Source organism: Paramacrobiotus metropolitanus, unplaced genomic scaffold (genome assembly GCF_019649055.1).
Source record: "Paramacrobiotus metropolitanus isolate TYO unplaced genomic scaffold, Prichtersi_v1.0 Parri_scaffold0000044, whole genome shotgun sequence".
NCBI classification, from domain to species: Eukaryota; Metazoa; Tardigrada; class Eutardigrada; order Parachela; family Macrobiotidae; genus Paramacrobiotus; species Paramacrobiotus metropolitanus.
The window spans coordinates 427,896-539,526 of record NW_026570264.1 but is presented as its reverse complement, the minus strand read 5'-3'; the positions used below and the strand labels follow the sequence as shown (position 1 = coordinate 539,526).

Genomic DNA, 111,631 nt, shown 5'->3' with positions numbered 1-111,631 from the left:
GGGCGTCGAATACCGATCGGAACTGGGGCGTCTCACCAGCCGAGTGATGAATGCCATGCTGGGTCGCTCTAGTGAGCCATCCAACAACGGACAACGGCGGATGCGGTCGGGAAGCCGTTCGCGGTCTGTGAACACGACGGGGAATAGATCAGCTCCATTGTGGTCAGCAAGCACTGACCGTGGTATAAAGCTTAACTGAAGAGCAAATTATTCGCAAACTGGCGGTGCAAAAAAAGCGTCTACTTACTAGAGTAATGTTAATAATAAATTAATTATAATTAAATAATTAATTTTTCATCTGCTTACAAGATCTGTTCAAATAATTAAAATGTTCTAACGCGTCAGATTAATTATGTACTGCTTTGCTTCGCCGATTAGCATTCGAGTTTCGTGGGCTGGGATTCCCTACAGAGCCAAAAAGCCTCAGTGAAATCGTGCATGGTGCGTTCGAAGCCTCCAGTGGTCCTCGGATGCTAAGTTCCTAACTCAGAACATCGTATACTTGGTCACCGGGACCTAGCTGTATGCTGGACCCATTAATGGGATTACCTTAGGAGCAATGGTGCAGTTATGAAAGTCAGCATTCACCATATGAAAGTCGTTTGTTATAGATAGCCGGGTTTTTGGTAATTCCATGTTTATGATATTCTACATCTGAAAATTGTTTTATATAAATGGGTAAAAATTGTTTACTGGCCCCCGCTGGAGAATTATCGGAAGACTTGTTCCAGTGTGCTGCAACAAGCACAAAGCAACCTTGGACATCAACCCACCTTTCATCCGTAATTTAGGGGCCGGATATTCGGCTACACGACAACTCGGTAGCGCTTAGTCGATTTCTTAGTTTAATGAAATGCCTAAAATCTTAATGTCTAAAATGTTTTAATGCTTTAATGTTTGAATGCCTAAAAATTTTCCCTCTTGAAGCACGTATTAAGAGTCTGCTGATGCTTGCTGTTTCTGGAAAAAGATAAAATAGGCTACAACTGTCTTCGTACGTGACCAGATGTCCCATATTATGCATTCAGATACATATTACGCATATAAATAGGAAAATTCATGTAAAAATTCTTAGTCCTAAGTCTTAAAAAATGTATTAGCTAATTATAACTACTTATTAGCTAATTACAATTACAACTACAGTATAGTGCTTTGGAATCGGTTAAAGTGACCAAAGTCTGGACATAGGTGCAGTCACTGAAGTAGTTTCTAGCGACAGAAGGAATCCGAATTTTCGAAGAGCAGAAGACCGGAAAACCAAAAAAATTCGCATTTTGTAGAGCAAATCCGCAGTGCAATTTATTTAAAATTTAATTTTTAGAATGAAAGTTGTTAGGCTACTCGAACCGGCGCACGGAACGGAGGAACGACTTTTCGCTTGAACGACTGAAATTCTTTTTTTTCATAGTTTAGAGAATAAAGTATGTAACAAACATATAACGGTTGTTCATGATTTAACCAGTAAGCAGGCAAACTCGAAAAAATAAAATTTTGGCACTCCCTCTGTGTCATTGCCCGAATAAAGCCGTTACTCAATGTTAAAGCCAATTCACGTGAAAGCTGTCCAAAAACAATTCTAAACAAGAATCGATTACTTCAAGGTAGTACGGTAAGAAAAATTCAAACTGAAGCAGTGGTCCAACGGTGTGGTCTAACTGGTGATAATTGCCATAATACCGTACGTCGACGTAGCGAATCATGAACAGACCGGATCATGTGCTGCCTACTGAATACACGACTGTTTGTAAACCACGCTACACACGTTCCGCAGCAAAATAGAATTTCCTGTAGGAAAAACATTGCGCAATCGCGGATTGCTTAGGATTCCCGGGACGGTCGTACCTGCGAAACCAGCTTCAGATCCGCGGGCAGTACAGTAAAAGATAAAGGTTTCGAAAAATATTTTCGCCATCACTTCTGTTTATCCTACTGCAAAGCCGAAAGTAAGTGTAAACGTCTTGCTTTTTTTCCACCGACAGTAGCAAATGACAATGACAACAAAAATGCTCACACGAACAAAAGTGGCGGCAACTCAGCGGCGGATTTGAAGTGACCCTAAATACACAGCGTTGAGAAAATACACGATGAGTGTAGCAGCACGTGTGTGACTAGAAACTATAACTACATGTGCCCAGGCATTTTCGTGTTACTGTTTAGTTTATATGGAAAACATGACAGATAAACATCGCCTTTCAAAAAAAAATAGGGAGCATTTCAGTAATAACTCGATCATTGCATAAGCCCGAGCAATCTGTTTTCTTGGTCTGTTGCAGTATTGATTCTCCGATTTCATGTAAATGATAATGCCCCTTTAATTGTGCGCGTATTAATTTTTATGACTTGTCACACGTGATGATTTATGTAATGCCATATGCTAGGATCAACATCAGGTATGTGGGGCTTTTTCCGGTTGATGGCTTATTTTAAATGGGTATACCATGGTCATAATTATAGCCGGGATGGTTAGCCTCTTGTTTTATTATCCGCATCTCTCCGAAGAGTGTCAAATATAAGAGGATCTGCGGAAATATTTTGCCGAGGTTCGTTAAGGTCAGGACGTCAGCAACAATAATTATCTAATCACGGACGCTGACATTTTAGGTGTCTAATAAATGTTTTATAGTTTCATTAACCAAGCCAACGACGCGGGTATAGATTCGCCTTTGCTACCGAAAGCGTATTGAAAACGGTTTCTAATTATACCTTTGAGGCAATCATTTGATTAATCCGTTAAAGTCACACCATTCTCTCAGGCTTTTATTCAATTTTTCTCTTCGCTTTAGTATCTAGATTTATGCTGTTGTTTCTTTTGAATACGTACGTACATTGGAGTCAGGTGCAATGAGTGTGTAAAAAAACGGTGTTTTCTGGGTGAAAACAGCAACAACCGGCTAATCCAGTCAATCTTTGTTCATGTTCCTCTTTGACACTTTACTGAAAGTCTGATTTGGTAGTATGGTCCCTGCTTTCCTACGGAGACGGTAACGTGTTTATTTATGAGGAATCTGAAACAATACTGCGCCATTTCCGACAAATTTGTCTGCAATGAGCTTCTATATGCGATTTTTAAATATATATTTTATCAATAGATTTACGGCTTATTTTTCTGCAATAGTTCAAAACCGACTTGCCTGATTTTAAGGTTTTTTATATCGTATAATTAAGATGAACTTTTCCGTCAACATCAGCGGGGCAGTCAATGCAACGTCGCATTTTGCATTTCTTTCCATTACTTCCGTAACCGCGTGGGCGTCGACATATCTGACTCTCTGCTACACCGGAGCCATCGCCAACGCTTTGTTAGCCGGTCTGATTTTTTCGAACTGGCGACTCCGATCGGGATGCGGTTTATTAATCGCTCATTATTTAACCTCGCACGCAGCGCTCTGCGCCATCTCCTATCCAATACTGGCCGTGTCCACTTTTCGCAAACAAGCGAACGCTTTAAATCTCGACCAAAGATTTTGCGGACCACAAATGACACTGCAACTGACCTTACGGTACGCGGCCAACTGGATCGACACGTATATCGCCATCAACCGTGTCGTGGCGCTCTGTTTTCCGTACCATTATCGGCGGTTTTCCGCGCGAAATTTGGAAAAGGTTATTCTCACAATGTTATGGATCGCTGCTGTGTGTCTAGCCAGTCTAGGTTGGCTCGAATTAGGCGTTAAATATCCGCTAGTTCCGTCGGGAGGGTGTAGCATCGTGCACAAAGATGTATTTGGTTTGCTGATCTTTATTACCGGTTATTACTGCCCCTTAGCTGTGGCAGGAGCAAGTTATGCTGTGATTTATTTGAGGTTGCTGATCCGACGAAGAAAGAAAAACACAGCGGTGGAAAATGTGCCGCATGATGCTGATTCCACGATGGAAAACCGCCGTGCGGTAAAAGCCAATATGGTGTTTGCTTCGTTTCTGTGGAATGTGGTGGGATATCTGGTTTTCCCGGTTACTTTGGCGGTTGCGCCGGACACTCAGGTTCGTCGTCCACTGGTAACATTGTGGCTGGGCTCGGTGCAGATGTTCGGTTACGTCACCAATCCGGTTAGTACGTTCGTGCAGTTTCGATAAGACCGGTTTTTTTTATAAGACGTGTTGCTAACTGGCACATTAGGTTTTTTTTAAAACATATAACTTGGATCGAATTTTCTAGATGATGTTTTTCATCATGAGCACCGAATACCGAGAGGATTTAAAGGTTGTGTGTCGTCGGATCTGGAACAGAATGTTCGGACGTTCACGAGAACCATCTTCAAATGAACAACGACCAATGCCCTCAGGAAGCCTTTCGACCGCTGGCAACACTGCCGGAAATAAATTAGCACCCTTGTGGTTAACTAAAACCGACCGTGTTATCAAGGAAATCGAATTCTAAACCGAGCAGTACAAGAAGCCGCAAAGCCGGTTCACACAGTGGACATAATAATTCAGAGTTGTATTGTCTAATGTATTATTAATAATTCTGTTTGCCTTCTACATGAAAGACATTGGTGTTTTCCTAGTTGCTGCTAGGTCATTAGCAAAAGAAATTAAATCATCTAGCCAGCAGAGTACAGGTAAAAGTCCTTTAATGCCGGTTTTTAGGATTACAGGGTGCGCAGGTGATACAGCTATTTATCCATCGCATTTACTCTTAATGTTATAGCTGAATTGTGCGGATACATGGGGATATTTTGTTCATATACCGGAACATGGAAACGTTTAATCCTGCATAAATCTGATTACTTTTTATATGTTCTTATTAGTACAAGAATTCGGTACAGTACCATCACTGCCATGTACCCGGCCCACTTCTCTTCAGCGGGTATTCCAAAAGTTTTTCCAAAATTGTTTTCGTTGCCATTTACAGCTGCACATCAACGATTTGTTTTTTATCGCATAACTTATGTTCAAAGCCACAGGAGAAAAGAATCTCAACTGTCAATGAAAAACCAGCCAGTCTGAAAAAAGCTAGCCGTTGTTTATTTAGGAGCCAAATACCTGTGGTTCTCAAAAAGCTGCTACTGGTTGAACTAGTAGCAGTTGTTGAACTGCTGGTACCGGCTTCCTTGCAAATGCAGCATCAGTTTTACTGAAGGAAATGGGCAGACGACTACAGCAGCACACTGGTGAGCCTCGCTCGCTCAAACTTCTTCAACAGCGTTTGTCGATTAAAATCCAAGCAGGCAACGCAGTTTCCGCACTCAAACCATCGACAGAGCCGAGTAATTCAGGGGAATTCTTTGTTGTAATCACCTCTGTTCTTTTTATATTCTGTATGGGTGTACTGGCTTGCGCTAATAAAGCGCATTAACTTATTTCTCGAATGGTAGCCTGTTGTTTTAATATTCACATTTCCCCGAAGGTCCTTATAATGAGAGGATAAGCGGAAAAATTTTTGCTGTAACCCCAGAAACTCTGGACGTAAATGGAAGAATAATTATCTGATCAGGGACGCTGACATTTCCGGTGTGCATTAAATATCCTGTATTTTCAGGAGCCAGGCTAGCTACGCGGGTATTGATTCGTCTTTCTGGAATGTTGTGGGCTATTATTTCGTGTTCCCGTTAACCCTGGCCGGTGTAACGGATACCGAGGTCCATCGCCCGCTTGTGACGTTGTGACGGCATAGCTGTGCACATAGCAAGTTCGAAATCAAAAAATTGTTTTGCTCGATGGACTATTCAATTTTTTCACAATTTCTAATGCGTTCTATGCTTGTACTAGTTGGTTAGCGACCGGAATTAAAAGACTGCATATTACGACTACTAACAAAGCTTTTTGAATGTACAGTAAACCCCTCGTTACATACACCCTTATACAACATTCACCCCTTTATAATAGACGTGGGGCTGAGAACCGGACTACTCGATGGATTATAACATACGCGCAGTTCTCTATATAACATTCACCCCTCCATAAGTACAACATACACCTTTCGTGGAACCGCTGACAGGATTTAACATACAGTCAACCTCTTCGTTACATACAGCTGGCTGAATAAGCGTAGAAAGGTCTCAAAGAAAGTTCCGTTTTCTGTTTCAGATCTGTCAAGTACCAGATCTGGCAGTAAAAGCAGCAAAAGGGCATTGAAAATTATTGGTTACCGGTTCATTCCGACGCAGAAACTGCCAGTAATACGGTAGCTTTTTGAAAAGGAATGCAATAAACAAGCGCTAGTGAGCCACGTTTTGGAGGAGTAACATGAATTTATAAACCAAGCATCAGCGGCACCGTGCGTAGTTGCTGTTGACAAATATATGACCAGCCCCCTGGGGACAAGTTAATGACCGCCCCCAGGGGCAGTGCCCCTGTGTAACATACACCTCTCTACAACATTCAGAGAGCTGAGAACGGAGGGTGTATGTAGTAGAGGTATCTTACTTTTAAAAAAGGAATAAGCAGGACTGGGCACTGGTCGAAGCGGATGACCATCAATGGTGTGCTGATTTATAATGGGAAAAGTGCAGGTTTTGTACACCGCATCAAATTTAGCCATGTTTTGTGGCCTGACGTGAAATCCGTTTATCTGGGCTCTGTTCCTGTTCCTGTAAACCATGATTTCACAGAATATTTTCCCTACTGCTACTTTTGCAGCTGTCAGTCGTGCTAGTCAGCCGGAAATGGGTGTCCTATTTTTTGACCGTCAACAAAAGAGCTCACACTGGAACAACACCTTCTAACGAACGGAAAAAAAACAGGAAACTGTCTGAATGGGCGGCTACTCAGGGAGTCATGGGTGTTGCTCATGGTGAATTTCCAAGATCAGGAAATTACATATTGGTAGTTGCCCCAGCACGTGTGTGACTTGAGGCTTTAAATACTTCTGGCGGGTATTTTCTTTGGCTGGTTTGTTTGTACGCGCAATTACCTGACTGCATGAAGTCTGTATGGAGGCTGTAATATGACCGGTAAACATCGCCTTTCGAAGAATACTAAACATATTCTTCGGCACTACTTAAAGTCATTAAATTAAGACGGGCTTCGTGCCGTCTTCAACATTTAATCTTCTGCAATGTTGTTTTCTGTATTCTCATGTTGTCCACTGGTAGTATTTTGTAATAAAGCTTAATGCCAGCGACTTGAACCGCTTCCGATATCCGTGATATGAGTTCAAACGTAATTAAGTACACTTATTTCTTCAGGCATTCTTTCATCATATACATTCTTCCACGTTTATTATAATTTCTAAATAAGTGGTCTAATAGAACTGTTTTGCTAAAACTAAGCAATTCGATGGTGGCAGGAAGCTCTGTGACGTTGATGCTAAATTAGTTTGCTAGATCCGGATCATGTTTCAATAAATATGCTCATATGCCGACAAATCCGGTATTATTACTCGGCTACCAAAGCTTCTGGATAACAGTTTCTTGTTACACGCGCTTAATGTCAGCGCTGGTTTAAACTTTTACGGCTTGTGCAACGCTGCTTTCGATCACAGGATATTATTCCTAGACTTTTCTAACGGATTTTAATATTTTTTTGGTATTAGATAATTACAGCACTAGCAGGCCTACGCAGAATTTTGGTAGAATTATCCGACAGATCCACGGCTGATATATATCGTTAAGGTGAAAGGGTGAAAGCGCTATAATGAGCTTATCCATCAACCTAAGCGGCATTTCCAATACAACGAGCAATTTCACCTTACTGTCTGCTTCTTCCGTGACCGCTTGGGCTGCAACGTACCTCACTCTGTGCTACGGCGGAGCTATTGCCAACGCACTACTGTCTAGCCTGATTTTCTCTAACTTGCGACTGCGTTCGGGGTGCGGTTTATTAATAGCTCATTATTTAGCTACGCACACCGCGCTGTGCGCCATTTCCTATCCTCTTATTGCCGTGTTTGCGTACAGTAAACAAGTGGCCGTTGTCCGAATTGATCCGCGATTCTGCGGACCCATCATGGCACTGCAGTTGACCTTGCGGTACGCCGCCAACTGGATCGACACATATATCGCCGTCAACCGTGTCGTGGCACTCTGCTATCCGTACCTTTACCGACGTTTCTCCGCGCTGAATCTGGAAAAATTCATTCTCACGGTTTTATGGATCGCTGCCGCGTGTTTAGCGAGTCTCGGATGGTGGGATTTAGGCGTAAAATACTTGCAGCTTCCGTCTGGCAGTTGCACAATCGCCCAGAAAGATGTGTTCGGTTTGTTGACCTTTGTAGCCGGGTACTATTGTCCACTAGCACTAGCTAGTGCGGGTTATGGTGTGATTTATTTGAGACTGTTAATGCGCCGAAGGAAAAAGAACACAGCGGTGGAAAATGTTTCGCAAAATGGCGAAACAACGCTGGAACACAGGCGCACAGGAAAAGCCAACATGGTATTCCTGTCCTTTCTATGGAACTTAGTGGGTTACTTGATATTTCCGGTAACCTTGGCGGTTGCGCCGAATGCACAGCGGACACATCCGCTGGCGACATTGTGGCTGGGTTTGATACAGATGGTCGTTTACTTCACCAACCCGGTAAGCGTTCGCACTTCACAGTTCATGCCGAAAATTATCATATCCGAAATTTCTACGGGAAGCGTAGCATTATTTATTGATTACGAATGGATTTTATATTAGGGTCATGTTTTTAGTTGATGTTTTTCGTCATGAGCGCCGAATACCGACAGGAGTTGGCGAGTGTTTGCAGTCGGATATGGAACGGAGTGCGAGGCCGTCCCCGATTGCCATCAGGCACTGGACAGCGGCCGATGCGCTCGGGAAGCCATTCGCTTTGTGAACAGGGCGGGAAATAAATTAGCACCGTTGCTAACGGCAACTGCTTGTCGATATCAAGATTAATTAAAGCCGGAATCATGAAACAAGCAGTACTAAAACTCACACAGTTTGTGCGGGGTGAATAAATAACTAAAAAATTAATCATTGTTGTAATATTTATCTTTTTCAAAACATTCGTTACGCTGATTTCCTGTTATAAGTTTCCGTTATTATAATTGTCGTCTGATTTTAATTTCTCGATGCCGTTTCTATCGACCGCATACAAGCTAGAAAAAGCCTTCGTAAAATTTAAAAAACCCTATGAGCACAGGTTACGCAGTGTTTGATAAGGACGAGCATTTTTCTCGTGTTCTTGTTGTCTTAGCCAAATTAAACATGTTTTAACAGAAAAGTCCCAAACATTTAGATTCTCTACGAGCTCGCCTTGCAGCGCTGTTGGCATAACCAAGCAATAATTAGTGAATCGGGATCGATTTTAATAGGTTGTCCAAATGATGCTCGTATTTCCGATACTGTGGCTTTGCCTTGGCTGAAATCATCAGCACGTGAAAATATTATGAGACGCTACAGCGAGATCTGTGATGTTTTGCTAACATTTTTAATGAACAGTCGATAAAACAAGGACGAAGATAACGATAACCTAGGCGTCAAAAGTAAGGAAACAAAATCCACCGAAGTACGGAAATTTTGATTTTTTTGCGCCCGGACAGTTGGGGAGCATAGCCATTTCGGAAAGTTTTTTCAGGTGATGTTTTGGAAATTTTTTGAAATGTTTTTGAAGTTTTGCCTGGTCAAGGGATAAAAGTAGGAGCCCTTAAGTAAACAGGCATTAACGCACGCATCCTGCGCTGGATTCTCACCAAAATTTGCAAAAAGCATTTAAACCAGCTGGTCGATGTACAGAAACGTTTATGGGTACACTTTGCTCGGAAGACGATTCTTGAGTCTATTATTTCACCGAAGGTGCTAACCTATAAAAAGATACATTTTAACTTTATTTTTATACGCTTTTCTTACCTCCTATGATGAATTCATCAATCGACATCACTGGGATCTTTAATGGTACACCGCAGTTCGCACTGGTGAATATTTCGTCAGTAACCATTTGGGCTGCAACATTTCTCTCACTAGGGTAGGTTACGTCGGTGCAGTCATTAACGCACTGTTAGTGGGCTTAATTTTCTTCAACGGGCGACTGCGCTCCGGATGTGGCCTATTGATCGCCCATTATTTAGCCTCGGACACCGTATTATGCGCTATTTCATATCCCATTATTGCCATCAACGTCTACCGCAAGCAAACGGTCGCTGTCCAAATGGACCCTCGATTCTGCAAGCCAATTATGACACTGCAGTTAACCTTACGGTACGCGTCCAACTGGATTGATACGTGCATCGCCTTCAATCGCGTCCTGGCGCTGTACTATCCATACCATTACCGACGATTTTCCGCGCGGAATTCGGAGAAATTTATTCTCGCGGGGATATGGATCGCTGCGGCGTGTCTAGCGAGTGTTGGATGGTTGGATTTCGGCGTTAAATACATTCTAATTCCGTCGGGCAATTGCGCCATCGTGCAGAAAGATGTGTTTGGTTTGCTGATCTTTATAGCCGTGTACTATTTACCGCCAGGGATGGCGGCTGTGAATTATAGTGTAATTTATTTAAGAATTCTAATTCGCCGAATAAAGAGAAACATAGCGGTAGAGAATTTACCTCGAGGCCCTGAAATAGCGATGGAACACCGCCATTCTTCAAAAGCCAACATGCTGTTTGCCTCGTTTCTATTGAATTTGGTGGGATATTTGGCATATCCGATAGGTTCGGTCGTTGCACCGGAAGCGGTGCTCTATAATCCGCTGGTGTTGTGGTGGCTGGGCTCGGTTCAGATCTTTGGTTACGTCACGAATCCGGTAAGACTGCAAGACAGCAGAGCATGCGTATTATGCTCAAAGTTTTTCCAAGGGAAATGCATGCCATCCACGAACTGTCGACACATATAAAATAATTTGAAGTCGGCGACTTGCATACTCGATAAATTCAAACATGAATATTCTAGGTAATGTTTTTCCTCATGAGCTCGGAATACCGGTCGGAACTGGCAAATCTCGGCCGTCGATTGTGGAATGGAATGTTGGGTCGTCCGACAGACCAATCATGGAATGGGCGACGGCCGGTACGATCGGGAAGCCATTCATTGGCAGTGAGCACGGCGGAAAATAAGTAAGCACGATTGCAGTCAGCTAAGACCGACTCTGTTATCTAGAAAGAACTGCTGACCGAATCGTGATCAGAGCCATACAAATTGGATACGTGGTATAAACAGCAAATTCGAGAATTTAAAAACAAGTATTCTACAAATCTGTCCCTATTTTTCACATGGTGGGTGGAGTGTTTTCTGTACTCCTGCTAAACGTCCATTAGCGAACGAAATTTATGCGATGTGCGAATTTGCGCGAAATTTGTTTTTCCCTTGATTATGCTAGAGATGACTTCACCAAAAAAGTAATTTATTTGACGGCTCGCGGCAATAGATAAAATTACCTGGCTGCATCCAGTGCATCTGACTACGAAATATAGTTTACTGAGTTTACTCTTAATCGCCGCTAGTTTTTTTCCCTTTATTTCAAGCTCCTTGGTAGCAGAAACCCGGGCAATAACTTCAGTTAGAAAAAACTGGTAAAACTATTGCCCCTGCGGCAAAGAATTAGAACAAAATAGGAATTTTGTCTTTTGTCCACCGTTTGCTTAACGGCGCTTTTTATTCGAAAACTAAGAATATAATTTATCTTGATAACTTTTTAATGGTCGGCAAAGAAATGCACAACGATGCCGCCAGGTTTTCCATTGGTGGCAGCATTTGAGCACACATTTCACTTGAGGGGACGTAACATTCCATAATACCTTCTGCTGACAAAACGTACAACGGGATTCGGTGATGTTTCTGCAGTTTTGCAGTGTAGGGTACTCTGTAAAGGGTATCATACCCTTTTTTAATTGGAAGAAGGAAAACACCGAAAGAAAATCGGTTTGTGGAACTTAGTATTTAAGGTGGTCCATTCAAACGACCATCGCTTTTGCACGGTAGCCCGTCAGTTCACCGACCAATAAATCGCTGACCAACAATTTGCTGACCGACGACTTGCTTTTTTTGCTAAATTGTTAACCGACGTTTTGTCGAAATATTTTGAGGACCGACAACTTGCTTCTCGGTTGGTTTTTCAGTTTTTTAACTTTTTTTTAGTTTTTTTCTTAGGCACAGTTGGCTGCGGCGACGCCATTCCCTCACCACTATTTCCGTAACGGGTAAAAATCGGCTAATTGTATAGTCTAGGTTAAGAAGACTGCCTTAGTTTCGTTCTGGTCGATTTGATGCCGATGAAATAAAATGTCCATAGTGTGCGACATACAGTAGATAGAAATACACCACCTCCTCGATGTCTGGCTGGGTGTTTCTCCATGAAAAATACGAGTATATAAAAATTCCAAACAAACCGCGCATCTGTACGCGGAAAACAGATGGAAAACAGATGTGATTCCATCGCACCAAACAAAATTTTCAACGAACGTGGAGCAACAAGCACTTTCAGGAAACTTTTCGCCAATAATAAAAAAATACCGGGCTGAAAATTATGTACTTCAAACTGGAAAAAAACTCTGGAAAGTCTTCAAAATCAATGCTATCCAACAGTGTGGCAATGCGTTCTGTATGCGACAGTGATGACGTCACAACCAGATTTTCGATTACTTACTAGTCCTTCTACTGCTTTTCTTAAGCAGCGATTCAATTCAGCCTTGCTGTTGTTAAGGGAAATGCTACGGCTGTTTTGAGCACGTTACCTTTTAACCCGAGGGAGGACCGGGAATTTGGTTGTTTTTTTAATGTTTAAATTCTAACGATTACGTAGGGTGTCAGCGCGTGCATTTTTTGTTATTTGGGCGGCTATTGCCAATAAATCGGTCCTTCTACACCATAGAAAGTACTTGGTAGTACATATAATTATAAGAGCCTGAGAGGGAAACTGATGGCACCTGTGAAGTGTTTATGCATTTATTTTTTTAGTCACATGCCGCTGCTCAGCATTATTTTCGTGATATACTGCACAAGCAGCAATTTGCAGTAGCTGTACACTATACCTGGTGATATTATTAACCCCTGCAAAGTGCGAAGTTCTGTATAACAGTCTTTTTGATGAAAAGCTAACAGATTAGTTGCTCGATAGGTCGACTATCAACGGTTTCATCCGGTCGAACGGAATACCAAGGATGGTGGATGCCTACGCCAAGGACTACACGGTGCCGACCAAAGACTTCAACGATAACATCCGCGTCATCGACGGCGGTCGACGCGGCATTGTCGGCGGCAACCGGGCATTCTTTCACTTTGCCCGAAAATTGGCGACCGACGACAAGTACGATTACGAGTTTGGCCCCGGCCGCTGTCCCTACTTCAAGTTCCCTATCATGGGCTCCACGTTCTCCGAAATCTTCCCTACCGGGACGATCGACAAGCACCGGCGGACGCCCATCGTCAGTCTCATGAAGATCTGCATCGGCAGTTGCAGTACCGACCAACTAGTTGCCGAGCGGGATACGACGACGGCAGCTACCGCGACGACCGCCATTCCAACCAGTATGTGCCGCCAGAGTCACAGTACTCATACTAATCCACAGGATCTGCAAATGTCGACGTTAATACGTTAATCACCGGTGGTATTTTATTATATCGGCTGTCGCCAGTCATACCCCTCCGGTTTGGCTGGCACCACACCAGTCGGAGTGGACGGCAACTCCAGCTCCGAGAAGAAGCTGATTTGTATCGGGCAGTTCCGCTATCCTGACGGTTGTTCCGAAGACGCGTGCCAGTCCGTGGCACAATGGGAGTACGTGCCGGACACGGACGAAATTAAATTTAACATCGTCACCACTCTAACAGGGGATGAACGGCTAGTTCACCCCTGTGGGCGAACAGAAACGGAAACTGAACGCCAATACTGCACACTTTATCTCTCTCTCACACAACACATCAAAGGCCACCGCAGCACCTTGCTGCGGGGCAAAAACGGAAAAAGCATACAGCTCAGACGACGAAATCCAGCAACTGAAGAATCTACCAGATTTAGAATCTGGCAGATCGAGAAAAACACCAGCAAAAACAGCAAAACAACCTAGCAGCCGCCTGTGCGCGGGTGAACGGAGAGGCCACTCCTCCTCACACCACCATGTCGACAAATGGACCGGCATCAGTTTCAGTGACAGGCTATTTATGGTGCGCCTCAGTTTGCCGACACTTCTATGTTGTCATCTTAGATTTTTGTCGAAAACGAAATTGAAGTCTACCCAAACCTTATAAATAATCCTTGAATGTAACCACCGTGTTCACGGAATGACAAAGAATATACAACACAGTGGATGATGTTCTTTCGTAGCCATCTGCCGACATGTTCTACGGGTGGGTCAAGGAGGGCGGCAAAGGTATGCTGATCGATGCCAAGTCGCCAGCCGGTCACCGGCAGCCGGTACGCTACATAATCCAGGACGGGAAGAACGTCACTGCTCGGCGCAGCGAACGCTTTGCTGCGTTATCCTTTAGGCGGCGGCGGTTGAGGATAAGAATGACTTCCAGTTCACCGATGACGCCTGTGCCCACATGCTGTCCCCGGTGAATGGCGACGACTTCAGTGCCGACACCCTCATGATTAGCAAACATGAAGCGGTTCCGCTGGTCAGTCTCAGACACGAGTCTGCATCACGTCTGGCTGTCGCACTACCTGAGCAAAAGCCTGACGGAACTGCCGATAAGCGAAAGATGCAAAACAGATTTCGGTGTTTACAATTTTTTTGATGCCATGCCCGGGCAACGGCAATAGATTTAAATGCGATTACGATACGTTTTTCGAAAAAACTGCAACGCAGTGTCATTAGTCTCGTGGAAATAGACCGGAAGCCAAATAAACCCATTTTTCAGTACACAATGCAAAATGGCTAGCAATTCGGTCCTCTGCGGAAACGGGCAAACCGCCGACACGTTATATTTTTATACCACCCAGTAGCATATGCCACATAACAAAATGACAATTGCAGCTATATGAATGCTGAAAACTTGTATTTTCATTAAACATTTGAACGCAGTGCAGTTTAGATTTAACTGCATTCTACTCTTCGAATCTGCATTGCATTAATAAATAGGAACTTTAGCCGCTAGATGAAATGGTACCATGAAAACTGACCAACACGCTGCTCGATGTCCTCTGTAATGTTTACGACGCCCGGCAGGGGGCAGCGGCCGTATCTAAAAAAAAGAGGTGCAACTTTACCTTGCGGTTCGGTAACCGTCGGCTAAAAATTGAAGCAGACCGTAGCCTGTAGGTAAGTGATAAACACCTTTCACACGATAAATAAGCTATCATACAAATGTCGAGTAATACTATAATACTATAATATGTCGAGTAATGCTGTAACATATAATGCGAGCTGCACGTTTCTGTAAATAATTAGCAGGATGGGGGATGATTATTGAAATCGCATCCACGTTCCTGTCCAAGTCTGGCAGATAGGAGGGCAAGCCGTCCACAAACCTGCCAAACCAATCCGTCGGCGTCGATTCTTTTAACAACTGGTTGCTTTCAAGCCCACTGTAAAATCAATGAATGCCGTCACGTTTTCACCGGTAAATTTTTGTTGGTCACATTTATTCCCTTTTTCTTGATTCAAGGATCATCCTGCCCCAGTTACTGTAATTCTCTCACGGTCTGAGCTAGGCTTATGCAAGTCGATCAGGTGCCTCAACCGTCAAGACAAGCACCATCAGATCCCAGGCCCGCAGGGTGCAGCAGTCGTGGGTGTAATTCAGCTTATGTTTCGTCTGGCGGACATTTATTGCACATTTTGTTTATTGGTTTTGGCAGAAATGCTTGACGACATAACGCGGTACATAATACAATAATTACTGATCAGGAAATTTCAGAGAGAACTGGTTACTGTACATAATCTGATGCTGAACATTTTAGCACCCGGCTCCGACATTACTAGTCTTTAATGCGCAGCGATTTAGTTTTTTTTTTGTTATTAAAGTAGCTAAAAGGATTTGAATGCTAACCGTTTCCAGTATTTTGGCATGCGTCTCAGATTTATTCCAAATAATTTCTTAATACCGATACAAGTCCTTACCTATAAACATATGCACTTGAACGTCATTCTTGCATGTGTCATATATTTCTCTATCTCGTGTAATGAATTCATCAGCCAACGGTACGGGTACCTTGAATGCCACCTCGCGATTTTCACTGATGTCAGTTTCCTCCGTAACCGTTTGGGCGGCAACATATCTCCCACTATGCTACTGCGGCGCAATCATTAATGCGCTGTTGGCCGGATTAATTTCTTCAAACGGGCGACTGCGCTCCGGATGTGGCCTCTTGATCGCTCATTATTTAGCCTCGCACAGTGCACTATGCGCTGTTTCTTATCCAATCACTGCGATCAACGTGTACCGTAAAGTAGCGACCGCTGTCCAAATCGATCCCCAATTCTGCGGACCAAGCATGGCAGTGCAAATGACCTTACGGTACGCGGCCAACTGGATCGATACGTATATCGCTGTGAACCGCGTCGTGGCGATCTGCTACCCGTATCAGTACCGGCGTTTTTCCGCGCGGAATTTGGAGAAATTCATTCTTACGGGGTTATGGATCGCTGTTGCGTGCCTAGCAAGCCTTGGGTGGCTGGGTTTCGGCGTCCAATATCCGCTGGTACCTTCAGGCGGCTGCGCCATCATGCAGAAAGATGTGTTTGGTTTGCTGATCTTTGTAGCAGGTTATTACTGTCCGCTGGTGTTGGCGGGTGTGGGTTATGGTATGATTTATATAAGATTTATAATTCGCCGAAGAAAGAAGGACACAGCGGTGGAGGATTCGCGTCAAGGACCGGAAACAGCGGTCGAATACCGGCGAACGAGAAAGGCCAATATGGTATTTGCTGCGTTCCTGGTGAATTTGGTCGGGTATCTGGTATTTCCGGTTAGTTTGGCAGTTGCACCGGGTACACTGTTCCTTCGTCCGTTGGTAACGTGGTGGTTGGGCTCGGTGCAGATGTTTGGCTACGTTACAAACCCGGTAAGACCTTGAGAGAGCGGATCATGCCCTCAGGTTCAAAATTTATGGAGGGAATTGTATATTATCAACACAATAAATTTGGAAGTGAACCTTTGTATTCGATAAATTATTACACAAATTTTTAGGTGACGTTTTTCCTCATGAGCTCGGAATACCGATCGGAATTAGCGAGCCTATGTCGCCGATTGTGGAATGGAATGTTGGGTCGGCAAACGCAATCAGGTAATGGACAGCGGCCGGTACGCTCGGGAAGCCTTTCGCTATCTGTGCATGCGGCGGGAATAAAATTAGCGCCACTGCCATCAACTAGTACCGACGTCGTTATTAATCAGGAGTCGAAGGTCTAATCGTAAACGGAACCATAAACACCTGGACACCCGTTGTAAATAGCGGTTTTGAGAATTCAAAACTATCCTATAATTCTGTTATTTCTCCATAAATTAAATGCTTTTTGTAGAGATAAGTATCGGTTAGCAATCGAAATTCATTCGATGTTTTTCTCTGTCTATGCGCGAACTGAAGAAATAATCTGAATTTAAATGATGGCGTCAGCGAACAGAAATTAGCAGGTGGCGCTGACTACGAAACAAGTTCTGGTCTTGACCGGTGCCATTATTTTCGCCCTTGATGGTTCCCGGTAGCAGGAACGCTGGCGATAACTGCAGCTGTTAATCGCTTTTCCAATTCATTGCACTCAAAAAGAAGGAAGAAAGAAAAAGCACAAAAAAGGAGAAAACTAGAAACGGGAGGAAAAAACAGAACTAGAAAATTTAGAACATTTGACTACCGTATGCTTAGCGGCACTGAGTACTCGAGGAAGAATGATCCTGACCATATTCTATTATTTTCAACATTTCACAATTGTTCTATTTAGTATTTACAACACATACATATTAGGACAAGCGTCGCTCACAAAAATACATTCAGATAAAAATCTGTGTTATGCCATGTAGTCGCTAAAATTCTCTACATTGAAGTATACGTTTTAGCCTTCACAGAGATTACAGAACAGCTTTGTTGAAAACCCTCATGGAGTATTATTAATATTCTACACGTGACGGAAGCTAGCGCTGACACTACATCTGTTTGGCTCCGGTAACGTCAAAGCTTAACATACCGCTTTTACCGCTTTACTTACCGTCGACTGGTCACACAAGACAGATAAATATCGATTAACGAGTAAAACATGAACAGACTGCCGATAGATCGTATATGATCCTGCCCGTACAACCAATCCAAGTATACCACCTTTTCGATGTTAGGACTTGCTGGGCAGTATTTTTGTGCACATATGTATGGACAGCGTTAAACTGCTCAGTCTTGTTAGGTAGGCTTATGAATAATTGAATAATGTTTAAACAGAAGAACCCCTTAATGGACGTTTTTACGGCTGTGTAATTTCTTTTCAATGCGTGGTCACGGAGTAACCGGTGGTTGCTTTTTTTCAGCGATTTGGTGTAACTTCCGGGACCAAAAACAGACGATAATTTGCAAATGACAACGCACAAGAAAATCAGAAGAGTAACTGATTGCCCACAATCATTCATGACGAAACTGTTTGCAACATGCATGCAGAAATTAGGTTGTTTACCGGTAAGTGATGACACAGCTCAGCCGAACACGCGGAATACCGCCCGCGGCACGATTAACATATTAGCGTGAACAGATGCAGACAACTCGCGTCGCGCAACTATACCTAACAACGCGACATTTACACGGTAAGCTCATGTTCCATCGAAAAGTATGCAGTGCCGTCGCATCATTCTTATTCTTCTGATCGATGTCTTTATCCCCGGTCAAATGCATCTGGTTTTCGCCAGTGGTCCGGAGTTATCCGACACAGCTAATAAGCTTAGTCAACCGCCCACGTCAGTAGTGTCGGCCCCGGAAACGGTTGGCGTGCGGGCGATTGCGCCGCCTATTAGGGGAAGTACTGCTGGCGTTGCACCGGCAAATTCCACCCGGAATGCGCCAGCGTTGACTATGAGTGATTTTGACCAGGGAGAGCTGAGAAAAGATCCGCTGTGTGGGGAAAACTTCCGCTTCCCCTACGGCTGCGAGGACGAAGAGTGTCTGTATATGGCCACATGGCGGCCGGGCAATAATGCCGACGAAGTGGAGTTTATCATCGAGACCGGAACACCAGATCTCTGGACCGGGATTGGCTTCGGTGATGAACGGCAAATGGTAAGTATGTAGGCTGCCTGATATTGCTTCAGCACGGAACTTAGAACATCCAAAGGTGCTAGCGAAACTTGGAGGTGAGATTGTAGTTTCCCCTTATATTTCGGAAAACTTTATGTGATGCGCTTAATGTGATGTGGACATGCGCCTTTTGTTCAATTCAGTTTATTATATTAGAGTTGATTTAACAGTCTTAACCAGTTTGTACATCCGAGTGCACAAGTGAATCAATGAGCACGACAGTCATGTTTTAACGCTCAGTTTATGACTTTATGTGCTAATCAACGACGAAGTGTTCATCGACTTTAAGGTGCATCGTATAAGAGGCAGATGTGCGATGGGACACGCTGTTGTTCTAAAAATAATTATAAAAGCCTGAAAAACTATAGGGAAACAAAGCCCTTCTGAATCTTTATTTTCTTCGCGTACTGCTATAAAGCAATATTTACAAGAGATACTGGACCTGAAGAAATTTGCAACAACACTACAAGATGATGTTCTTAAGCACTGCAAAGTACAATCTACTCTGTACAATAATTTGTTGATGAACAGTTGAGAAATCAAATCAATTTCTTGAAAAGGTCGACTCGGACATTATCTACGGTTTTATCCGGTCGAACGGGATACCAAAGATGATAGACGCCTACGCCAAGGATTATACGGCACCGGCCAGGGACTGGGACAATAACATCCGCATCATCGAGGGGGGCCGGCGTGGCGACCGAGCATTTTTTCACTTTGCCCGCAAACTGGCGACCGGCGACAAATACGATTACGAGTTCGGCCCCGGCCGCTGCCCCTACTTTAAGTTCCCTGTCATGGGTTCCACCTTCACCGAATCCGCTGTTACCGGGCTGATCAAGCAGCACCGGCGGACGCCCATCATCAGTTCAATAAAGATCTGCATTGGCAGCTGCACTGCCGAGCAAATTGCCGCCCTGCGAAATACTACGACGGTAGCTTCCACGACAGCCACCGTTCCCACAAGTGTGTACCGTGCGAATTACAGTACCTTTGGTGTTCCTCAGAAATTGCAAACGTTATATACTAAACCTCAGCATTTCTTTGATCGAGCAAATGCTGTTGAAAAAGCTACAAGTTTTGATATAGTTAATCAAATACAAAAAGCAACAAAAGTAAGTTTAATTTTGATGGGCAGGCCAGTATATGGTACATGCAAGCGACTGCAAGTGATGAGCGTGTAGTTCACTGTCCAAGCATTTATAGTAGCCCCAGTCGTCTGTTTTATATTGCAGCGGTTGCCGCCAATCAAATGTTCTCCGCCGCCGCTTTGCACGGCACCAAAGCGGCCGGTGCAGGCGGCAGCTCCAGCTCAGAGAAAGTGCTGACCTGCATGGGAGAGTTCCGCTATCCTCACAACTGCTCGGAAGAGAATTGCCAGTACATGGCTCAATGGGACTACGTACCGGAAACGGACGAAATTAAATTTAACATTGTAACCACAGTTGTCGACAAATGGACCGGTATCGGCTTCAACGATAAGCCATTCATGGTACGTCTAACGTTACAGGTATCTTTCCGTTGTGAACTCCTGCTTTTTGAAAAAAAAACATTCTGATCCAACTGAATCGAACTAATGCTGTTACCAAATCGAAATAATACTGCTTACGATGAACTGTACAAACAAGTGCAAGTAATACGCATATAACACCGTAAATATTGCTCTGATGCAGCCATCGGCCGACTTGTTCTATGGATGGGTGGACGAGGGCGGCAGGGGGATGCTGATCGATGGCAAAGCGCCGGACGGCCACCTGCAGCCGGTACGCGACGTAATCCAGGACGGGAAGAATCTCACTGCCCTGCGCAGCGAGCGCTTTATGGCGCTGTCCTTCCATCGCCGGCGACTGACCGCCGACAAAAACGACTTCCAGTTCACCGGTGACGCTTGCGCCTACATGCTGTTCCCCGTGAGGGGCGGCGCTTTCAATGCCGACACTCTCAGAATCAGCATACACGAGGCAGTTCCGCGGGTCAGTCAGACACAAGTCTGCATCACGTCGCAGTGCGCGGACGTAATGGCCGCAACAGGTGGGTGTGCATCACGATCACTGCTAATGGTTATATTTTTGTTCAACCCGTCCGTGTTAAAGATATAATCCTAATATCTAATAGCCTCTTTCAAGTCCAGTCAAAGACCTTACATTCTGCTATTATCGTCACTGCGCCAGTTCGTTAGCAATGAACCTTTTATTTTATTTATTTATTTATCCCCGAGTATGGCAAACGTGGAGCACGGGTGCCTTTATTCGCTCTGTAGTATTATCAAGCCTAGTTAAATTCTTAATTTTACTAAAAATTCGAACAGTACAAAACATCAGCTAAGGCTGCTAAGCGATTTTGGATCGCTTAATTGGCATTTCGGTGAAATTAAAAAAATCTTGCTAATCGTAAGCAGAGCTTATGCTATTCAAAATGCCCGTTTTCTGCTGCAAAGTTTCCCATTATCGACTTTTACACTACGATTCTTGTCGGTGATTGTAATAACTGTATAGCGTTTTGTCAGCAGATGTTCACAAACCGTCTGAGAAACAAATCCGTACAGACGTTTCAGCGGGACAAAATCCCAGCGCCACGCTTCGACCGGCCGCGACACCGGAAAGCACTACCATAAACATCCGTAAGTGCGTCGAAAGTACACATGTCACGTCAAACTAGCGTTACAGTTACTCCCGGTGGTGTGATAATCATTACTGCTCTAAAAATTCTAAAACCCGGAAGAAGGAAATCAGTGATCATTAGTCGTTTCGAACATCAACACAGACATCAGTGTTTAAATGAAAAGTGGGCGTGGTTCTAGCAAGTTATCTGCCGTGTGAGGGCACTTGGAAATATCCAGACAACTGCGATGAGCCCAACTGCATCTACGTGGCTTCATGGAGTTTCTTGGACGACGCAGACGCAATCCGCTTCGTGGTCAAGGCCAAAGCAGCCGGCTGGACCGGCATCGGCTTCAACGACGACAAGGCCATGGTCAGTGCAACTAAATGCTATTTGACACGCTCAATGTTCGAACTCAATCCATTTTAAGAAACTTATACAAACCCATACGCGTACAACATTTTATTATTATTAAAAGAAACTTCGTGATGAATAGTTGAACGTTTAAGTTTAAGCAAGTAACTAATGGCCTAAGTCAGCCGTTGCGCTCGTCACTTCCCAAATTCGATTCCTGCTCGCAGTTCGTATGAGTGCTTTGCAACCTCTTGGCCGTAGCAAAAACCATTTCACTGCAATTACTGGTAATTGATATCAATGATATGCAACAGGTCAACTGCCACTGCTGTTTCTTATTACAGAAAAACGCTGACGCCGTCATTGGATGGATAACGGCAAAGAATACGGTGGTCGTCACTGACCGGCACTGCGTGGACAACCGGGCCGCGCCAATGGATGAGGAGCAGGACCCCTTCGATATTTCCGGTCGACGAGAGGTAATAGTTCCGCCGGCGCTGTCACAAAACAGACACAGAAAAATAAAAAACAATCAAAAAATTTATTAACTGAGTTAGATCTATTCGTGTTATATGGAACTTTTGGAATGGAACTATATGGTGTTATATGGAACTATATGGTGTTATATGGATATTTTTCTGCTCAGGATGGCTACCAAGTAATCGAATTCACCCGCAAACGCGACACTGCTGACCCTAACGGCCAAGACTACGCATTCAGGGATGAGAAGTGCCCGTACTTCATTTTCCCCGTAGTGGGCGGTGCGTACGATCAGTATGGTGGAATCCAATGGCATAGCCAGAAACTCCTGCCCAAGATCAGCTCGGGGCGCGTCTGCGTGCGCAGTTGCAGTGTGGATCAGGCGCGTTTCATGGTGGTCACGGTGCGTATTGTCGACCGCACCTGGACGCCGGAGATGATTTCGGACAGTAGTGCGGACTTCATGAACCTGGAGGCGGAAGTCAAAGCGTCTATTGGGAAGCTGCTGGGCAAAACACCGGGTTTCCGGAGGACGCGGCTACTGAGTTTGCGCCCGGATGGCGGTGTCGTCGTCGCGGTGGAGATCATCATCGATCCCACGGCCAATCAGACTTCAGCGGCCGCCGCCAAAACCACACGGGAGATCCTACAGAGCACCGTCAGAACACGACATCAGCTGGGAACATCTTCGTTCACTGTTGACCCCGACAGTCTCGACATTTCCCGCGCAGAACGTAAGCGCAACTGAATCCCTTAGCTGAGTACAACCGGCTTAATAAACTGCTGTTCTACTTTCTGAATGATCAATAAGCTCAAATCTACGTAGAGATAAAGCTTAAAGCTTAAAGCAAATCTACCGGTAGACATATCAGATACCACTACCGGGGAGCTTTTGCATTGCCTAATTAAATACAGCTAAAGCAACTCTGACCGAGAAGCGTTAGAGTGATTAAATTTAGCTGTTTCCAGCAAGGGCAAACTTGTGGCGATTAAAATATAATGTGTTGCATTGTATTCAAATTGCTCGGAGTCATTAGAAGTCTCATAAATTAAGGCTTTTAATAGAAAAGATTTTGAAATCATATAGAAAGACAATAAACACATTGAAAATCTTGAATGACAAACAATAAAAATACGAATTTTTAAACATGAAGCTACTGATTTTGATACTGAGACCTGTGGGCGCTCGAGTTCGATTGACTCTGTAGCAGAAACAAGAACCCCCACTCCCCAGTGTGTAAAATCTTTCCCACGAAACCGAGAACAGCCATTTCCTTTGCGGCAGTGGAACACAAGGCGCGTAAAACCGTCCATAAAGAACTATGTTCTTAACTTCTTACACCAATCACATAATACTTTGTTTGAACTTTCAGCGTTACTAACATAATGTTGATTGGTGCTGCAGCCTTGTTCATGGACGGGTTTCCGACTGCTGCCTCGGACACCACCACCGTGATGATGAGCGACAAGGCTCTCGAGTCGGATGGGCGCACAAGCGCCATTATTGGCGGCGTTTGCGGAGCCATTATTATCATGTTGCTGTTGGCGCTCGGGACATTGTGGTATGTCCGCAAATCCCGCATTCAGCGCCTCCGAGATAGCGTTCTCACCTTGTTTGCCTTTTGGCGAGCGCGAGCGGACACGGTTGCGCTGGTCCCTGTACAGCCTGTCAACGCTGTTGTGCTCAATGGGGAACTGGCAGCGGAAAGGAGGAATTCGCGTGTTAGTGAGCTGGTAACGGAAGCTGAGCATCACAACAATGAGCTGCAACGCTGATTTGAGTCCTTGGATTTGTCAGCGTAAAGTTGCTTTTTTCCCTTTTTGTGTGATAGCTACGAGGTTGTTCGCGGCTTTATCTATCCGGCATACCTGCAATCAGGGTTAGGTATTTGCCTCGTTGACACATTTTACGGAGGAATTAAACTGTCGGTACCAACATGATAAAGCTTATTGTCATGACAAAAAATGCCTTGAGTTTTTGCACTAGTGCATTAAAGCAAAAAACGTATGCATAGTAAAACAGCGTAACAAAATTAGTGGGAAATTGTTAAGTTAAAGCAAAAAGTGTCCCAAGCCTACTGTAAACGACAACTAACTATATGGACTACCATTGATAGCTGATCATTGATCAAGATTTTGTAACCATGCGCTAGGGGCGCCTGGTCTGTGGTCATACAGCTATCTGGTTTTTTTTCTCCTAGCTCAACAGCGATAGCGCTTCGAAAGCGAGAAACATCGAAGTATGGGTAACTACTCCACTGATTAACGAAGCCAATAAAAAATTAACTGTATAAAACCAGAATCTGTTAATCGTTTAGAGTGAGACAACACAGTTCACTTCAAATGCATCGAAACGGTTAATAAAGGACGTTTCGCCCTATTTGACAACATAACAATAATTTCGAGCTTTCTTGTGCTGGTGATATTAACCGTTTAATAGTAGAAGTATCTTATGGAGAGAAGGAGCGACCGCAAAATAAAAGTATTATTAAATTTTGTTCATCCATATGTGGAGTATTTTCTATGGAATCCGTCACTGCTGTGCACAAATTATAGACTGTTTGCAAGCCTGATAAGCCGGTCAACTGCACAAACATTCTGGCATTACTGTAATGAGAGCAAATATCGAACAACAACATCAGATTATTTACGAAAAACCGAGGTTTTTCTGTAGCCGGCAGCAATCATTTAATATACGATCGAAAATGTTTTTGAAAACCGCACGTAAAGAATGCACTTTGCCGGTAGCGCGGCTTGATATATTTATTTGGCATTTCGTCTGATAAAAATAATTCACGAGTTTTGCTTGTTGACCAAATCTTTAACAGCCAATCCAGAAATACTGGCAACGTGTTTTGATTTCGTTGTGATATCCCTCATTCCAATCATGTCGAAGCTGCGTCCACTGTTGACTGCAACGGTAGTGGGTATGCTGCTGCCGTATCCTCCAGGTACCTAGTGGGCATGTCGTATTTCTAGATAGCGATATGTTTCTGAAGTAACCCGTAGAAACCCTTACATTCTGATCTATCCGCTGAGAAGTTTGGAATTACATCTTCCAAACTGCTTCTGAAAAGTGTAAACTGTTGCCAGGATTTTGTCAATTTGGTGTACAAACGGTTCGAGCTTGCAACATCAGGTTGGAGAGAATACTGGTGGCATAGTGTTCTGAAAAAATCGAATTGAGGCACCAAATCTCTCGTTATCGACGGATGCTCCAAATTTTGCACCTAAAATTAAAGCTCTATCATTTGCTAAAATTTTAAAAGGATATCAACGAAGTACAAGTGAATTTTACAAATTTCGGAGCAGAAGGAAAAAGCCAGTTTGGTTTACAACCAATTATTACATGAAAATAAAGCTCAAGAATTTTTGACAAAGTGCAAAATCTATTTATATGAAATAATTAAAACTTATTTTAAAATCTGACAACTTTCGAAATTAATGAGCGTTTACTCTGCACATGCGAATTGCATAAATTACGAAAAAAACTTTCTGCACCCGTTTGCGTATCTTTTGCGTAATTGTATTCGTCAGCATCACCGGATGTTGCAGTTGCAGTTCGATCAAACTCCAACTTCAAAGAATCTTCTTATCATAGATGCAAGAACCTTCTCAAAAAAGCTGCTAGGAAAGCGGCAAGGCTTTTCCGAACCGACATTAATGTTGTAGTTTCATTTTTTCGTAACGGCTGACTGATTTTGTCGTCCCATGCTGCATCTGCCCCTCGATTCTAACACTCCTCGGTTTGTAGCCGATGCCTGTCCCCACAATGTTGCCTGGGTGTGCGGCGCGGACGGAAAGTCGTACGTCAACGAATGCTCTGCAAAAGAAGCCGGTAATAATCAAAATGTCTTTGCGATGGCTCTTCAGCATTAATTAAACAAATCTAAAAGCATAATGAACAATAAAGATCTGTCTTCGAGCACCGACGACTTGCTTGACCTTTTCCGCTGTAGGAGTCAAAATTGTTCATCAGGGAAAATGTTCAAAGGATGGAAATAACAAATCCGGTGGTGGCCATAACCAGGCTGCTTGACTCCATGCCACCCAAGAGCATGTACTTTTTAAAACTGTAAGATTAGTGTTAAAATGTTCATGGTGTTCTGACTTGGGAAATTGAGTTATGGTCTGTTATTATTGATTTTATTTTTATTTTATTATTTATTATTTTAACCTGGTTGGCATCGGTCGCTGAATACCGAACAACTGCCATGCAGAGCCGCCTTTTGCTGTTCCGTCTTGGTGAGCAGCTATCACATCAGCCGGCATGCATAAAAATTAATATGATTAATGTTTTGGAAAATCGCGTTGCTTTTCATAAGGCACAGATCAGTCGACCTGTTGCATTATATCCATTTCTGATAATAACCGTACGTAGTATATTAACTGTTACGTAGCTGAAACTTTATTCTGAGAATTCTGTTCTAAATATTAGGAATAATGGTGCTGGCTTTTATGTATTTGTTACTGAAACTTCCAGTGTACGCTAATGAAACTTCCAGTGCACGCTGTACAATTCCTAATATACGAGTAACTGAAATTCCTGACGTTCTTGGAGCAGTTAACGGTAACAGGTGCCTGCAAATGTGTGCTCACTTGAGCAAAAAAATTTTTGTTATTTTGTAAATGACAAACAACAGCAGTAAGCGCCTTATTACGTGCGCTTTGTTGCATAGCCGTACCAAAAATATTTTTGCGGAATTTACTAGCTCTCGATACTGTACTCTGTAAGTATGTACTCGTACAATCAGTTTACCGCGTAAAGAGCTTGTTAACCTGAAAAACCGGTAAATCTGCAGCAGTTCTTTGCTTTGCTCAAACTATAGACTCTGTACATGCTTCATTAATACAATATTTTGCCACCAGAATTGATATTGCTGTATCATAAAACAGTCAGCGGAAGCAAACATAACCATCAGCTCGTTGTTATTTCTTGGTTAACGGTTGAATGCTTATCCAAAATAGTCCCAACAAGTTTATTTTGATCCGTCAGTCCTTAATTACAGTCCGAAAAAGATGCGCCAAATTCTAGGTGTGGTGATTCTTGGGATTATGCTGGCGTTTCCTCAAGGTACCGTACACAAACGTGTATTGCATTATGGTGTACTGCATTACCGAACAAGCATACAGAAATAGGAACACGGAATTAGATTTCTGAATGTAAAGAAATACTGCGTTTTCTCACCAGTATGGTTTCAGCGGATGCTTGCAACCTGAATATCAGCCCAGTGTGTGGTGTGGATGGGAAGACATACAAGAACGAATGTTTTGCTAAGTCGGCGGGTAGGAATGGTTTTTTTAGGGTTATGTAATCAGCGGTAATTTACGGATTTATAAAACCTGGATATAATGACCATTATGACTGCTGCATTGCAGGAGCCAAAATTGCTCATAAGGGCAATTGTTCCGGTGGGTGCGACCATGAAAAATCCGCTTGACTTCGGTCCACAATTATTCAACTGTGAAAAAGTGGAAGTTGAACGAAAAGAGCGGAGTTGTACCATTCCTTGTTTTGTCCGATAAAACAGGCTTCGCTTCCGTGATTGTTTATGATAGTTGTATCTTGTGGGCCTTGTGGCTCGAGTAACATTTTATGACAAAATGCGGATGTTTTATATTCCATTTTGTCCTTTCATGGAAAACCCTAAGAACATGTTGTTAATTATTCATAATTGGGTGCTTATTACCATGAGGGTTCAAGACGATTGAACAACAACTAATTGCATTGAAATTCGTTTGCAGCATGTTTTCATGTCCGATCAATGATAGCCAAAATTGCTCACCTAGGAAAATTTTCCGATCCATGCAAAAGCCTGTAAAATGTCAGTTATGCGTGTTTTTCGGCATTTGAATTTGGTGAAATTAATTTCGGTCACCTGTAAACTTGGTTTTGGTCGGTTGTACACTGCAATTACAATTTTTTCAATGCGTATCGCATGACCGTTTAGTATACACCTGTAGTTGCATCCCTGTGTTCAGTGTCAAATTCAATGCACATTTTTTGCCAGTCTCCAGTCACGAAAAATTATAACAATTATAGGTCAGAAAATTTAAATGCCACGCAGTTATTTTCGAGTATCATACCCTGAAATGACGAAACCACTAATACAAGAAAGGTCGAAATATACACATTATTGCGAAAAATGCATTCGTAACAGACAAACAAGAACTACGACTAGCATGCTGCAATCGTGCTGTTGCAAAACCCGTTCGCATAATATTTTTATAAGGAACTTACCATTTCGGAATGTGCAACTAGCTCAGTGGGTGAACTTTGTTGACTTGCACAACCATAGGCGTCAAATGTGAGTAGAAATTCTACTAATTACACGATAGTGGTTAAGATAATACTTTGCTGTGATAGTAATATTTGTATAATCGCTGTGAATTGACAGTTTGTGCATTGAAGCAGTGCTTACAAACGAACTGCAGTTGTTTTATATTTATCCATTTGCAGCGTTAAAAAAATTTGTACAATTCTAATTTCCAAGTTTATGTTTATTGTAGTTGTGAATTATTTTGAATAGATACGATGAACCTTTTCTTGATGGCTGTGATTACTGGGATGCTGCTAGCGTTTCCTCAAGGTGCCGCATTGCGTTATGTACCTCATTTTTTACAAGCGCTGAATAGTCTATCGTTTTTGAGTTTTATTTCTGGATGTTCTAAATTTTGAGTATTATTGTTACCGTTGCAGCCGACGCCTGTAACCAAGACATATTAGCTGGGTTTGTGGCGCAAACGGGAAAGAATACCGCAATGAATGTCAAGCCAAAGAAGCGGGTAAGAATAGCTTCTATTGCGCTCACTACAGACCTGTAAACGAGCGGTAATTTCTGCTTTTATTTCGCCATGTTAAATCGTTGTTTTGCCTGCTTGGAAGGGGTCCGAGTTATGGAAAAAGGCAAAATTAATGTTTTATACGAGGACCCTGATAAACCCGCTTGACTCTATTCCACCATGTAATACTGGAAAAGCGCAGCAGCGGTTTACCGCTTCTGGCGTGTTATCATATAACGAACTTTGCACCGCTTTTCTTTGTTTATAAGTGTACGTTTTCATCGGCAGCTACGCTGTTTAAAAATGCCAGGGCACTTTTAGTAAGGAAGAACACGTTTTAATTTAATCTGAAGTCTCCTGAATGTGGTTTTAGCGCAGACTGTCTTAGAAGTCTCTTGAATGCGGTTTTAGCACGGACTGTCTTAGAAGTCATTTTCTTCGTGCCAAAAAAAAGATCAGCCGATAAGATGAGCTTTGGTGCACGACAATTCGACCAAAATTTTATCGTTTCGACAAAGATTTTGCCGGTCGCTTATCTTTCCTGCAAATAGACGGCCAACGTGTGGCTTGCAAATAGAGGAAATTTATATTTCGCTGTAGACGTGTTCGCTTGCTAACACGACGATAACGAACAACTGTGCCGCTTTTAGTAATAATTACGAGAGTTATACCGTAAAGTTTACTTCGTCCATCTAGCATTGTAAAAGCGCGTTTTCATCAGCATTCTAAAAAAGAGCGTGTCATCCGCTCGAGCACAACCATTCATAAATGGGCGTTACCTTCTTCAGCGTTGCCATCACCGACGATGTGATCGCGACAGTATCCGAGACGCCACATTATGCAGTTGTTTAGCTGGTCAGTTTTGCAACGCGTGGATAGCTGAACTCACTTCACCCTGCCACGTCGGCTCGCGCCGCCTTTCTGCCACACCACCAACTACCAACAAAGCAATTTTAATAGCTGCAAGCTGTTATAAACCGCTTACTCATTTGTCAAGCCGTTAACCGGCAAGTCTTCTTGAATGCAAGCTGGACAAGACGGAACGTGTAAGTTCGAAAATTCTGTTGATCTTGCAGTTAATCAGAAGCGGTGATCTATTAGACTTTCTCTATCTTTCCGTTTCAAAAATGGCGCACTGGATCATGACAGGTTTTATAGTGGCGATACTGCTGCAGCTTTCTCAAGGTAAGTTTCTTGCACTTAACCGCGCCAGTGGATTAGTTTAATTTTTCTCTCATGCTACAATAATTTATCGTGAATTTGCGCCGTCGTGTTAAAGTAATATCCCAAATTGCGCGTTGCAGTCGATGGTTGCAGCCAAGGCGGTTCCCCGGTGTGCGGTGTGGATGGTAACACTTACGGAAATACATGTCTGGCAAAGGAAGCCCGTAAGTACCAATTTACGTTACATTTCACGAGAAGCTGTTAATTTTTATCTTTTTTGGAAATGAAGATTAAACATAACCGTTTGACATTGAATATTCTTGCAGGAGTCAAAGTTATCCATAAGGGAAGATGCTCTGATGGGGATCACAATAAAGACCGACCCGTGCAGTTTTCACGCAGTCTGTCATAATATTCTGTTAAGTCACTGACGTTTTTTTCTTTTCTAGTAACGTTGTGTGCTTGAGTACTAATCGTTTTTTTTGTTAGTTCAACAGACACAAAACGAAATTGTGCTGCGCCAAACTGGAATATAAAACGTTTTTCTGAACCTGCGGGAATTTTCCGGCCAGGCATCTTTTCCTGTTCTGTTAGAATTTACCATAGAAGTAGTAGCAATAAAAAGTCTGAAATGATACGTGCAGGCCTTTGCGAGAAGCTTTTCTCCATACACGTACTGGTTTAAGGTAAGCCACTTGATAGTCTTAAGGTCTTCTGATAACGGGGAGGCGTCCGTAACAGCTCAGAACATCAGAATAAAGCACTTGTATGCTTTGCAAATGGTGTTTCATTGGGTCCTGAAGTCCTGGGAACAGAACCAGCTTCTGCTCGAAAATTATTCGAAAACCAGACGGTTTTCGAACCAGTGCCCTGCACTGGTTGTTCCGGGGAGGTGTGTGCCTCCGAATATCGAGGTTGAGATGCAGTGGCGGAAAATGACGCGCAATCTCCTAGACCGCCACTTCGTCGAACAGACTCGACGGTGAACTGGCTAAACCATTTTAGTTTTCTTAGTTTTCTCAGTTTTCTTTGTTTTCTTAGTTCAGTTGATCTGCATCCTGCATGCGGTTTACTTTGGTTTTCTTAAGAGTCGTCACCTTCACCTGGCGCGTCATGGTGAATCAAAAAGCTTGCAATTTTTAATTTTTTTATTGGTTTTGTCTGAATCAATATTTACATGAACGATAGTTATAACGCTCTACGTTTTCTGGGCTTGAAAGCAAACGGCACGTTAGCCCTAGTGGCATATGTGGCGACTTGCAGCTGTGCGCCATGCGTTATTTCGGACTGAGCCGCTTCTAACAGTGCTAGAAGCGCAGCCAGTAAAATTGCCAGCAATTTAAACCGAATACCACGGTGTGGATCTAACCAGTAAATAAATCATACAAACACTGCAGTGACTAAATTGAGTTCATTCAATATTCAATAGCAACAACGATCTTCTTTAGTTCTTGTAATATTATTTCAACCAACTGCTGGTCCAACTTAAGAAGACCCTTTTGGTCCTGTAAATGTGCAGAGAGACCTGATCGGTTGAATAATTCTGTCACGTCATGCTTTGATATTTACTGTGGCCGCATCCGTTGGAGTGATTCAGTTAAACGCTTAGCGGTAAGTGGGACGCTAACTGCTAAACTCGAAATTCGAACCGTTGACAGTAGAAAACAATAGTCATGACGCGATGGTTTTAATTCGTACTGTCGATATGCATCTCCTGCGACCTTTTATTTTTACAACGTAATAACTGACAGAAGTGTCTCGGGGCAACCGTTTTTATTGAAATCAATTTTATTTTCATTGAGCTTTATTGACGGTTTCTAAAATACTTTCCAAGTCAGTTTAATCAATTGCTCGGGTTTTACAACGATACGGACAGTACTTTCATGCTTGTCTATTACCGCTCAAATACGATCGAGCGCTAACGGAGACTTTTCCTTTCAGAAATGTGGAGTCTTTTGAGTTTATTTTGTTAGCACGAAGTATTTATTTTGCGGTTAATCATATTGAAATTCCTTGTGGCGAATGCATTTCATCCAATGATTTTAGCTTAGGTGGTTAACGAATTTATGAGGATGAGCGTTTCAAGAGGCTCTGCAGCGTTTGCATGCTTTTGTACTATAATAAAAATTATTATACTGCAGCGTCCGTATGCGTTTGGACTATTATACTGTACTGATAACTATTTTAACTTTCTTGTAGCATAGTGTGTCTTGAGGCCTGAAAAACCATTTCTATGATTTTCGACGACAGCGTACAAACTACAAAGACTACGAAAGAAACTACCGTACATGAAACTACCGTACATGAAATGACGCTCAAGTGTACATTTTTTCATTTGCGAACAAAACAGATCTCATTCGTTCAATAATGTGATAACATGATGAAAAAGCGAATCTGCCTCTGTCTCGTTCTCAAATAAAACGGTTATCAATGGACTTTGTGATCCCTGGGGACCTTGGGTGCTCCTTTCTGAAAGGCGTTGGTCTCCTTCGAGCACTGATCATAGCAGTCCAACTCCCAATAGATGCTTGTCTTTATGCCACTTCTGATGGTGCAGTCGTCCACTTGCCAGATATATTCGCTATAGTTGGCCCATTTCATTACTGGAAGATCACGCCAGAATTCAGGAACATCCAACGCCCAGTCAACGTCATTGGCTCGGGCACGCGACGGTCCTCCAAGAATGTTCTTCTCAAGGCAGCCGAGGTCCGCTCGTTCCACCAAAATCATGAAGGGATCAGTCAAGCATATCATTTCATCGGCCCAGCGTTTAGTGCAATATTGACCGCCTACAGAAGAAATATCGAAGGTCAACAACGAACGAGTAAATTATTGTCAGTAATGCCGGATTATGTTGGTACGAACTTCGAAACGGCAGCAGTGCCGTATTTACAGATTGCTTCAACATACTGTAGAGTAATGATATAAACAAACCATTCTACTCTACCGAACACTGAACATGTACTTACCAGAAGAGTGGCATGTTGGACAGGGCGTGGTCGTTGTTGTAGGCGTAGTCGTTGTAGTTGTGGTGGTTGTAGAAGTTGTAGTTGGTGTGGTTGGATTCGCCAAAGCAGACATCCGTAACAGCTGCTGCCCGAACTGGAAAAACAACAGCTTCATCGTGTCGCTCCGAAGTCGTGAAATAAATTTTCCCGATGGTGATGTCATTTAACAAATCGCCGTACCACTCCCTTCGAAATACGTTCATGGTTCACCCAATGCAAAATTATTGTCCTTTTACGTAGTAAAGACATAGAGCAAAGTTGTGGCAAAGTGATACTCACGCCGTCCAGTGTGCCTTGGCTTGCACCGTAAAAGTAGCCGTTCTCTTCACCCTGGAACTTGAGTAGAGCCAACGAAAAATTAAGAAACATGTTTAAAGCGAAAACAACACAAAGACAAAAACTGAGACCGCCCATGGTTATAAGTGTGGATCAGTTTTTTAACAACTATCAAATAAAATTATAACATCAATGCACATCCAAATAAACGAACCAGCTCCAAATCGTATGCTTACGTCGATGCTTCATTAGGAGTCCCAATAATTTAAATAAGCGTTCTTTCCTAAACCCAGCGAGAAATCGAGAGAATCTTCGAAACCGTCCGACACGAGTGTGCTAGTTACGAAAGATCAGCAAATTTTCAGCTTAACCACACGAGACATGCTATCATGGAACCGGGCATTCTCGAAAAAAAATAGCGCAACTGAAACAAAGGTCTGCAGCTTTTTAATAACCGGCAACTTGGAAACTTTGCTGCACGGTCAGTTTCCGGCAAACCACTTGTGGCAGCACTAAGCTGTAAACGAGAGAATCTTGGAATAGGCCACCTGGAGTGTATGTTATGAATGTTCAGCAACTTTTTTACCTCTGCCAGTTTCGACATGATACCGGGTAGTCTCGAAAGTTTGAAATAACTAAAAGAGCAGACATCAGCTTTTCTGGAAATAACGACCGCGAAAACACCTCAAAGTGTGATCATTTTCCAGCACAACACTTGTGGCAGCACCCAGTAAACTTGTAATGAGAAGGGTACTAAAACGCCTCGCACAAGTGGCACCACAGCGTTTGCACGCGAGAAATTGATACGCACGCAGCGTGTGAATGCCCATGCGCTCTCCATTGCGCGGGCAGTACACACGCTGCAAGTGCAGATTTCCCGGGCACAAACTCGGTGGTGCCAATTGTGCGAACCGCTACAGTAAGAAGCCGGTTTCATGGAACGCCAAGAAAACGCCGTATACGGTAGATTTTTTATCAGGGGAAAATTGATTTCGCTTGGGCGGGAGGGGCGCTGAGGCCCCAAGGACCCAGTAGACGTTGAAATAAGATATAACTTGCTGCAAAAACCTGTTGGAAGTACAGTACATATAAAATTACGAGTAAATCAATACACATTTCTGTTGCAAAACATGGTCTGTTTTAGATGAATATTCGAATGTACTCAATGACATACTTCAAGTATGCGCATATTGTGGAATAAGTAGTGAACTGCTAACCAACGAGCAATTTCACTGCAAATTGATAGAAAATTTTTAAAAAACAATAAAGTGCTTAGAAATAATTCCACATTTCTGCAGCGAAAGGGAAAAAAATACTAAAGGGTAAAACGTATTAAGACTTTACAGAAAATATAAAAATTTGCCCGAAGCCGACGCGGAGATCTGTATAAAATAAATAAAATTATAATACAATAATATAATACATTATGGAGAAGATTTTTGGATGCACTTCTTGGAGCATGGTTTACGACCAACTGAGTTAGTGTAATGTAGTCACTACTCAGTAGTTTATGCTTAAATTGTGGAATACGACAGAATCTGTGCCTATATTTCACGCATGGAGGTAAATTTTTTCTAGATATGTACAGATACACTAAAAAAGCTACTTTCGTGCGAAACTACTCTAGGAGTCGCTCCACTACCAAAAGGGGGAAAAACAACAAAAACTTGTATTTTCTCGATTTTTTGCAAAATCGTTTTATGCATTTCAATGTTTAAATTACATATAAGCATGCAATTATTCTGCGTAGTGACGCTGCTTGCATCTCAACGCGTTGATTATCGTAAACTACATTAATATGCATTTCCATGTTTAAATTACTGATGTAATGTCATATGTTGCAAAAATTAGAAAGTGCTGTTCGGTTGCAATGCCTTTCAGCGCGGCTGTCTGACCAATGTGATCCATGTACTTAGACATCGGCAAGCTGAGTTCCGGATGCACTGCACACCGATACATTTTAAGAACATTAAATGCTCTGAACCACTGGTGGAAATCGCGAATCGGTTCGCTCTTTGCCGCAGATGCCTTCGACGTGGATGGTGCATGTGACATGCAGATGTTGGGCAAAAGGTCACTGAGGTTTACGAACTCTTTCTTACTGAACATTTTGTACAGTAAAGGTTTGTCAACGGGTGTCAAACAGTTCAGACTTGCAGTTTGCGCTAAAAAAACGTTATACGGGGCAAAGCTGAAGTCAAGTGTAAACATGTCTTGACATGTCGAATGTGAATGATTAAACACGTGCTATACAGCAGTGTAAGGAAATACTCTATATGGCTAGCATCATGTGTAGAATGTTGCCACGGAAACCAGCGGTGGACTATCTAGGAAAACAATTGCCGCTCATGCAAATTAACCGCAATTAAATAAATTTAATTTATCTTTTTCACAATAATTCCGTTTTAGTGCTGAAATTCCATTTCCAAGCAACAATTCCAATTAAAAGTATTGCAGTTCCAGTGAAAACCGTTGCCCCGAGACACTTCGCGCAATAATATGTTGTAAATGGTCTTTCAAGGTCACCTTGAGCTCATGTCTGTACCGGTACCGGCATCCGAGCGATGGTCCCGGGACAGATATTTTTGAAAACAAAATTCATGTGCAACCGTTTCGAAACATGCTGAGTTAGATAGTAATGTCAGTTTTTTAATTTACTTCGCGGTTTTTTCTAGCCATGTTCCACGGGACGGTAGAACATAATATACAGATAGATCTATATACTACGAGGGTATTTCCTTGATACAGTTGAAATACTTATCTGTGGAAACATTCATTCTGCAGAAAATTATTTTCCATATGTGCCTGTGCGGGAAACTTTTGGAGGGCCTTTCATTTACGTAATTATATGATGCAATACATGAAAAGGGTTTCTTATGCAAAGGCCTTGTGGACTTAATTAAGGCGGTAGCCACAACAGCATGATAGAAACCGCGTATATCATTTTACCAACCAATTAAAATCGAGCAGGATGCATGGATGATTACTGCTTGTTGACATGCACCGCTGCAAGGCGCACTCGGACAGCATGTCCCTGGTTTAGTCTTTTCGGTAGAAGATGTAATTTCGCAGGAACATGTGAATGTAGTTTAAAGTAATCATTCCGGCATCCGAGAAACCTATTTCAGCTGGCGAAAACAACAAGTGTTCGAGGAGATTGCCCTTTCATTATCATACATCAAGTCACCTGCTCAAAATTTTCAAAATGTGTTGACGTCTGAATTTAACAGCCCAATATTTTGCTCACAGAAACAGCGCCGAATCTGGGATCGAAAATCCACAGGGGATTGTAACACAAAAAGTCTCCGTAATTACACGTTCTCACAAAAATATTATGCTGGTGCGTTTTTTTGGTTATCATGTTATTATAATAGTAATTGTGCTATTATTGCTACGAGTATAGAATATTGGTTTAGTCACCAATGCACAAAGTACGTGCACTTTATAAACTGCGGGTTGGTTCACGATCCAAGCTTTGATTAGTCTTGCTATCGGTCAGCAGGTGCTGTCACCAACAGTGCTTCTTTATTTCCCGCCCTGTTCACATAGCGAAATGCTTCCCGAGCGTATAGGCGGCTGTCCAGTGCCTGATGGCACATGGGAACGGTTCCGTACTCCTTTCCGCAGCCGACTGCAAAGACGTGCCGATTCCAGCCGATATTCCGCGCTCATGACAAAAAACATCAACTAAAAAGATCCCTTCTTTATAAAATGTGCGAGGATGCACTAACCAGGGATTTTCCGGGTCTAAATTCAGAAAATTATGATTTTTTGTAGAAGGATAGAATACGACCCTAGCATGCTTAAAAAATAATTTTATCTGCAAAGGCTCAAACGGCGTGGCCAACCCATACTTAAATGATTACATAGTATTGCATGCTACATGTACTACCGTATTTTGCATTGGTTCGATGCTGGCTTTTCTCTAGTTTTGTTTCGATTTACGGGTGCTGTTCTAGATCGGGACTCTTTCAGCACGCGTCTCGCCCATGCAGTTCAAGCCAAATTACCGGTTCCCTTTCTCAAAATTATTTATGATATTAGCTACATCGTAAACAAGGAATGCTTGTACGGATGCGCTCGCAGTTCAGCCGATAACGAATTTTTAAAAATCTATGATTTGGCAACAGTGGGAGTGTCATCGCAAGCGCGCGTAAATGACATCGGTACCTGAAAGTAAAAACTGGTATGGTCCATCATGTACCAATGCAATACCCACAAAACTTAGTTATTACCGAAAAAGCCTGAAAGAGTACTGTACCCTAACCCTGCACTTGAAGGAAATTTGTACAGTGCAGCCACACGCACTTGTACGAGCCCATTCACCATTCACAAACGCGGCTTGCAGCTAGTGCGTGTATAAACGTGAATTAGTTGAATGTTAATCCGGCTATACAGCACCGTATCGCTCATAGCGTACAAATTTCCTTCAAGTGCAGAGTTAGGGTACAGTACTGTACTTCGCATGGGGCCTTAAGTTTTCCCCTCATATAGTACGGGAAATTTCGTTTTCCCCCGCACATATGCCGCTTAGTCGCTTACATGAATGCAACTTGAAGTTGGCTGCAGCTAAAAACGGGTTTCTGGCCAACTCGGCATATCCGGTTGCGCAACTGAACAAGAGAGCAGAGACAGCTCGGATAACGGCAAACGTGTTGCCGCAGCGCACGCGGCTTTAAACTGCAGTCAGCTTTAAGCGTGTAAGCGACTAAGCGGCACATGTGCGGGGGAAAACAAAATTTCCCGTGCTGTGTGAGGGGAAAACTTAAGGCCCCATGCGAAGTACTGCACAAATGGGCTGTAGCAGTACGCCTATAAACAATAAGTACGTCGTACTAAACTAATTCTGTTTGGCCATGCCCTTGAGCCTTTGCAGATGAAGCTATTTTTTCAAGCAAACTGGGGCAGTACTCTACCTTCCTACAAAAGATCAGAATTTCTGAATTTAGACCCGGAAAATGTGCCCAGGTAAGTTGGCTCAATGCACTCCGGGAAGCTTAAAGACTCGAGCCGTAAACGTGAATATGCAACACGTCCGGCCGCCTTAGGATGACAGCCCGCGCTACAAAGTGATTGAAACCGCCATTGAAGTTTTCTACATAGCTAAACGTATGCTAAACTCTGACATTATCGCCGTGCACACATTTCGAAAGGAAATCATCCAACCGATATCTCAAAAGAATAAGAAAACATTTGCAACGGTTTTGTTATCAAACAAATTTGATTTATGGTAAATAAGACAAGTTTCAGCCGTTTATGTCTGTCTCTCTTAGTCTTAGACATAGCTTACGAGAAAATCAGCTGAAGGTTCACGGCAGTTTCAACCATTTTTCTGTGACCGCACCCTGCACAAATTTACAACAGGAGCATTTCCAGAGCAAAACGCGAACGCTTACCGGGTTGGTGACGTAACCGAGCATCTGCACCGAACCCAGCCACAACGTCGCCAGTGGACGACGCAACTGTGCATCCGGCGCAACCGCCAAAGTTATCGGAAAAATTAGATATCCCACTAAATTCCACAGAAACGACACGAACACCATGTTAGCTTTCACCGCACGCCGGTGTTCTACCGTCGTTTCGGCATCGTTCAGCACATTATCCACCGCTGTGTTCTTTTTCCTGCGGCGAATTATTAGCCTTACATAAATCACAACATAGCCCGCACCCGCTAAGACCAACGGGCAATAGTACCCGGCAATAAAAGTCAACAAACCGAACACATCTTTTTGTGCGATTGTACAACTGCCCGTCGGTGACAGCGGGTATTTAATGCCTAGTTCCCAACACCCGAGAGTGGCTAAGCACACCGCAGTGATCCATAACATCGTGAGAATAAACTTTTCCAAATTCCGAGCGGAAAAGCGCCGGTAAAGATACGGATAACAGAGCGCCACAACACGGTTGACAGCGATGTATGTATCGATCCAGTTGGCCGCGTACCGCATGGTCAACTGCAGTGCCATGATTGGTCCGCAGAATCGCGGGTCGATTTGGACAGCGGTCACTTGTTTACGGTACACGAAAACGGCTATAATAGGATAGGAAACGCCACAGAGTACGGTGTGCGAGGCTAAATAATGTGCGATTAATAAACCACACCCGGACCGCAGTCTCCAGTTAGAAAATATCAGGCCGGATAACAGTACGTTGGCAAAAGCTCCGCTGTAGCAGAGGGTCAGGTACGTTGCAGCCCAGGCGGTCACGGAAGAAGCGGACAGTAAAGGGAAGCGCAACGTCGTATTGAAGATGCTGCTGATATTGGCGGATAAATTCATTATACTTTGTATATAGCGGATATTGCGGATAAATTGCGGATAAAATTCAGCGGTTAAATTATCAACTGTCAAATTGTCTATTGTCAATCGATTTGTTGAATAAATCCGCCAAAAATATGCGCGGAAAGGCTGGTGTTGTAATTTCTCTAAGAGAAAATAAATAAAAGGATAAAATTAGTTTGCAAAGTCACGTAATAATATATAGAGCGGGAGCATCATAGCAGAAGCTGTAAAAAGTTCAAACCAGTGTTCAGAGGAAGCGTGGACAGGTAATAAGAAACCGATTTTGAGAGGCTTGGTAGCCGAGTATTATTAGGGGTGCCGTATATAATACCGGAATTGCTGGTATAATTATTGAAACTTGACTCAGATCTAGAAAACTCATTAAAAATCAGCGTCACGGGTGTAACTGGCCGGAACCGGGCGATGTGGTATCTGAAGTGGTTCAAGACGCTAACAAAACCTAAAAATTCCCGGCAGACGCATTTAAAGCGTCACGTTGCACATGTGCTATGACGGCTGTTTACGTATAATTTCCGAATCTTGGGAAATCAGCGTAAACACCGCTTAATTTTCTCATTGAGTAGCCGCCTTTCTGAACAGTTTCCTGTTTTGCTCCATTCGTCATCAGGATTCACTGTCACGATGAGCTTTTGTTGGCAGAACAAGAACACTGCCTTCCGGCCGGGTAACACGGCAGTTGCAACAGTGGAGAAAATGTACCCTGAAACGATGATTTTCGGGAAGCCAGACTGCACTGTAATTTTTCTTAACAACGACGAATCATTCTGGCTGTAAGTATATTTTGAGCAGCGCGGATCAGATGCCTCCTTTGTGGCGCGGCACCTGATGGACGGCTCGCTTGACATGTATGATGTATGCACTGTTCAGAAATTTAATTAAAAATGCTGTTTTTGAGTCCATCTTCCCCATGTGTATTCTACAGTCCTGCGCCAATTTTTTGCTTTTGAATACGTCAAAGTGAACTTCTGTTAAATGTTAACTAAGCAGAAAAAGTTTCTTTCTTTCCGGTATGAATACAGAAAAATTTTCTTTAGAGAAAAGTGGCTAGAAGCGCTCAAAAGGGAAGAAATTCCGTACAGGCATCCAGATTTGTTACGCTGCATAGCATCGGCACACTTCCCTTAAAAGCCAAAGCGCGCTTGATAGGCAGTTGCATCGACTCCACCCAGTAAATTTTTATTCTTTAACGTGAGCATTCAAAGGTTTCTTCCTTTAGTAAAGGAAACAAGCAGGATGTTGCTCGTTGACCATGTAGCAGTAATATTAATATAGAAAACAGAAAGGAGGAGCGTGGAGAAGAACAGAGAAATACATCAAGCATTGTACTATTAACCGTAAATTCTGCAGATTCTTCATATACATCAGCTTAACGTCTTTTTACTGTACGGTTTACGATTCGGCCTTCTTAAAAACATGGTCGGCACCAGTTAACTCAACGGTGTCAATTTGTTTCCCGCTGTAGTGAAAGAGGCCGAAAGGCTCCCTGAGCGCACTGGCCGTTGTCCATTTGTTGATGGCTCTCGTGAATGTCCGAGCATTCCATCCCAGACCCGACGGCACAGACGCGCCAGTTCCGCTCGGTATTCAAAGCTCATGACGAAAAACATCACCTAAAAAATTCGTGCCTTAATTATCGGGTATACACTATACATTGAAAGAGCAAGCACTATAAAGTCAGGTTTCAACAGTCCTTGAATATCCAGGGTGATCGAATTTGTATAAACATACTTACCGGGTTGGTGGCATAACCGAACATCTGCACCGAGCCCAGCCACAACGTCACTAGAGGGCGACGGACCTGTGTATCCGGCGCAACCGCCAAGGTTACAGGGAACAGCAAATATCCTACCACATTCCAAAGAAAGGACAAGAACACCATGTTGGTCTTCATTGCACGCCGGTGGTCCGCGTTTGTATCCACATCTTGCGGTATATTGTCCACTACTGTGTTCCTCTTTTTTCGACGAATAAATAGTCTCAAACAAATTAGACCATATCCTGCGCCTGCCACAGCTAACGGGCAGTAACAGCCGGTTATTAGGGTCAACAGCCCAAACACATCTTTCTGCACGATAATACAACTGCGCGACGGTATTACCGGATACTTAACTCCTAAATCAAAACATCCAAGACTAGCTAAGCAGACAGCAGCGATCCATAACACCGTGAGTATAAACTTTTCCAAATACCGCGCTGAAAACTGGCGATAATGGGACTGAAAGCAGAGCGCCACGACACGGTTGACAGCAATGTACGTGTCGATCCAGTTGGCCGCGTCCCGCAGGGTCAGTTGCAGAGCCATTATTGGTCCGCAGAATCGGGGATTGGTTTGAACAGCGACAGCTTGTTTACGGTAAATTGACACTGCCATTTGGATATGATATGGCGCAAAGTGCGGTGTGCGAGGCTAAATAATGAGCAATTAATAAACGGCATCCCGATCGCTGTCGCGAGTTTGATTGTTCGAAAAAAATCAGACCGGCTAAAAGAGCGTAATTGGCGATGGCTCTGGTGTAGCAGAGAATCAGATATTTCGACGCACACGCGGTTACGGAAGCAATGAACAGCGATGGGAAATGCGCCGGGGCGTTACAAATTCCGCTGAAGTTGACGGAAAAGTTTATTATAATTATACAAGATAAAAATGTTTCAAATCAGATAAATCAGGTTTAAATTATTGCAGGTAAATAAGCTGTAAATCTATTGGTAAAATAATTACTGGAATAACGCTGATAGCAACTAATGTCGAATAAATTGGCCTGAGGTAGCGTAATATCGTATCAAGTTCCTTATAAAGAACAGTTTTCCCTCCCTGTAGGGAAGGAAGAACAATTCCAGATCAAAGTTTCAATAACAGCGTCCAAAAGCGCTTATATCACAGAATTACAGTATATCAGTTATTACCTAAGAACTTTGTCGGAGCAAAAGATTTTACTGCAGCGGATTGACCAAGTGATGACCTCAACGAGATAATGGGAAACCTTTCCGAGACGCTTTCGGTAACAAAGACGAACCTTTACCGGTGTCGTTGGCTTTGCTTTGCTTTGCTAAACTACAGGAAATTTAATAGGCACGCGGAATGCCAGCGTTCCCGATCAGATGATTATCCTTGAAGTGACGTCCCGATCTAAACGGATCTCGGCAAAATCTTTCAACAAAACCTCTTAAATTAACAATCTACGGAGAAATCTGGATGTTAAAACAAGAGGTTTACCCTCCGAGAAATAATTATGACCATGATAAACATATTTTAAATCTGCCGTCAACCGGAAATGTAACAGATACCGGGATGCGGTCTATGACGTTTGGCATTACACTGATTACAGACGCATCTGTACTTCGACAAATTCCTTATTCCGGCACCCTGTGAAGTTCGATCCCATATTCCGGTTCCCCGCTAATTGAAAATGCATTTAAACTGAATTAATTGGAAACTTTGGCAAAACCAATTATATCTATAGGTCTAATAAAATGAAACAGAAAAACAGCCTAATGGATGTTTTCAGTACGATATTTAGTAGTAACACAAAATCAGTGAATACCGTACAGGTATGAAAAAATCAAGCGAATTGTTTTTTCTTTTTTTTTTAATTGTTATAGATATACAGTAATTGTTTTTCTAATAAAAAAAACGATTTTCCCAAAGTTTCCCGTAAATTCAGTTTAAATGCATTTTCAATTATCCAAGAACCGGAATATGGGATCGAACTTCATAGGGAGCCGGAATAAGGACATAAAAATCCTCACGTGGTCGTACACTTATCGCTGCTATCTTTACGGCAAAATCCCCTTTTCATGAAACTGGAGAAAACAGTATTCCTGATAGACGGTAGAGGGGCGGTGCCGGTGCGAACACGCTCATTGGCTGTATGAGTGGTATAACGAATAGAGAATCCAGCATAGCGCTATCAGGGCAACTAAAGGTGCGCAGTATAACAGAATTTACTACACCGAATTTCATGGTGCAAAGCGTTGGCGACAATAAGTCACTGCAGTTATATACTTCCACGCGACAGCCTACATTTCCATGTAGAGCAAATTTTTCTGTACATTTTGGTGGGTCTTAGTTTTGCTAACAGATCATCAAGTGATTCAGCAGTATTTAAAGTCGCTGTTTCGAACAATGCTTAGCGACAGAAACAGCGACTTTCGACCACTCGCAGGTTTTCACCAGCTGCCGTCCGTGCGCGGCTGCCCTGTCGCATACCGTCAATTGCAAGAAATTAAAACAGATTGTTCTGGCTTAGTACCGAGATGTTTTCCGCTCTGCTGACAGGCGATGGTCGCCCGTCTTATTTTCGCACAAAAACAAATTATCAGCACGAAAATGCCCGGCCACATGTAATTATAGTTTCCAGTTACACAAGTGCTGCTGCAACAGTCAGTTTGCATTTTCTTCAAACTACATATTCAGCAGTCACTGCAATTTCCGCTCCCTGAGTTGCCGTCACTCCGAGCAAGTTCCGCTTATTTCCGCTTGTCCAAATAGCTCTGTTGTCAATGTCATATGCAGTTCTTGTTGAATAACATTTAAAATGAATGCTCTTACTACCAGCGTGCAGCAGGATCAGTGAAAGGATTACGAAACATGCCTTGACACATTAAGCTGGTCGTTGTTGTTCTCTGTGTTAACAGTGTTTCCCCTAAATCGGGAACAGGTTATGTAAGTATCACCATCCTGGGGCAATAAAATCATCTTTAGTTGCGCCCATGTTTTTACTGCTAAAAGTGCACATTTAGCAGCCGGTTTCTTCACTGTAGAACCTACTGAGCAAGATGGTTATGAGCAGCCGTGTGTTCTGCGGGCTGCAGGTGAGTTGGTCTGCATAATTATCGCATGTACATCGACTGAGTACCGTATACAGTGGAATCTCCCGATCTTGAACACCCGCGGTACGTAATTTTTGTTCAGGGTTCAGAGGTGTTCACGGCTCAGAGGTGTTCAAACTCGGAGGTTTCATTGTACTATGCCACGCACGCTGCCGTTATTTTCCCGTAATGCTTTGTGAATAGCAAACATTTTCTAGGATCAGGATGTTCTGAAGGCTGCCATGTTCCTAACTGGCGCAGATTCAACCAGGATTTTGATATACACTTAAATGCGCATGATCCAATTGTTGCGGTATAACCCACAGTTTGCCACCTAGTTCTGTGATGCATTTCCGTTGACCGTTTAGTTTTCTCACATCCAAAACTTACGGCAACAGTATCACGAGTTGGGGTATAAGGAAATTGTGGTTCTCTATTAACACATTATAACACCCTGGAACGCCTAAAAAGCAGCCAGAACATGGGACGATTACCTGAACAGTGGCAACTGACGGCAGTCGGCAGTTGCATTTCATATGCATTTTTTTATAACGGGAATGTGTACGTTTTTGGTGCCACAATTTTTAACCAAGGGGTTAAACCATTGATTTTCGGAGTTGCTGTCTTGCCGTTGAGATGCCGATTTTTGCCGGTCACTTACGTTCAGTGTCTCTTGCACGCACACCGGTTGGCGGCGTTGGTAAACACATATATAGTTGCCGCATAGGCAAAGTTCGACTGTGAACTTTTCCATCCAGCGCCATGGCAACCTTGTTTAAAGAAACGACGACGATTTGACTGTTTGTCAATTACGCACGGGCGTAAAAAAGGCGGTGGCCAGCTGACAGCAGCCTTTGGAGGTGTCGAAATTCGTTTTGAAGAAAGTAGGGGGAGTAGTCCCAGGTGGTGACTGTAGCTTTAACGTAATGTGATGCGGTGCAGGTAGCAAGGGTAACTTTGTCGGTAACTCGCCGCGCCGCACTGTTGTTTACCAGCAGTTCGTAAATCGCACCGTCTCGAATTATACTTTATAATTTCTCGTATAGATAGCTGTTATCGCTTGAGTTAAACTACACTACAAATTTATTAAAGACTCTCGTCATTACCGGCCAGACTCAGGGTCTTATTATTCGAATTCAGAGTACTTCGATTACTGCCTTATTTGGGCTCCCCTTATATTACTCTCCGTTATCTGGACTCCCCAGCAATATGAGCAACCCTCTGCATGGGCGGTTACGTTATTACTCACACTTTCGCAGCTGCTATCAGTGCTATGACTAACTGAAAATTTTGATTTATTTAAAATACTTACTTTGCCAGTACTTTTGTAGCATTTAGTTTGTATCAAAGTGCTCAGGTTGCATCAACGACAGATTCAAAATCTTTTTAAAATCTGTATTTGTGACTTTTTGTCAAATGGAGTAATGGACAGTGAAGATGCGATTTTGTCTGCTGTGAAGTGCGTGCAAGATGGCCTATCGTCGTTAATCGTTAACCCTCCAGCGGGGGGGGGGGGGTACCCGATAGAGTGTCAGTTTCCTACGAGGAGGAGCTTCCTTGGCCCGATCAAAGCCAAATGCGCGACCATAAACCGATCACCCTGCCCGAGCATGTTAACACTGGGCCACGTGGGTGTGCAACACGGCTAGCCAGCCAGCGATGGCGGCGCAAAATGGCAGCACTCAGCACCAAAATCTAAACACTTCTGCTTCTGCACTCTTTTTCGAAACTTTCTTATTTTAAAAGATGAAGAGAAAAATAAAAATTCTAAAATTCTAAATAACAAAGCTATTCATAGCAAAAGAAGAAAATCATAGGTGATGAAATTTCTCGTAGGCAGAATAAACGGTCCCAAAGTAAGAACAGAAAACGCAGGCAGTCATGACTAACTTAGTTCAAGACAGGTAGTTTTTTTTATAGAAAAAGAACTTTCTGCTTTTTTCACGAATTTTTGGAATATTACATACTAAACAGGTTTTAAAAAGGGGAGATGGGACACAGGAAAGTGAAAAAACGCTTGTTTGAACTGGAAAGCTCAACGGCGCTTAAGTTCGGCTTCTTGCAGCTGCCGTCGCGGGGTGGAAAGACGTGTTGCACACATATGGAAACAGTGATCAGTTTATGGTCGCGTGTAGCCGGCAGGAAGGTTGACGGGTGGATGGTTGACGCTCAATGAAGGTCATCAACCTTTCTGATAAACCTTCTCTAAAGGTCATCAACCTTTCTGATCAACCTTTCCTAAAGGTCATCAACCATTCTGCAGAAGTTTTGCACCTTTTTGGCGAAAGTTATCCTCACAGCTGCTCAACATAATATTTATTAATTTTATCTTTCTGCTTGCTGTTTGGCTGTCTAAGCTTTCTCAACATTAACTTCTTATTTCTTAGCATTTTCTTTTCGGCATCTATTGTTTAAAAATGGGGCCATGGTGTGCAGTTGGTGACAGTCCGTCCGCATGAAATCACTTTGCGTCATAATAACATGCGCTCAAAGTAGCCGAAGCCATGCTGTGGGGACTGTCTTTTGCAAAATGTTCAGCTGTGCTTATAGAAAGACGTAACGAATAAGGTATTGGCACATCAGAGCGCAACACTTCAAACTTTAGGCGGAAGTCGCCGATGTCTTTATTTGGTTGTCGCGTCCGCTATTTGCGCACTTTATCCGTAACCATTTTCCCAACATTTGTGCTTAAGAACTAAAAAATTATGAACACTACTGCGTTCGGAATATTAAGGGAGACTCAAATGTGGGCGTCATTGCACTCCTAGCTTGAGTGAGGGTTGTTATGGTAGTCCACCTGTCTGTCGAAAGTCATAAACCTTTCTTTAAAGATCATCAACCATTCTGCAAAGTTTATCAACCTTTTAGAAAGTTCATCAACCTTTCTGCAAAGGTCATCAACCTTTTGTAACGGTCATCCACCTTCCTGCAAAGGTCATCAACCTTTCTGTAATGGTCTTCAACCTTTCTGAAAAAGGTCATCAACACTTCTGTAAAGGTCATCAACCTTTCTGTAAATGCCATCAACCGTTTCTGTAAAAGTCATTCTTTCGGTTTGCATATAAGCATCATAAGGAGCTTCACAAAAAATTGGCTTGCGGTCAGAGGTATCAGCCGGTTGAGATAGCGAAATTATCAGAAGAAAGGTCGTCTGTGATTTCTTGCTAAAAAACCATTAAGATACTGTAGCCACTAGATGGAATGGGACCACAGACTCTGGTGTACGGAATGTAGCGCACACGCTGCGAGACGTTCTGCGTAACGCGTGTGCTGTCCGGCAGGGGGCAGGGAACGGCCGGACCTAAAAGCGGTGTCATTTCATCCAGCATTTACAGTATTATTAGTAATACCTTGTTACAGATTACATCTGATCTTGATTACAGTTGCGTTTAATAATCGAGTGGCACTATTGCCACCCCTAACCCCCTCCGTTTTTTATAGCTACTCCTTTTTTGCACCCCGCTGATTACAGGCCCTCCGTTTTAAGTTAATTATGTCAGTTTTTCCGCTACAGTAAAAAAAGAGGAGTGCGTATAAAGAAACCGGGTGCTGTCATTAATGCAACAACCGGGTGCTGTCATTAATGCGTAACTTTTTATTTGCTTGCAGAAAAGTGGATTGGTCATATAAAGAAAAGTTATAGTCATTTTCCTTTCTCGTAGACAGACCATAGGATCTCTGCCTAGCTCTTCGCCGTTGATTATGTTTAAGCGCACGAAAGATCGCCGATATCGATAATTTCTTTTTATTTCTATGAATTGTCACTAACTTAGGCTTGAAAAATTTTTAATTTTTTCCACGTATATTAAATTGTTGTTTTAGCGTATTTGCTTCGCGCCATAAATTTCCACTTATTTGTAATCAAAAATATTGTAAATTTTTTCTCCATCTTTTAGTCTATTGGTTGAGTGATATTATTCCGTAATGCATGGGGGATGAGCGTTTGAAGTGAGCGAATGATGCGGATTTAACAGTAAGCGAATGCTGAGCTACGTAGAAAAATGTAATCGTGCGCAGGGGGGTCTACTAATGCAGACAGGTGGACGGAACGTGAAGGTGTATTCTGTAAGCGGTCGGAACGCGAGTAAAAGCGAAGTATTATTATTTATCACTCTGCCTCTATATCAATCAACTTTTTCATCTTCCCATTGAATTTTTCCTTTCTTAGGAATGTTAGGTGAACCTTACAGGTATGAGGCAGACGAGAAAGATGCCATCTACGTTGCCAACTAACTGTCCAGCTGGCTGTTTCCCCAGACTCGTGCGTCAAACTCCAGCTTTTTCTCTCATTCAGATCTCCGTAAAACCTTCTGATCAACATACCGAAAGGTGGAAAACCCTTTCAGAGGTTTTCCGGTACCCAGCAGGTTGCTGGTGGGAGCGTATAACGTAAACCAGAGCACTTTGAACACAGGAAAACACATTTTGGGTGTACGCAGAGAATCTATCTCACCGTAAGTCTATCGAAAATTATTCTCCTTTAAGTTTTTCGCCTCAAACAGCAATTTTTTCTGTACCAGAAAGCTTCTAAAGGTTTTCTCTACCTTTTGCAATGTTAAAAGTAAGGTTCGCCGAGATGTATGCAAGAGAAAAAGGCAGGAGCAGCACTACGGACTACGGCCCATAAGAAACGGTGCTTATATGCAGGACTGTAGCCCATTCAAACGGACCAAAGTCTATGGGCGACCGCCCATATACAGGGGGGTGCGGGTGGCAGTTACTTTTGGCAGTCAACCACCATGAGTATGCAGTTACTTACTACTGAATTGCCCAAATTCACAGCACGGTCGTACAATATTACACTGACATCCAACCACCTTCGCGTACGCAGTTACCAGCTTTTGCACATTTTCACAGCAGACTGGTGCGAATTTTCGCTAACGGCTCCTGTGAATTTTCGTTCTCAGTATTGCCGTAGCGTGGGGTCCACTATAAAACGATATGTACAATGCACTGCAGATTATCCCCAGTTTTTAAAGTACATACTATAACTGCTTTTATACGCAGCTTCACGTTTACTTTGCGTTGTATTAGTTGTATTCTGTTTGTTACATTATGTTTCGTTCACCTGTGTACACTGCTGTCAACATGTATGCCTACCTGTGGGACCAGCCTGATGATGCTAAGACCATCATCCTGGATGAGTTCCCTCTTGCCGATTTCCGTGACGTACCGCTCGCTCGCTTCACGGACCTGCAGTGCCTGTCCGCTAACGCCTGTGGATTGTCGTCTTTGCTTGGTCTGTCTACGTTGCCTAACCTGACGTACCTACAGCTCAACGACAACCAGTTGGGTTTCTACGCGGAGAACCCCCACTTTGAGATCCTGGCAACCGCGACACCAAACCTGAAGCGACTGACTTTAGCCAACAACGGGATTAGCAGCGTGGATTTCTTGGAGCCGCTGAAGAACTTGCCCACGCTCCATACCGTGGATTTGTACTGCAACAGCGTTAACCGGACCCACTCCCGTTACCTGATCCGCGCAATCCCACAGGTTATGCGATGGAGTGGAGACGATGGCGACGTGGATAGCGAGAGCGATGAAGAAATGAACGGTGAGTAGTTTTTGCTGCCGATCTTATTGTTTGCGCCGCTATCTTTGTATTATGTGAAATTTTAATTAGGAAATTTTATGAACATAGAGCCCGAGTCGGACCATGGCGAGGAGGAGGAGGAGGATGACGATGCGTCGATGGCTGGCTCAGGTATTTGTTTGATTTTTGACTCTGTATGTGACTTTGCTACAATTTCTTGCGGATACTTGCAGACCATACTTGGTTGCTGTCGGACGATGATGTGGACCACATCTCGGACTCTGCCTCGGAACCGGATTTGGATGAATTGACCTCGGAAGCGGACGCGGGTGAGATCCCGGACTCGGCCTCGGAACAAGACGGCGACAACCTGGAGAGCGACGACGACGTTGTTATGCTGAACTAGTTAGGTGTCTTATTTGCGTTATTCCTGTTTTCACCCCCTCGGGGACCCCCTCGGTAATCATACAACGGGTGTTATGTATTCTTTTCTTTGTTACTGCTTGTACGATTGTTTATTGCTCTGTTCCTGTTCTCACTCCCGGATAACTCCTCGGAAACCGTACACGGTCTTACGTGTTTTCTCTAATTGTTGCTTCTTATTTTTCTGTATTTATGTTATTGGTAGTACGTTGCGCTCGTACGTGTGAAGAAAAAGCAAAATGCGTAGCAGATGTTGCTGTGAAATTTCGGTTTTGCAAAAATATAAAATACGACCGCACAAAAAATTACTCGAAGTCAAATATCGGTAGTCTGAATTTCACTTCTGATATTTTTGCGGCCTCTGAAAATTGCTTTCGGTTAAATAATATCGATCAAAATCTTGCATTTGCAAATTTGACCTTTTCCAAAATGGATTACGATTTAACTGATGATGACCTCATTGACGCCGCAGCCTTGGCGGCACTTGATGATTGGATCTTTGATGACGGCTTAACTGATCAGGATATGCTTGATGCTGCCGAATTGGCCAGCATGGATGACTGGGTCGCCGAAGAACCTCAGGCGGGAGGAGGTTTACCGGATGACTTCCAGGTAGCGGAACATGTCGCAGTGGAGCCCAGGGGTCACCGGTTCTCCAAGACCCATAGTATGCACTTTAAGCTGTTTCGAATTAGTGTTCATGATCTGGAAGCTGTCAGCTTTATTGATGCTCCATCAATAATCGTGGCTGTGTTGGAATATATCCTTGATACAGTTTTAACGGGGGTGGCTCGTCATCAGTACGTGCGTGTATCGGTTGACTCGGCTCATCTGTCGTTTCCTATTTGGACACCACCAACGCTGCGATCCCAGTTGACCGTACAGCGCTGGATGGCAGAAATATCCAAAGTCCTGAATTCCCATCAAGAGTTCGTCATAGACGGATCTTTCGAAGTCTCGCTAGAACACACGGAAATCCCCTCGGGTCGCTGTGTCCGGGACGTTCCACCGATGCTGTACCAAAAGCTCCAGAAAATGAGGTCAGTTATCTTAATCAATAACGACGACGACATTTGCATGGCCCGCGCCTTAGTGATTGGCCGAGCTTTCGCGGATGGTGAGGAGGAGTATGCCAGACATATTGCCAAGGGTAAAAGGGAAATTCTTGCATTGTCAAAGGACCTTATTAAGAAAGCCGGTCTGCTTATGCGTGAATATTCCTTGGCGGACATTCCGGCTTTTGAGAAGGTGCTTCCCGGTTATCAGGTCGTGGTTGTCAGTACCATGCAGGCCAACAGCATTGTGTACAGCGGAAAGCATGAACAGAAGCATATCTGCCTTCTACTCCACAATCGCCATTTTGACGTGCTGACCTCCATGCCGGCATTTTTCAATCGCGGCTACTGGTGTTTTGGGTGCAACAAGGGATATAATGACCGACGAAACCATCGTTGTACTGGCCAATGCAACCAGTGTCTCCGTTCCAACTGCTCGATGGATACATCCAATATGTTGGCGTGCGGTGACTGCAATCGGAAATTTTATGGGCAGTCGTGTTTTGATCACCACAAACTGGGCCCCAGCGCTGATAAGCTGTTCCATAACCGACGAAGCATATGCAGCACGGTGAAGCTATGTATACTCTGCGGATCCATCCATTCCTTAATGAGAAGAAAACCAGGAGCCGTTCATCGGTGCGGAGAAAGTTTTTGTAGAACCTGCCGGGAGCACGTTGTAGGCGACCATCGCTGCTACATGAAACCACAAAAGCTGGGACCGTTTCAGAAGATGCAGTACGCCGATGCCCAGTTTTTATTCTTCGACTTTGAAACGTATGTTGCTGATGATGGACGACTGTACCCGAACCTTGCGGTAAGTCTGAATGACCATTTTGCTGAAGTAAGATGCACCCCCTCGGGGACCCCCTCGAAATTTTACTGGTGATTCAGGTTGTACAGAATGATGAAGGCGAGGAATGGATCTTTCCGCCAGAGGGGGAGCCCCTGGGCGACATTACCGATTCTCTTTGCCGATTCCTTTTCAGTGAAGATCATCGTGACCACATTGTTATTGCTCATAATTTCAAGGTAAACACTTTCAACGTTTTTTTCTGTCTGCCTTGAACCGGTAAAAACTTTGTAGGCTTTCGATGGATACTTTATTACTAATTGGCTGCTGAAGAATGGCATCATCCCCCGAGTGATTATGAATGGTGGCAAGATCATGCAGCTTGACGTGGTTCAACTGAATATTCGCTTCCGGGACAGCATCAATTATAATCCACAAAGCCTTTCCAAGTGGCCAGCAACATTTGGGATTGAAGACACGTCTAAAGGTTTGTTCCCACACCGCTTTAATCGACCAGAGAACTGGGATCAGGTCACAGAGTTCCCTTCCATGATGGAATACGGACATCAGTACATGAGCAAGAAAGATCGTGAGGCCTTTGAACAGTGGTACAAAGATGAAATCGCCGCCAAGCACAATACCTTTGACTTCCGAAAAGAGTTCGTGGATTACTGCAGCAATGATGTTACCGTCCTCCGCAAATGTTGTCTTCAGTTCCGGAACCTGTTTTTGGAAATTAGCAATGGAATCTGCCCATTTTTCTCCACGCTGACCATTGCTGGGCTATGCGGTCTGTACTGGCGCAGCAGTATCCTCAAAGCCAACCAGATAGGATTGATCCCACCACAGGGATACCATTCCAATCGCAACCAATCCGTCAAAGCGCTCAAGTGGCTGCAATGGATGGAGTTGGAAGAAAACTGCCAAATCCAGACGAGGGCATCGGGGGCAGAATTCAAGATCGGTCAGTACTTTGTGGATGGCTACTCTGCCGCAACGAATACAGTTTTTGAATTTCACGGTTGCTGGTTTCATGGATGTCCTGAATGCACTGCTCCTGACACGATCCATCCATTCAGAAATCTTGCGATGAGCAAGATTTACGAGGAAACCGTGCAGCGAGATGACTACATTCGCAGCCGGGGATACGGGCTCCATGTGATGTGGGAGCATGACTTCGACGGCCTTGTCAAAGAAGTGCCATGGTTTGCAGCTTACATTGAGGAAATTACCGTGTGCCAACCTATTAACCCTCGCGACGCGTTCTACGGCGGTCGGACAAACGCCACAAAACTTTTTCACAGTGTAACAGGAGAAGAAAAAATTCGGTATTTCGACGTCTGCAGCGAGTATCCTTATGTGAATAAGAACAAGCGGTATCCCATCGGCCACCCGACCATTATCGTCAAAGACTTCGACGCAGTGACGGATTATTTTGGGATCATGCACTGTGAAATTATTCCTCCGGCCGACCTGTATCTTCCAGTTCTCCCATACCGTAGTAATGGAAAACTCGTCTTTCCTCTTTGTCGGACTTGTGCGGAGACACAACAGAACGCACCGTGTGGACACTCTGAGAACGAAAGAGCACTCTCTGGCACATGGTGTAAGTAAAATTAAAATCCCCCTCGGTACCCCCTCGGTAAATGTTTCTTGCAGGTACACCGGAGATACATGCAGCTATTGATCGCGGCTACGTCGTGACAAGAGTTTTTGAAGTGTGGCACTTTGAGCAGACCGAAGAGAGATTATTCGCCGATTACATTGACCGTTTTCTCAAAATCAAGACCGAAGCAAGTGGATGGCCAGCTGATGTTGTCACAGACCAACAAAAGGACCAGTACCTGCGGGATTTCCATGACCACGAGGGAATTGAGTTGGACCGCGAGAAAGTGGAAAGTAACCCGGGCATGCGGTCACTTGCCAAACTGTGTCTTAACAGGTATTATATTTTTCATATGACCTCATTAAATATTAGTCATCATTGTTGCTTGTAGCTTTTGGGGACGCCTCGGTATGCAAGATAATAAGCCGAACACCAAGTACATTTCCTCTCCAGAAGAATTCTACAGGATGCTTCTTTCTGGAGAATACCACATTCAGTCGTGGGACATGTTCAGTGACGACGTTCTACAATTGGCGTATACAAAGGAGAACCTGTTTGTGGAGCAGAATCCGCATACCAACGTCGTCTTGGCCGCGTAGGTGTTTGCCCTTTTTGTACTTGCATTTGCTGGTCGAACTTTGATATTTTATCAGGTTTACTACCTGTTGGGCGCGGTTGCACCTTTATCGTTATATGGAACAAGTGCAGGACAGACTGTTGTACTTTGACACTGGTAAGATTTGAAAAGCCAGTTCTGCAAACATGTGAATTTGATATGGGTTTGCAGACTCCATAATTTTCGTGGATAAACCTGGATCACCAACGCCGCCGACTGGCAAATTCCTTGGCGACCTTACGGATGAGCTGCAGCCTGGTCAGTTCATTAGTCAGTTCGTCAGCCTGGGACCGAAGACGTACTCGTACAAGACCAACGATGGGAAGAGCGTTGTAAAGGTGAAAGGCTTCACGCTAAACGGGCACACCAGCGAGATCATCACCTTTGAGAAAATGGTGGACGTGTTGGAGAAGAAAACGGATTTTCTTGTTGCGGAATACCCTGACAGCATCCAGCGCGTTAAAAAATCTATGATTTTAAAACAAGTTGATCTGGCTAAACGGCTGAGTTTTACTTATGATAAACGTAGAATTGTTAATACTAATTGGAATACTCTGCCTTACGGGTACACCTCGCAGTAAATTGAAGGTCTGGTCAAATAAAGTCCGAAGCAAGCCGCGTTCATTTTATTGGTAACATTAACACCAGATCAATCATAGCCCATGTCAAATCGACTTCTGTCTTAGCACCTAAAAAGTTACATCGACCACTGGCGAATAAAATAGCCGTACATTCCGGCATCTTAATTCGTAAACCCAAAAAACGATCAGCGAAATATGGAACTTTAAGCTTCTTACTGACAGCATCGAGATCGAACCGCTGACCAAAGTCATGCGTGCCCACAATGTTGACCACCTTAAAGTCAGTGACACGACATACGTATCCGATTTTAGACAATAACCGTATAAAATATTCCAGAAGAGAACGCGATTCGACCAAATCCTTTCCGCCGTTCACGGTCACTTTACCGTTGACATACAGCTGACAATGCGCTTTAGGCGGTAGTATACGACGCAGGAGGAGCCCGGAAAAGGATCGAGGGGTGTATTGAGCCAATGGCAAGCGTTTTTCAATGTCATTCAAGTTCAGTTGGCAGTTCAGCTTTGCGGTGGCCACAACATTGGTGATCCGTACCATTCTTATGCAACCACAATCCGAAGATGAGAGCCTTTCGCTGGGTGGTTTGCGCCGCAGAAGTCAGTCGTCGAAACGTTGGACAATGATAGTCATCCAAGTTGATGACTTCCGGCAAGTACTTTTCCAGGAGGCGACACTTTTCCAACCCTTTGGCGTAGAAGGTAACGTCAGCTGGTCGTCCGGTTCTTTCAAAAATATCTTCAAACACTACCGCCGTCTGGTTGTAGCGATAGTCACCGTAGGTGTGCCAAATTAATCCATGAGAATGGCGCGCCTGCTTTTCCAAATCTTTCGCGCAATGAGAAGCACCGCGCGGTAGCGTAAAAGTATAAAGTCCCACTTCTCCTTTTTCAAGGCAGAAGAACGATAGCTGCTTCATGAACTTCTGTTGGTTAATCACAAACCAATCAGCATCAAGAACACACCTAAGAGCCATTTTTGAACTGAACCCACTGAACTTCATTAGCCGTACTCTTTTGTACTTTGGCGTGGATCCACGTTTGGACAAAATGCGTAGCTGAATGCTATGAAAAACGGGGTCAAAAAAGTCTTTTCGCGTACGTTCCGGTACAAAATTTCACTAAAACGCGCAGCAGAACGCTATGAAAAACTGGTGAAACATCCTTATTGCGCACGTACGAGTGCAAAGCTTTCCTGAAACTCACAGCAAGGTGCTGTGAAAAAACCTACTTACGAACTTTGCGCATGACGGACAACCCATAAAAAGCTCAAGCGAGTATAGATTGCTACGTTAGTTGTTAAGTATTTTTTTTCAATTTTCTCTAACAGCTTTCTCTGCATTAACACCATGGAGTTTATTCCCGATTTTATTTCGTCCGAGCGCACCATGTCCCCGAAGCCTTCAACCAGCGGAGCCGCCCGTGAGATTCCTGCTACGCCGCTGAAGCCACGAACATTTGCAAAGCGCCGCGCTCCGGAGATGGACGACGTCAAGCTGAACCTGGCCAAGAAGTTCAAAGAGGCAGAGGTCACCAAGCATCCCCGCCTTGCGTTCATCCATGAAGGTTCCAACGTGTACAAGATTGGTTTCGAGAAGTATGCGTACGCCCGCTTCCAGGACGGAGTCTCCGCCATCGTCATTGGTGAATGGAAGAAGCAGAGCGACGACACCTACCGCCGCACCCTAGAGAAGTCCATCACGGTCAAGAAACCCGGATTCATGCGTCTGTGTGCCCTGATTATGAGCGGTAAGGCCGACCTGGACAAGATTTCCCAGCTTAGCAGCGGTACCGACGGCAAGTTGACGCCCTTGTATGCCTTGGAAAGTGGACTGTACTTTGGATGGGGGCGCTACAACCGTGTCAACACGGCAACCGTCCGTCGTTATACACTTGGGAACAACGGGGACCTCATTCCGACTAAAGCGGGTGTGACCTTTGGACTCAAGACTTACGAAGGACTGAAGGAGCTGGTGGTGGACACGACGTTGCTGAAAGAGCTTTTTGCTGTGGACGAAGCCAACCACGTCCCAAAGACCTTAAAGTCCGCTCTGGCATACGACAAGTTGAAAGAAGTGAGTTCTCATTTCCCTGTTTTTGTACAGTGGTCCATGTGCATTGTTTTGTACAGGAAGTGGCTGAAGAATTCACGGAGCTCATCTACCAGATGCGTGGACGCAACGGCAAGATGGTGTGCGGAAGTGCCGACGATGACGAATGGGCTGCAGCTGAAAAAGCTATTCTGGAGTCGCGCTATGTGGAGGCTGTTCTGTTGGAAGCTGATCAAGTGTACATTGGGCAAGTTATTGGATTGGACGTTAAAGGGTATTTGGAACTTAATGCCCTGGAGTTTCGTGCCATGTTTGCTAAGCTCATTTAAGCGCTGTCCGTAATGTTTAGTTTTTTCTGTGTTCTCATTTGGGTCTTAATTCATTAAACGCGGTCAGTTTTTTTCTTTATTTTATTTCTGTAATGCGTTTACATATCTGACGGATAAATGCACCGTCAATCACTTTGGTATTTATGTCAAAAAATGAATTAACATACTGACAGACCATTTTGTCGTTGCTTGCTCGGTTATCGGTAAACAAATGCACAATATTGGTATAAGTCTCGCCGCTAACACGCCGAAGAATGAAAAACAAACAATACTGCCCACACACGGTAGAATATTCAGATTGAAATTGTTCGGACTGCTGTATAATCCGATTTGACGAAATCAAATGAGCAAAGTCTTTGGAATACGAATCCAGTTTCCTCCCAAACGAATCGAACACTTCCAAAATGCCATGTTCTCCTTGATAGAAAGCAATCCAGTGCGATCCGCCTTGGTCCGCTGGATCAATGTTGACCACCGCCGCTCCAGGGTAGGGCGAAAGTTCACTAGGCACTTCGTTGCTGGCGTAAACTCCACGTAGCACTGTCTTTGTAGCTGGATTTGACTGCAGTGCATTCAGGATCTGGTCGGTGTTCATGTTGAAAAGTCCGCAATCAACTGGCGATGCTGGTTTATTTCAATAATACTGTCGTACACCAACATGGCGACCATCATGACTGTTTTATCCAGAGGCTTCTCAAAGCTGACCGACACGCTTAAATTGCCTTGTTTCACCAAAGTGAGCGGTCCTCTTCCAGTATGTCCCGGTGTCAGGTCAAAGCCGAAGAATGTATAGCCATTGTTATAAGCGGTCCGATTGAAATTGACGCTGTTTTGAGGATGCGTTCGGTGGCCCAAGGTGTCCAGTAAGCCATCGTAGCACTCCAGCGACTGCGACCGTCCAAAGTCGGCAGTGTAAGGTTTTGTTGGATAGCTCTGACCGTCCACCTCCACACTGATCTGCGTGATGTTGAAATGTTGAAAGTTGAAGGGATTAGTCTTGAGGCTGCCGTGAAAATCATCGCTTTCCAGGAATCCGATAAACATTACTTTGGGAATCTGCCCGATTTGCAGGTTGCTCACCATGGTACTTTGGGTTTTTTGGGGAATATCCGACACCCGCATCACCACGCGCTCAATGTGATATTTGACAGTCTTTTTCAGCATCTCCGCGGCCACAGCCGTCATAAAGTCTGGTGCCGGAATGTATCGGCGGATGGACAAGCGCGCATTGCGAATGAATGGCTTGAACTGCTTGGTGGCATCGGTATCCCACGCTCGCAAACAAAATTCTGGCCGACTCATTACCAAGCGGATATTGATGGGCACGCCGGTGCACAGCGGTTTGCTTTGGTGAAACAGGTCCGAAAAGATTTTTCCAGAGAGTTGCACGTAGTTGCTGCCAGCAAACAAGGCCTTGCGATTAACTTCGCCTTTGTTGTCTTTTTCGTCATTCATCTTGGATGCATTGTCGGGGTAGAAAGCGGCTGATGTTAACTGGCTTTTTTGAGCATCTACCGAATAGCAGAGCGTCGAGTCCATGTATGCCCGATATGGATAAAACGTCGCGGCATCCGAAATCAGTCGATTGGCCACGGTAATGTGGCATCATGAAAACAGTGAGTGCAGAAAATTGTTGACGGGTGCCACATTGTCGGTATTGGTCATCAGCGCCCAATCAGCAATTCCTTTCTTTACTTTGATGCCAACCTCCAGTTCCAGAACCATATCCGCCAAGCTAAGCAGACCAGATGTGCTGGGCGGAATGTAGAAATTGATATCGCCCGCTGAGCCGTTATCTGTGAGAATCGTTGTTGGGTTCAGCTTTTCATGCTCGGTGCGCCAACGGTCGGTCAATGTGGCTGGTAGGGCAAAGAGCTGATTCTCCAATTGCATTGCCGGTTCGGAATTCTCCATCATGAGCAGGGCCATGGTTAAAAGTAATCCGGGATATTCGTCGGAGGAATGCGTTTAATGCGTTGTCGGTTGCGGACAACACGGCGTTTCTTACGGATACCACTTCCTTCTTGAGGTGCTAAGCGTTTACTGATGCTCTCTTTAGCTCTATCAGCGACCTCTTTAATGGCCCCGGTAGCAGCTTCTTGCAAATGGGGCGTGGCGGCATCCAACGCAGATTTGGCATGCGGTGCGGCCCGGCGAATTATAGGCTTGGCAAAAGACGATATTTTGGCGAACAAACTCTTGAGAATCTGTGGGAGGCCGGAACCGTTCTGCAGTGTGCCGCGGTATCGAATAAGGGCGCTTCCTCCTGTTTGGCTGACAAACACGTCGTCGTACCGCCGAGGATCAGGCACGTACTGTACAAACGGCATTTTCAATATAACCGCTGCGGGCGAAAGTGCAGCTTGACAAGCGATTTTCCTGTCTGGAACTTGGCTTCGTCTCCGAGATCGTTGGCAATAATCAGTTTAATGGTTTCAAAATGCTGCCGGAGAACAGGAACATAATGCGGAATGTCGAAACGTGCTTCAACAGTTTGATTCACTTCGCCTCTAATAGGTACGGCACGCAGAAATTGCGCCGCTGTGTCTCCGATCAAACTGTAGTCAGCCACGTCGCAGTAAACAAATAAGCTTTTTTTTCCCAGCAAAGTGTTGACAGGCCGGTCGGAAATGAACGTAGTTGCTTTCGGTGGCGGAGCTTTGTCCCAAAATGCTGAGTATTTAGCTCTTGCCTGACCTTGGGCGGTGTCAATGGATTCAGCAGAGACGTTCGGCTCGAATTGGTTCTGATCAAAACCCAGAATCTTTTGCAGGGTCAAAGATTCAGGCGGAAAGCTGACGGATACCCGGTCATTCCCAATGCTGAGTTTCACCTTATGATTGGTTGGCGTAAAGAACTGCACTTCAAACATTTTATTGTTCAGCAACGCACTCTTATCGTCAATCACTTTTCCGTCCAGTAAATACGTTTTTATGACAGGGGCCAGCGTGTTGATGGTTTGCAGAAGCAGCTCAGCGTTCTTGTAATTGCCCGGTGGCACAACAATGCTTTTTTGGGCAATGAGATATCTTGGGAAGTCGATAAATTCACCGTCTTTCTTCAAATAAAATTCTCGCACAACATCCAGTTGGATTTTCTGCTCAACGGGTAGTGTATAAAAAGAATTCAGATACTGCAGCTCCACCAGTGCCATTTCCACTTCCCTTTCAAGGTGATCGGATGTTTCAACTTGGTAGTCCAATTAGAAGGCGTGTTGGCAGGATCGCTAGCCATATCACTGGGCAGCGTTAGGTAGAATGGCGCACCTTCAAACATTTTTCATGTATCCACTGGTCGTGTTCCGGCCCGTATCCCAACCAACGCACTAGGACTTTTTTCCACGGCGCTTGACAATAAAATCCACAGTATGATCTTTGTCAGGAACGTTGCGCACCAGCGATAACTCGAATTCGTAAAACTTTCCGTCAATGGTGTTGTCTTGATAGTCTTTCAAAAGGTAGACCGGAACTGGGTGCGGAATGATTTGCTTGATAAAAAATATCTCCTCCTTAAATCGGTACGTGTATTCTTTTTCCACTTTGCCTTTCCGGATGGAAATACGCACCGCATCATCAACTTTGTACCGTGGTTTTTTTACTTTCACAGCCGGGTACATCTTGTTGTACACCAGCAACGAATTTTCCTGCTTGACATCGACGGGTCGCATTCCATGAGCGCTGTGCACCGAGTGATTGTACGAATGCACGAAATCCGACAATTTGTCAATGTACCGGGTGCTAACGCGGTAGCGAAATAGCCGGAAAATCCGTGATTTAATCGTTCGAATCACTCGTTCGGCCATGGCACATTTCACATCCTCGTTTTGCGAAGTAAAGAATTGCACGTCGTGTTCTTTGAGGTACGCCCGGACAGTTGCGTTTAACACTTCAGTACCCTTGTCGTATTGTAGCTTTTCTGGTCGACCCAATTCTTCAAAGGATTTCTGGAGAGCGTCACGTGTTTCTTCACCGGTCTTTGTCTTCAAGGCTTGGACGCTCAGCATTTTGGAGAAGCAGTCAATCACAAATAACAGATATTTAATGCCATCATTTTCCTTGAAGTATTTGGACAAATCGGCTAAATCAGCTTGGTACTGCTGCCGCAGATTGGTAACTATCACTGGATTGCGTGGAAATCGTTTCCGGCTTTCTTTGGTGACAGTGTATGCATCGATCTCTTGCAGCATCTCCTCGGCTTTCCGTTTGTTCGCTCTGGTCTTTAGTGTTCTTCGAAAGCGCTCGACGCCGCCAAAACTTCCGGGATGACGGGGGTCTAGGTATCTCTTCATCAAGAGATCCATCGTTGCAACAATTTGAAACACAGTTGATCTTGAAAAATCGGCACAACCGAATAACTGACGGCAAAAATCCAGACATTACGACAACGTTATCCAGTTAACTTTGCGTTTCATGCCTCCTTGCTGTTTACGTGACCGCAAGCGCGGAATGGGTATTGGTTCATCAGGCTTCTCTTTGGGTCGACTAGGTCGAGGTTTCTTTGGGGGTGATGGAGGTACTGGCGGTTGGTATTTAGGTGGTTCAACAGGATTTTCATCGGGCATCACTTTTTGTTTCAGAGCAAGGAAGCGTTCCAGTATACTAGATAGTTGACTGGCTTTCTCGTACTCGCTTATATCTTTTCGCTTTAGGGTTTCGGCAACTAAATTGTCTAATGAGACGACGGCTTTGGCTTCCGGAGGCTCGCGGTTGACTTGAATCTTCTCATGTAGTCGCTCCTCCATAACACGGCGAGGAACAATGAAATACTCATCCATTACCAATTAACGAGGTCAGTACACCGGCAATAACAGGTAGAATGGCACCCAAGAAACTGCCTTGCTGCAAAATCCGCTTTTTAGCTTTCATTGGGTACCGTCGCAGCGCTAACAGCTTTAATGCTTTGCGATGACGTTTGCACTTGTCGAGATCGGCGGACGACAGGCTGACGGTATTTTTGATGATGTTGACGGCAATCTCTTCCAAGGCTTTAAGCTGAGGTTTGTTGACAAATCCCATCAAGACGCGGCGCTGTTTTGGCTTCAGACCTTTTAAGGTAATTAAAAATGGGGCAAGGGCTTTCACGCGTTCCGACATGGTTTCGGTATATCGTTGGAATTGGCTTTAACAAATATCCGCATAGACTGTGTCGGAAGTGAGTGTGATCTCACCCTTAAATACTCCGGGCACATCGAACGCATATCAATAATAAGCGGTTCATACGGCTCGGATGTAACTTTGCGGTACGCCTCCGTCAGCTGATTGAGCCCAGTTTGGCGCGCGAGTAATTTAATTTGATTTATATCACGCACATTTTTGAATAAAACAAGATATTGGGAATTAAGCGTAATGTCTCTCATCGACTTTCCCTGCTTATAAAGGTTTTGCAACAGTAACACAACCGAAACGTTTTTATGATGAATGCCACGCGTGAACAGGTTTGAGCAGCGCACGTCTTTACAGATATCACTAGCCAGATCGTCAATAATCAACAACGTGTGCTGACTGGAATCAAAAAAATTCGGTGTTTCTAAAACCACCTCAATGCCTTTGACGAAATCAACAGAATCCTGCACTTCATCAAACGATTTTTGCCATTCACCATAACAGTACACAACTCGATCGGGAGACGGACAAATCATCTGCGCGCGGTTTTTAATTAAAGACAGCACAAACTGCGTTTTACCCGACATTGTCGGCCCACAAACACACATACCAAAGGGCGCTTGAAAGCGCGGGTGTTCTTTTAAAACGCTATACATGATAACAATGATGAAATAAAAAGAGATCCAATGTGCTTTAATACAAACAACACAAACTTTTACACTCAGGCTGCCGGGAACGGTGGACCTCCTCCGGATCGTCGCCTTTTTTCCAGTTGTCCACTACCAGTCTGCAGTATACGCACTCGGCTGTGTTCCCCCCATTCCATTGGAATCCAGCTGCAGCTAGTCGCACTGGATGGACGATCTCGGATTTCCAAGTATTCGGGTACTATGCCAAGCGCTCTTCGGTCGTTTTCATATCTTTGGGAGGTTGCAGAGCGTCCTCTTCGCAGCAGAAACATATGAAACCGTTGCTCGGGCCTTCCCGATCCCACAAATCTTTGACACGGTAACTGGTAGCGTTGGCTTTCTTCTCTAGGTCGCGAATCTGTTCAGTGGCATTCAGACCAAGACGACAGACAACCACAGGGCAATGAGGGCGGTAGCGGGCATGGTGAACGTCAACTTGTTCGTACGGTAGCAAATCCCTCAATCCCAGTCCGCAGTGGTAGCAGTGGATAAGGTTGGACCAGGTGTAGGAAAATCCCGCAGCAGCCATGTCATCCTTGGTCTGCGTGGTAAACAGCCAGTTCTTGACATGGTTAAAGCTGTTTAGACGGGCAAGGTAGTGCGCCATCCGAGGATTATTCGGAGCCATTTGTACTGTAAAAGAAAGTTCATCAAAGCACTGCCGTTGGGATCAACACAATCAAAACGCACATTCAGTTAGTACTCCTGCCAATATTGGTTCAGATCCCGAAGCTTCGCCGCGTACGCCGGTCGCAGGGCTTGCAAGTACCGACAGTCCGGATTGTATGTCGCGTGCTCCTTCCAGAAATCGTCACCCCAGTCGGCGGACGCCAGACGGTGACCGCAACAGAAACACTTGACGCAGAAACAACCCTGGTCGGGCACGTAGATGTAACCGGCTTCGGCCAACCGACGGGGAATACGGACGTGAGAATTAAACTTTTCAACTGGATATGTCAGCAAACGGCTTTCGACTGAGCTGTAGGCACATGTACCGTAAGACTCCATTGCATAAGAAACCTGAATACGAAAATTAAGATTCACTATGCCCGGATCAAGGATTTTATATCATCTCTGTGCAACGCATTTTAACTCTTTTTCACACGTTACTCCTGTGACAATTTTCTTTTCATACATTTAAGCCCACCCCCACAGCTCACTCATGTTGAATCGTGTTTACAAAAATCTTCAGCGATGGCTAACCTCCAAGCCATGATGCCGGACATGAATCGCCGTGAAAAGCGGCTGGAGAAAATTGTTGTCGCAGTTTTCTACTTTTTATTGTTTGCAATGTTTACGTTTTTCGTAATTTTGGATGCATTTGGAAAAGTACTCCAGACGGACCACTGGAACCAGACTGTCCGCAATATGACCACGGTAAGCCGAAACTGTTCATTGTTTTAAGAGAAACTAATGACTGTGCATTTTGCAGCATACTGGCGGGACGTGAAAGTCGACAACTTTCCAGAAGCAACTAGTTTAAGGTCATCTGCTGATATTTTATTGAGACTTTATGAATGCTTGTACTTGGAAAATACCCGAGGGGGTCCCCGAGGGGGTCGGTTGTTTAACAATAAAATGAGCGGCAAGCTGTCATGATTTATTCACATCTCTACTTTATGCAAAAATTGCTTCAATACTGTCGTTCGTAGATCCCATAACTGTCGCAAATTGTAATCTCTCAAAAAACTGGAATACTTGAACAAAATCCCATAGTAACAACCAGTAGGCAGTTGTTTAAGAAGCTGTTCTTTCACACGGAGTTGTAGATCCTGCTTCAAAAAGTCCGGCAGAAATAGCTGGATTTCGCGATTCAGTTCGACTATGTACTGGACCCAGAACCATATCGGCAATTCTGCAAAAACACGGAGATAAACATAATCAATAAGCAAAATCGTACATAACTCACCCGCCGAGCCGCGGTTCATGACCGACACAAAGCTGCTCAGTAGTGTAAGAAGCTTGTCGGGAGTCGCAAGCCGAAAGTTCTTGAAGACTTCCATGCGGATAGTGCGAAAGCAGTTGGCAGCGATCTCGATGCAGAATGTAACTTCTTTCTTTCCGGTGAGTTGTTTTCTGAAGCCCCCGCGCAAAGGTTTTCCGAGGACGTCCCACTGAAAGTCTGAAGATGGGCGCTTCTCCTGAACGGGATTCGGTGATGGATTTCGCGAATCAATTTTGCTCTGGTAGGACAGCATGTACTCCAAAAACGCTACGAATTGATCGCTGCTGATCTCCACGTTATCTCGGGGCGTTTCCAGGCGTACAGTGTGCGCTTCGTTTCGGTTGTCTCTCACAATATGCAGCAGCGAGGTCTTCCCAAACAGCATAGCACCCGCTACACTCACTCCCTCTACAAGACAATTAACTAGAGTAATAATCTCTACCGCGACGAGAAAACTAGACAAAACGGATCTGTCGTTATAGCAGCAAGACAAAACGTGTTTACGTACCGTCAGCAACAGGTGCTTCATTTGATGTTGGTCCCAATATGGCAAACAACTGATCCCACTGCATCCCGCTACCGACATCGGCGGCTGCTGCAGCAAACCCGGTCTGCAAGACTTCCACAGATTCCGGTAAATCATTAGTACCTGGAGAGCTTTCCGCGTTTTCAGCTAGTTCCGCGAACATTCGCTGCATGTCGAACGCATATTGCTGATCCGCATCTACGGGACTGTGATCAGATCTAGCTTCTGCCGTAAGAACGCTGTCGAGATCAAAATCGAAAAACGGTGGAAATTCAAATTCCTCCATAATTAACAAAAAAGATTCTGCAGGCAAGATGTAAAATGAATGATAGGAGCAAGATTCGATAACCGTTTCTCAAGATAGTGCATGGTGGGAGATGGATGGCGCTAGCTCCACCCACTTACCTGATCTGCTATTGTCTCGTTACGTCACATTAGTGACGGGCGCAATATCGAATTTAAAAGAGCGGGAGCGCCAACACCGCAATTTTATAGCGGAGTATAAGCACGAATACTTCATGGAATCTGATGAAGATTTGTTGTACAGTGATTCACAAATTATAACAGTATTTAAAACAACAGATACTTCATAATTAATTGGCGTATTATTGTTGTTAGTTGAAAAACATTTGAATTGTATCAATTTTCCTACGAAATTTCGTTATCTGGTTTTTCTGAATTACTACAGATGCACACTTTCCAAAAACCGAATTGACCTGTTGTTCTCTCACTTGAATTTCTGCTATTAACTTTTTGAAGCAAAACAACCAAGTCCAGCTTGTCAATCTGTACGAAAAAACAACGCTCTTAACCAAAGCCAAAAAAACACAAAACCAGAAATTATTTCGCTGCGCATAAGGCAACCAAAAAAACGAAAAAGTAAGTTGTCAAAGCTATACAAACACAATTACGGCCGTCATTTGTATTCATTCACACTGATCGTCTCACTTCTTTCCCCGACGACCACGGCCAGTGTTTTCACTTTGATCACCTTTCTTTCCGCCCCGACCTCTTCCCTGGCCCATCTCGTCGTCGTCCGTCCCGTCCACTTCGCCTTCTCCGGCGGCTTCAAGAGCTAACTGACGGCGCGACTCCTCACCCTCCTGTTTGTCGTCCTTGTGCAACCAGACATGGATCAGATGAGCCAGCGGTGGCCATTCTCGTGTCCCGGGATTGACAAGGTTATTGTACTCGTCCTTATAAGCATAAGAAAAAGGAACTTTGTCCATTGGAATTTTACCGGCAAGGTAAAACTTGCGATAGATAGGGTGGAGCCGGAATGCCTCGCACGGATACTGCATACTGTCCGGTTTCTTCTCTCCGGCCAGGTGCCGAACCATGTTGTCGGCGTGGCCGCTCGTGCCTGAAACGTACGGACAGAATGGGCAAGTGAAATACCGGTTCCCGTGGTGTTTATTGCTTCCGTGGTCGGCGTTGTGCTCTTTTTGAGCTTTGGCCAGCTCAGCAATCTGTAAAAAAAAACATGAATTTAAAAAGTCAACATTACGAGCGGGAACGGCTCCGTGGACCGGACCACAGACGCTACCGAGGGGGTCCCCGAGGGGGTTTACGTAAATCGCACCGTGGGCCGGACAACGGACACGACCAAGGGGATCCCCGAGACGGTTTACGGATATCGTACCGTGGGCCGGACCACGGACACTACCGAGGGGGTCCCCGAGGGGGTTTACGGATATCGTACTGTGGGCCGGACCACGGACACTACCGAGGGGGTCCTCGAGGGGGTTTACGGATATCGTACTGTGGGCCGGACCACGGCCGCTACCGAGGGGGTACCCGAGGGGGTCCAGGGAAATCGCTTCATGGACTGGACTACGGACGCTTCTAATGCCAAATAATACTCACCGCAGCATAACCAGTTCCTTCCCGACGGAGATCCACCAGATCTTCGAGTCGGGCTGTTGATTCCTCAAAAAACACTTGATCCGTGCTGATGTCTTCCCAGTCCATTAGACCGTCCGTAAATCTGGCTACTGGGAGTCGCTTTCCGTTGACCTTTATCGTTTTGATGGAGTCCACGGGATACTCACCGTCAGGAGCGCGGGCACATCCCACAAGACGGGTCCGCGACGGTGATCCGTAAGATGGGCCTGCGACGGAAGCCCGAGAATGGACCGAACCGCAATTTGACCTAACAAACAAGGCGTGCACAAAAATTATGGTATCAATATAATCAGACGGATTTTTTATATACTCATTCGCATCCGACGTGCCCCGTGCTTTGCGCGTTCGACTGGCTACAGAGTCCGACGGCGACCGACTGCGCTGCATCGATGGCGGCGGCGACAGATTCATACCAGCCGATTGACCGCGTTCGCTGCGGATGGAACGTGTAGTGGACGTGGCCCTCGGCGAAGACCGGCGATTGCGGCTGCGAGACGGCGCAATTGGTGGCTGCATGGCACCAGCAGCTTGGCTGCGTCGGCTGCCACCTGAACCTGTAGCAGACGTGGCATCTGGCATTAGGCGACGACTGCGGCGGCATGGAGCTGTTGGCGGTGGCTTCATGACGATGACAGGACGGCCGAACGTGCTCGCAGTTGAACCGGCGGCTGACACGGCTGCAGAAGGCGAACGATGGCTTCGACGGTGTGGTGGTGATGGCCGAGGCGAATGATTGACGGTAGCAGCTTGACTGCGCTTGCTCGATACAGAGGCCGCGCTTGACAGAGCTGACGTGGAGGGCTGACGAGAGGTTCCGCGAGACGGGGGCACCAGTGGGATTTGAAGAGGGCCGCGCGCGGCCGAACCCGAGCTCCCGCAAGTAGTAGCTGGCTGATTAAACGATGCAGTCAAAGGGCGTCCCTCCGCGGTAGGATGCGCGATGATAATCATACTTTCCGTCAGTGGTGTTTCTGCCAGAAGTTTTTCATCCGAATGCTCATTGTAGATTTTACCTACAAAGTTATCACAAAAATTGGCATCTTTCATATCTTTTAAGTTACGTTAATTTACCGTCGATCTCCAGAGCTTTTACTGGAACCTTCGCTCTCTTTGAGACTGCGGTACGGATGGAGGCCATCTGGAACAAACACATTCCGTAAATCGCCAATACGCTCAACAACATTCATAAATTCGCAAATTACCGAATTCCCAAGAGCTAGCTCCATTGGAAAGCTCATTCTTCCAGGTGTATGTGGAACGCCAATCTTAACATTCATTTTCCCTGATAGATAAGAAATGAGTTGATTAGAAGTTTTGTACTAATTTAGTAACATAGGATATACCACGCAGGCCGGACGCGGTCGGAAAAGCCAGAACGACACTGTCGTCATCGAGATCCGTCTCCCCGACCACGAACTCTTTCGAATTCTCATTGTATGTCCTGCCTGTAAACAGACAAAGCACAAAACCATATGGAAAACGCATCTGAATGCTTTTTTACGACATCGTGTTCCTTACCGTCGATGTCTATCGATTTAATTGGGATTTTAGCTTGTTCTGAGATCTTATCCCGTAATTCTTCCAACTGCAACAAAATTTATTAAACTTCTTAATTAAGTGAGAACAAACCTAAGAAAAAGCTGTACGTCATACCGAGTCTGACTTATAGGTTTCCACCAACACATTGGTTTTCAGACAAAGCAGACCGACTCGGATTTCCATGACACCTATATCTGAAAAATGGAAAACATTTGCCTTTACATTCAGTCTATGAACGAAATGCAATTACGTTCATAGCTTAATACCACATGTGCCCTGTTTAGGGCAACACACCGATTACCGATGCGTTGATCAGAACTATCGCGACCCACGGAAATAACATCAACAACACGTCGCCTACACGACTGCACAACGCCGTAGTGCCTTCAGTGCCTCACCACGACACACCTGCAACTTCAGACCGCTTACCAAATTCAGCCAAATTGACTGCGACGAAGAACCAGGACGACCAGGTCGATACGAGGAGGCGATTGTGAAGGAGAAGTGCAGTTGCGCTGTCCGCACAGATAACAGCGATGTCACTAAAACAACAGTGCAGAAAATCACGGTGCTGAGACTGCGTCGTCAGTAAACAGAAGAGTACTGCGGTACAAACAAGAACAAACACGTTGCAGCTGTCAGCACTGGTGATTGGAGAACGCAGTTCCACGCAAAGCACACAGCAACACTGCTGTTGTATCAAAATGGGAAAACACTTCCAGCAACACAGCACTGCACTTCAGCTATTTCCACAGAAGATTCTGCTGATAGTAATAATGCAGAAGACAGTATAGAAGAGCAGAATTTTTAAAACCACAAAATCACTACAAACAGCTAATTTACAGACTGTAAATTTTGTCACACGAAGAACCACGCTGAAATCATCAGTGAAGGACCAGTCACACTGTGGAACAATTTAATTTTCAAGATTTCATTATTTACGGCAGTCAATATCGTAACTGCCACCCGCACCCCCCTGTATATGGGCGGTCGCCCATAGACTTTGGTCCGTTTGAATGGGCTACAGTCCTGCATATAAGCACCGTTTCTTATGGGCCGTAGTCCGTAGTGCTGCTGGCAGGAGGTGAACGCATGCGTCTATGGAGAGAGCCAGCTAATGAGCCAAGTCGCTTGATGCGCTTCTCGTCTATCTTTGCTAAAATTTTTAAAATGCATGGTTTAACGGGAAGATAAAAAGCGTCGGTTGGCATGCAGGCACAGCGATAGATAAACATGCATAACTGCATCCTCCTTTTTGCCGAAGCAGTAGCGGCAAGCAGTGACGGAATCAACTAACACTCACAAAGAGCTTGAATGCTTCCATTGATGTCATTGTTAGATCAATCGACACCGACGGGTTGGCTCGGCAGATGGGTGGATGCGATGTCATTAAAAATCCAATATCTACCAATCCATTTTTCTGCCAGTTACGCATGCAAGCATTTTAAAGGTAATCCAAATAGGTAAATCGGCTGATACCTCTGACCGCAAGTCAGTTTTTGTGAAGCTTCTTATGATGCTTATATGCAAACTGAAAGAATGGCTTTTACAGAAACGATTGATGGCATTTACAAAAAGGTTGATGACCTTTACAGAAGTGTTGATGACTTTTTCAGAAAGGTTCAAGACCATTACAGAAAGGTTGATGACCTTTGCAGGAAGGTTGATGACCTTTACAAAAAGGTCGATGACCTTTGCAGAAAGGTTGATGAACTTTCTAGAAGGTTGATAAACTTTGCAGAATGGTTGATGATCTTTAAAGAAAGGTTTGTGACTTCCGACAGACAGGTGGACTACCATAACAACCCTCACTCAAACTAGGAGTGCAATGACGCCCACATTTGAGTCTCCCTTAATATTCCGAACGCAGTAGTGTTCATAATTTTTTAGTTATAAAGCACAAATGTTGGGAAAATGGTTACGGATAAAGTGCGCAAATAGCGGACACGACAACCAAATAAAGACATCGGCGACTTCCGCCTTAAGTTCGAAGTGTTGCGCTCTGATGTGCCAATACCTTATTCGTTACGTCTTTCTATAAGCACAGCTGAACATTTAGCAAAAGACAGTCCCTACAGCATGGCTTCGGCTACTTTGAGCGCATGTTATTATGACGCAAAGTGATTTCATGCGGACGGACTGTCTCCAACTGCACACCATGGCCCCATTTTTAAACAATAGATGCCGAAAAGAAAATGCTAAGAAATAAGAAGTTAATGTTGAGAAAGCTTAGACAGCCAAACAGCAAGCAGAAAGATAAAATTAATAAATATTTTGTTGAGCAGCTGTGAGGATAACTTTCGCCAAAAAGGTGCAAAACTTCTGCAGAATGTTTGATGACCTTCAGGAAAGGTTGATCAGAAAGGGTGATGACCTTTAGAAAAGGTTGATCAGCAAGGTTGATAACCTTCATTGAGCGTCAACCATCAACCCGTCAACCTTCCTGCCGGCTACATGCGGTCACAGTTATCACGCCGCTCGGTTAACACTATGTCGACTATGTTCGTGGTACGTATTTTGCGTCTGCATGGTCATCTACCTTGCCGCCGGCGGTATCCATCGATCACTTCGAAGCCATTGTGTGCGAAAACCGTAATTTTGCGGAACTGATTGGTTTATTTTTTATTTACCACACTAGGTCTGCGTGCTCGATTGCGTTGACAGGCCTAATAATGGCACCCAAAGCGCCAGACGTACTGCTGATCACAGAACCTGCCAATGGTCCTGTGAAAAGTTGGGTACTTTGATATGACTACTACTCCAAAGTGTGAATCATTATTTCTAATGCTCATCGCACACAAATATTTGCCCGTGTTGGTCTAGTCGACATATGTCTTAACCGAACGGCGCAATAATTGTGTCAAACAATGAACTATAATCAGCACAGTAGAATCAGTGGACACAGCCCGCAAAAAGTTTATGACCTTTGCAAAAAGGCTGATGATTTTTGAAGAAATGTTGATGACCTTTAGGAAAGGTTGATGACCTTTAAGAAAGGTTGATGGCCTTTAAGAAAGGTTGATGACCTTTAAGAAAGGTTAATGACTTTTGCAGAAAAGTGGACGGCAGTCACCCGCAACCGCATAGAATTTATTTATAATCGGCTGGAAGTGTTCATTGAAAATGCTTTCACCTTTTCGCCGAAGGTCGGCATGTTAACTTATATATTGTTCACGATTTTTTTAAATATTACTCACCTTTTCTGCGGATCTCTGGTAGAACGGTGCATGAGTTGGTTACCATTCTGCCAAAGGTGATCTACGTTTTACTTAACAGCTTACCATTCTACCGGAGCAATCTTTTTTTGCATAGTTGCTTTGTCTTTCAAATTTCCTTCATCACAGACTGTGATGGTGGGACTAATTCTATAGTACAAGAAAGGAAAAATTGTGATTTCGCTACTACATGCAGCGCTGGGAATACAAAACATGTCCTGTTAAATTACACCAAAGTTAATTAACTGCTCAAAATTCTGAACTTAATTAAAGGTAATAAAGTTTGCAGTCCATTCCGTTCACAACTGTGCTTTAGGCTCACAACCATTTACAGTACATTTGACTACGTTCATTACGTTTTGGTTTCTTTGCTCCGCATTTTTTCTCATGATAAAAATTTTCGAAATGCTTCCGATCCCATAATTTATTCTAATAAGAAAAAAATTATTATGAAACCTAAGCATAACAGTGTACACACTAATGATCTCCAGATTTTACACTCACAGATTTGTTCCAAAGAAGCACTACGATTTGTAAACAAGCAGGTATTGCGGAAAGGAAAAATTGTATTGCGGAAAGGAAAAACTGTAAAATTGGAAACTAAGTAAACAAGCGAAGTTAATTCTGATGGCAACTGGCCAGTAAAAGCGGGTGAATGAAGTGAGAGGTGGTACTGCACGCCGTGAGGTATTAACATAATGGCCAAGCAAAGGTTTTGAAATTTTAAAATTTAACTGAAGGCACTACGAATACTGAAAAATACTGAAAGTACTGAAGAGTACTGGAAGGCATAAGACACAAGATGGTCACTTGCGCGCGGCTGTTTTCTGATATTTACTTCACTACACGTCACTAAGGTTTAATGTATATCTTAGTGCGGGTAAATATTTCAATAGTGATGATTGTTTTCGTAGCGTGCAATACATTATCATGACGAATTTATTGATGACATTACATATTTCTTATGGGAATCATTAAAAATTTTTGACCTGATCTAATCTAATTTTATTACTTAATCATAATATCATGGTGACTGAAATGCAGAAAATGATAGCTTTGCATCACTGGTGAGCTAATCCCTCATTTTGAAAGCCGATATTTGACAGACAAAAGGAAATTCGGTTCGGCGAAAAGTTAGATGACCTTTAGGGAAAGGTTGATGGAAAGGTTGATGGAAAGGTTGATAACCTTTAGAAAAAGGTTGATGACCTTTAGAGAAAGGTTGATGGAAAGGTTGATGACCTCTAAAAAAAGGTTGATGACCTTTAGAGAAAGGTTGATGGAAAGGTTGATGACCTTCATTGAGCGTCAACCATCAACCCGTCAACCTTCCTGCCGGCTACAACCGCACATTGAAATACAATGAGCACAATAGGATCAATGGGCACCGCCGGCAGAAAGGTGGATGACCTTTACAGAAAGGTTGATGACATTTACCTAAAGGTTGATGACCTTTAGAAAAAGGTTGATAACCTTTAGAGAAAGGTTGATGACCTTTATAGAAAAGTTGATTACCTTTGTAGATAGTTGGTGACAAGCCAATATTACATCTGAATTCCCCCATTATATTTTTTCCGTTATCATTGATGTTGTGATTTGACGGTGTTATTCTCTTAAGATAAAGGCTTTGGGCAGGGATACCCTATCCATCGATCAACAACCCTGTGCAATTAATTGAAACCGCCATTGAGGTGCATGGCACTGTACGGAGCACTCAACGGAAGCGCACATCTGACTTCTGGGTTCTTTAAAATTTCGTTTTTTTTCTCTCGCACGATGTGATACGACACCTTTCAAGAAACGGAAATTTGCATTCAAAAATGTTTTCTGTTTTTAAAAATCTATATTTGGTGATTTTTAAATGTTTTTGTATTAAGAGGAGCTTCTGAAGTCGATCACCATAATACGTGCTTGTACGGTATCCGCCATCCCCATACGCTCGCACGTAACTATAATGCATGTTTGCGTGTGATCTGCGATCTTGCCATGCCGATGCGCAGGCTTCTGTATGTGCTGTGGCTGGCAGTAACAACTAGCCGAATAAATTTTCGAACAATAACTAGACGAATTTTAATTAGCAGAATAGTTTTCGAATCAGCTAGCCGAATAAAGCAATCGCAAAGTAGGGCTGTGTTTTTGTCCCGTTACTATTATATGTGCCCTGACCTGTGTCCTTGAGACCGCTGCTTTAAAGAAAACATGATGGCTTTTTGAGAAAGGTAAAAGATTTTCGGCTGAAAGATTGTTGGTCATTAGAAAAGGTTGACGGCCGTCAACCTGGGAAACATAAATACTAAGCTGATCATACTAGTATTTATGTTTCCCATTTGATGACCTTTTTTTGCAAAATCTGAAATGAATCGGTCCATAATGAGACTTTTGGTAACCAGAATGCATTTAAAATTTTTGGAATTTTCTAGCGGTCATAACTCTCGAACCGGATGTGGCATGCACAAACGGTCTTCACGCCTACTACCTATGCATACATATTACATGGCTGCAGAATGCCATAAAACAAAGGAGCTTCGTGATGAGTGTCTAAAACAAGCTGTATTTTCTCCCTTTTCTCTCTCCTCCTCTCTCCGGACATTCTCTCGAGAGAGATTTTCTGCTTGGATAATAAGAATGGTATTTTCTACTTGCACAGATGCATACTTGTGTAGAGTACATAGGTTGATCAATGTGGACTTAATCTGCCGATACTTTCGAATTTATTTTGATCGCGTGACGTATTTATTTTGCGCTTAAGCATAATAAAATGCTCTCTTGGGTAAATTCGTTTCTTTGAATATTTCTAAAACAGATGGTTTACCGGTGGGCGGTTGCAACCGCTTCGAGAGTTTTGTAATGTCTGGATGCGTTGGGAATTTTATACTAAACATTTTTTTTCCTGTAACGTAGTGTCCTTGAATACCCATTTTTATGGTTTTCGCCAACAACATACAATTGCAGATGCACAGAAAGGAACTGCCGTATATGCACTTCTTCGAGAAAACATTATTGACGTTCAAGCGTGCATTTTTTCATTGCGAGGAAAATAGATCTCTGTCGTTAAATAACGCGATTACATGATGAAAAAGCAAATCTACCTCTGTCTCGTTCTCAAATAAAACGGTTATCAGTGGACTTTGTGATCCTTGGGAACCTTGGGTGCTCCTTTCTGAAAGGCGTTGGTCTCCTTCGAGCATTGATAATAGCAGTCCAACTCCCAATAGATGCTCGTTTTTATGCCACTCCTGATGGTGCAGTCATCCACTTGCCAGATGTATTCGCTATAGTTGGCCCATTTCATTACCGGAAGATCACGCCAGAATTCAGGAACATCAAACGCCCAGTCAACGTCCTCGGCTCTGGCACGCGACGGTCCTCCAAGAATGTTCTTCTCAAGGCAGCCGAGGTCCGCTCGTTCCACCAAAATCATGAAGGGATCAGTCAAGCATATCATTTCATCGCCCCAGCGTTTAGTGCAATATTGACCGCCTGCAAAAGAAATATCGAATGTCAACAGCGAACGAGTAAATTATTGTCAATAATGCCAGATTACAGTATGTAGGTGCGCGCCACTTTAAAATCGCAGTTGCCACTTCAAAATCGCATCTTGCATGTAACGCGTATACAGGTTGACGGAGCGGGCAGTAGTATGGAGGTTGGCATAACTCGTAAATATGTACATTTTACTGCATTTTGTTCGTTAGATATTACGGGAAAAGGTTGCAAATGCAAAAACAGGTTTACTTTGGGCTTTAATGTTGACTGCACGGTGTAGGAATTCCGATAATCTGCGTGAACTCGAACTTACTGATATCATAACCCGTTTAAAGCACACCGACACGGAAAACGTTTTAGAAGAACGGATAAAGATGAAATGCCGTTGAATGAAGATATCTGTACATTGGATGATTGGTTAAAGCTGCCATACCATACGGGATCGTTAAAAATTAAAATTAAGGATACAGATTTTAGAAATAACCATCACTCTCCAATTTCCATCTCTGCATAATTACAAGTCAGTGCCAAACTGCCAGTCACCATTAACCAGGGGCTATTCGAGACCCCCATCGACCATGTACTATTTTTTTAAGCCATATCTGACCACGTATTAATGATCAGCGAATTTTCTGATCTAGAAAATGTTTTTAAAAATTGTTTTCGGAACAAAAAAATTCTGACTTTTGGCTTTAAAAAATAGTACATTGTCGATGGGGGTCTCGAAAAGCCCCTGCCATTAACTGATTCCGGCATTCAAAGTAGGTCACGTACTGAGGTATTATGAAGTATTTACGAAAGATTATCTTTCCTGCAGACCTTATGCGACAGATGTTTTCCTTGGATTATGCTCGCCCGTGTGCATAAATAATATTATCTGAATAATAAGGCGGATACTTCTAGATTTATTAAATAGACACTTAAACAGACATTATTAAATGGATGCTTCCGGATTTATTAAATAGGCACATTTATTAAATAAACACTTATTAAATAGACACTTGCCGGAGACGTGGCATTCCGGGCACGGCGTTGTCGTTGTTGTTGTGGTGGTTGTCGTAGTTGTTGTTTTCTTAGTGGGTCCAGCCAAGATTCGCGTCAGTTCAGCCGCAAACTGTAACAGAAACGATTGAGATTTTGTCAAAGCTTCGGGTTTCATTACTCCTGATGGACATATCCATTAGGGTTTGAAATTAATTTTTTCGCGCTTTCTGAAATTGACTATGAATACAATGGTGAAGGCCAATAAGCGAAACTCACCCCGGCTTCTACATACGGATTTGCCGAATTAAAGGTTAATATTGGACTTTGACGCTCGTATCCCACTGGAACATCGGCGAGCAGGCTTTTTTTCATGATAAGTAAAACCAAACAAATTAGGAAATTCATGATGCATAAAAACACTGAACGCCTCTTATATAATATTAATATTACGTGTTTGGCGTTTGCAACCAAACCAAAATAATCAAATAACAAATTGTAGTCTATGTTAATCCGGCTATACTGCAATGGCATTTGAGAACATTTAAATACTGCATGCTTTTCGCGGACTCAGCTTAAACTTGTAGATTCTTGAAGAAATGGTGGTGGTACTAACGTTTCAGCAAATTTGGTACTGGACCACTTGAACAGCATTTCACACAATATCGGGTACGAGGACATTTGGGTGCTGTGAACATACCCTGCACGATTAGGCTGCGATGAACAGCTGGTTAGCCGTAGCTCGCAACGCTACTGATATCACAGTCTGAATGCAAACGGCTATAAATTCAGCCGGCTGTTCATCGCAGCCTAATCGTGCAGGGTATGTTCACAGCACCCGAATGTCCTCGTATTCTCCAAACTGCCGTTTTACAAAGAGCGACCGGCACGTTCTTGCTTGGTCAGCTACCACGAAGAGTCAGGAGTAGGGACAGTTCTCGAGAAAACACTCGTGACAGCACACTTTACCGCGTATACCGCAAATATCGAATTTTTGGATCTCCCGTAATAAGCGCATCCTTTCATGTTGAAAATAAGGGCACACCCACAAAATGACGCCCCACTTCGGAAATAAGCGCACCTGCTCCATGGACATTCGAGTATTTTTTTGCCGCCAGTGCGCAAACTCGGCATTACGATAATCGAACGTGTTTGCTTTTATTTAGCCGCTTATCCTGACTGTACTGAAATCGCCTAATTTGCACAAAATTTGTTCGCTGTAAACGTTGATGTTTCTGACCAAAGACTCGTTTTCTGGCAAGAATATTTGGAAGCAGTCCACAATGGCTGGGTATGCACAGACCAATACAGATGGTGGAAACCCATTTTTTTTGAAACATGGATAGGGCTTTCTTCTATAGAACTGCAACATCCTCCACGAGTTTATCCCCCAAATTTTAGGTGTTGCTATCTGTACTTGGAATTTTTGCTTTTTTTTAATTTCCATTTGTGGAGTAATAACCAAGCGTTAGCATGTTTTCGCCCGAGTGAAGACTGCAGAACGCGGTCTTATTAAAGTGAATGAGTCAGGCGTTCCGAAGGTATATATATAATATAGGGGTTTGTCTGGTGGGTGCAGACTTATCTTGATGAGCCGATGCAGCGAAATTCCTTCTTACGGTCAGGTCATGTGCCCGTTATCACAGTCACGCTGTCGCAGGGCAGCTGCATGCCGGGCTTAACTGGTTGCCGGAATAATTATTATTCATGAACTCCACTGTGTCTGTATGCCTTGAGGGTATACATACACTGTACATACACAGCATGAGCAGTATCGGCGTCGCCAGAAACGCGAGGATATCAGTTGGTTTGTTCTCGCCATTATGCTCACAGCAGAACATTCATTTGTGTGCAATCGAGTCCACTAATGTACAAGCCGTTTCAGCTGTTCTGCTCCCTGGGAAAAGGTGCTTGATATTTGTGTTAGCTTCCCTTGTGCACGGGAGCGGCTTTATCCGGATCTGAATTCTAAATAAATCTTCGGACTCCGGCTGCATTAAATGGAACGAGAAATGCAGCTACTGTTTGCGCTGATGTGTGTTCTTTTAGCATGTCCGGCTTCGAATTCGACAGGTGAGTGAATGCTCGTTGTAGCTGCTGTGCAAAATAGAGCGGAAGGTAAAGTCAAACTATTGTGTCTTGTGTCTTTCCGTATTTAAAATTTGTATAATATTTAATCGAATAATCGAATAATTCATATAATTAATCGAAACAATCGAATATTATCGTTTACGAATCATAGCTCGAAGTGTATCCTTACATTATTGTTTGTAACGAAGCACTAGATTCGGACGGAATTTCCAGTTCCCCCTCGCCCACCATGATTTGGTCCTTCTTCGTTCTAAATTACTCTGGCACATCCACTTTAGTGGGCAGTCTCCACAGCCCTGGTTGGCATCACTTTACGCTTGCACCAGGTGGAAATCCGTTCATTGTGCTGGACCCGCAAACGGCAGACGTGACACTGACCAGTGGCTATTGTCCACCCAGCAGCCCCACACGGGAACTGGTCGGTGCTCAAGGCCGCGATGTGGCTGGAAACGTCAAGCAAGGAAACGTGTCCCTCGTAATTTTCTCCTCGCCGGCGTACTTTCCATTGTGCCAGAGTAATCCTGTCCAGCCGCCGACTACTCCGACCCCATCTCCTTCCCAACCGGCTACATCACTGCCGGATTCCGATGCTGTTGCCGGGGATGCTTCGTTTAGGTAAGTTAATCTTTAGGAAAATAGTTTTTGCCAAACAGAATTCAAAACCAAAATTTTGGAAATTATTAAGAGATTCTCAGTTTTGATCCTCTACAACAGCTAATATATTATTAATTACATATTCATTACATTTTTGTGCTCCATTTGTAGCGTAAACCAATGTCACACAGGGTCCGGCGTTCCTGCAGTGGTAGGATCATTCAGAGCGAAATTCAGCCCTAACGTGGATTTGTCGAAACTGCGAATGACAATTTCGAACAGGTAACATTAAAATTATCGATTTCAAGTTTTTCCTAGCAAGTAGTGTAAGACAACACACATACTACAAGCGGCGCTTAAATACATCGGCATTATAGCCTTTTCCAACCTGCACTTCCGGTGGTCTGCGATCCAGATCTCCTGTGCAACATTACACTAGTTTCCACCCGACCACTGGACACTAGTATGCAAGGACTGTATGTCATGACAGTCAATTACGAAGGAGGTGGTCTTTCGACGACATCGCAACAGTTGGTGGTTTCTGTGCAATGCGACTCGCTGCAATTCAGTCAAACTCTGCCCCCGCCAACGGTCGCCAGCAAACCAACGATGGCGGTTCCAGAACTTCCACCGTGTAGTAGGGCATCAGTTTCCCTTGGTGTTAACGAAGATACACCTGTCGGTACCGTAGTAACCAGTCTGCCGTCCATCGTACGTTGCCCATTAATTTCTTAGCAAATCTTTGGTAGTTATGAAAAAACGTATTTTAAACCATAAAGTACAGCACTGATCTTAAAATAAATTGCAATTTAAAGCTAATTGCCATGTCGGATAATTTTTTACAGCCATCGCCCGGCTTCCGATTCCAAATCCTTGACGCGTCTGCTGCTGGCTATTTTAACATATCACACCAGTAATGTATTTTATTAGGATATGTACTAATACGGTAAACTAAACGAATTACACTCAACCGTTTTTGCATTTTAGGGGATCCGTAGCTGTTGCCAGACCGTTGTCGGAACCAACTATTGGTTCGGTCTATTTGCGCGTTGCCGGGCTAGTCAAAAATCGATCTGTAAGGATTTATCGATATTTACAGTATTTCACTAACTTGCGAGATATTCCGGCTACGTAAATAATTTGATTTGGTGACTGACAGGTGTGCGCTACAGATATTCTCATTACTATAAGGAGAGTCAGCTCACGAATGCCAGAATTTAATCAAGTGTCATACAGTTTTGCCGCTGACTGCAATAATCCCTCGATCCCCATTGGAACTGTTACTGTAAGTGCAAATGTAATGCGGAAATAGTCTAATGCGTAATAATTTTCTTCTCAAGGGTCATGTAAAGTGTTTTAACGAACAACTGATATATGAGCAGGCCTTGGATTCAGATCGTGGAGCAACTGCAAATCGCCGGTTTTTTCTTAACCCGGAAGATACAGCGTAAGGCAATCCTCGGAGGTGTTTGCTTGTATTGCTCTCTACTGTACCTTTTGTCATTGAAATACCTACTAAGGATTTATTTTCTACAGTACGAGTATTGCTATCGTTGATCCGGTTAGTGGCACTCTTTGGTTAAGGAGCATACTGCACCAGTCAACAACGTTATTGGTAAGCGGTTTAGGTCCAGAACTCCACTCCAGAACTGCTTTTCTCAACACTGTGGTGCACAAACTCCTACTGTAAAACGACATGCGCTTCTGCAGGTGTTTGTTGAAAACCCCGGCACAAATCTGACAAGCTCTGCATTCGTGCACATCAGCTGTACAGACGATAACTCTATAGTCCGGATTGGAGGACTGCGCGGAAAAGGTGCATCACATCCGACCCCGACGACCCAAAGACCGAAAATGCCGTCGCCTAAAGTTGTTCCACAAGCGCAAGTTGCTGTGTCCTCTATTCAGTCTGCTTCGTATCCCTTAACAGTGGCAATAAGACAGTCATAAGTTGCTACATCCGATTTTGCTATAGCAGGTCCTGAATGTTTATCAAAAAATGGGAAATAGCTTTTATCAGCATGTAAAACGGGCAGAATATTGGAACAGATAGACCAGTTATGTATAAAAGCGTGTGTAGCGTAGTTGGATAAACGGGTCCCTATTTCCTTACATTCTATTAGAACTAGGAGGATAGAAACACCAGAAACCCAGACTACGGGCCAGATTCTCTTTAATTCAAGACCGAAATCCAAGAAAGCCAGAGAATGACCTCATCACATTAGTCGTCGCTGCGCTTAAATAGCCTAAACTGGGCAATCTGTACTACTCGTACGTCTCATACAACTGCACTCGTACATACGTAAGCGGCACCGCCGCTACACTTGCTAGATATGAGCACCTTCGAGAGTCGAGGCCGCATCCCATAAAATATCGAGGAATTTAAAAGTTTAAATCTTGCACCAGGCAAGTGAGCCGGAGCTGTCAATCTGCTTTCAAACTGCACAAGTAGAAATGTTTTCTCTTCACTGCGCCAAGAGTTTACGTTCCGGAGGATGTAATTGAAATCTGATGGCGCAAATGATTACAGTAATAGACCTACGCTTAGCAAAGTACAGCCACAACTGGCCCACAAGTAATTTTATTATTTCTATACAGCATACCGGCCCTCGATTCCCGGCCAAAATGTTTACCATTAATTTACACCCTGTCCACGGCAAGTTGGCGGCTTCCATTTAAAAAATTCCCATGAACCATTGGCCCATGAATTTAACTTTATTAAACTTTTATGTGATTACTGAATCTATCTAACACCTCCTGCGTTTAAGGTTTCTAAGATATGAGCTTGTTACGAATTCCAGGAATTTCAAAACTGGAGGAGACCACTTTGAAAATGCGCTGCAGTTCAGCTACCAAGGTTCAGCTCCTCCCACATAAAATTCGTTTTAAATTTCCGTTTAGGCCGTAGTCAAAAAATACCAAATTTTTTGACTTAACCATTTAGTAGCCCTTCGGAACGCACTCATCACTACCGACTTCAAGTTCTTCCTGGGTCAGGGCAGCGGTATAACGGTGGGCGTGGTCCAAATGTAGGACGACCTCCTTCGAGAGGTCACCTTGCAATTGTGGGAAGTATTTTTCGACTGTTCGCAGCAAAGTACAATCCACAAAGAACTAGGCGACAAGTTTTCTATCACCATCCAGATCGAAGGCTCGCCATATTGATAACAATCAAATTCCCGCGGCCGCCCTCGTTTTTTTCAGCAAGCGCTTTGTACGGGAGAAAAAGCGATTCTGTTCGCCAAGGCTTTCTGCAGGTTTGGTTTTTGTTCACGAAGTGCTCTCTAGGGGGTCATCGAACTGACCTTAGCTTCAATCGCCTAAAGTCGTTCCTGAATTTCTAGCCTAATTAAATTCTTTTCCAACACTGCCATTACTCATTCCCTCGGTGCCTTTGTTTCGTAAGGTATTTCTCGCGACACCACACTCCAAAACCGATTGAGTTTCTATGTGCCGAATGCGCAAAAGGAAACTACACCAGAAACTATAAAAAGATCTGGGAAACATGCGCGACACGACCCGGGAACAAGTCAGAATGCCATGCCGCCAACTTGGCGTGTTCAGGGTGTAAAATAGTAGTGTACATGTGCACTACTTATAATCCATGATTGTGCCCTTTTTGCCTTTAAGGCAAGTAGACGACACAAATATTGACTGTGTCGCAGAATACTGGTGTAAGCTGTTGAATGCTGTTTTACGGTAATCTGAATCACTACCGGGTAGTGTCCGAATGGTTTAACCTACTTCGCTCACTTACAAGCCTGTTCATTCGAATTCAGCCCACTAGACTGCAGTTAATGTTTTATGGTTGATCAGGTTCTTTTAGCATGTTGTGCCGCGCAGTTGTTAGGTAATCGTAACTTTGACTATCCAGCAACTTTGACCATCCCATCAAGGGACTTATCGCGAGTGCTTTCTTATTTCAGGTCACAACATTGAGCGAAAGACTAAAAACGGAATGCGTCAAACAAGAGCGAAATTCCGAGCAGGAATGGGCGTCCGAATCCATCCTTCCAGAACGTTTTTCCGCCTCGACAGAATGACTATGGACGAGTGCATCATGTTGCCCTGTCCAGCAGTTTTTGAGTGAAGACGGCCAAAATCGGTCTTAGTGTGTGAGTCAGTATGATCCAACATAACGATAAGTAGAAATATTTTTGGTTTTACGAGGTGGGTGCAAAACCGTCTCGACTAGACGATGCAGTGTAATTATTTCCAAACTCATATGTTAATAATTACAGTTAGACTGTTGCAAGGAATGCAGCTGCATACCGGTCTAAAATCGCTTACTGAATAAATATTCATGGAACAGACAGGGTCTGTAATATTATGACTTGAGGGCATCCATACACGGTACGAGCATTGTCGCAAATCACGCGAGAATATCAGTAGATTTTTGTCTCACCACTGTGCATGACACAACATTTGTTTCGTCTGACTGTGCGATCAAGTCAGCTACGAGCAGTTTCCACAGTTCCGCTCTTTGGCTAAGTGAACCACGTGCACTAGCGGTGCCATATATCTATTACGGGTAGTAATTTTATGCGCTGGAGAGTTTCTTCTGGACCAAAATCGTAAACCTTCGGGTTCCTACTGCATCAAATGCAACAAGGATTACAGCGAGCAAAGCGAATTTTTGCGCCGATGTGCGCTCTTTTCGTTTGTTCCACTTTTAAACTGGCAGGTACTTGATTCAATGCTATATTGTGCTGAATATTGCGCAAATGAGTCGCACAGAATAAACTTCAGTTGAAATGTTTAGAGGAACTTCTTTTTTTATTTGTTTATCCTGCTCACTGGTTTCAATGCCAGCGATTTCAGTTTATAATGGGTCACTGCTACCGTTTTAAAGCTCTTAATGATTAATTCTGGGCTCATGTTCGTCTGTGCATGGATAGAAGTATCATGTATGAATTAATTTTCTAAAATTTAGCTAGTTTTTGCACAAGGAACGTGTACCATCAATTGATAGACCGAACTACCATTAGCATCAAACTGATTGCCGGGCATGTGGTAGGACACGCTGTCAACCGCCAAGGGAAGCCAGTGTTAGTGCGAAATCTGTAAAACAGCCGTTATCCGCTAGTTTGATGCTAGATTAGTTTTATTGTTTTCATATACGTACATTGTACATATTTCTGGGCGCTTTTAGTTTAATTTGTTGATTTCAGTATGTAGAGTTTGCTGTATAGAAAAATAATTCTTTCGGTTTTATCGCGCTTAAATCGCTTTCGATTTTGCAGTAACCTGGCCATGGTGCACGAGCACGGCCACAGTTAACAAATGATGATAAGGGTTGCTCGCTCTATCAATTAAAGATACACGTGTTCCTCGTATCGAGCGATCTCGTTTATGAACTGTAACGCAACACTAATCCTCACATTATGGTAGATTACGAAACAATAGTTACGGACGGCATGCTCAGTTCCACCCCAGTGTGGTCATGGTTCGTTCCAAATTACTCTGGCACATTCACCTTAGTCGGGAATCTGAATAAGACCGGCTGGGGTGAGGTTGTGCTCACACCAAATGGAAATCCGTTCATTATGCTGGACCCGCGAACGGGAGACGTAATACTGGCCAGTGGCTACTGTCCACGCAACACGGTAACCTGGGAATTCGCCCGTGTTCAAGGCCGCGATGTGCCTGACCACGAGGGAATGCAGGGAATTTTGGCCATTGGCATCTATTCCCCACCGGAGTACGTTAATTCCTGTCAGGGCAAGAGTTTCCAGCCGCCGACTGCCCTGCCTTTGCATCTGCATGAACCGGTTGCATCATGGCCGCCACGGCCCACTTCGTCACTGTCTGACCCGAACTCCCTTCATGCGGGCACTCCTGATGTCTCCTTTAAGTATGCTCTCCGTTAGCCAGAATAAAATAAAAAAATAAATTACGTAGAAACCACAGTTTTAAAACAGAGGAGCTTTTTAGTTTTTGATCCCCAGCAGTAGTCGTATACTCTAATAACTTTCCAATAAATTTTTTGGTTAATTTGTAGCGTAGACGCATGTCCAGGGTCCAGTGTCCCTATAGTGGTAGGATCTTTCCCAGTGAAATTCAGTCCTTACGTGGATTTTACGAAACTGCGAATGACAATTACAAGCAGGTAACACTAAGTTTCAACGATCTACACTTTTCCTTTACAATTATTGCAAGCAAGAACTTATTGTACGAGTACACATCAAAAGTGGCGCAGAAATACTTTACGGTATGTCTGCATTCTGTAACATGCATTGCAGACATTTTCTACCGGTGTTTCCGGTAGTCTGCAATCCGGATTTCCAGTGCAACATCACAATTGTTTTCTCTCGACCAATAGACCAATTTCTCATAGGAAAGCATATAATGACAGCAATTTACGAATGTGATGGCCTGTCGACGGCAAAGCAACTGCTGATGGTGTATTTTAACTGCCACACGTGGACACCTAAAACAGTGCCACCCCCCACGGTCGCTAGCGATCCGCCTCTGCTTGTACCAGAACTCCCGCCATGCAGTGCGGCATCGATTCCCATTGACGTTAACGAAGATACACCTGTCGGTACCGTGGTAACCAGCCTGCCGTCCATTGTACGTTGCTCTAAAACTTCCAGCAAAGCGTTTTTTGACTATGAAAAATGCAACATTATTTCCATAGGACATAGTCTGCTCCATCACAGTAACAGGAAACGTTTTTCCAATTGTAAAATAAATCTCTTACAGAGCGCCACAGATACGTAAATCATTCATAATCGCAAAAGTGTTAAAACAGGTAACAAAACCGAGGTCAGTTTTGTTGCAGCCTTCGCCTGGCTTCCGGTTCCAAATCATCGACGCGTCTGCCACCGGCTATTTCAACATTTCAGACCAGTTATTTATTGCAACAGTGAAATCTGAAATTAGCGATAGTAAACGGTTTCTGCATTTTTAAGGGGTGCCATATCTGTTGCCCGTCCGCTGTCGGAACCAACCGTTGATTCAGTTTACTTGCGAGCTGCCGGACAGGTCGACGATCAGTCGGTAAGGAAACTTTCAAGAAAAACTACAGCAACCGTATTTTGGAAGCTGTTTGTTGAGTACATCTACTATTTAGGTGATTTGGTTTTTTTGCTGACAGGTGTGCGGTACAGATGTTTTCATTGGCATAAAAAACGTGAACTTACGAAAACCAGAATTCGATCAAGTGTCATACAGTTTTAATGTTGACTGCAATCAACCCTCGAATCCCGTTGGGACGGTTAGCGTAAGTGCGACAACAATCTGAAAATGTCGACGCAAGTGTTGCACAAAATCACTGTCAAAATTTGAGCAGGCTTCTGATTCCGATCGTGGGCGAAACAATATTCGGCGATTTTTTCTCAAGCCAGAAGATACAGCGTAAGACTTTCTTGGCCCGCGCTCAAGCTCGGACTTGGACTCGAACTTGGATTTCTGAAACTTGGACTTGGACTTCACTTGGACTCTAAAACTTAGACTCTCAAACTCGGACTTCACTTGGACTTGGACTCGGCATTCACTTAAACTGGACATGGACTTTACTTGAACTTTAAAACATGGGCTTTATGACTTTTAAGTTTCTTCATGTTTTCTTAGGTTTCTCAGGTTTCTTAGTGTTTTTAGGTTTCTTAGGTTTCTTAAGTATTCCTAGGTATTCTTAGGTTTTTATGTTATTCTTAGGTTTCTTTGGTTTCTTAGATTTCTTAGGTATTCTTAGGCTTCTTACCTTTTTCAGGTTTCTTAGGTTTCCCAGAATACCAAAGAATACTAGATAAACTCAGCAATCTTAGAAACCTCAGAAATCCAAGAAACCTAAGAAACGTAAGAAACCTTAGCTACCTAAGAAACCTGAGAAACCTAAGAAACCTAAGAAACCTGAGAAACACGAGAAACCTAAGAAAACATGAAGAAACGTAAGAAGACATAAGAAACATAAGAAACGCCTAAATCCAAGTCAAAGTCATGAAGTCCAAGTTTTAGCGTCCAAGTAAAGTCCAAGTTCAATTTTACGTGAAGTCCGAGTCCAAGTCCAAGTGAAGTCCTAATTTAAGAGTCCAAATTTTAGAGTCCAAGTGAAGTCCAAGTCCAAGTTTTAGTAGTCCAAGTCCGAGTCCAAGTCCGAGCTTTAGCGCGGGCCGACTATCTTGTATTGCTGTTTGCTGTATTTTTTTACCGTTTGTCAATAAATTATCTTGAAAAGATTCATTTTATACAGGATTGCCACCGTTGATCCAGCTAGCGGCATTCTTCGGTTAAGGAGCAAAGTGCGCGAATCAACAACATTGTTGGTGAGTGGGCCCGTCTCTGTCTAGTTTCTGCGCTCTCTGGTGCAAAACCTCGGACTGCGCATCTGCAGGTGTTTGTCGACAACCCCGGTACAAATCTAACGAGTTCTGCAATCGTGCACATCAACTGCACTGGTGATAACTCCTTACTCCAGCTGGGAGGACTGAGTGGAAGGGGTGCGCAGCGGCCGACCACTACGACCCAAAACTCGAGCCCGGGAAGCGCAACGCCATCGTCTAAAGTTGATTCGCGAGCGTATCCGGCTTTTTTCTTTAACCCGCCCGTTTCGCATCCCTTTACGGTGTTGATTAAGCGTTCTTAATTAGGAGTTGACCAACAGATTAATCTAACACCAGAAAAATTAGCAACAGCTGTCAATCTCTAATAAAATCTCAGGAGCAACAGTAAGTTGTCTATTAAAAAAATATGTTCCTAATAAGTCGTAAGAGTTAGTATTCGGAAAATCTCAGCCTGAATTCACGCCAGATAATTTTGGAATCGGAATTTTCCTTCTATAACATGATGCTACAGTTTGATGTATTGCACAATCATCTGCATACGTCAGAGCTTCTGCACTTCTTTATCCATATAAAACAACTATCATTAATCGGCTGCTGACTTTTAACTCCATGTCTTAACCTCAAACTGAAAAAAGCGTTATTGATTTGTTGAAAAAAATGTTACTAACAGTCGTATTTGTCCACAACCGTTATTTCTGTTTAGCTAAAATGTAATTTTGAGCCTTGGCACGATGCCGGTAAGAGAACTACGCTAGTCAAATTATGTTATGGGTAGACAAAAATCATTTCTTCATCAATGTTTCCGAGAAAAAAAGCTGCTATTTCCGCTTAAAATACGAACGTGCGTTATTTCGTGCAGAACGCAACAATATAACTGCGCTGATTATTATTACAAGGACCAAAGTACTGCATTAAATTTAGGGAAGCCACAATTGATTAAGCTGAACACCGGTACGACACTTTTTTACAATAACAGTCGGTGCAATTGCATCGTTTACATAGTAAGTACTGTAGTATATTAGTGGCAAATCAACCGGCATTTATGCAGACTATCAGACAAACACATAATTATAACGAAACATCAGGCCAGTTCTAAGATCCCTGTTTGAATGACTCAAAGATGCGGAATCTGCATGCTCTGTATCCCTGGAGAGTATACCTGGAGGGCACATTTTGACGGTAAGAATATCACAATCTGCTGTCGCAGAATATTGCTGGAAGAAATTTCTCTTTCGTACAAACTGCAAAACGGTCGTTCTTGGTTCTTTTCAGTGCTGCCAAATTGTGTAGTTTCTGATGCTTAACATAAGCTGCTGCAACAAAAATAAATGATATGACCAGCGTTTCTGTATGCTCTGAAGCGAACCATGGATGTCAATGGGGTCGTAAACTACAATATATGACTGCAAAAAACAGCTTCGGCTTAGCCGCCGCTTTTGTGTGGTTGACGGTCGCAGATCAAATTCTAACTGAATCACTAGGTGTCCGTTAATTGCGCGGCGAAAATAGTCGTGTTGATTGTTTGGGTTATTTCCTTGAATTTTAAATTCGGTTAAGGTTCTGTTTAAGGTACTCGTACAAATTATATATTATTGGAGATACTGCAAAGTGCAAACTGGTAAAGTTAAGTTAAGTTTAATCGTTTCACGACCGCACACAATCTGGGTAAGACCCAATCCGAGGCAGCAGACTCGTCATAAAAAAAATTAAACTGAAAAAATCGAACAACGATAAGCAAACAAACTAAATAAGCGTTCATATTTCCAAAAACTTCACATGATCAGTATGGTAAAACTTCTTAAGTGACTTCACTGTGCTCCAGTTAACATTATAAATGCCGCTTTAAATTTAGTCAGACTCCCATAATCTTCTGCCGGTATGCGTTAATCGTTCCATATCCTTGCCATCCGATAGGCGAAAGATTTATCCGAAGGTGGAAGTGCTTGACCGCAAAACGTTGATCCGGTAGAGACTATCGGGCATGGATGTTCATCCATCCTCTGTCGATGACGCGTCACACTTGCAACACCACAATGCGCAATGACATCCTTGCGGAATAATTTTTCTCCGTACGGAATAAGGTTTAACGAAAGTTTGTAAGTCAGTTGCAAATTTTGTTTGAGATTTCGCCGCACGATCGGTTCCCATTCAAGTTCTTTTAGCCTGCTTTGGTAATTACTCGGTTGACCTTTGACAGGAAGCCATCTAACAAATCTTTTCTGACATTTTTGATAGTATCAATCAATCCTATTTGAGCTGGAAATGTTACGGATGCACAGTAGTCCGAGACGGGAAAAACTACGCTTCTATATAATATGCAACGTGCCGATTGTTCTTTCGCGTGGCTTCGCAGCTTCTTGAAAACCCATTCGTATCTCACGGCCAAGAAGAATTTGACAGAGATTTTTGTTGTAGAAAATTATGTTTAACAGCCTGTATATGGCCTCGTTACCTGGAATCCTGAATTTCTTAGTGTCGATTGTCAACGTGATCTAACCCCGACAAATTTTTTAACCGGTACGGGATTTTCTTACAATACTGGATGCTACATCCTGACATGCTGATTTCACTTAACAAAACGAACCGGTATTTTCCTCTTACCCGCGTATACAATATCCTAAAATTAACATCTCGTCGCAAAAAAATAAAGAAAACGCGGCCACTTGCAGTTAACCGCAATAATTCTGAGCTTTACCGGAGCAAAGCTGCTTATGCCATGCAGTGTTGTAGCAAAAAGGTTTTACTAGAGCTAACCCTGCTAAATTGCTAATACATTTATCAGACGATCGACTAGTCAGATGACTGTATCAAGACTATATGGTGACGTCCTGTCACATTCGGAGACTGTGACTTATAAAGCATGATGGTACGGACAAGCATTCAGGTAGAAGAACTAGACAATCGGCACAGCAGACTTGCTAGAGGGAATCATGCTGTAGTTATGACTCATGCTAATACTTCACAATGTCACTATACAGCGTCAAGAAAACAATTAAATTGCTACCAAAATTTCCTTTATGACTGTATTATGCAGTTCTTAATGCGTCGCGTTTCGCTGTAAAAACGGGTAAAGTGCCTTGGAATGCATTAATTACGCTATCGGACCGCCGATGCAGTCGTAATAATTACTACATTATTATTATTATAATAAATTACATTTCCTATATACGGTACATGCACAGACACTAAATAAATACGTACACGGAAGTTGCCAGTTAGTCATTACGCACAGAATTATGGTTATGTACTCTTGATGTACCGGTATCCGGAACAACTGGAAAATCCAAAAGGCAGAAAAGACTTTCGCAGAACCTTCATATGCATTTGGAACGAAATCACATGCCCGGGTGATACACAGTCAGCAGTATTACGACATCATGCCGATTTCAGTTTAAGCTGGGGATCATTGGAAGTACTCAGCATATTTTTAACGCGGTTTTATGTCTCGGGGCATTCTCTAAGCCTACTCAGTGGATGGCAAGAATATTATCGGTGCCGTACTGTACATTGCAGTAAATGTTTTCTCTTTTGTGCTGACTGCAAATGCGAACGTTTTTCTTCCAAGTGCGCACTTGGAACAGTAGATATAGTAATATTCTATACAGCGTCACTCGCTGACAAAATAATGGTATAATATAATACCACTCGTATCATTAAGTACAGTACATTCTCAGCAACATTTTTTTATAAACTGAGCCGAAATCAAACTCGACATTTTTGAAACGTTATCCATTCGTCTGCTGCAAAGTAAAATGCAGCGGAACTTCGCTCTTGCTTTTGGTGGAATTTTTTTGGCGTGATTCCCATAGTATTTATCAGGTAATCGAATGTATTAAATTTATTACCATAAATCAATATAGCACTCAAATTAACCCCTTTTATATTAGGATTTCTACGGTAAAACAAAAATGTTGTTATATTATTGTAGCTCAGAAAGATAGTCTCGAAATGGAATGCACTACTCAAGAGCAAACGAACGGTCAGCCAGTTGCCATCACACCCGAACCGTACCTCTCAGGTGGAGGGTTCCGCTTAGACCGACTAACCGCGGAGGAATGCATGCAGTATGTTATGCTGCGTGATTATTAATGTAGCCCTGTCCATTCTCTCGAACTATCCTACTGCACCGCCCCGGCCACCACGGAATACGATCTTTTCGAAACGTATGTTGAGCTGGGATGCGACGAAAGTCACAGGGCGGCCGAAGTTGCTCGCAACATAAGCCGCATAAGTCCTCGACGCGCTGTCGTCGTTTCCCTTAACGACGGCAACGGCACAACAGACACACTGCAAACCAGCGTCGTGAACCCATACGCCAGCAGATAATCAGCTTGAGCGTAGGCAGTGGTGCCACGCCCTACACCACGGCCAAAATTTACCACCTTGGCGACCTGATAAATCTACTATATTTGCAAATCGACCATTGCTCCGGACTGGTCGTCCGCAAGCAGGATTTCCAGCAAATGCCGCGCGTACGGCAAATTGTATCTCGTTTGTCGAGTATACAGTTTCTGGAGCCGTACACGTTTACAGCGTTAGCGCATCTGCGCAGCTTGGTGCTGGAGAGCTATGTCAGCGCTCATATGGTGCATCAGGGCGAGCTGAAAAAGATAAATGATGGCGAACCGCATTTTCCGTCTAACTGGAAATATTATAAGTTGGAGGATGTATACCGTCTGCACTGCGACTGCTCCTTCGCGTGGCTTCGTAATTTTTTCAAGACTCATTCGTATCTCACAGCCGAGAAAGATCGAGGAGAAGTTTTCATTGTTGGTAGTTACGCGTCGGATGTTGTAGATGGTCGCGCCACGGGGTATCCAGAATTCCTTAGTGTCGATTGTGAACGTGACCTAACACCGACTAATTTTCTAGCCGGTAGTGAGTTTTCCTAAAATACGGGCTGCTACAGTCGCACATGCTGATTACGCTGGTCAGATATCTCCACTGCGGTAACGCACGATTTTAGGAAGCTTATTCTCTTTCCGTTCTTACTGCTTCTCGGTTTGATAACAATGCTGAATACTTTTGAAATCCAAGTGATTTTGTGTTTATACAGCCGCAAAGCGCACTTTTGTTAGGTGCTACATACATACTTTATTGCAGTGCATAAGACGGCAAAATTAGTTTGCTGAGAAATGGCAGTAAATAATGATCTCCAGAAATAATCCAATTGCATGGGGAAATAATAGTACTGGGTGTTTCTTTCCTTACCAGAATTGTGCGTTGATTATTAATAAAAAGGGATCCAATTGCCCATCCATTTTACCATTAAAATTTGGGCCAGCCTGGCTGGATTCGCGATTTGAAAGAATGGTGATACGAGTAACTGAATAATTTTTATACAGAACTGCTTTCTACCCGGTTGTGATAGAGGAGCTGTGAATACAGAAAACGCTTAGACTGGTCAAAAACTGTATACGTATAGTTTAGGTCGATATTTGAATCATCATCATACTCCCACACTTACTTTCAAATAAATACATTGGACAATTATGGAAGTTTGCGCCGGTGCGCTAACTTTGTTTAACGCGGTAAAAGAAACGCCGGCCAGCCTGATTTCTCGTTAAAGCAGGGCATTAATGGACAACTGCTTGGACTTCGCACGGACCTGATGACTGTCTCCTCTCTATCTCCGTGGAATGCGGAATCGTCCTGTTTACCAGCGGATCGCCTGCCTGCCCTTTGTCGTTGCAGTGATCCCGCGCTTGCCTGTCCATCGCCAGTTATGCCTGTCCAGTCCTCTGATTGCCTCTCCGTCCCTTTCACTGGCAGCGGGAGTTAACCTATTTACTTTGATAGCATTTTGCGAAAAGATTGTTCATGTGCGTTGGGTGATGGCTGTCATTTCATTCGGTTTGCACGCGTGTCAGAAGAGTACTCGCGGAATAAATAGCATTTTTTTTGCGTCCAAATAGCATCCCCCGCCCCTTTCCCGCGTCGGGATAGCATCCCCCGCCCCCGCCCGTACAAATAGCATGGACTTCCGTGGGGCGGGCTCTCTCCCTGTGTACTGTGTGTGTGTGTGTGTGTGTGTGTGTGTGTGTGTGTGTGTGTGTGTGTGTGTGCTGCGTGCGCGCGCATTTGCTCTGTCTGCGCCCTCTCTGTTCCCTGTCTGCGCTGTGTCTCTCCTGTCTGGACGCGGGCTATCTGTGTGCACTTGCTGCAGCGTGCACTTGTTAGGCTGGCTTGCATAACATACAGTCATGCAAGCCAGCCGTTGCAAGCGCCATTTTCCATTTTTTCCACCACGTGGATCCCAGCAGAATTATTTGAATCTTTCCGATTCAGATCTTTAAATGTAAGTTTATAGTTAGTAAATAGTGTTATATTATATGTTATTAATTTGTCTATTGTATTTTTCAGTTTGTATTAGTGTTTTGTGAGTTTTTTGGGGGCGGATTCCCTTGTGTGGCAGTGTGTTGGCTTGGATCAGGTAAGCGCCAGTTTTCTTCGTCTGCTGCTTGTGCATATTAATAAACTTAACTCAGTAACTTGTAACTTAATTAAATATTTTTTATAATATGTTTTTCATTATTATAGAGCGTCGTTGTACTTCCGCCGTGCCTCCGCCGTGAGCGTCGCGTATATCCCGTGCATCCTTTGTGCGACAGTGCGTGTTCGCCCAGTACGTGATGCATCGTATACGTATATTTTGTAAATATATATTATAACAACTGTACATATATGATAACAACTATACATAATTCTATATTATTCTAATATTAAAACCGTGTTTAAATATGTTTGTTACAGGCATCCTTTTCCGCCGCGTTCGTCAACGTTTCACCTACACGGTTTACTTGCTTTGGATTTGGAGGTTTTGTGGAGCTGCCAACCAAGGTAGGCAGTATTCTAGTGTGTATACTGCGTATGACTTTTACAAAATGGGACGTATATTGCTACACCCGATGGCGAATTTCCTTTGCAAGTTTAAACATCCCATGTTGTTCGTCAACAGGGAGCCGTTTTTCTTGCATAAACGAAGGAAAATTCGACGACAGTGTACCTACAGGAGTACACTCTCGCCGATTTTCCATGTAAGGGCACGTTCACGTATCACGTATGCTCTAGGGGGCCCCTGGATATTCCCAGGGGGTTTCAGTATTGTACTACTGCCCCCCCCCCAGGGGCTTCTTGTATTCCTACACAATTAAGCATGCCGAGTCGAAGTGAAATACTCGGGGACCTCGAACCCGGCTCCCCGAGGTCGCCACCACAAGGTTTTGCATGTATTAGGAGTAGTGCTCCTAATCTATAGTATTGATAAAAGGAGGTACAAGCAACGATAGCGGTTGGTCAGCATTGCGACACAAGTCTTTTTACAGGAGGAATAGTCTGTAAAAACTGTATGGCTTCACCTAACTATTTCAAGAGTAACGTCTTTGGATGGAATGAAAAGTAAAAATTTTTGTCTTGTATGGGTAGGTTGACCGGTATGCCCCGGTTCAAACAGATACCGGTCAAAGACCGGGGGCCGTGTTATTCTTCTACGGTCAACGTAGAGAATGTGCCTCCTGCCCAGCAAAGTGGGTCGACCACTTTACCCCCATGCAATACGAGGAATCCAAGCAAGTGCCCTAAGTGCCAGTTGATTCTTGCGGAATATCATGTTGAGCAGAAATGCTCACATTTTCAATCGTACTTTGACGAATTCGTGAGGAAGTTTCCTACGGACGCTAAGAAGGCGGTGAATGCTCTGGAAGAGCTTTCTTTCCCTGGGCGACGATATATCGCTTCCCTTGATCTCATCACTAAAATTTTTGCTGACCTGGCGGACGTTAGATACTCTCGTGCATTCGACGCTGCAAAATATAACATTCACAAGCCAGGAAGACGCTTTTGCGATCATTGGAACCTTGAATCGCTGGCTGCGTCTCTAGGATATGCCAATGCTAAAGAATTTCTGGTCGGACTTAGCCGTAAAGGCAATTTCTTTATCCCCATCAGACCTAGTAATCAGCATATGAGAGACACGCTTAAGTCCCGACACGCCGCCATCATGGTTCTCTCTAATAGTGGTAAAATTTTTTTTTGCATTGTAGCTGTTTTAAAACGATTTTATGCTGCAATGCTTCTTTCTTTTAAAAAAGGATCCAGAATAAGCGCGTATATGTTTGATCCAAGTGGCCCTAGCATTATGTCAAAAGCTCTGATTCTGAGCTTCATCTCAGCCGTGCTTCATCAGTCTCGTCCGTTTACGGACTTACATCAATTTTTCTCACACCAGTGGTGCAAAGAAAAACCGGAAATTGTTCAGCTGATGAAAATTAGTGTGCAGCACGACGGCCCTTTCTTCCATCGCGCTTGCGCCCTATTGTCTCGCTTTTTTGTCAATGAGACGCTAAAATTAGTAAGTGTCTGAAACTTGTTCCATTAAATGTTATTAATTTAAATCTGCTTGGAAAAAAAAAAAAGGTTGCTGGAGGATTGGATTTATACCGCGCCATGAAAAATGTATCCTCAGACATCGAATGCTACGGCCTCCGCGTAAACTTATCATGCCACGCGGATAAGCAGTACCAGAAGCGCTTGCGGGAGAAAATTATTGGGGCTTTGGGTGGACAATATGTCCTAAACTCATACAGGAAACTTCGGTGGGTAGAAACAAATACGATTTTCGTACTTTTTTTTCATCAAGGATTTGGTCATTCACAGGCACCTTACAACGTTTTCGCATATTCCCTTGAAAGCCTGCAACAAGCGAGTTGAAGAGACAATGGAACACGGTGTCCCTGAAGGTAATAACGATGAATTTTTCGACGATGGATCATTCCATTGGACTCAGGCTTTCACTCCACCACAATCTCGGGCAGTAAATCCATCCGAGAATGAACCAGAAGACCTCCATCGATCCACCGACGTTAGTGAACAGCAAGATCAGCTCATGTCAGAGGATGCAGATTCCAGTATGCAGTGGTCACAAGTTTACACGCCACTACAATCTTCCGCAGCGGATGTACAGTCTGGTGGCGCTCAAACAAGAAATAACGATGTGGAAGAAGCAGTTGCAGCAAACACTGTAACCGTGGACGATCTGCTCAGCCAACCTGTCCAAGACCAAGCCGGACCATCCACCAGCAGTCCACAGTCAGGACCGTCAACTTCCACACGTGACTGGTCCAATACGTTTACTCTTAAACAGATTTCCCACAACCGATCCAAAAAGTTCAACCATCATCAATATTTCTACAGTTTAAAGATCAAGTCTCTTCCTCGAGAATTCGATACCGTGACTTCATTGCAAGCCCTACCAGAAATCTTCCAGGCCGTTTGGGAGCTGTGCTCAAAAGATTTCAATCCCACAGACGCGGTATGCGTGACAATCTTCACGCAAACCATGGAAAACCCAATGCACCTTAAAATGCAGTTCTTCAGTAATTTCAATTCGCGGGATCTAACAGAGATGGTAATGAAAATCAATTCTGGTGGTAATTTTTGCATTGACGACTCGCTGCGTTTGATCATACAACGCACAGTTATTCCGGCCGGAGGCGCCTCAAAGCGCAAGCATATCCATTCGTCATCAGATCGGAAAAGGTTTGCCCGATCTATAGTTCAGGTGACCGTAGGGGATAATCTATGTTTACCGGCTTGTCTTGTTTTGGGGGAATGCCATCACAATCCCACCAAAGACCGTACGTATTGGCGATCTCTAACCAACAAAACCAGCAAGAAATTACAGAAACTGGCATGCCAGCTTGTACATGCAGCTGGATTGGATGTCGGTAAAAAGTTTTCCGTCCTGGACATCGAAAAATTCCAAAAGACAGTGTTAAAAGATTACCAGATCAAAGTTGTTGGAGCTGATCAGGGTAACATTGTCATCGCTAAATTTCCCGAAAATCAAGGAAAGCTGAAACCGATGTACCTCCTTCATGAAGAAGGACACTTTGACTTTATTACGACGCCCTCTGGATTTCATCAGCGTGGGTATTATTGTCACGGCTGTGACAAGGCATATGATCATAAAGAGGAGCACCGGTGTTCCGGCTTTTGCCCAAAATGCTATAGACCCCGCGATAAATGCGCTGAACCGGAACCGAAAGATCGTGTATTTTGTGGAAAGTGTAAACGAGAATTTAACAACGACCAGTGTTTTGATATTCATGAGCAACGACGAAAAAATGGACGTACTTACTGCGAAGATTTGTTTATTTGTCCGAAATGTGGAGTTTTCGTCAGTTTACTTACACGCACCATCAAGCTTCATGAATGTGGAGAGATGTTCTGTCATATTTGTCAGGCATGGGTGAACCAAGCAACTCACAAGTGCTATCTTAAACCCCTTGAGGCACGTGATCATGGATCGGCGGACAGGTTTATCTTTTTTGATTATGAAACATTTTTGGACGCCGAAGGTGTCCATAAACCATGTTACGTTGTGGCTCAATATTCGAGCGGTGAAGAGTTTCGTTTTCCTCCTGACGGTGTTTCAATGGCTGGATATGACGTACAAAAAGAATTCGGTGAATGGGTGTTTTCGGAGCGGCACCGTGGCGCAACTTTAGTGGCACACAACTTCCGTGGGTATGACGGACATTTCTTGTTGTCATACTTGATTGAGAACAACTTGAAAGGGGTCGAAGTCATACGCCGTGGCAGTCAAATTCTTGACCTCCGGTATCCTGCCTTGGAAATAACCGCTCGCGATACCCTTAATTTCGTGATGACGAAACTGTCCAATTTTCCGAAGGCTGTCGGCTTGACTGATTGCGAATCCAAAGGCGACTTTCCACATCGCTTAAACAAGCCGGAAAACTGGGACAAAGTTCTTCCGTTTCCCGACGTCAGTGAATACATGGTGGACGGTCTGAAACGAGCGGATCGCAGACAGTTCGAACAGTGGCATGCAGAAGAAATGCAAAAGAAAGGTACGTTTCTTTATTCTTTTATGCTAAATATTGTCATTTTCCTAATCCTAGTAATATTTTAAAGGGGTTTTCAATTTTCGGGCCGAAATGTCCGACTACTGTTCGGCGGATGTTACCGTACTACGAAAATGTGCTCTCCAGTTCCGTCAAAATTTCATCAGCATGACCAATGTCGATCCATTTTTAAACATCACTATAGCCTCTGCCTGCCAAACGTATTATAAGACCAAACTGCTAAAACCTAAGGAGATTGCAATCATTTCCGCCAATGGTTACCAGCCAAATAGAAAAACAAGTGCCGAGGCAACCCAGTGGCTGGAATGGATCGGACTGGATCATCCGAATATTCAGCACGGAAGAAACGGTAAAGAACGCAAGTTTGACCGATACTTTGTAGACGGCTTCGATCCGGACACGAACACCATTTACGAGTACAACGGATGTGTTCACCACGGACACCCTGCGTGTACCAATGAAGATGACCGGGCGCCGTTTTCGCTCAAGAAAATGTCGGAAATGTACGAGCAGTGGATACGCAAGAAGCTTTATTTGGAAGGAATGGGTTACAACGTGGAAGAAAAGTGGTCTTGCGAATGGTTACAGGAAAGAAAAGATCCAGACATTCAGCAGTTTCTTTTGAATCAGAATCTACGTGACCCACTTCAACCACGCGAAGCCTTTAAAGGCGGTCGGACTAACGCCTCGTGCTTGTTCAAGGAAGTCGAAGAAGGAGAGCAAATCTTACATTACGACATTGTGTCGCTGTACCCTTTTATCAACAAAACCGCTGAATACCCCATCGGGCATCCTAAAATTATCGTTTCAAATTTCAAGCCGGTTACTGAATACTTTGGATTTGTGCGGTGCAAAGTCCTGCCACCAGCCAGAATACGCTTTCCTGTTCTGCCGGCCACCGTCAATAACAAGCTGGTGTTCACTTTGTGTCGTACATGCGCTGACGAGGGACTCAACAACTACTGCTCGCATACTGATGAACAACGGAGTTTTGAAGGCACCTTTTGCACTCCAGAGCTGCATATGGCTATCAGGCAAGGTTATCAGGTTAAAGAGGTGTACGAAGTTTGGCACTGGAGTGAAACCCGGGTAGGCCTGTTTAAAGAATATGTAGATATGTTCTACAAAGAAAAGTTAGAAGCCAGCGGTTTTCCTACCGGCTGTACTACACAACAGCAGAAAGAGCGGTACGTTCAGGAAGTCGCCCTTCGTGATGGAATTCTTCTGGATATTAATCGCATTGAAGACAATCCTGCAAGACGAGCAGTTGCCAAGCTGATGCTGAATTCCTTTTGGGGAAAGTTTGGACAAAGAGACAATCTGCAACAAACTGTGTTCATCTTTTGCGTCAAACAATACCTTGATCTGATACGATCCAAGTCCGTTGAAATCCACTGTGTTCACGCCGCAACTCCGGAGTGCATGATGGTCACTTATTCACAGAAAGACGACTACAACGAAGGCAGCAACTGTGCCAATCTCGCGATCGCAGCCTTTACTACTAGTCACGCACGCATTCAGCTTTTCAAAACCATGGCCAAGCTCGGACCGCGCCTTCTGTATTTTGATACGGATTCCGTGATCTTCGTCCACAAAGAAGGACGCTGGCTGCCCGATATCGGGAGCGGACTTGGTCAATGGAGCAGTGAGCTAAAGCCTGATGAGCACATTGTCCGGTTTGTATCTTGCGGCCCGAAAGTATACAGTTACGAGACCAATACTGGTCGAATCCAGCTGAAGGTTAAGGGCATGACACAGAACGGTTACACCGACGACATCCTAAACGACGATCTTCAGCGCACCGGAGAAAAGCTCGATTTCGCAAAATTAACCGAAATCTTGGAGGGAGCCACGCTGCCTGTACGTATTAATTAAAAACGAAAAACTTTACACCGTTGTCAATCATAATTTACCATTATCAATTCGTTTTTGCAAAGGTTGTTTACCCGGAATACATCAAACGGAACTTCAAAGCGCAGGAAATTTCCACCATCCGTCTAAAGAAACATCTGCGCATGGTGTATGATAAGCGCGTGTTGTTGGAGGATTTTACCACAGTGCCTTTCGGTTTCAAGAACCCGGTAAGCGTGTTCAGTCACGTCTGTGCCGCTGTGTCAGATCGATAGTCAGATGTCGATGAAGAATGCGATGATACAAAACACTAAGTACGGTGTGCAGACTTTTATGCTTATATTCAGTTTTCTGTTTACTGCTCACAGGACCCGCAGCCACCGTAATGGACTTGTATCTGGAAGACGCAACGACCGTGTGGTACGAGATTAAACGTGACTCGTACATGGGATTTCACAAGAAGACCAGTGCCGTATCATTCTGCAAGACCTTTTCGACTGAAGCTAACCAACGCTTTGTGTATACTGCCATGGAATTATCTTCGTCCGTTGTTTCGCAAATACTTCATCACATTTCTGATGGCACTATTCAGGATCTTTTGGACTCTTCAGTGTTAAAATGTAAGCCGATGGAACTTTTCTTGCATGGTGATGGGGTAAATGATAATCTTAAGATTAATTTTAAGACTGGAAAATTTTTCTGCATTTATTTTTCTCAAGCCAGGAATAAAGCTGTGTTGAAGTTTTCGCACGATAAATTCTCTACTATTTTTTCAACACTACGTTTGATGTTTTGATGCATTTATTTTTATACAAAAAGAGAAAAAACCCAAAAAAAAAATTAACAAAAGAGGAAAAAAAAAATAATAAAAAAAAGCCCTGAAAAAAAAAGAAAATAAAAAATGAAAAAAGAAAAAAAAAAGTAAAAAACGGCGTGGGAAAAAATGATAAAAAAAAAATGGGGAAAAACAGAAAAAAAAGGGCAAAAAAACCCCATCTGTACCTATGTTAGAGATGCCTGTTAAGGCAATCTGACACGGCTACAGTTGAGGTGTCACTGCTCGAAAATCTGTAATTTCAGTTACTGATTTACCAATGGCAGAAGTTTACGAAGATTTACAAGTCAGACACAGGACGCAACTTACGACAGAAGCGAACGAACTAACATATATGAAAATATATCAGGGACAGGGTGGTTGTACAAAGTAAGTTTGACTCTCTCTTTTTCTTCGGATGTTTTCTGTTCAATCGCAAAAATGGTGGATCCTAAAGATTTGGAACCTACGTATACGCATTATCGTCGTGACTATCAGGACGAGGTTGTCCTTTTCAATTCGAACATGGTGGATGTGAATAAGCGCATAGAGACGTTCTTTGGCTTTTTAAATCTGTTCCCTGGTCAGGATATATACCAGATGGCTGAGGCAGGGTTCTATCACCGCGGCGCTGGCCGGCTGTATTGTTTTACTTGCGGACTGGGTGTTGAAGATCTCCTACCTTTTGAGGATATCAGTGTGCATCATGCCAGACATAGCTACATGTGTGAGCATCTAAATACTGTGGTTAGCAAAAAATTTATAAAGAACGTACTGGATGTGCAAGAGCAGCTAAGCGGATGGTTACTCAGTCGATGGAATCGGAGAGTTCTGAATTTCAACTGTGGTTGCGATGACTCCGAGGATCAAGTTGATGGGCCATATGCTCATTCCGATATGGAACTGGACAATCTGCCGGATGTCAGTGAAGTGAAACCCGCTGATGGTGTGGATATCTGTCCCCCGTATCCTTAATCATACTTGTCCTATGGGTAGAGGTGAATATGGCAGAAGTATGTTGAAAGTTATCTAGCACGGCGTTTGTGACACATATTTTACACTTACTTTAATTTGTTCTGCTTGCAGTCAATAATATTCAACTTATCGTACACGATGGATTTTCCCGAACTGAAGTACCAGTTTCAGGATGGCAGCGTCAAGTGCTATGAGATCACCAGCAAATCTTCACTATGGTTTGATACAGTCGGTAACACTGTTCTTCTTGCTCGCAGTCCCGCTTCTGACGGACTTAATACTGCCCGGCAGAAAGGTATTATACTGGACTTACCTGCCATTAATAATCTACTCCTACTGCTGAACGAAGGCAAAATTCGATTGGGTTTGGACGCTGCGTGTATTGGACAATCCCCAAAGTACGCCCACATAAAAGATGCCAACGATACGGTTATCGATATTAAACTGGCTTACCACGCCTCCTTTGGACGTACGATCTCTATCTCGTTTGAGGGAGCCTTAATTATGCTGGGTTACCGGAATTTTCGGAGCGTGTGCAAACTGCTTAGCCAGCTTATTCCTAAACCGTAAATAAACTTGTTCGAACTAATTATTTCCTATTATTATTTATAAAATCATCTAAGAAAAAAAAATGTAAAAAAATCATAAAAACGGAAAAAAAAAGAGGGCGTTGCCCCCAAAATCTGCATTACTTTTAGCTTGTCTGCGGCCAAGCTGAAAGTATTGTGGTTTCTGGGTAGCACTCTAAATCAGGAAAGTTCCAGATTTCTTTGGAAGGCGGGTCTTGCCTTCTGATTGGCTTACGGTGCACGGAAATTTCTGCTTCTGCTCCGTAGCAGATATGAACGAAGAAATGCATATAAAAGGGTATGAAGGAACAGGTCTGAAATCAGTCTCACTTCATTTTCAAATTTGCACGGTTCTGATTTCATTCTACATGGAAAATGATTCACCATATCATAACTGTTGTTGTGTTTGACTGCAAGTTTGATCTGCAGAAAATTGCATCGTCCACTAAGTGTACATCTGTGAAGGACTTTAAGGCGCTCAATCTTACATCTTATGATGGGAGCTATTGCCAAGTTTTCAGTTCGGGCAAAGCGATCATCAATGGTGGTACTTCTGAAAAAGAAGTACGCACTCTGTTGAAGCGATACCGTTTTCGCTTAACCCATCTTGGTTTTTCGGCCAACGTTCTCAGCAAGCGCATTGCAAATATCATGGCGACGTACAATCATCAGCATCCCATTAATCTGTATAAATTTGCGAAAGCCAACAGCCTGTATTACGAGCCAGAACTGTTTGATGCGGCCAAAATGCGATACGACGATCTGGGAATCACGGTTAAAGTGTTCAGTTCGGGAAAGTGTACGATTTTAGGCGCCAAGAGTGTCAAAGCAGTAAACACCTGCATTGACCGCCTCCGATCCACTCTCCCGTCTAATCCACCACCGTCTTCTGACTTTGATGTAAGTGCCGTGCGCAAAAAACGAAAATCTGCTACCTCGGACATTGACGAGTTTGTCCAGAACCTGGAGGCGGAGCTTATGCGTGAGTCACAGGTTGGTACCACCACCAGCACCGCTACTCAAGGTACACAGACCACACCTCGCAAGCGCAAACGGCTGCCGGAGACAGATATGATGTGCGGGTTCAAAATTAGTACTAAATCTGTTAGTCGAAGTACGCAGACCACACCTACGCAGACTACACCTCACAAGCAAAATCGGACCAGTCCAGTTAAGGTTGATTCGAGTCAGCCTGTTCAGGAGGAAAGGTCCAACGAGTTGGAAGAATGGCTGAACGAAATTGACAAATGTGGAGAGGAGGAGCCAGTCCTCACTTTATCACAATGCGATAAACTGGTTGCACAATGGGGAGATAATTCCACCGGAATCGACCAGCGTGACGAGTGCAAAACGGAAGAAGATGAGCCAATTTTCACGTTAACACAGTGTGAGAAACTGGTTGCGCAGTGTCCTAATAGAATTAGCGGCTTGTTTACCTTGCCGGAAGATTTTTCTTAAGAATTTCAGTTAATTTGCACGAATCTTTATAAAAAATGAGTTTTTCACATCGCAAACTTTGACTTTTACGATTTAACGTTTTCGTTGACTCTACATGCAATGCTATACATTTTTCTGAGTTTTTCAAATACATGGTAGGCAGTTATTTGTATTCGGTGTTCTGGTAAGAAAACTCCATATATTCATTTCAAGAAAATGCGAAAAAAAGAGAGCTGAATTGCTCCAAATCGGTAGAAGTTTTAACTTGTCTGCGGCCGAGTTGAATCTACTACTGTTTTGGTAGTTTGCTCATTAAGCTGGTACAGGCTGCTAGGTTGTGTATATGTTGTAAATACTGTGTTACAATGGAGCGTGTTAATTTTGATTTTCGTTTCAAGACACCGTGTTCGGTGTACGTTTGTGGACCCACAATGTCTGGCAAGTCCACTTTGATTATAAAGTTACTGAAAGAGCCGCATAAGTACTTTTATCCTTGCCCCAAGCGTATTGTATATGCATACGGGAGTTGGCAGAATTTGTTCAAAGATTTCCCATCCCCTGTTGAATTAATATCTGATTTCAATAAACTGTTTGAAGAAGGATTTTTCAACCCTGTTGTTCCAACGCTACTCATTCTTGATGATCTAATGGAAGAATTAGCAAATAATGTAAAAGCCTCAACACTTTTCACGCGAGATGTGCATCATAAAAATGTGACTGCCGTTTTTATTTCGCAAAATATGTTCAAACAAGGAAAAAGCATGCGTGATATAGCTTTGAATTCTCAATATCTGATTTTGTTCAAAAGTGTGAGAGACATTCAACAAATTCGTGTCCTGAGTCGGCAACTTGGCATGAAACATTTAGAGGACGCATACAAGAAGGCCATTAAGGAACAATACGGATACCTGATTATAAACTTACGACCTGAGACTCCGGATAATCTGCGACTCCAATCGCATATTTTTACTCACAGGCGTATTTATACACCATGAATCCTTCAGAAATTTTTGATATAGTTCGCGCATTGCAAACAATGTCACCTATACAGCGGAGGAACTATTTTGCGCAATGTACCAAGAAACAAATGAGTGCTATAGAGGAGGCATGTTTAAATTTGTTAAAAAATTCAGCCAGTCTTAGCAAAACAGAAGTCCAGCAAGCTAGAAAATATGCAGCAAGCATTAAGCGACTGGCAAACCGCGATATTCCGCGAAAACGGAAACAGAAAATTTTGCAGCAGAAAGGCGGATTTCTTGGTGCCTTACTACCAATATTAGGAACACTGTTATCTACATTCATTGCAAAATGAAGACGTATGTGCTCGTACCGGAGACAGAATATAATACGGTGATGAAGCCGTGTCCAACACCCTGGACGAAAGCGTATCAAATTCGGAGCGAAATCGAAAGACATTTGCAGCACCAAGACAACACCGAAACAAACCCTGGTGTACAAAAGCCTCCTCAATTGGACCTCGTAGCCTCGCAACCGACACCGGTATCAATCCAGACCGAAATTTCTAGTGCACCGTTGCGGTCAACCATTACTCACGATCATGCCGCACAAGTGGATACCGTACCCATGGTTCAGTATTTTCCTGAACCAAAACCTCTAACAGTAGACACTCAAGTGCAATCCGATCCAATCGAACCTACGGTTCAGTATATTGAAAACGAAAAGCCTGTATATTACCCGGTGTCCGTGCCTCAGTATATCAATGTACCGGGAAAACCAATTGTGCGGCATGTTTATAAACCGCAGCCAAAAAATAAACGGATTTCCAAGCAAGCCCGTATTAAAAGTACATCTAGTACAATGCGGCAACCAAATCTGACTAAAATTACTAAAGGACCAGCAATACCTGCCCTGTCTTACAACACCCTAAACCCGCAGCCTGTGTATCAAAATGTTCCAATGCTTCCAGCGGGCAATCCGTACTGGGAATTACGCAGTCCTTCTCCTACGCTGGCTTTAGCTGACAACACTACTGTGCCGAATGTTGAATGGCCAGAAAGTGACGATGATTTAGATTCTTCATATGCGATACCACCCGCAGCCTTAGTACAGCCTTTAACGTACGAGCAGCCGCAGCTACCCACTAGTTCAAGCAGGAAAGCTATCACATATGCGCAGCCACAATTACCGGCATCTCAACAGTTGGAAGCTTTGACTTACGAGCAGCAAAGTATTGCAGCACCTGCGGCCAGAAAAGCACTTACTTATCAGCAGCATAGTTTGCCAGCACCGGCAATCACGCCAGCATTGACATATAGGGCACCAAACAAAACCCCCGTTCCAGCAATTTTATACAAGCCAGAAGAAATAGTGCCGCTGCGAAGCAAAAAAGCCAGAAGTGATAACCAGCCTCCAACAAAGAAACGAAAAACACAACACCAGACTGGTGGTGGTGGTTGGATATCTTTTGCATAATGGTTTCATTGGATGATTTGTATTTGGACCCCTCTAACCCAGGTAGCTTGGGCGGAGTTCAGCGTCTGTACGCAGAAGCTAGTAAACACGGATTCACTAAAGAGCAAGTTGAACGATACTTGCAGTCAAAAGACACCTACACCGAACACCGGCCGCACCGCTCAAAATTTAAAAGAAGAAAAATCATATGTGTCGGTGTAAACGATCAACATCAAATTGACCTTGCCGATATGCAGAAGTTTTACAAGGAAAACGATGGAGTGAAGTACCTGTTAACATGCATAGATTGCTTCTCACGATATGCATGGGCGATTCCTGTAAAATCAAAGAAACCAAGGGAGATCGTTCGAGCGTTGGAAAAAATCTATGGAGATTTACGTACACCGCCGCTAAGATGTCAGAGCGATAATGGAAAAGAATTCACGGCAAGGGAAATTAGAGATTTCTTTCGCGACTGTGGAGTCACTTTCTTTACCACAAAGAACGACGACATAAAATGTGCGATGGTGGAGCGCTTCAATAGAACGCTCAAGGACAGACTTTATGTCTACATGACAGAGAAGCAGACCTACCGATACCTGAATGCACTGGATAATGTAGTATCAGCATATAATAACAGCGTGCATTCGGCTATAGGCTTTGCACCAAATGAAGTGGACGTAGAAGAAGCTCGCGTTATTCGGGGAAAAATGCTTGAGGAAGATGAAATGGATACAATTAAACCTCCTGTTTTTGCTGTTAACGACTATGTGCGACTTGCCAAAAAGAAACTTACGTTTGAGAAAGGCTATGAAACAAACTACACGGAAGAGCTTTTCAAAATAGTCAAAGTTGTCAAGAAAGGAAAGCAATGGTTGTATGCAGTTGAAGATTTATCAGGTGAAGCAGTGGACGGCTTGTTCTATCGTCAAGAGTTGTCGAAATTTAATATGACTGAACGACCAGGTCATAAAATATCACGCATATTAAGGACGAGAAAGCATAAAGGAAAGGAACAATATCTCGTGCGATGGTATGGTTACGGACCAGCTTATGATTCATGGGAAGATAAGGAGAATCTGAAATGAGTTTTTACATGTCATTACCAAGTTCTGCATCCAAGACGATATTCCCGGATAATCGTCCTGGCTGCTATACGACACAACTCGTCCGTTCAATTGACTTAGACGGAGAATGGGAGGTTGGACTTTCTGAGCTAATTCTCCCGCCAATGGAAATGCGTTTTCAGTCAGATCTAAAGGTTGGGATAAGCAAACCATATTTTCCGACTTTTGAAGTGCGTACGCTGCCAAGGAAATTATTCTATAGAGATGAATATGATTTAATCAGTAGCGTAAACGAAATGCTCACATACAATCCGCGTTTCGCTCGCAACTTGGACTTTCGCTACAGCCACCACGACTTGATTAACAGAGAGCCTGAAGACTTACCCCAAACAACGGAAGACGAAAAAAAGCAGTATGAAAAACTCCCTTATGCAGCCATCAAAATTCAAGGAGATCATGGACAACTTTTCGTGCGCGGTGACAGTCAAGTTATATTTGAAGGAGCGGAGTATACACGTGCCCTTGGATTACACGATAATTATCCTTATATGGGGATCGAAAAGGAACCTTTCGTGTTACGTCCACCAAAACATTGTCGCATTGTGAACATTTACTGTGATTTAGTGGAATATCAACTCGTAGGGGATGCAATGGTCCCTGTTCTGCGCACGTTGTGTACCGAAGCCAGTTCGTACGATGGTACTGTTCTGCGCTTTGAGAATCCGCATTACTTGCCTGTTCAAAAACAGACATTTAGCTCAGTGGAGATTGAAGTGACTGACGACAGAGGAGAAGAAATACGATTTCATAGTGGAGTAGCAGTGATTAAGTTACATTTCAGACCAAAAAGATATTAACCATGGTACTGAAAGAGCACCATTTTAGCGAATCTCGCTACACAGATTTATTTGCCAAACAGCATGGCTTCGCTATGCCAAAATACCGAGGCGCCCCAGTTTTTGGTGGCAGCTTTTGGGGGCGGGTGATTGGATTTGCTAAAGGTCTATTTAGCAAAGCTGCACCATACATTTCGAGCCTTGTAACCAAAGCACAACCACATATGAAGACAGTTGCTTCTAAGGCAGTGGAGTCGGTCATCGATACAGCAGTAGAAAAAGTTAACAAAAAGCTAAAAGAGTCCGCCGGCGAAGAAATGGGCATTAAGGGAGGACGCAGGCGACGGAGAGTACGAAGACACAAAGCGCAGAACACACGTCGACAAGCCAAACGCACGCCCAAACGAAAAGGAACAAGAAAACGAACCAAGCGACAGTTAGCTATCGACGCTATCGCCAATAGATTTTGACAAAAATGGCCATGATCGAAGCAAACTCGGAGCCTTCAATGCTTCTGGAAAGCCATCTATTTTACCTACCGGCAACACTGACAGAAAGATGGAATACGAAGGACTATGACATTGGACCAGCTCAAGCAACATTCGATTCAGCAAACGATATTGTTTTTACTATTGCTCCATCTCTGAGTGAGTTGGTGAGCCTAGCGGATATTAGATTTAAGTGTGACTTGCACGTTACGAATAAGGATGGCGCAGATTTGAAAGACTCGGACTGTCTGGCACCAATTAACAACATTTTGCACAGCTTATTCCAATCTGTTACCGTTAGTATCGGTGGCAGGAATGTCACGGATACAAGCACGCTGTATCACTACCGTGCGTATCTAGAGTCGCTGCTCGGCTTTACGGATCAAGCTCAAAAATCGCAGCTAACCCTATCAGGATTTGCACTGGATAATAACTGGGAGAAGAAACCAGGTCATGTAACATCAGCGGATGCGGCGAAAGTGAACCGTTTCTGTAGCGATGGAGCTAACAAACGGCGCGATTGGCTACAGAATATGAAACCGTTACAATTGTCAGGCAAGCTGCACTGTGATCTGTTTCAACAAGAAAAATCACTCCTGCCTGGAGTTGAGCTCACAATTAAATTGGTGAGGAACAAAAATGAAGTGGTTTTTGTTGCTGACAGTGATAGCAACGCCCCGAAAATTGTGGCTATAAGAAATCCACGTTTGCAAGTAAGAAAATTTGAGCCATCTCCGGATTATTTTACCGCATTGAGCAAACAACTACTCAGCAACACAGTCAAATATCACATTGAGCGAGTGGTGATGCGTGAACATACACTTATTCTTGGACAGCAACAGGCTGTTTGGTCCAATATTGTAATGGGACAGTTGCCGAAAATTATGATTTTTGGCCTAGTGCCTAGTCGCTCGTTTGCCGGCGAATATGCATCATCACCATTTAATTTCACGCACTGCAATTTAACGAACATTGTTGCCGAGATTGACGGTCAGCTGTTTCCCACACAAGGCTACAATTTAAACTACGAGAAAGGCAGCTCTATACAAGGCTATGAAGGCTTGCTTGATACACTTGAACGTCTTAACGAAGGAGCAGGTGAATTGCCAATAGACCGCGAACAGTACAACAAGGGGGGATTCTGCCTATACGGTTTCGATTTCACACGTGGACACACAGGGCGAGGAGCAATGTCCTTATCGCGTCATGGAAATCTGAACATACATTTGAAATTTGCTAAGGGTTTGGAAGAAAATGTTGTTTGTGTTGCCATGCTAGTATTTGATAACGTTATAGAAATTAACAATAATCGTCAAGTCATTTTTGACTTTGCACCATGAACAACATACAGATCCAAGCCGCACTACAGAGAGATCCAAAAATCCGCGAGATTTTTATCGGAGTGTATTCTGCCAACAGAATCCCAGACAAGGAATTTCCCGGCGCTTACATTGTCAATACGGAAGTGGAGGGCGATCCCGGACAGCACTGGGTTGCATTTTACTGTGTCTCACCAGGCATACTTGAGGCTTTTGATTCATACGGTAAAAACCCGTCCGTTTACTCGCAACATATCAAGAACTGGATGGGGGATGACTTTATTATTTTATCTAACACGGAGCGACAAAGCGTAGACAGCACAGTATGCGGCCAGTACTGTATGTTCTTTGTTACGCTACGCTGCTACGGATACACATACAAGGATGTCATGTCAGCGTTAACCAAGCATAAAGGAGTGAACGATGTGTTCGTATGCAAATTTATTAACAAGTTTTTCAGTATGCGAACACGAGTAAAAGACCGGAACTTTATAAATGGACTTCTCAAAAATTAACAGAAAGCAGGTCGCAGGTACCGTTTTCTGGGTGATTATGTTTGGCCTCTTACTCAGTTTCTATTCCCTGCAAATCTATCAATCCATTAGGGGAAACAGAAATATAACGGAAATCGATATCAAGGCATCGAAGGACGTGACAGAAGCGTTTCTAAATACTCTGAGATTAACGTCAGATGACGTGGGCGGAAACAATTTGACAAGCTACAATGGATAAAAAAGATTTCATATTCTACAGCATTGTCTCGACATTGTGCATTATTTTGTGGACGTTGGAAGTGTACGT

General features: G+C 43.7%; 8 protein-coding genes and 1 long non-coding RNA gene across 12 annotated transcripts; 7 read left to right on the top strand and 2 right to left on the bottom strand.

The window, feature by feature from the left end:
• The first annotated feature begins 18,535 nt into the window (after window positions 1–18,535).
• LOC129591061 (uncharacterized) lies at window positions 18,536–24,438 on the top strand. The gene is made up of 9 exons (XM_055486583.1): window positions 18,536–19,018; window positions 19,597–20,002; window positions 20,272–20,528; window positions 20,710–21,067; window positions 21,546–21,656; window positions 21,837–22,009; window positions 22,336–22,470; window positions 22,638–23,205; window positions 23,877–24,438. Exons 1-9 carry the CDS (start codon window positions 18,575–18,577, stop codon window positions 24,245–24,247), a joined length of 2,823 nt encoding a protein of 940 aa, XP_055342558.1. The 5' UTR covers window positions 18,536–18,574; the 3' UTR covers window positions 24,248–24,438.
• A 2,939-nt stretch (window positions 24,439–27,377) lies between these two features.
• LOC129591150 (uncharacterized) lies at window positions 27,378–28,182 on the top strand. The gene is made up of 3 exons (XR_008690819.1): window positions 27,378–27,545; window positions 27,674–27,757; window positions 27,851–28,182. It is a non-coding gene; the product is annotated as an uncharacterized LOC129591150 (long non-coding RNA).
• Window positions 28,183–29,942: 1,760 nt separating this feature from the next.
• LOC129591146 (leech-derived tryptase inhibitor C-like) lies at window positions 29,943–31,027 on the top strand. Its single transcript, XM_055486684.1, has 3 exons — window positions 29,943–30,439; window positions 30,559–30,642; window positions 30,745–31,027. The coding sequence occupies exons 1-3, from the start codon at window positions 30,382–30,384 to the stop codon at window positions 30,828–30,830; spliced, it is 228 nt and encodes a 75-aa protein (XP_055342659.1). The 5' UTR covers window positions 29,943–30,381; the 3' UTR covers window positions 30,831–31,027.
• An 18,392-nt stretch (window positions 31,028–49,419) lies between these two features.
• LOC129591112 (acidic leucine-rich nuclear phosphoprotein 32 family member B-like) lies at window positions 49,420–51,010 on the top strand. The gene is made up of 3 exons (XM_055486644.1): window positions 49,420–50,370; window positions 50,458–50,520; window positions 50,583–51,010. The coding sequence occupies exons 1-3, from the start codon at window positions 49,869–49,871 to the stop codon at window positions 50,753–50,755; spliced, it is 738 nt and encodes a 245-aa protein (XP_055342619.1). The 5' UTR covers window positions 49,420–49,868; the 3' UTR covers window positions 50,756–51,010.
• A 5,740-nt stretch (window positions 51,011–56,750) lies between these two features.
• LOC129591120 (uncharacterized) lies at window positions 56,751–57,983 on the top strand. Its single transcript, XM_055486653.1, has 2 exons — window positions 56,751–57,513; window positions 57,570–57,983. The coding sequence occupies exons 1-2, from the start codon at window positions 56,788–56,790 to the stop codon at window positions 57,816–57,818; spliced, it is 975 nt and encodes a 324-aa protein (XP_055342628.1). The 5' UTR covers window positions 56,751–56,787; the 3' UTR covers window positions 57,819–57,983.
• Window positions 57,918–59,711, bottom strand: LOC129591121 (uncharacterized protein F54H12.2-like). The gene is made up of 2 exons (XM_055486654.1): window positions 59,520–59,711; window positions 57,918–58,784 (listed from the first exon to the last, which is right to left on the bottom strand). Exons 1-2 carry the CDS (start codon window positions 59,709–59,711, stop codon window positions 58,410–58,412), a joined length of 567 nt encoding a protein of 188 aa, XP_055342629.1. The 3' UTR covers window positions 57,918–58,409.
• A 7,093-nt stretch (window positions 59,712–66,804) lies between these two features.
• LOC129591115 (uncharacterized) lies at window positions 66,805–70,386 on the bottom strand. 2 transcript variants are annotated; one of them, XM_055486646.1, is made up of 10 exons: window positions 70,141–70,386; window positions 69,954–70,066; window positions 69,639–69,718; window positions 69,504–69,570; window positions 69,329–69,430; window positions 69,188–69,267; window positions 69,057–69,123; window positions 68,296–68,998; window positions 67,947–68,232; window positions 66,805–67,549 (listed from the first exon to the last, which is right to left on the bottom strand). In XM_055486646.1, the coding sequence occupies exons 3-10, from the start codon at window positions 69,705–69,707 to the stop codon at window positions 67,025–67,027; spliced, it is 1,899 nt and encodes a 632-aa protein (XP_055342621.1). In that variant the 5' UTR covers window positions 69,708–69,718; window positions 69,954–70,066; window positions 70,141–70,386; the 3' UTR covers window positions 66,805–67,024. The 2 variants fall into 2 exon arrangements, with proteins under 2 accessions (XP_055342621.1, XP_055342622.1); XM_055486647.1 differs by lacking the exons at window positions 69,954–70,066; window positions 70,141–70,386 and adding an exon at window positions 69,826–69,928.
• An 8,640-nt stretch (window positions 70,387–79,026) lies between these two features.
• Window positions 79,027–82,103, top strand: LOC129591104 (protocadherin beta-6-like). 3 transcript variants are annotated; one of them, XR_008690813.1, is made up of 10 exons: window positions 79,027–79,279; window positions 79,486–79,912; window positions 80,063–80,173; window positions 80,269–80,602; window positions 80,737–80,804; window positions 80,879–80,966; window positions 81,051–81,176; window positions 81,274–81,356; window positions 81,428–81,506; window positions 81,602–81,649. XR_008690813.1 is itself a non-coding variant. In XM_055486635.1 (10 exons), exons 1-10 carry the CDS (start codon window positions 79,207–79,209, stop codon window positions 81,839–81,841), a joined length of 1,605 nt encoding a protein of 534 aa, XP_055342610.1. In that variant the 5' UTR covers window positions 79,027–79,206; the 3' UTR covers window positions 81,842–82,103. The 3 variants fall into 3 exon arrangements, 2 of the variants coding, with proteins under 2 accessions (XP_055342610.1, XP_055342609.1); XM_055486635.1 differs by having other exon boundaries at window positions 79,492–79,912; window positions 81,274–81,338; window positions 81,602–82,103; XM_055486634.1 differs by having other exon boundaries at window positions 81,274–81,338; window positions 81,602–82,103.
• Window positions 82,104–84,314: 2,211 nt separating this feature from the next.
• Window positions 84,315–88,583, top strand: LOC129591106 (uncharacterized). The gene is made up of 10 exons (XM_055486636.1): window positions 84,315–84,575; window positions 85,283–85,745; window positions 85,893–86,000; window positions 86,134–86,464; window positions 86,676–86,743; window positions 86,806–86,893; window positions 86,991–87,116; window positions 87,186–87,250; window positions 88,086–88,158; window positions 88,227–88,583. The coding sequence occupies exons 1-10, from the start codon at window positions 84,494–84,496 to the stop codon at window positions 88,476–88,478; spliced, it is 1,656 nt and encodes a 551-aa protein (XP_055342611.1). The 5' UTR covers window positions 84,315–84,493; the 3' UTR covers window positions 88,479–88,583.
• The last annotated feature ends 23,048 nt before the right edge of the window (window positions 88,584–111,631 follow it).

Coding starts and splice junctions, on each gene's coding strand:
- LOC129591146 (XM_055486684.1), top strand. CDS start 30,382: ATGGCGCACTGGATCATGACAGGTTTTATAGTGGCGATACTGCTGCAG. Junction 30,440..30,558: donor ACTGCTGCAGCTTTCTCAAG/GTAAGTTTCTTG, acceptor TGCGCGTTGCAG/TCGATGGTTGCAGCCAAGGC. Junction 30,643..30,744: donor ATGTCTGGCAAAGGAAGCCC/GTAAGTACCAAT, acceptor ATATTCTTGCAG/GAGTCAAAGTTATCCATAAG.
- LOC129591115 (XM_055486646.1), bottom strand. CDS start 69,707: ATGGAAATCCGAGTCGGTCTGCTTTGTCTGAAAACCAATGTGTTGGTG. Junction 69,571..69,638: donor AAACCTATAAGTCAGACTCG/GTATGACGTACA, acceptor ATTTTGTTGCAG/TTGGAAGAATTACGGGATAA. Junction 67,550..67,946: donor AAGGAACTGGTTATGCTGCG/GTGAGTATTATT, acceptor TTTTTTTTACAG/ATTGCTGAGCTGGCCAAAGC.
- LOC129591121 (XM_055486654.1), bottom strand. CDS start 59,711: ATGCAATTGGAGAATCAGCTCTTTGCCCTACCAGCCACATTGACCGAC. Junction 58,785..59,519: donor TTCTGGAACTGGAGGTTGGC/ATCAAAGTAAAG, acceptor CAACATTTCAAC/ATCACGCAGATCAGTGTGGA.
- LOC129591061 (XM_055486583.1), top strand. CDS start 18,575: ATGCAGTGCCGTCGCATCATTCTTATTCTTCTGATCGATGTCTTTATC. Junction 20,003..20,271: donor GACAGCCACCGTTCCCACAA/GTGTGTACCGTG, acceptor TTTATATTGCAG/CGGTTGCCGCCAATCAAATG. Junction 21,657..21,836: donor AAGCACTACCATAAACATCC/GTAAGTGCGTCG, acceptor GCGTGGTTCTAG/CAAGTTATCTGCCGTGTGAG.
- LOC129591112 (XM_055486644.1), top strand. CDS start 49,869: ATGTTTCGTTCACCTGTGTACACTGCTGTCAACATGTATGCCTACCTG. Junction 50,371..50,457: donor GAGCGATGAAGAAATGAACG/GTGAGTAGTTTT, acceptor TTATGAACATAG/AGCCCGAGTCGGACCATGGC. Junction 50,521..50,582: donor TGCGTCGATGGCTGGCTCAG/GTATTTGTTTGA, acceptor GGATACTTGCAG/ACCATACTTGGTTGCTGTCG.
- LOC129591120 (XM_055486653.1), top strand. CDS start 56,788: ATGGAGTTTATTCCCGATTTTATTTCGTCCGAGCGCACCATGTCCCCG. Junction 57,514..57,569: donor CATACGACAAGTTGAAAGAA/GTGAGTTCTCAT, acceptor TGTTTTGTACAG/GAAGTGGCTGAAGAATTCAC.
- LOC129591106 (XM_055486636.1), top strand. CDS start 84,494: ATGCAACAAGGATTACAGCGAGCAAAGCGAATTTTTGCGCCGATGTGC. Junction 85,746..85,892: donor ACTCCTGATGTCTCCTTTAA/GTATGCTCTCCG, acceptor GTTAATTTGTAG/CGTAGACGCATGTCCAGGGT. Junction 86,744..86,805: donor TATTTCAACATTTCAGACCA/GTTATTTATTGC, acceptor TGCATTTTTAAG/GGGTGCCATATCTGTTGCCC.
- LOC129591104 (XM_055486634.1), top strand. CDS start 79,207: ATGGAACGAGAAATGCAGCTACTGTTTGCGCTGATGTGTGTTCTTTTA. Junction 80,805..80,878: donor TATTTTAACATATCACACCA/GTAATGTATTTT, acceptor TTTGCATTTTAG/GGGATCCGTAGCTGTTGCCA. Junction 80,967..81,050: donor GGCTAGTCAAAAATCGATCT/GTAAGGATTTAT, acceptor GGTGACTGACAG/GTGTGCGCTACAGATATTCT.